The 115,093-nt window shown below is 41.2% G+C and overlaps 3 protein-coding genes and 1 pseudogene across 3 annotated transcripts; 3 read left to right on the plus strand and 1 right to left on the minus strand.

Annotated features, from left to right (window-relative positions):
- Nucleotides 1–25,405: 25,405 nt before the first annotated feature.
- foxl2a (forkhead box L2a) lies at nt 25,406–26,317 on the plus strand. The gene has a single exon (XM_085371652.1). The coding sequence runs from the start codon at nt 25,406–25,408 to the stop codon at nt 26,315–26,317; it is 912 nt and encodes a 303-aa protein (XP_085227778.1).
- Nucleotides 26,318–33,647: 7,330 nt separating this feature from the next.
- On the minus strand, nt 33,648–35,663 carry LOC146618344 (uncharacterized; annotated as a pseudogene).
- A 3,447-nt stretch (nt 35,664–39,110) lies between these two features.
- Nucleotides 39,111–88,447, plus strand: pik3cb (phosphatidylinositol-4,5-bisphosphate 3-kinase, catalytic subunit beta). Its single transcript, XM_085371606.1, has 24 exons — nt 39,111–39,372; nt 50,497–50,573; nt 62,097–62,292; nt 65,754–65,982; nt 67,915–68,144; nt 70,572–70,751; nt 71,972–72,139; nt 74,569–74,658; nt 74,858–75,112; nt 75,194–75,290; nt 75,380–75,510; nt 75,848–75,895; nt 76,787–76,975; nt 78,085–78,206; nt 78,437–78,580; nt 78,751–78,850; nt 79,480–79,676; nt 79,768–79,877; nt 80,042–80,120; nt 81,219–81,386; nt 81,469–81,592; nt 81,702–81,847; nt 85,305–85,437; nt 86,278–88,447. The coding sequence occupies exons 3-24, from the start codon at nt 62,134–62,136 to the stop codon at nt 86,413–86,415; spliced, it is 3,237 nt and encodes a 1,078-aa protein (XP_085227732.1). The 5' UTR covers nt 39,111–39,372; nt 50,497–50,573; nt 62,097–62,133; the 3' UTR covers nt 86,416–88,447.
- Nucleotides 88,448–93,945: 5,498 nt separating this feature from the next.
- Nucleotides 93,946–113,641, plus strand: LOC146618346 (period circadian protein homolog 2-like). The gene is made up of 22 exons (XM_085371197.1): nt 93,946–94,099; nt 97,931–98,481; nt 100,719–100,811; nt 101,020–101,174; nt 101,309–101,430; nt 103,331–103,532; nt 104,356–104,407; nt 105,025–105,167; nt 105,932–106,010; nt 106,112–106,218; nt 106,310–106,463; nt 106,559–106,667; nt 106,744–107,023; nt 107,164–107,320; nt 107,443–107,579; nt 107,656–107,862; nt 107,958–108,203; nt 108,507–109,537; nt 109,684–109,903; nt 110,000–110,231; nt 110,345–110,495; nt 110,847–113,641. Exons 2-22 carry the CDS (start codon nt 98,039–98,041, stop codon nt 111,000–111,002), a joined length of 4,476 nt encoding a protein of 1,491 aa, XP_085227323.1. The 5' UTR covers nt 93,946–94,099; nt 97,931–98,038; the 3' UTR covers nt 111,003–113,641.
- Nucleotides 113,642–115,093: the final 1,452 nt, after the last annotated feature.

Genomic DNA, 115,093 nt, shown 5'->3' on the forward strand with positions numbered 1-115,093 from the left:
TAGTCATCAAGAGCTCTGAGAAAACAACCACAGATGGAGACGGGCTTGGTGTGAGGAGCGAGGGCTGCTGCAGCAGACATAACTCTGGTTAAACACTGTGTTTGTGATTACTAAATATGTGGTTATATACAGTATGTGGACACAGCAAGCCTGAACCAAGCAACTTCATGAAATGCATGTCGAGTTAGGCCTGAGACGACACTGTGAGGGTATTTTTGTACTTTTCCTTTTTTTCTTTTTCTTTTTTTAGCATTTTTCACAGTTGAATTTTAAGAAATATGACAAGAAGACATTTTGGAGATTGTAGTCTAATTTTTGCCTTCTTAGCAGCATATAAATGAGAACATTTATGTTTTTGACGACAACAGAAGTTTGTTTTGAGTTTTTTTTCTTTCCATCAGGGCAAGAATTGAGGCAAAGGTGAGCCAGATTACGGAAAAACCACAAATACTGAGTTTCACCCAACCTGGCAGACGGGTAGAGCAACAGCAACGGAAAAATCCATTACAAACTGCCCATAGTACCGTGTTTAGTTTTTAGCTTTAACACAAGTAAATGCAATATGAGCTTGCTTTTTCCTGTGGTAACGACAATGAAAATTTAAGGAAAAGAATTGTCAAAAAAAAATCAACATCTTGTAATGCTAATCCTTTCCATTTTCCTTTTCGACAAAGCTTATAGTTAGGGCTGGATCAAGTGACCCTGAATCCTACCTTAGTTATGGTGTAATAAGCCTAGGCCTCCCGTGGGGTTCCCATGATGCACTGTGTGTGTCTTCTTCACTCACCTTTTTTAAATTGTGCCTTTGTCACTTGTCTCTATTGCCCAACCGGTCTCAGCACATGGCTGCCCCTCCCCGAGCCTGGTTCTTCTTCCTTCCTGTCAAGAGGAAGTTTTTTGTTCCCACTGTCACCATGTTCTTGCTGACAGAGAGTTGTATGATTGTTGGGGTTTTCATTCATTGTCATTTTTCCTTAGCCTACTAAATATGCTGCTACATTAAAATGCTCTCAGGATCACTTTTTTCCAATTTCTCACTCCTTACTGAAGAGCTTTGTTGACACCCAGCAGGACAAAACATATAGCTAACGAAGTTTCAAATTATAAAAAAACATGCAAAGTGATTCACAGCTATCGTCTGTGTAATTATATACAAGACTCTATCATTTCATTAATCATGTCATGGATCCTTGTCTGCATCTGACTTGCTCAGGTTTAAGTCCATCTCTACAGATACAGAACAAGTGTTTACTTGTACTTCACTCCCCTTCTGTTCCTTTGTTATTCCTCCCTTCCCCTCTCCCTCTTTCTCCTCATCCCGGCCTCTCTTCTATGTGTTTGTGTGTCTTTAAGTCTGTGTGTGTACGTGCAGGTGTGCTTTTGTATGCACGTGTACTTCTGTGTCTGTGTGTTGCTGGAATGTTGACCCCAAAAGGAAAGGGGGTGAAAGACTTCCCAGACATCAAAGGGCAGGTAGCTGACAGGGAGAAGAGGGGTGATAAGTCCAGTCAGATGACAATAGACCACAATGCACACCTGGACTGTAAGGAAAGGCAGCAACGTGGAGAGAACTACACACACGCACACACACACACACACACACGCACAGCACACGCTCCTCAACACATTCTCATTCATTTCACTCTCTTAGCTTTGCTTCAAACAACATACACACATCCACACACACACACACACACAGACACATCCTTTTAAATGCCTTTGAGCACTTAGCTCAGTTACCGTGTATGTCAATGTAACATTCATACGCTCCTCTCAACCTCCTTCCAATCCACCTATACACACCCCCACCCCACCTTATCCCCAACCTCTGCACTCACAGGTGTTGGGGTCTTTGTCCTAAGACATGTGTGAGCAGCCCGATGTTGTGACGAGCCCTCGGACCCTTAACCACCCCAACCTCTCTTCTCTCAGGTGCAACGGGGTTCTCAGGTGAACTTGGTTGGGAAGGAAAACAAAGATTAAGGATTACTTCACACCTGAGAGGTCAAAGCATTTAACTTGGACTCAAGAAATATATCAGTGGCAGAGATTTCAGTGTGACAGTAAAGCTTAGGGCCATACATTTTGGTAGAATAATCATTCAAACGACATTCAAGCAGCAATAATGCCACATTGTTTTGAGTGTCTTATTTGTGCTATTTGATGACATTTGTTTCTGCCAATCAAACAGCAACAGGTACTTTTCTGGATTACAGATTACCCCAAAACCACAAACCTTTCTTTATATTAGCATAACAATACCTTTGTGGCTGGCTGCAGGGTGCCAGATCATTATGATTACAAGCCAAACTGGTTAAATTTCTCTCTATATATTTATTTTTTATTCTTTTTCTGAAATACCTCACTCACAAAATAGTAGACCTTAACTAAATACCTCTAATTCCATGCAACTTTGTAAATTCAGTGTTTTTCCCTCTAAATGTAATATCTGGAAAACAAGACATTTTCTAGAATTTCACCAACTGGGTGTCACTAACCAAAATAATAATAATGTAAATTTGGTGAAAATTGCCCTGAAGCACACACTTTTTTTCTAAAGCTGTAAAAATGCTAGACCCTGTTGATCGATAGCACAAATTTATTTAAATACAGCATCTCGTGTTATGTGCAGCCTGCCAGTACAGTATGCGTCTTTAAAAGTCTTGTTATTGTATTAATAGACATCGTTTGGTTTTTTGGGAACCTGTATGACTTCTTCCAGGAAGGAGTACACAGTGTCCTTTATATACACATCAGACAATGATTTCAGAGGAGTGTTGAGACCAGTGACGAAGGTTCTGAGAAAAATAATTTGACATTTATCTACCTAAAAACTTACAGAAGGTCAAGCTGGGTTACAATGATCTCAAAGAGGCTGAAAGGTCCACAAGTCAAAGTGGTTCAAATAGGTTTTGTTTGAGCAAAAAGACACTGAGACATGACTTAACAACTAAAGACTTTGAATAAGATTAAGATAGATACTTACCAATACCATTTTGTGCATCCAGCCCCTGCATTGTTTGGATTCTCAAAGCCTTGTGAACTTTTAAAAGTTGTCTTTGGAGTAGACAAGCAGGTGTTTTGTCTGATACAGCCCAAGGACTTGGAAGGGAGGCAAAGCGGGGGGATAGCACAGAGAATATGGAGAGTTTGGATCATCCACAGCCTTCACCCAATCATTTATTGTTACATTGTGGGGTCAGAAGGTGGCAAAATGTCACTGAATACCGGCCTAGACAAACATGATAAAGGATGCATAGGTGAATTTCTTTCCTATTTTCACACCAGTTTGTAAAGCTTCAGGGATGTCTTAAGACATAAACACCTGGAAGACTTCTAATTTTCTGCTGAATTGAATTGAACTGAATTCATGCTGAATTCAACATTTGAAAGCGATTGTTAATCGAGCTAAATGTCTGTGAGTCTGCACAGTAACGTTTTTGCATTCTTGCTCTCATTAACGTTCATACCACAAAAAACGAAGGAAAAGAGGCTGGGCCCCCACCAGCCTCTCAATGCCTCCTTATCGGACTGCACGCCAACAAGGAGGAGTCCAATCAGAGTCACTCTTTAGCCTCATTTCCTGTTTTTCCTGCCAGGATGTCCCGTCACCTTGGTGACCCAGTGACACGCAGCCTCTTAGCAGCCTCTTAGCAGCCTCTTAGCATCCAAGTTCATCAAAGGAGTAGGCCTCAGGAAATTTGTTTTAAGGTTCTGAGAGGGAATCAGTTTATTTCCTAATGGGCACTCATTAGAACAACAGTCATCTGCCAACTCCACAAATGCTTCAGTTTAACATTTTCTTTTCCTTCATCTTGTTAATTGTGATTGATTTCCGACTTTTTCCTTGTTTTGCTTTTTTGGTTCTAACCAACATGCTAATTGTGGCTAATTTCTTTACAAATCACTTGATATGAGAAAAAGTTCGGTCTAGAAATCTTTATAAACAATCTTCATTCAAGTTTCAACATACTGAACTTACATTATTTGAAAGCTCTGTTCATATTTTTTGGCCACAAAAAAGAGGGGATTGTAAGTGAATACAGACAGCCAGGAATAGCATACATAAGGAACAACCAAATGAGAAGTTGTGAGTATATACAGCTTTGGGCAGGCCTGAGGGCATGACATGTATTAGTCAGCCAACGTCTGTTGTGCTTAAAGCAAGCTAAATTTTGTTAACCAGTGCTTAAAAGGTCTTTAACCCTGTTTAGTCTGGTGGTCACTCCTTTTAAATTACTGGCAGTGTGGTAATTCCTTAAACTTGAGCAGGCACGTGCAGAAAATAACAAGAAATTTTCCAAAAACACTAAGAACTCTTTCTAGTTGGAGTATTAGGTGATTAGGGGACAGTCAGGAAAAATAAAGCAGGAAAAACTTGTTATGCTATTCCTGAGGTTCTAATCTTTAACACTTATTGATGAGGAATGTTAAACACATGGCTTGAGCTCATCTGCCAAATGGAAAATCCAAATACTATTTGATGGTGTTTTTTGTTTGTTTTTTTTTACTTTATTTTGCACAACCAAACATAGTGTTCCAAGTCATTAAAATTTTCTGTGGCTGCCCAAACTTTTCATTTCATCCATGCCGAAGGTCAGAATTACCACAACAAATGATACTTTTTATAGAAAGATAAGGAAAATCCTGGAAGTATTTTTTCCCAATTATTACATTCAGGATCACTTTTGGCCTTTAGCCTATCCCAGCTGTCATAATGTGAGGGCTGAGTGCACCCTGGTCAGGTCATCAGTCTATTGTAGGGCTCATGTTTTGTTTTGTTTTTACTTGGTAATAATGCAGCAGTTTTAGTAGTCTTTCTAACTTAGTTGAGAACCAGTTGGTTTGTATGCATCCCATGATGTAAAATGGGTTGTGCACTCCTGGTGCAAACCATTTTAAGATCTAACTAAGACACCAACAACAGATGAAGCTAGAACCAATCAGTCGAGGTGACTGATCAAAATCCTAAACACTGGTATTGGTATCAAATTGATACTTGCATGATAGGACTGATACTTTGTTTCTATCTTTTGAGTTCAGTATGTAGCCCACTGAATTGTTTTGAATTTTGGGGGGAAATAAAAAAATATAATTCAAACATGAACTATGAAAAATGTCCAAACCTTTTTGTGTGACAGTCACATCTGTTAATTACAGTCTTTACCACAGAACAGAGGTTGACCGAGGTTGTGCTTTAGATATAGGCACATTTATACTACAGATCTCCAAAAAGCTCAGTTTAAAAAAATACATGACAAGCTGAAAGGTGTATTTTCTTGTGGTAATTATTGCAATTAACTATTATTAAGTAATACCTTTTTTTAACTAATTATTGTGGAAAGTAAAAATCCCAGTGTCATAAGTATTTGTTCAGAATTTGCGAACTGATGATGATTTATCCCATAAGTCATGACACACTGCTCTTCTCTACATAAGCTGCCTTTATAGGTTAAAAGTATTTTTAACCTTAATTATTTTAATTACTCATAAATCACTTTTATGAGTTCATGACTGCTGAAGTGCTGAAAATGTTACATAAATAGACCATAGACGGCCTGTCAGTCTTTTGTCACATGTCTCCATATGCTCTTTGTCCTTTTGCAAGAATCAGTTGTTATCATTACACCTAGTGAGTCCACACTAATGCGTTTTCGTTTGAAAACGCATCGTTTTCTCTCCGTTTTGGACCACACTGAGACGGCGTTTTCCCCGAAGGAAAACGAAGCGTTTTGAAAAATCTCTCAAAAACGAATACATTTGAAGACCAGTCACTGTGTCCCGTCACAGTGTGGACAGCGAAAACTGAGACTTTCGAAAATGATGACTGGAAAGTAAACAAACGGCAGACAGAAATGAGGCAGGTTGAATCTTCTTGCGTTTCACGCATGCGCAGTACTGGAATGTAAGCGTTTTTAGCCGTTTCAATGTGGACGCACAACTTTGTGAAAACGACTGAAAATTTTCAAATCTATCTAGTGGGGACGTAGCCTAAGGTTACTGCTGATGTAGCTGCAGTGCATTGGGCTGAACTGATACTTGTTGGCTACCAGACTTCAGTGCTAACACTATGTGGTCAATTATGCATTTTTCAGGTTTATTTAAATATATTACCACACATGTGATTAAAGCAACTTCAAAAGTCAAAGCAAAAGATTACACGTGTACCCTTGCTGGAACATTCTCCATGTGTGTGTTCCTCTGTGGGTTATGCTAAAGGTCAGAGTGAAGCTCAGGGATACATCTAGGCACACGTTCACCCTTCCGCACCCCTGTACCCATTTCCCCCTTTCATTCATAATAAGGTTAACGAGATCTGTCACCACCTCGGCCCTGCGTTTATTGTGAGTGGACTCTTTCCTGTGTCAGGTAAAAATAATCGAGAAGTTCCACATACGCTTTTAACCACCGGGGTCCATTGGGGTCCTGGATGGCTGACTTGTTTTTATTGCAGCTTCTCTGGGGGGCACGTGTTGGATGGAGGGTAGGACAAAAAGGAAGTGACTTTAGGTTTTAGGTTGAGAGTAGAGAATGTTGTCAACACCTCTTAAGGATTCTAATTTTACCTGCTAAAGGCAGCTATTTAAATATTTGAACAGCAGAAAAAAGTATGAGATTCTAGCAAGCTTTTCACAGTAAGCTAGCTAGTGTGTTATGCTAAATGCTAATTTCTTGCATACACGTCAATACAAGTGAATTGAAAGTTGCTCTGTTAGCAGTAACGGTGTTTCTATGACTCTAACTGCTCCACCACCCAAACTGTTAATATTTTAACACAAACTATTGTGTGATGAAGAGCTACTTAAAGGACGTTTTCTAGAATGTTCTGTTTCTGAAAGACAAGGGTCACAAATAAAACTCTGTTCTTGATCAGTGTTGCATGTACTGAAACACTGATGAAAATTGAGTAAACTGCAGAAAAAATGTTGCGGAAAAGGTCTTAATTATGAAGGATTAAATAATTGCATGACCTCCTGTAAGTGACTATTGTTAAAGTGCCTTGTCTACTTCATGACAACAGATAGCAACCTCCACCTTTAAACCTATGCCCCTATTTTACACACTCAACTGACATCCACTTTACCTTATTGCCATAAACAAACACGCCACTGGCTGTGATAGCAATAATCCCCGAGTTGAAATTTTAATGCACCTGTCAGCAAATGCGGACACCCACAAGAATTTGCACCCACCCACACATTCTCGCTACACGGGAGCCGTCTATCCCAATGGGGGTAGAGATGTAGGTCCATGTAGGCCAATGTCAGTGTTCGAAGAAGCAAAATATTTTCATTGCCAGGGTATCTGTTCGTGTCAACAATCTGATGTGTGCACCAGGTTGAGATATGCGGTTCCCATGAGGCCCGTGGCCTCGGCTGCGGGGCGTTGGGGGTGAGGAGGGGGTTGCGGGATTGGTTGTTCCCAGATATCAGGAACATGGTGAGTGTCAACACATCCAGAGGGACAGATAGAGTGAGGTCAGGATGTGACAGACGTGTGATAGACGGTGATGATTCCACAATGGAGCCATTCATGTAACTTTTTTTAATGTAGTGAAACAGATTAATTATGATACATTGACCTAAGTCATTTTTTTTCTCTGAAAAACAATCTTTTAAAAGTCCTGTTGAATGTTAATACTTACATAGCTACATCATAGCAACATAGCTATAATTGATTCTCTTGTCAAAATATTAATTCTTCATATCAGCGATTCATTTACTACTAGGGGGATTATCAGTGGTAGTAATAGATATTTATAAATATAATTTATAGATATAGACTGTCCTGTTATAATTTGGTTATAATTCAAGTCAAAATATCAATGATTTATTTTTGATTATATGTCAATCTAATTTCCAACAAATCAGCGCTCACTAGTCAAAAAAAACCCCCACTAAAAACAATACTCAGTGCAGATATTTGCATTGTCAATTTCATTAATAACAGTTTATCAGTGTTGGGTAGCACAGTGTTTGGTGGTTAGCCCTGCTGCTTCACAACGAGAAGCTCCTGAGTTCAAGTCTACTAGCCAACTGAGGCCTTTCTGGAGGTTTCCCTGTGCTTGCATGGTCCTCCAGCTTCCTGCCACAGCCCAAAGACATGCAGAGGGGATTGGCTAATTCCAATTTAGCCATCAGGGTGAATTGTCCCTCCTAGTCCTACAAAAGACTGGTAACCTGACCTGGACCCCCCCCCCCCCCCCCCCCCTCATTGTAAAGGTTTGAAATTTTACTCATATTGATAACAATTATAAATAAGATATCTACAGTTCCATGCACAACTACATATTTGAAAATGAATTTCCACTAATCGAAATATCTATTATAGATACTGCTTCATCACTGATTACATGTGAAATGTTTTGTTGACATGGCAAACATATCAGTAACCAAACTAACCAACAGGACAGGCAGAGCATAGCTCAGTTTTGTAATATTAGTCGATTTCTTGAAGCAAAAGGGTTTGGTGAAATGTTTATTTTAAGGACTTAATTAAGACCCACGTCTCATTTTTGCCCCAGGGTCCAATAGCAGCTTAATCTAGCCCTGGTGCGAAAACATTCTGGGAACCCTTTAAGCTCTTGAAATAACACTAAAATCACAAGTGGCAAACAAACCTAAGCGAAAGAGAACTAGCCTGTAGTTTTACTTAATTCTGTCTGTGAAATGTAAGTGTGGAATATGCTTGCATTACAATCTGTTTGTCTGTTTTCTAAACTTGCTCTTATTTTTATCACATTGCCTTCCTTCACCCCTGAAATGCCCGCTATCATTGTTGCTTGTTTTTCCACCCCTTCTTTGCTATTGCTATTATTATTCAGCATAGCAATCTAGTTTTAACTGTTCATTTTTATTGTTACTTCTACCTAAATCCTGACACAGACATTCAAAAGTTCCACTTCCAGCTGTCAACTTTGTAAAAAATGTTTTAAAGGAGAAGAGTACAATTAACTCTTTATTATTAACTCATACATGTCAGAAGTTTAGCTTTTCATCTCTATAATACCAGGCCAGTTTCCAGCGTTTGGAAATACATTCCCAAAGCATTTGTCATGCACTAATAGATTTCTGTGGATATTCTTTTTTTAAATGTCGTCTCTACTCATCCGTACATGAAGGCCGACACATTGCAAATTGATTGGAACGGCAGATTTATCTTCTCTATCCTATTACTCCTTTTAAACCACTCCATAGTGCTGTCATAATATTAGTGTTACAACTGTCACAACAAGCAGGGGTATATTATCCCTACTGTGCTTTTTTTAAGCACAGATTTACCTGGCAATCATTTCATCAACTTAGTACATTTGTAAAATAGCAACAAACCCTCTTGTTCTCTGGGCTCAGGGGGTTCTGGTAAAAGTACAGTACATGTTATAAATGGCATATTACTGCACAGATATCTGTTATTGACTGTTATGTTAAGCTTTACTCCATTGGTTTAAACTTCCAACAGCATCATTTGTTTAATATTAATAAAAACTAAGAAGAACAATAAGTTACACCCTTGAAATGTTCTTACATTTTTTTAAAAGTCTGTGCTGTAGAAAAGAGTCAGTGAACTTAGCCATGATCTTTAATGATATTTGGACTATAAAATAATGATTTAAGTTGAATTAGAACAGACAGAAGAAGCAGACCAAGGCTTTACCCTTGAGGGGCATTTGGGGAACATTCGGTTCCTCTTTGACCTGACGTCGGCGCCAATCTCAGTCACACCACTGCTGCGCCACTCGTCCCTTGGAGACACCGACAAGGCCGAAAATGGCCTTCACTGGAGAATGTTTAGCTTTATCTCATGAGCAACATCTTGGGAAAATATTTGTGCATTTAAAAATAATTGTCCCATACATAACAATGAATTAGAGCAAGGGCTAAATGGGATAAAAGACTGATATTGTGAGATAAGGACAACCACCAGGGATAAGTGGTAATTATTCATAAAAACCTTTTAATGTACCTCAGTAAGCTTTCCTGAGCACTGACAACTACGGGTAGGCCTGTCTAGTATCACGAAAAGACATAAAAAAAACACAAAAATTGCCAGAAATCTTTTTGTAAATTGTGTGTTATCATAACACACCTTTTGCTTTTAATGTCCCCTTTTACAATGTAACTCTGATCACTTAGTGTGTCATGTCAGTAAGTATACTGACATGTGAAAAGTCAAAAATGCATAGACATGCGACACATGCATGAAGCAGTGTTCCCATCTCTGGGTTTTACAATCATACGGACTTTAGGAAAAGCAGATTTAGATTTCTCCCTCAAATTATAATTTTTTTGAAAAGTTAAAGGAGCGTGTGTTAGCTATCCTCCAGTAACCGAATGGTGGGACTGCTACTTATATGTGCTAGTTGTAAAATTGTGACCGTCTGTGCAAAAATAAACCTCACAAGAAGTTGTGAAGCTAGCTGAACAGGACTCCAGCAGATGTTCTGTGTCACTGAGGCTTTTGTGCACTCAAACACCAAATGGTAGGCTACTCCCCTAAAGGCCACTCTTTTTCCATAGAATTTCTGAGATAAGGTATCAGAGTTGCCGTGAATGTGCACCTCCTTGTCCTTAGTAATCAGTGTCCATGTTTACATGAGTATGTATCTTCTCCCTCAAGGACTGGATTGCTAACACTTGAAATTTGTTGATGCACAGATATTTATGTGTAGCTATAACCTTTTACTTTTCTTTCGGTTATGTTTTTATTTTCATGATACCCTGAACTGCAATACAGAAAGAGGGGTGTATCAAGTGGAGAAGAAAAAAGAGACCGATGAAGAGAAAAAGAAAAGAAGGGTAAAGGAGAGGTTAGCTGGGAGGCAGACATAGGAAGGAGGAAGTTCATCCACCTGTGTCTGATTTACAGCAGTCGGATATAATCTCCCTGACCAGGGAGAGATACAACTCTTTTTTCAGATCGATCTGCTCAAATGGGACTACATAGGATGAGGCCTGTTCTTGATATCCGACTACAGATATGAAACAAAGGAGGTAATGGCATCGCACTATAGGAAACGTACGCCTGTGCAGTTCAGAGATCAAAGACAAAGAAATTTCAAATGTCTCAGATTTGTTATGTTGGTTTTAAAGATAAAGGAAGTGAAAAACTATTTGCACTGTTAATCTGTTCAGCCGACGTGGCCCAAAATTGCAACTTCAAAAATTAACATTAAAAGTCCAATAACGTAAAAGAAAGATAAATTCAGTCGCTGTCACAGCATTCTGTTGACACGTGTACCTGCAATTAAAACCTTAAAGGTCAGCAATGCAATACAATTGACCATCTTGCTCTTGGAACCACTCATGGAAACACAGATCCAGAGATTTGTTTGCAAGAATAAGGCCTCAGCATGTTGTTTGATTCCCCACACCACCCTCCACCCTTGAAAATGAAGTATACTTTTATATTATATATATATGTGTGTCATATTTATATTTGCATATTTAATATGTATATTATACATATAAAATATAGATAGATGTGCATGACTCCATTACTTGTTTCAAAGTTCACCATTGCAGCTTTTCCCCCAAGGACAGCTGCAGACTTTATATGTTATTAAAAATTTAGAAACCAGTAAAATATTAAAATAATATTAAAGGTAAAACTGACTTTATACTAAACATCAATAATGAATAAGTAATGAAGTAAAGGATAGATTTGCAGCAGACAAACAACAGGATTAAAATTATGTTTCTTGTTTATATATAATGGTATACACTCTGTTTACTTATTCCATTCATTTGTGCAGTGCAAAAATATTTGTGTACCATAAGAATTACATTTTATATAATCTGTTTTATTTATTTGTATTTTTATTATGATTATCAAATTGTAGTGTTTTTAAGATAAAATATATTTTATTGTTGTTTCATTACTGTTCAGTGAGCCTCATTCACATCTGTCCTGTTTTTAGCCGAAATAATGAGACTCTCTCTCGACTTGTCACATTTTAATCCGAACCACATTTTTTTCTTGTCCAAAGCAAGTAATGCTGGGGCCTAAACCTGACCAAAAAGGCAAAAGTTTAAACTACGGGTGGAGACGAATCTAAACGGTGAGAGACCAGTTTTTCAAGTTTCAATCTTGTTGATTTCCCACGCAGCTGACTTCTGTATTCTAAGTATCAGTTTCCACTGTGCGAAAGCCATCAAAGTAATGTTTATAAATGTTAACAATTTACAGTGTTGTGTCATTTCATAAATGTACATGCCACCTTCAGTTCACACTTATTAACAATAATTAAAGCGTTGCCAAGTTCCATTGTGGTTAGCATGTAGCTGGTAGCTACAAACACAGAAGCTAGAAAGAACTGCTTTCCAGTTGAAACAAACACAGACAAACCACCAAAGCAGACAGACAATCATTAACAAAAGTGAAAGAAAAATATTTTCATGAGTAGACACACAGAAAATCCTGCTCACTTGTATTTCTAAAGACCTTCTTACTCAAGCGCCCGCACTACAACTATGCACGGAAGGGCTAATCAGCAATTAGTGATTAGCTATGTCGTGCCACCGTCACAACCCCGCCACAGTGTCATTTCCTGGCTACTGGGGCCCTGCTGACTGACACCCTCCGCTTCTTTCACTCTTTCACATCCCTCTCAAAGAATCTGATGAAGCCGCTGCGGCCACTCACTACGTCGTCCACACACCCGCGGCCTCCTCTTCCCTCCCTCTTTTCTCTAATCACAGGCGAAACAGGCCTCTGCTCTCAGAACAAAGGGCGCTGTTTGTTTTTTGTGCAGGCGTTTTATTTCAGGCGTGTTCCTTCGTGTGCGTGTGCTGGCCTTTGATGTATACCACACCGACGTTCGCCGACTGAACGATCCGCGCCCCTCGGCAGCAGCACGCAGAGAGGAAGAAGACAGGAGGACTTACAAAGGAGAGGAGAAGTGTTTTCCTTCCCTCTCAATCACTGATGAACTCTTTCTACAATTGAATGTCTTAGTCTTTCATTTAGCTCAACTCAGATCTGAGCTCTGTGCAATCAGCTCACTGAACTTTTCAACCTCAACAAGGCAGTGCTAATGTGGGCCTTTCCTAAGTTTAGCTCAAACTAGTTAGACTTGTAATGATTTTTTCATATCCCTACTCCAGCTGCTGATCACAAGGAAACTTTTAAGCGTTCTTTTTTCCTTTTTGTGCTATTTGTCTAGACAGACTCTGAATCACATAAAGGTACACGAGCATTGTCAGAATGTACAAAACTAGCCAAGGCAAAGAAAGCTACAACCCGATCACCTGATAGGAGGGAGTCCCCTCTCTGAGATAAAGAGACAGACAGCTGATGAAGAGAACGACGCCGATAAGACGGTGTTGCATGATGAGTCCCTCGCTTCCCCGCCCCTGCAAAGTGAGGAGCTCATACACACATTTCTCCATCGTCTACTGGATATCATGCTTCAGGTCACATAGAGAATGCCAGAGATTTGTGTGTGTGTGTATGTGTGTGTGTGTGTGTGTGTGTGTGCGTGTAGATGTGTGTGAACAGAGCAGAAAAGGTGTGAAAAGTCTGACTTCTAATTCACCTCTTTCTTCATAGGGGTTAATTGTTCCTTCCTATCCGGCTTACTTGAGATTTAACAAAAGGAGGGTCTGAAGTGCCTTCCTCAGATCTTCAGAGCCGAACATCTCCCTAAAGACTGACTCGTCCTCCACGTCCAACATAATCTTTTATTTTTCTCATTATTTAGTCATCTGAACTTAAAAATGAACACTGATTTCAAACAGAAGGACCCCTTCTCCCCTCTGTTTCATAAGCTCTCTGTGTTCACACCGGTCTCTATGACCAGGCGGGAGCTGTTTGGAATAACACATCGACAAAACAAACAAAACAGGCCGTTATCAGGCTGGGATCAGTCACTCCATTAGACAGTCACTAATGCTGTTTGTTCTCTGCAGCAGTCCACAAGAGGGCAACGTTTGTAGGCTGCACATGTGACCTGACCTGCACTGCATACAGTATCCATTCTGATCTGAGCATGTCACTTGTAGGTGACAAGCACTCAAATACTCCTAATGCAAGCTGAAAAACACAGAGAGAGAGAGAGACGAATGCTAATGTGCTCCACTGTCCCATAATGCACCAAGGAATAGGAGCGGCCACTCACAGCAGCGCAAATTTAATAAAGTGAGGGTGTTGGTGAGATAGCTGCAGAGAGATTGAGGGAAAAAACAAGTATTACATGTTTGAAAAGACATCGTACTAGCTCTTTTTGAAGTCTAGTAGATGGTAGCACTAGAAAGCTGCTGCAGTACATCACTCTCTCTCGTCCTTTTCTTTATGAAGAAGAATGCCCACAAGCTCAACAAGCCACAGGTTATCTGGGAGCTGATATCAACACAAATAAACACAACTTTCAGTAAACAAGATGCTCTGCAAAGTAAAATTTATATTTTAAAAATGTTACACACCTTTGGAGAAAGTTCACTTGCAACTTCCAGTAACAAAACATCACAGAAGAAGGCAAAAAAGTGAATAGTGGTCTTGTCAGACTTTGAAAATTTACAATCAAATGCTTCGTTTTGATAATTTAAGATGGTTTATTAACATGTCAGATCAGCTGTATCTTCTGAATCTCCATCCCGAATTCAAATTAAATTCCCTCCTTCCCTGCACACACTGGTAGCCCGACCTGGTAATACCATACATGCCCCGCAAAGACTCATAATTGCCAAGTGCTATTTGATGGCCAAACGGGATTATGTCTTCAAAAGAAACATTAGCTGTCTTTAGGAAGGAGTGTGAGGGATTGGGGCACTCGTGCACCCCCCGCCAACCCACTCACCCCCTAATCTGGCAGGGGACCCCTTCAGTCACACTCCTCCACCTGGCTTCCATTACCTCTCCACAAATCCCTAATCCCTCCGTTTGTTTTCCCGGATAGAGACCAAGAGGAGAGGAGGCGAGAGCTGGCTGAGGAGGAAAGGGAAGGCAAGGATTTGGCGTCAGGGGTTGATGGCGAGTGTGGGGAGCGGCTATTTAGAAATGCTGATTTAGCGCAGTTAAAGCTTTTTGTTAACGTAACATAGGTTTGCCTTTCATTTCTATCTAGTGGGAAGAAATGTGTGTGTGTGTGTGTGTGTGTGTGTGTGTGTGTGTGTGCGCGCGTGCGTGCGTGCGTGCGTGCGTGCGTGTGTGCGTGCGTGTGTGTGTGTGTGTGTGTGTGTGTGTGTGTGTGTGTGGCTGGCCTCGGCGGTCTCCTTTCTTTAATAAAAGTATTGTTTGTGTTTCTCCTGATTGGGAACACATTGGGCCTGGGTCGGGCCCTGACGGGTCTGGGGTCCGGGGTCTGGGAGGCAGACCAGGGGTCCTGTTCTCTGGGGGTCTCTCCTCTGGTCCTTCCTCTCCTCTCCTCAGAAGTCCCGTCTGCTCGGGGGGCCACAAGGGGCGGCGGGGTCACCCCTGAGAAGTGTCCCGCCGCGGGATGACCCCTCGCTGCCTCTGTCAGGGGGTAACCTTAGTCCCCCTCCTAATGCACCCCCTCCCTTCCCCCGCAGGGATGTAATATACACACACTGACACAAGCCAGTCACCAAACAGCCACACACATACCCAGGCCATTGTTCTCTATACGCACACGCACGTTCACACCCTTTTGCTCACCCTTCCCCTTACCAGACACACACACATACACATTACCAAAAGAGACTGTCATGCTGGTTGAGCCCGGCTCTGCCTGTGTGGCTTCAGCTTTGTTGTCTTGACGACGCCCCGTGTTTGAGATCTCCACATCTGATAGTGTTAACATGATCAGATTCAAGCTGTTTCGGCCTTGTAGCTGATCCGGAGACACAAGCAGAGCACAAAATAGAAAAGAAAGAAAAAGAAAAAAATAAGCGGTGGGATGGCAAATAGGAAAATCATAGGATGTGAAAATGATAGGAAATTGAAGTCAGGGATGGAGACAGAAAAAGCCACACCACACCTCCACTCAGCATGACCAGCGAACACATGGACCCTATATTAGCTCATGGAGTTAACAGGCAGCAGCGGCGCTCTGACATGAGCTCATGTGTTTGGACAGATCTGCTGAAGGTTTAAGACCAGTACCGAAGCCTTATCTGATCCCCAGATAAAGTCTCACACTAAGAATGAGAGGAAAACACATGCACGGAGGCAGCCAGTGCGAATGAATGGTGAGAGGCGAGCAGGGCAGAAGGAGAAACGGGGCTCTTACGTATGAAGGGGAGAAAGAGAAAGAGAACGACTCGCCCTGGCTACGCATAGAGACGCAAAGATCACATGTGGGTCCTGAGAGACCCCCTGAGCATAGAGTCGACACTGGGTGTGTGTGGGTGATGATGTCAGTGTGAATTACAACAGTGCGGACAGACATGTGAACAAAAGTCACTGTGGGCCTCAGTATGTGTTATTTTATATCTTCAGGTTTTATGAATGATTGGGACATCTGTAGGAACATGTGTGGCACACGTACATGCAAACTGGAAAACCGCGTGTTATTATTGCTGTTTTAATGGAAGACGTTATGGGTTGAATTCTGCTAACGGTGTGAAATTCTTTTCTTTTTGCTTGTGCTTTTCTGCATTTTGTGGTTGCATATCACCTTACATTTTAGCTGCTTTGTAATTCTCACTCCTCAGTTTGACAGCTCAGTTGATTTCGGCCCTGAAAAGTCACTGCTGCCTTCACATCACTCATTTTAAATGATGATAATCCTGCTGACACTTGCTTATCTAACACTAAGATTTTAGTTTGTGTTAGGCTTTTCATTTTAGCTGTCACTTGAACATTTTTCAGTAATAGTAATTCAACTTTTCTCAAGACTTAAAATTTTAAACACACTAAGCACTTATAATATAGACTTTGCTTCATTGCCTATACTGAGACTTGTTTCAGATTTCCCACTTCACTTCCCTTGATCAAATAAAGTCAAAAGTATTAGCCTTGAACAGTCTGGTTTCCTCTGTTTTAAAGCTTTTTTGGGATTCATTCATTCTTATTTAAAAATATGCTACATGGCAGCTTTTCTCTGTGGTCCTCAGTGTTTTATTAGTAGCCACAGAGTCTTCAGAGAGTTGCAGTTGTAAAAAAAAAAATTAAAGTACATTCTCCCAAAGCCTTGAATCCAGCCCGTTCACTTGCAGTCAAGTTTCGGGTTTTGCGTTCATTACATTAAACTTTGCACATCTGTATGCCTTTCCATTCTTGCATCATCAAATCTGTACACGGCACACATCAGTAGACACGAACAACCGCAGATCGCCGAGGTTTTGGTGCCCAGCATGATGTTGCTTCCTGCAGGAAGAGGGAGAGCAGAGGAAAAGCAAAACAGGACATCTTCAGATCTGTCAGGGGAGCAGCCCCTCTCCTCCTCCTCTGCCCTCGGGGGGAAAACTCACCAAAGGAAGCGCTCTCGCCCTCTCCTTTTATCCCCCCTGTTCTGCCCTGGCCCTGCTCTGCTCTCTCTGGGACATGTTCTCCTTTTCGCTAGTACTCCTCCTTTCCTCCACCACTCTGAATTAAACAGTGATGGATGTCACCTTGCACAAGGGGATAGTCTGATGGCCGCCTGCTTTCCATAGACTGAATGTAATTATTTTGATAACGCTTTGTTTATTAATTTGAGTAAGATACTGACTGCAAGTTCATTAGTGAATAGTAGCAAAGTATCTACCTTAGATAACTTCATATCAGTAGTTACCATACACTGTAGCAGATCTTATCTAATGCCAGTAGATTTTGTGTCGTATTTATTGAAGATTCTTAATTATCATAATTATACTCACACACGCCTGTTGTTGCAAAGTGGATATTCCTGCTATACATTTTCAGCTCTATGTAAAGTTACATGAATAATGGGTTGTAATGGGAGCCAGAAAAGATTCTTCTGTGTTCCATTTGGAAAGACTAAACTTAAACTCTCATCTCATTCTCCGCTCCCAAGTAGCCGACCCCTTAACCATCCTTGAGGTTACCACAGCCACAGTATCTGCTGCTTATGCGTGTGTGTCAGTGAGTGAGCGCACAGTGTTTTTCAAATCTGTGAGATTTTGCCTCTCCGTGTGTGTGTCCCATTGCGTGATTTTCCTGTTTGTTATTTTGGTCAGGACGGAGGCTGAGGAGCTGGAATCGGAGAGGTTTGTGTGGCGTGCCATATGCAGAGAGTGACACGCCGTTGGCCAAGCAAAGTGTTTTAGTGGTGTGTGTTGTTTCGAGATCCCATCATCAGACTCTGTTTACTGGACATGTTTGAAGTCGGCAGTGGTGGCCTCGAGAATCATCTCCTAGCATCTATTCAGTGTAAAATATGCAGAAAGAAAATAAGAGTCGAAGCCAAAATGAAGCGTTTCTTTTTGTATTCTTTTGTGACTTTTGCTTTCATTTCAGACCATAACTCAACCCTTGTGTCCCCCCCTCCCCCCAAAACCTCTGTAAATGCATGGGTGGCATCTGACCCAGCAGTGCCTGTAAGACTAATAGTAAAATTGCCAATCATTAGCAAAGCATGCTATATCACTCCATTTATGAATAATCAAGAGATGCTGCGATAGAGAAGAAACTAAAGAATACAAAAAGGTAATGAGAGAGAGGGAGAGAAAGCAGGTAAATAGACCATAGTGGACAGCTGGCGTTCAGACGAGGCTGCCTGGCTTCCCACTGCTGTCTTTCCATTTGGAGATTAGATAACATCGCTTACCTTATTCACTCCAGCCCACATAGTCTCTTCTCCATTGTACACGGGTAGACTGGCATGTTGAGGAAAGGAAGAACAACCTTGCCTGGTTGCCCTAACAACACTGCGGTTCAAAGAGAGGCTGTGAGGTGGGAAAGAAAGAGAAAGAGAGAGTATGGGCTATTTATGCAGGGCTTGTGCTTTTTGCAGAAAATTGTATGCAATATTTTTTAGCATACCTTAAAGAGGTGCTAAGGTTTTTTTGCAAACAAAATGTGACACTGTGTTCCTCAAAGCAATTCCCAAGATTTAAGAAAAAAGGCCTATAGGATTACAAAAAGCAAGCATTAAGCAGAAAGAGGCATAAAAGTGGGAATTATGACAGACTTCTCCTTCCAGAAGTGTCAGATTAGAAGGCTGCACACCTGCCATGTCCTCTGTCCTTCTTCACCAAGCTTACACAGAGACCACCAAAAGCGGGGTGCCACCAGCACAGCACATGAAGTATAGCTCTGCCGTTCTGCACCATTAACTCGCACTGTTCTCACACGCAGCTCTACTGTAAAGGTCATTCTGTTCACCTCTGATTCTTCGCCATCTTTCAGCTGCAGAACCCTCCAACCCCCCACCCCTACCCCAGTCTGTATGAAGGAAGTGGGTGAAGAAGTCTCAAAACATTGCTCACACATCTCTTTGTGCACAAGGAAGAAAAGAAAAAAAAACTAGAGTGGTTAACAAGCCGCCGTTTGAGCGTTCTCCTCCCGTTCCTTGTCACCCCCAGGCTTTGATCTGTCTTCGGGGTGTCAGCTGGCAGCCATGTTTGTTTGCCCAGCGAGGTAGGCTACCTGTGTAATTACCTCTAACGAAGTGACTTGTTTTGATTTGGAATGAAATCTAATCCCCTCGGCTGGGATGAAGATGTGGAAATGGGTTTGAGGTTACTTGGGAATGAAGTGGGAGTCTGGCTGTGACTAGCTGGATTGTTTCAGGGAGGGTGAAGAGGTTCAGCCGGTGAGTATTAAAAGGAATGCTGTATTGTGAGGATGGCAATTTTGGCTTGATATGAGTTTGGTCATTTAAGGTGTGGCAACAGATCAGGAAAACCTCAAAGAGAATCTTGCTGGCAGGAGGCTGCAGCACTTCACCTCTCATTGAAGGTTAGCAAGAACACAATGAGGCTCTCCTCTGCCCTGGATTCTACTTTTACCTCTCTCCACATTTCCCTCTACGCTTTAACTCATCATTGGAGTTGTCCAGTAGTCTCCTTCTCCTCCGCCTTTTTATCATGCATCAATCTTCATGCTCTTTTGCATTACTGAGTCGTTCCATTTATCAGTATACCCACATACACGGCTTTAAGGGGCCCGAGTGTAAAGGTTTGCCATGGCTCCCCACTGACCCTCTCACCTGAGGCGGGTGAGTGGAAGCACATTTTATGTTCCTGGTCTAATACAGCCCAGCCCACATATATGCACTGTTTTCACGTCATTTTTAATCATGGTACATTCAGAAGTATGCAATAACACAAAGCATGCAAATTAAGTAGTTTTACAAATGTTATTCCTCCTTTCTTTTTATTGTGTTGTTGCAAAACTTTTTTAGAGTAACTTCTTCTGCAAAACCAAACTCACTGCTTCTTCCCTTTTTGGTGAATGTCCATTACACAGGACTTAGTAAAGTGGAAGACCATGCAGTTTCCCACAGACTTATGTTTAGAAAAGAACTGCTGACTGAGTCTGATGAAGGGCAATGTACAGTCATGAGTGGGGATGTGGGATGCTCTCATATGATTGTGAGGGGATGGATTGTACAAAGAGGGGAAGTGTCTCTCAAACCTTCTGCAGAGTGACACCCACAATATGTCGATTCCATTTTGTGCAAACTCGTGAGTACACATCTGACACCTCAAAAATAAGAGTATAGTGCATGCATATATCTGCCTCTCTGCATTCCTCACTCAAACATTAACCCATGCGGGCAGGGATGCAAAAGGAGATGCAGGGGGAGATTCTGGTGGTCAGTGTTTATTTGCTCTATCTCACGCTCTTCTTTCTGAGAGGAACAAGAGCCATGTTGGGGACGCCACATGAGGGCTGAGGGTACATCCTTCTCCTTCCTCTTCATCTCTTCCCTCTGTCCCTCAACCCACCCCCACCCCTCCCCTCTCTTTCCTGCACCTCATAAGGATTCCATTCAAGAGCGGCGGCGTGTTGTTGATGTTTAATAATGCAGGCGAGCCAGATGCAAATGAACCAGAAACCAGCCCAGTAAGATCAAACTAGGACAAGCAGTGAGAGCTGTCTCTCCCAACAGCTGTCCAGGACAGATGCACCACTGCTTATGGAAGATAAGAACCTCTGACCTCAGATAAGATTATTAACCACATTTTAATTATAATAACTGCAAATAACACATTAAGTCAAATATTATCATGTGTATTTCACTTGTTTTTTCTTCCTATAGATATAAAGAGTCCCTGACAGTGTTAAGCAAGATTTAAAAAAAACCCTTCATAAGCTTTGTTTTGGCAATTTTTCACCTTAAATTCTCAACTTTATGAAACAGAATAACAGGCTTTCATTTGCTAGTGCTTGAAGGCTGTGTTTTTTTCATTCACCCATATCAAAATACATATGCACACAAAGGGCACAGAGCACAGCTTAATCTGTCACTGCGCTATTATTTTTAAAAAGCAGAGGCTCCCTTGGGGGGGAAAGGGAATGTAGGATGGTTTAAGACTATATTGGAGAGAGGGATAGAAAAAAAAGTGGGACATTTTACAAAGGCTTAATAAATAAGAATAGACCATTTTAACAATAAAAGTCATGGTTCAAAATAATTCAAAATAAAACTAAGATCATAATAATAATAATAATGTATTCATTTAATCATAACTGTGATAATAACGTTATCAACCACAACAAATATTATATAATTATTATTGTTATTGATGATGATGACGCTATCACAGTTAAGATTAAATTAATAAATTAGAAGAAATTACTTTTATCCTACTACTACTACTACTACTACTACTAATAATAATAATAATAATAATAATAATAATAATAATAATAATAATGTTGTGGAAACGCACTGCTGTAGCTCCTGCCTGTTGTCAGAAGCCGGCTGGTCGTCTCCAGTCCGGTCGGTTGCTCTCCGGTCCCGACCTGACCTGGTGGTTCCGTTCGCCACATTCCACCCGCATGCGCAATTATAAACATCCTAGTCCCAGACCTGCGAGTGCAGGAAGTGCGAGAGAACAGGAATTCCACTCTTTCAAATTAGATTGAGGCCCGTTACAATGATGGCTCCTCAGCTCACTGGAGGCCTGCCTCACGCTCACATTATAGGAAAACTATGGCCTAGGTGTTGTACATATGTGGAAAATAAGTTGTGGCTGCGAGTCTATCATAAAAAGTAAACTAAAGTAAAAGTAACTTAAAAGAGCAAAACATTTAAACACTGATTGTTTTACAATTGTTGTGATTTGGATCATGTCTGTAGTCATCACGAAGATGGACTATATGGACTAAAATCTATATCGCGGGCTTGTAATACACATACTAAACATTCTCCTAACTTTAGGTGCATTTACATGAATATAAATAAAATATTTTTAGAAGTATTGGAAGTCTATCGGACTGTGTGCGGGTGGTGGGCCGGGGAGTTGGAGGCTTTTTTATTGGGAAGTTTTTCCACGAGGTGTCTGGGATTAAGCGATAACTTGAGAAGACTTTTGGAGTATGTGTATTTATCTAGGAAGAAGACACGGACTACTCTTGTCTCTCTGTGACAGCCTTTTGAGTCTCGGGAGTGCACGCCGCTATCTCGCCCATCGGATCCAGAAAATGTGCAGGGATAGTACTCATATCTGGTATTATTAAGAACAGGCAGAAATAATCCGAAACAACAACAAAAACGTTTGTGAGATGGATTTTTATTCGTGGGGTTTTTCAAAGCACAATTGCTAAGGTGCAGAGAAGAAAATTTCAAATAAGTGGAAGACATTTAAAAAAAATCATTGTTACTCTTCAGTTATACACCCTTTTATTATTTTTTATTAATTATATTATATTAGTAGTAGACAGTCTACAGGGAAGTTATTTATAGTCTATTTGTTTTTATTGTATGTCAAAGTTACCTTAAAAACAGGCTGTGCTCTCACATTAACATTCCCCAGGGCTGTCCTGAAGCCTGTAACTACTACAACCAGTTCAGGTTTCAGGGTCCTTATTTTGTTTACGGATTGTCGACATGCTGTTTACAGCTTTGTTATGTGACGTGAAGCGCGTGCGTGTCGCGCAACAAACCATTCCTCTATTAGGTTACAGGTATGGAGAGAGACGGAGCATAATAATAAAATTGCCCTAAGACCAGCGGCTTGAACCTGAACAGACAAGTGTCAAGTAAGTCCTCTGACAACACAGAGAGAGAAGAAGAAAAAAACATTTAGAGCTAGACTACCTGAACCGGAACCTAACGGGGTTACGTGGGGTCGTTTAGGTGACACAAATAAAGCAGGCCAATTATTTTGAGACAGCAGATGACCTTTATTATTATTTTCAAGACGTCATAGATTACAAAGATTACAGACTCTGGAATTACCTTATCAAAAGGCTATATTTAAATAAGCACACCCGTTTTGAAAGAAATTGCTGATTAAGTTTTGCTATTTAGCATTTTAGCCTAGAAGCGGTGAGATACAGGGTTTTACGGGTGCTGCACAGGGGCCACCGGGGAAGTTTGAAAGGGTTAGAGGACTACAATACATAATTAAAAGCGATAACAATGGGCTATATTTTGTAATGCTTTTATTTATATATATATATATATATATATATATATATATATATATATATATATATATATATATATATATATATATATATATATATATATATATATATATGAACGATCCCCCCCCCCCTCCCCGTCAAATTTTTTTTTTGTGAGTGCAGAAGCAGAAAACAGAAGAACAATGTGGAACAATAAAGGAAGACTAAACAAGTCATGGAATCGCGAGGTAAACCTAAACATTTAACGGCCGGGACAAAAGGTTTGTTTTTGTGATTTCTACTTTATTTGCACAAACGCAAACCACTCTACATATAGATGCCCTGTATAAATGAGTACAAGCAATACCTTCAAGTGCAATGGGAATAAACCTATAATTTTTTAAAATGTAACTTAACTTCCATGTATAAGCATTTAGCCTTTGATATTTCAAATTCAAAAGTGATTTCTCTGAGACAGGGTTGATTTTTCTCATTTAGGGCCGTTTCTTTGCACAAGTATCTTTTTTAACGATTTTACAGTTTTACGGACAAGTAAGTAGGAATTCTTAGTGTATACTCTTAAATAATATTTGTATTAATTAACATGATGATGTCATGTTTTAACCAAACCATATACTTGCAAAGTAAACCTGTAATGGCGGTGCAGAGATTATCGGGAAGTGCTGTCCGTCGTAAACACGTGAAAAAGACATTGGAACAAGAAATAACAACGCGTCGTAACTCTCGAAAGTGTGAGTCGGCGGTAATTGCATGTTGAGAGATGGTTGGCTCTCAGCGCGGTTCAGCTGCTGCAGACTGGCTGCAGACTGGGTGCAGGGTGATGACACACATGGCAATGCTGCTCCACCTGCAAAGACTCCCAAAGCACGGAAATACACTCCCAGAGAAAGCCGAGGGGACCCTCATGGGTGGCCAGAGAAATGTATACTTCACCACGCACTTCCCTCTCCGCGGTGAGCTAATTAAGCACCACTAGCTATCCGGATTTTGTAAGAATTATGTGGACTCTACAGCCCTTTACAAATATGCATGACTCTGGTGAGAATGTGTGGACTAGATTGTATATTTTGGACTATATATTGAATTTACTAGAAAAAGTGAAATTTTATATTTCACATTCAAACGTGGAAAAATATAGATATATTAAACAGAATTACTTTGAAAATTGGAATACGTTTGTTCCAAATATTTAATTTTGGGGTTGTTTTGCGCAAAGACATATTTCGGAACATTTCTTTATCTGTTTTTGTTATTGTTATTATTAATATTTTCCACCCCTTTTTCTGAAAAGCTTGCTTCCTTTCTGACTCAAACAGCAGAGTCAGTCATGTTAATATAATATTTTGAGCAACGAATTCACTAGCTATAAGCATAATTGCATTCTTTCAACGAATACCTGTATTTCTATTTTCATTACTCACTAACTGCTTCAGGTTTCCTACAGTGTTTTATGCCTGCATTTTACTGTAAATAGGTGTTTATCGCGCATATTATTACTAGTATTTTGAACCCTTTCTGATTAATACAATTTTCAACAAGTGAAGAAGAGCTCGTTTTTTCATTGACTGGAACCACGGAAGGCGGAACTAAAATACGCACAAATCACAAAGCACTACGTCGCTCGGTGTAGAGCGCTAGAGCGAAAGCAGCCTGTCAGCGGCCCTGAAAAAAAGGGGAAAGGGCTGGCCTTACTGACTCACAGTCCAAAACTTGGGTTGCGCGTCCATCAGAAAACAGCTTAGAAAAATCTCAGCTGAAGAGAGAGGAAGGTCTGGTGCATGTCACGTACTGATCCGCAAAATTACAATTAAGATTTCTTCGTGCGCAATTTGGAGGACAGTTTTTGACTCACTGGTGCATCCTGAGATTCTGCAGCGCAGCATTTCACCGATCGAGACAGAAGCGTCAGAAAGGTGTTCTTTTCAAAGTTTAGACTGGACTTGTTTGTTTTGGTGTGTGCGCAATGATGGCCACTTACCAAAACCCAGAGGATGACGCAATGGCCCTAATGATCCACGACACCAACACGACCAAGGAGAAAGAGCGCCCAAAAGAGGAGCCGGTTCAGGACAAAGTCTCCGAGAAGCCGGATCCGTCCCAGAAACCGCCGTACTCCTATGTCGCTCTCATTGCCATGGCTATCCGGGAGAGCTCCGAGAAGCGCCTCACGCTGTCCGGCATATACCAGTATATAATCACCAAATTCCCCTTCTACGAGAAGAACAAGAAAGGTTGGCAGAACAGCATCAGACACAACCTGAGTCTTAACGAATGCTTCATAAAGGTGCCGCGGGAGGGCGGCGGCGAGAGAAAGGGGAATTACTGGACCCTCGACCCAGCCTGTGAGGACATGTTCGAGAAGGGGAACTACAGGCGACGCCGCAGGATGAAGCGGCCTTTCAGACCCCCACCAACGCACTTCCAGCCGGGGAAGGCCTTGTTCGGAGGGGACAGCTATGGCTACCTTTCTCCACCCAAGTACCTGCAGTCTAGCTTTATGAACAATTCCTGGTCGTTGGGCCAGCCGCCCACTCCGATGCCCTACACGTCCTGTCAGATGGCCAGCGGCAACGTGAGTCCAGTGAACGTCAAGGGGCTGTCAGCCCCCTCATCATATAACCCTTACTCCCGGGTGCAGAGCATGGCGCTCCCCAGCATGGTGAACTCTTACAACGGCATGAGTCACCATCACCATCCCCATCATACCCAGCAGCTAAGCCCTGCCACCGCGGCACCACCTCCGGTCTCCTCCAGTAACGGAGCCGGCCTTCAGTTCGCGTGCTCCCGCCAGCCCGCGGAGCTCTCCATGATGCACTGCTCATACTGGGAACACGAGACCAAACACTCGGCGTTACACACGAGGATTGATATTTGAAGTTTACCAACTGGTCCGTGCAAAAATGAAGACTCTGGGAGAGAGAGACAGAGAGGTAATTCCTGTGATTTCAAAACAGAGCCGACAGTATTTTGAAGAGACCACTCTGACTCAGATCTCTTCGGTTCCAAGCTGACATCTAAATGCCGACGGGGAGCTATATGCACGAGGTGATGCTGAGAAAGTTTTATGAAATGGAAACAGGAGGTAAAGGAGTCATCGGCTGCTCATTCATCAGGTAGCACAACCTCTGGGAGCCATTTCGTGCGCCTGTATTACACTTGGACTGATGGCCATAACTCGGTATTGTAAAATCAAAATTGTGAAATGAAAAACTGATTATTTTTGAATGGATAGACATTGCTGACATCGGTCCAGCTGTATTTTTGGTGTGCGTAATGATTTGTCTCAGCTTTCCTTCGGCTTACTGCCGAAAGACGTCCTAATGAAGTCAGAGTTTTAATGTGTGATTAAATCAGAGCTAATTTTGGCTTTCTTAGTAAGCTGCACCGAGAAAGGCCTGCACGGTGATACTTCACCTCCTGCTATAGTTGGATACTTTGTTAGGTTTAAAAGGTGTGGGTAGAGATCCAGCAAACTACCAAAAGAAAAAAAAAACAATTCAGGGCTTTTCATACTTTTTGATTACATGATGTAAATTCCAAAGTGACGCCAGCCAGTGTCAGATTTTGTTCTTTCTAAATATCGTTTTTATATATATATATAAATGTGATTAGTTATGTTTCATTAATGTTGGGGCCATGTTTCATTTTAATTAGCACTTTCCCTTTTTTTTAGGTTTGTCAATTTCTTAATAAAGTTGTATTTCTTAAATAATTAAGTGGTGATGAAGTAATCTGTTGTATGCTTTAGGCTATTATAGCAACCACTGCTGGCAGTAGGCGAGCAATCAGTAATAAACAAATCTGTGAACCTAACACGACATGAAAGTGCCACATTGGTTATGATGCAGGAGTTTTTTTCACAGCTTGTTCAAGAAAGAAAATAACACTATTAACAGCGGCGCGTGGTCGGCTGAGGATAGGCTTACATAAAAATGGCTGATAGGCGCACTCAGTATCACTTTAAAAATTAAATATGTATTCTATTGAACTGTTTGGCTCAAATTAGGCACATTTTAAAAATCTATCGATTTATTATATTAGTGTGACCAGGTAAAAGCTTTCTCTTTCAACTAAGAATCAGTGTCTGCGTTGTGTGCAATACAATAAAAACACATTTAGACTTATTCATTAGTATTTATGCCCGCTAAGGACAATTAATGTCATATGTTTAATATTTTATATTTTTCCCATCTGCAGCGGCGTTGCGTGTAGGTAACAGTCCTCTTTTTTACTAGTTAATTTCAAACAGACAAAGAAACAAAATACACACATAAACTGGAAAATTTCAGCTCGTAATTTATGATCATAAATATCCAAATATACATATACATCTAAATAGTCTTTCTCTATAAGTGCAGCAACACTACTAATGCCTTCTACCGCTAGTAATAATAATAATAATAATGATATAATATAATAATAATATTAATCATAATAATAATCATAATCATAATAATAATAATAAATTCGATAATATGGTGGAATTGATTTACGGCATTAGTGTATTGTTTGTTTGCGTTTTTTAGTATTTTTTTAGCTATAAGTATTGGTAATAAACAAATAAAATCAGTTAAGGTATATATATATATATATATATATATATATACCAGTAATAGTAACACGTTACACGAAGAAAAAAAAAAGATAAAGTCATTTATCCCAAATGTAGTTTACAAAATATTGACATCTGCTGACAGTCTGCTCTGAAGGGTGAAAGTGGGGCACATTTAGACAGCTCCTCCTTCTTCCCTTCTTTTTGTTTTACTGAGAGATTGCAGGACTAAAGAAAATAAAATTCCATGCAGCCCAGAGGAACATCCATGAAGAAAATTAAAATAGCCTTTTGGTAAAACTTGATCTCAACCTCTTCTCTGCTATTATCACAAAGCATCGACATATTGGCGTTATCTGCTGTCTGCGTTTACATCTGAGTGATCGATCACTGCAAATAAAGTGTCTCTTTCGAATAGGTTATAGCTTTCACGCACAGTGGATTACTAAGGAATCGTCAGGTCATTTAAAAAATATTATTTCCTAAATTAATTATTGTACTATCATTTAAAGATGAAAAACTCCCAACACATGACTTCAGGGCACCACAGGAGGCGCATCCAAGCATTCACCTCTCTCCAACTTTTACTCGTCACAGGGACGGTCAAACAGGGTCATCGTCCAGGTGCGCCAAAATAGGACGCAAAAATCCTTTTTCTTGTTTTTTTCTACTGCAGAGACAATCGGTGACCGAACGAAAGCCACACTTACGGCGCCATGGATACGCACATTACATGAGGTTTTGCTAAAGTAAGCTAACCGTAGGCAATTATTTCATTGCATATGTACAAAATGCATGTGGGTCATGGATCATTTAAGTAATTTATTGACAGAAAAAGTCGCATAGACTTTTTGCATGTATATAAACGAAATTCAAACGATAGCTTTTTCTTATATTTTCTTCTTTTTTTTTTGAGGACTGCATAAACAAGGAATTCTCGCCCCTGGGTATTGGCTGCTGATAAAGCGCATAATTCACTTATAATCCTCAGACACAAAAGTCAGCGCATGTCGCATGATGACTGTTTTTCATTTATTATTCAAGCGCATAAATAAATAATTTCAATAATCCAGCGAGAAAACAGCACATCACTTCATCATGACAGACAGACTCTGCACAAAGTCATAATCACAGATAAATTGACTTGACACTCGGCCCAACTGTAAACAGCGTGTCTTCTTCTTCTTGCTCAGCAGCAGGCAGCTGTCGGGGATCAGTGAGCTCAGACAACCTCTTAACATTGTTGCCCAAAGCTCGTATAAAAACTGCGGGAACAGAAACACAGAATGAAAATGCCATCAGCCGGGTCTCACTCAGACTAACACTGACACTTCTCCATCCTCCTGTGTGCAGAGGGAGCGTCGAGGCAAGCCTGAAATGTAGCTGTGTACGTTCTCAGCTTCCTCACATTAATGTTTTGTAAACAATAAGGAGATAAGGGCGCTTTTGAAAGGCAACTGTATTCTAAACAAGCTTACAGAAATAATAAATACAGGGGTTTAACAAGAAATAATGTTTCGACCAGTGCAACCTTTTACATAAACTGTCCAACCAGAGGTGGAGTTTATTTTATTTCTTTCTCCTCCTGATTTAAAGTTGGAATCCATCAATCAGTACAGCAGCTTTTGTCATATATTTATTGATTTATTTGTGCGTTTGTTTGTTTGTTTTTAAAAGGGGAAAGTTGAACTTTTTGTTTATTAACAAAGTTTATTATTATTATTATTATTATTATTATTATTATTATTATTATTATTATTATTATTATTATTATTATAGGTCTATTTTATATGACAATTGCTTTTTACACTTTATATTGGCGAAAGCCTTTCTGCACCAAAGGCTTCCATATGTAAACATACATCGCTGTCTCTGTGTCTCTCACTCACACACACACACACACACACACACACACACACACACACACACACACACACACACACACACCTTACTAGTTAAACTTGAGGACCAAAAGGCTCGCCTATAAAAGGCGCGAATATACAAAGACGTGTGCGGACTCGGGCGCAGCAGGTGTGCAGTTGCGCAGAAAGGTTGTCAGTTCAGCAGGGCGGCAGGGAACAATGGGCCTGCATACAGGATGTCTCGGGGGGCTGAGACAGATAAGGCCAGCCGAGGTTCAGCCCAGGCGACACAGGCCTGCTTTAATATAGTCTTCTTTTACGCTGACCTCGGGAGTTTATAATATATCGAATTCATTATGAATGAATTGGTGGAATTTTTTTTAGACATATAAGAGCAGCTTCCTTCAGGCCTTTACACTAAGAGCACGTTTAGCAGCCCATATATATCTAGATGTGGCTGTCGGAAACAATAATAGAGTTCACAATGACATTAGAGCTGCTGAGACATGAAGAAGAACAACGATTTAACTATGGCGAGCACAGCCTTATGGACACATCTCCCACGTATCATCTTAATTGGAAAGTGACGCTTTAGTGACTAAGCGGGAATAACAACAGCAACCGTGCAGTCAGAATTAAAATAACACTGGCTAATTATTATTAAATGTGAGTCGAGCGCATTTCTGCATCGGTGAATATTTCTGTCAATCATAATTATTTCTCCACAAGGTGAAAAGGTTTAGCGCAATGTGCGGTTTGTTTTCACGCGTCTTTTCCGCAGAGCGCGTTCTGAATAACCATGATTGTATCCTTTGTTGTGCTCTCGGAGATGACAGATTATAATCAACAAGACGAATGAGGTCAACTCATTGTGGAGGCAACGCATTTGACCCTCGCTTCTTCTCCGGCACACACACACACACACACACACACACACACACACACACACACACACACTGGAGCGTACCTGGAGTCGTTCCGCGTATGACAGCCTGCATGCTCCACGGGGCATCGGCGATGCGACCCGGCAGGTCGAGTCACACGCAGGTTGCAGGTTTCCCAATGCCTGCACACAATTGAATTCCTGGCATTCTGGTCAATGTTTGAGATTGAAGAGCAACAGTTTCCACTTAGACGCGGCGCACATCACCCCGAACCCATTGAAAAGGAGAGTGGGGGTCACCACTGTTTGGTATACATCTGCTCCAAACAGGAAAATATGCAGAGATTTGATTCGCAGAAAATCCGGCAATTGTTCCAATCAGCATGCGTTTTTTCGTCTTCTCCTGTCAGAGTAGAAAAACTCAAAGTTTCAGCCTTTCTGCCACGTACTGTGCTATGTCCACGCCATTACTGAATTTGGAGTTGTTTATTTTCTGAGCGCGTCCTCTGGTGAATCTCCAGCTTGCCACGGCAATCTACGTGATGTTTTCAGTGACTGCTGATCCCTATCTTAATGACAACTCGACGAAACAATGGATGACATATAATAATTCTTTTATTAAGCCAAAAATATTGCAATGGTGTGTGTTGATACACCGCCACAGTTTATAAATAGGAACCGCGCGTTTGTTAACTGGAACTTTGGGCAACAAAGGTCCACAAAATGTCTAGAAATACCATATCTATAAATACACAGGAGTGTCATCTATTCAAGGAAAAGACAGTCATCCATCTGCAGAGCAAAATCATCACGCACTGACCTCTGAGTACCCTCCAGCCACCACGGGGCCACTCAGATGTCACACACACGCCATCCTTTGAGTCTGACAGCCTTTGAGAGGAGAGGTGGTGAGATGCTGACAAAGAGCGACTGAAAATAAGCAGTCACCGGGCTAAATATTATCTCATCTCACTTTGGAGGCTCTAAAAATATACCTGTTTAATTTGTCATTTCATGTATGATAATCTCTGTCCAACGTGATAATCACGAGCTCTTATCAAATAACAGTGTTTTCGTGACGGAATATCACCTCTCAGCAACGACTGGAGGTTATGCTCCGGCTGACCTGTTAAAGCAAACAAACAAACGTGCACACAAGGTCAAGATTTACCAGCGTTTGGCTCACGCTAACTTCTGCTGTGGATGTGGCGGAACTGACCAGCTTATACTGTAAAGGGAAATGCGATAAAAAACGGTTTCCGTTCCCTTGATTATGAGCTGCAAATTGCTTTGTCGGGATTTAAATGGCAGGTCTTTTCCCAGCGTGCTCTGATGGAGTCTATTTTTAAAGCGCTTTCCTTTCTCGCCCCTCTAAAAACTTCCGCAGGGTTGGCAACAAGAAGCTATTAGGATAACTCTTCTCCTGTTAACATTCCAATTAATCAAAGACGAAAGCAAATTCCCACTGGGATCATTAAGGGCCAGCTATACAGTTATACATCAGCCCACTATCAGTAATAGAAACCCCACGCGGATATGAATGCCAAACACTGAGCTTATTTAAAGCAAAACATCTTCTGGACGCTCTCAAATTTATACTCTCAGGAAGCCTTTTAGGATACAAATTGCATGAGATTAACGACACATCCTACGTTTAAATGGATTCAGTCAGTTATTGTAATGCTCTTTAACAACTGTGTTTTGCATTGTCACATTCTAATATTCTCCGAATTTCCTCTAAATAATGAGATTTGTGAATATTTGGTTTAAATATACGTATACAAAACAGGAAGTTGGCCCCGCCTCTATGTGGATGCCAAACAATCCCAGGTCACATCTCAAAACAATCCAATTTCAGCCATATTTCTTTCAAGCAATTACATACCTCTTGGCAAGGCTTCACAATTAAACGAATGATCATACTTGGAAATCCATAATTGTACCATTCGCATAAGGTGCCCTTTCAACTTAAATGTGTGTTTTATTACATGCTTATCATCCGCGATGAGATTACGCACAGTGTGGGTTTGGACTGAGTTAGAGTACATTTAATCAAATAAGAGGAGACGTAATGGAAGCATGCTGGACCCAAAGCTTCACTGCCTAAGATGCTGTCTTTGAGCCCAGCTTATGTTTAGCAAATTTCAGACAATGAGAACATTATGAGAGGAACTCTGAGGGAGAGCCTTTTACCCCTGCCCACCAGAGGTCATACGCATGGCATATAACTAACCTCTACATCTCTAGAGAGGCCCATCAAACATAAAGGTACAGAGAGATGTTTAAGATTACGCAAACAGGAAGAAATGCTTTTGATTCATAGCAGGTCCGATCATCATGTGGTGGCAATGGATATCGTCAGCTTTCACTGATTTTGAGAAACTCTTACGATTTTTTTTTTTTTTCCCGTTTTGGCTCTTCTTGGGAACTGTCATGGTTCAGGTCAAGTTTGCTGTGTGGCTCTTTGCTGCTCCCTTGTGGCTCAATAACGCCATTACAAAGAAACGCACCATAGCAGACGCTCTTTCTCTCTCTCTGTGTGTGTGTGTGTGTGTGTGTGTGTGTGTGTGTGTGTGTGTGTGTGTGTGTGTGTGTGTGTGTGTGTCAGGTTTGTTGGTATTTTAAATTGATTTTTGAAATCAGTTAAGGGATTATGTCCAAAAGTTGATTCTGTTCATCTGGACGTAGCGTTTTTGTGGAAAAAAATGTTTCATCACTCATCCAAGTGACTTCTTCAGTCTCAGCTGACTGCAGGTTTCCTCAATCTTATAAACAGTACATTTGCATAATGACTGAAACCAGCCCACTGAAGGAACAATGGGCTGTGAGGTCAGTTCCTTAATCTTAATTATGCAAATTCTCATGATCAACAGCCACTGACCAAAACCCACTGATCAAAGCCCACTCATCAATGGCTATGAGTACCATTCACAGGGAGTTGGGGAATGGCTGCAATCACAGCATTGTAAGATGGCGAAAGATGTACCCTTAGGCCCCCTCCTCGATTCAGAGATGGTCTTTCCCTTTTCACGTAAATGGCCTCCTTGATTCCGCGCTCAAACCAGCGTTCCTCCCTGTCCAGGATGTTACATCCTCATCATTGAAAGAGTGTTCACTGGCCTGTAGGTGTGAATAGACTGCAGAGTGCTGGCCTGACGAGGTAGCTCTTCTGTGTTGTGCCATCCGCTTCGCCAGAGGTTGTTTGGTTTCCCCGATGTATAAATCCTGGCAATCCTCCTGGCACTTAACAGCGTGCACTATGTTACTCTGTTTGTGTCGGGGGACCTGATCCTTGGGGTGGACCAATTTTTTGGCGCAGCGTGTTTTGAGGTTTAAAAGCCACAGAGACCCGGTGTTTAGAAAAAATGCATCTCAACTGCTTCGATACTCCTGACACATATGGGATCACTACAGATTTCTGCTTAGGGAGCGGTTGTCCTTCTCTCCTGGATCGGCTGGAGCTTTTTTTTTTGGCGCCTTCCCAGCTTTGACAAAAGTCCAGCTGGGATAACCACATTTACTCAGGGCCTTCTTGATGTCCCGTTCTTCTGCCTCCCTGGCTGCTGTGTCAGTGGGGATGGTGTTCGCTCTGTGTTGTAGCGTCCTGATGACACCCAGTTTGTGCTCCAGTGGATGATGAGAGTCAAACCTTAGATACTGATCTGTATGTGTAGGTTTACGGTACACGTCAGCTTTTAGATGTCCCCCATTACTGATGGAAATCTCACAGTCTAAGAAGGCTAACCTGACACTTTTCATATCCTCCCTGGTGAATTTGATGTGTCGGTCCACCGAGTTAATGTGATCCGTGAAATGTGGTACGTCCTGAGATTTGATTTTCACCCAGGTGTCATCCACATACCTGAACCTGGTGTTCCAGGGTAGGATGGCAAAGCCCTCTTTTCCACTTCTTCCATGTACAAATTGGCCACGATGGGTGAAACCGGGGAGCCCATGGCACACCCATGTTTCTGCCTGTAGAATTGACCCTTGTATGTGAAGTAAGTGGAATGAAGACACAGTTCCAAAAGCAAACACACTTGGTAGATGCTGAGAGTGGTCCTGTTGCTGAGGTTGGGGTCATCCTGTAATCTCTTATGCACTACCTCCAACGCTTCTGTGACTGGGATGCAAGTGAAGAGAGATCTAACATCGTACGAGACCATGGTTTCATCTGCCTCCATAATGACATCTCTCACCTTCTCAACAAAATCCAGGATGTTCTGAATGTGGTGTTCAGAGCTGCCTACCAGCGGGTTGAGGATTGAAGCCAGAAACTTGGAGATGTTATAGGTGACCGAGTTGATCATACAGACAATCGATCTTAAAGGTGCATCCTGTTTATGTATGTTCAGTAAACCATACAGACTTGGTGTAGATTCCCCTGGGTATAGCCTGTGGTATGAGGTCCGGTCATTAGCCTTGTCTTGTTCTAACTGGTTCAGACAGTCTATCACCCTCTTCCTGTAACCACTTCCTGGGTCTCGTTTCAGGAGCTCATAAGTATTTTCATCACTGAGCAGTGACAAAATTTTCTCATGATCTTTCTGGTTTAGCAAAACTGTGCACCTACTCCTGTCTGCCGGAATGTTGTTGTCATTACTAAGTGATGTGAGTGCCTTCCTCTCCTCCATGGTGATGTTGGATGCTGGGGGCTTTGCATTGCTGAGACAGGCCGAAACCTTCGTCCGTAGTTGCTCTGCTTCCACTTCTGCAATATTGTTGTTTCGAATTGCTGTTTCTGTGGCTGTGATCAGTTCCACTAGTGGGATTTGTCTCAGTGTGACAGCAAAATCCAGCCCTTTAGCACGGATGTTTTTTTTAATGCTAAATTGATTTCATTTGTTTTATTAATCCCTGTGATAGTTGGAGAGTTGAGGAGAAAATTATCTCCACTATCAGTATAAAAAATAACTCACTGCATCCTTTCAGATTAACCGAAGAGATAAAGTGTAAAGTGTAAATTGAGAAAAACAAAAAAAATTTATAAAGTTTTATAAAGTAATAGAAGATATAAACGTAATAATAGTGCTATCAGTAACCAAAACAGAAAATGACCTTATATGGTTGTGTTGATGCGTGCTCAAACATCCTTACCTGGATGTTTGAGCACGCAAAAATTTGATTCATTTCATCTGGAAAACGCTACGTCCACAATGTCGTCTGGAAACATCATGGAGACGCCCGCCTTAACTCATCTATTCAACCCTCCATCACCACTGCAAACGAGAAGCAGCTCAGAGCAGATTCCTGACGTAACTCACCACTATCTTCATACATGCCCTCCTGCACTACCAGAGTTCCTCTCTTGGCACCCTATCATGTGCTTTCTCTAAATCCAAAAGACACAAGTGCAACTCCTGACCTCATCTCTATCAGCATTCTCAAAGCAGACATCACATCTGTAGCGCTTTGAAGCCATACTATTTGAAGTCACCTCTGCTGATAAGCTTCAACAACTCTTTCTCATATCTTCGTGGTATGGCCCATCAGCTTTATCTGTCTGTAGTTATTACAGCTCAGCACATAAACCTTGTTCTTCGAAAATCAATAACAGTACACTTCATCTCCATTCTTCAGGCATCCTCTCACTCACCAAGATTGTTCTAAACAATCTGGTTAAAAAGTCCACTGCCCTCTCTCCCAGACATCTCCACTCCTCCACAGGTATGTCATCAGGACCAACTGTGTTTCAACTCTCAGCACTTCCTCATTTAATAACTTTTCTCCATCCATACATTGTTTCTCTCATTTTCTTCAATCATCAGTTTATCAAAAATGCTGTAGTCCTTCCATCTACACTCTCACACATCCTCTCTTCACTTGTTACTATCTCCACCCTATGACTCTAATCTGCTGCACATCCTTTCCAGCTCGATCTCTCTGCTTAGTCTTTTGATACAAGTCCTTTTCTCCTTCCTTACTATCCAGCCTCACATGCTATCATTAAAATTCTTGCCATCTTGCTGTACACCTAACCTCATGCCCTCTTTATCTCCCAGACGAACCCACCTTTTCTTGCTAACCTCTTGCTTTGAATACTTTCCTGCCTCCTTGTCTTTCTTCCTCTGTCCAGAGGACACACAAACACCTTCTTGGCAGTTTCCTTCAACACTTCAGCTGTACTCTTCCGGTCTACTCCTCCCTAAACTCTGCACTTCCTTCTTTAGCGTCAACCATTTAATCATTGCCTTTGCCTCCACCCAGTTCCTCTTATTGGTTTTCAGAATCATCCTTTGACTAACATTTGAAACTCACAACATATCCAGTATAAAATAATTTACAGGATGCACATGACCAAAAAGCAGGTTTAAAATGGGTTTAGGTGAGGCACAAAAATCTTCACAATGCACCTTTAGTAGTGCTGATGTTGAAAACAAACAAACAACAACAATACTTAAAATCTACATATTGAACAAATGCATTTTCTATAATCATACAATCACAGGCTTGCTGGGTGACCTGACCGAAACAGAGACATTTGGAATGATTATTTGGAAGAGATAATTATTTTTGTAAATTTGTTCTTTTAAAATATGGCAAAATATGAAAGGTAATCTCCAAAACGACTTAAGTGTGAGATACTCAGCAGTCAACTTCTTTGGCAGCAGGTTTGTCGTCTACACCTGGACCTACAATACAGAGCAGCTGTGCCTTCATATTTATAAGAAAATAGATTTTTTAAAACATCTTTTTCATTTGTGTTTCTCAAAATAACAAACTTTTATATTGACAGACCTCTGGATCAATGGCACTCATTTTTCTTTCTTGCATCGCTCTTTAGGAATTCAAAATATGCCTCACATAATATCTTTGAAAATGTATCTATGTATATATGTATGTATTATTTTGTTTGTTTGTTTTTATTTGGGTTTACCAGTCAATGAGAATATAAAATAATTCAGGTTGAACTTTTGTTAAATGCATAACTTAAATCACGCATAGCTTATGTGTGATTTCTAAGTTAGCTATAACACAGTTTGATACAGTGGTCTATCAGCGTTAGTAAGGTCACAAGCGGTCTCGGGTAAAACAAGCTCTTTATTTAACGTTTAGTTACAATCTGGCCCACAGTTTGGTTTATTGGTTGACGCATTAACCATAGATAATGATAGATTTGTTCGCCAGATGGCAGCAAAGTTCAATATTTTACTAGCACTGTAGAGTTGTGCAGGTTTTGTGAAGATTATAGCGATGAAAAGGGACACTGTTTAATGACGCTTCGTGGCCTAAGTGAATGATTTGGGGGCTACATAAAAATAAATGGCGACTAAAGAGTCGCATGGATCCTGTCCATAATCCGTTGTGGTATGAGCAATTTGAATACGGAGCTTGCTTAATAGGCTGCACTCACTCTGGCAAGCTATTTCTCAACAAGGATGTTAAGAAATGTTGTGACATTACTTCGGCGTTTTGTACATGCTGTGAGCGGCTGTTGGTGAAAAGCCCGGTATCCTTCACAGCTCATCCGGAGAGCTGCCTCACACAAGCCTCAGAGCAAATCGCCAAGTTGTCGCTTTCAAAATAAAAGCCTCGCCGTGTCGCCACATGTGCTTGTTTTTTTTTTTTTTTTTAATTATATTTAAAAAAAAAAAAAACAGCACTGAATGCAGAATTTTGTATCCGTATTTTGCCACAAACAAAGAAAATACTGTACAAGTAACAGTTTCTAAAAGAGCGAACCCACAAAACCCCTGCATATTTGTGTTTTGTTTTACATGTGAAAGAGACTGACCAGCTGCTGCAGTGACCCTGTAGGCCTAATCTGCATCAACGGGATGAATTTACTGTAAGGCCCACATTCAAACATGATTTGGATTTCATAGGCCCCATAAGGAGGGCAACAGGCAGTCGTCAGGTTACACGTGATGATCCTCGTTATAAGCAACGCTTTATTGCATACAACAGGATGTTTCTGAAAAGATGCAGTCTACAACATCAACATTCATAACCTCTATGTTGCAAGAATTTGTATTTAAATGCAAGACCGTGTGTTTCAAGTAAATCAAGATAAGAGCAGTTTTGTGTTGCCTTTGGGTGCTGCTGCACTGAATGCTCTCAGGGAGGTGTTGGGTGTCAACATATGAGTTCCTTTTCTGCATCTTTATCATATTTTAAACTAAACTGCAATTCCCACTCCAAATAATAGCTTATAACATCTAAAACAAACAAACAAACAAACAAACAAACAAACAAACAAAAAGTTATCTGAAGACATTTACCTTCCATATAGACAACGCCATGTCTTATTTGTATGGCTTAAATTTGTATTTCACCGCGAATTCATGAAAATTAATTTTTATTCTTGAACATTTACCGGATGTCCTGTTCTTGTTTTACTGATCGGGCTTAATAGAGCCGGTGGCGGAGGGAAATGCAGCAACGGAGGTGGTGTTGGTGGTGGTTGTTCACCTTCTGAAACAAACAGGAAGCACACAGATCTCTTGTCCACCTGCGGGATCCGTGCTATTCGTGGAGAGGCTGTCGAGCGGTGTTGTCAGATACGCGGACTCGCTGTGCGTGAAAGTAGCCTGGCCCACTCCGTCGTGAAGATAAAGCAGCACTTTTAACTTTCAGCTCTTCTGGCGTGTCCTCTGCGTTTTTAACGACCTCCCAGGAGAAAATTAATGAAGGTAAGTCCCACTTATATATAAAAAAAAAAAATCACTTCTTTTTAGCTGTGGGCTTTTCGCTCGGGGAGTGAGGACGTCATCACGCCAAACTCAGTTCATCAATTCGTCTAATGTTGCATTTATTGCTGTTTATATTTGGCATTAAAATCCCAGCCCTGCTGTGGAGAACGGTCACAACTTCAGCTAATCGTAGCAGTCTAGTCTGTCACCTTTTAATTAACCCCGATGAAGAGGTTTTTGTTTTTTTTTGTTTTTTTGTAACCCCCTCTTAAAGCTAACTAATCAGCCTACCCGGTGTGGTGGGCGGCGGAAAAACAACCATAGTTTTAAGTTGAAATGTTATTCTGATGTTCACAGAAAACCTTGTCGGCGTGTTATACGTTTAGATGTTGTTTGAGGGGTAGTGGATTTCATTATCTAAGCAAAACAAGTAACACGTTCCCTTTATCGTGAGCTCTCTCCACACGAGAAAGGGACGAAGCATTCCGGAGTGATTACTCCTCAGCTGAGGGGGACTTTGACGCTCGCTCATCGTGTTGTTAGTTTTAAAGTCGGAAACCGGCCCGCACCTTTAACGGATCTGTAGTCTCTGTGCAACTGACAGCTGTGTGTATCTCATTGTTGAGAAATGGACCGACAACAGAGAGGATGTGAAACTTAAGGGAGCAATTCGCACAGTCAGCTTTTCTGCAATAAGCATGATGACCTTTTTGTTTTTATTTCATTAAGAATCTTACAACTACAACAAAAACCCTCAGTAATTTGGTAAACTTGAGTGGGGGTAAAGCTGCTACGTCAGTCTAAATCAGGGGTGGGTAACTCCGGGCTTTAAGGGCGGGTGTCCTGCAGGTTTTAGATGTGTCCTTGATCCAACACAGCTGATTTAAATGGCTAAATTACCTCCTCAACAAGTGTTGAAGTTCTCCACAGGCCTGGTAATGAACTAATCATTTGATTCAGGTATGTTGACCCAGGGTGATATCTAAAACCTGCAGGGCACCGACCCTTGAGGCCCCACCCCTGGTCTAAATGGTAATGTGACACCTGTGGGGTTTTTGTGTTTTGTTTTTGTTTTTTTGTTATTTTAAGTCTTGTTTGACTGTCCACCCAACATAATGTCTGTTCCAACTAGTCAGATGTGCCTTAGAGGTTGTATGAGACCGTGCATGATGTCTACCTGAAAGATGCACAAACCCACTCGATTCATTTATAATAAAATGTAATCAGTCTTGATAAAAGTCACAATTGGCGACAATCGCAATCAGACTAAATTAACAAACAAAAACGGCTGAGTTCTCTATCACTTATAGTACACACCGGGAAACATAAGTAATCCCCTGGAGTGTTGCTACTTAGTCAAGTGTTTGTGTTAAAGACAGAAGATTAGAAGTGTCGGTCCCTGTAAATAAAGCCTTACAAAATATGGGTCTGATCTTAAAGTTTGTTTGGAGTGAACCAGACTTTGATCACCTTCACGGGACCTTAGAAGAATCTTAATAGAGATGCGTGGAAAAAGTATTTTTAAAGACCTTTGTGCTTGTCAGTCCGCAATACGATTAACACTTTTGAACAAATTCAAGACTACAGCTACTTTCTGTAGCTGTGAGTGTCTGAGATCACAATATGGAGTCCATTAGGAGGTGAAAAAGAATTCAAGGGTAACCGCAAGCAAGCAACAGCACTGAGATCTTTGCTCATTGTCTATGTTATTACAGGGAAAAGAAACACCACGACTGCTGCTCTCCAACAAATACTCTAGCCCTCCTCAAGCTTACAAAAGACCATCCCAATTTTCTTTAACGTTTTTCTGTGGACTGACTTTCAGTGACCTTTTGAATAGAATGTTACATTTGGAGGATTTTTTTTGTTTGTTTTTTTGTTTTGTTTTTAAGTCTTGTATATCTACAGTGTAACATTATCCCAACTGTAAAGCATGGTAAAGGCTGCATTATAGTTTGGGCAGCAGTACAACTGTACAGAAGTACAATACCTAAAGCTTTGTAGAGACAGGGTAGTACGACAAGACAATCACCCAAAGCACAAAAGTATATAACCTATAGGAGAAAGTGCATGCTTTGGGATGGCCAAGGCAGACCTGACCTTAACACAACTGACATGGTGTGTTGTGACTATGTTGATGTTGTCGGATGGGAGTTATTGCTGTTAAAGAAAATTCTGTGAGTTACTGAATTAAAGATGTTCTCTACTTTTTCTACCCTGCACTGATTTCCCCAAGAGCCAACTACTTAAAAAAACCCAAAAAAAACCCCCCAATGTTCTTTTTTTAAGAAATCAGTGCAGAAATCGTGGTGTTTCCAAAGGGTGCAGGAAATTGCAGCCAAACCTACTGATCATGTAATGTACGACTCAACAGTTGGGCTACTTCCTTAGACCTATTTTCATTCAGGTTTTGGCATTTCTAGTAAACCAATAGCCTTCTTTCCAACTAACCTGAGATCTGTGTTTGTGTGTGTGCACCTTAGTGTTAGTAAAGTCATTACATATCCTTTAGCTCAGTCTTAAATTTTTATTGTGAGTTTAATTTATGTGCATCTAGTTAATCAGCAGCTCAGTGGTGATATATTGCAGGCAGCACAACAGATGATACGAACACGCAGCTTTGCTAGCAGGCATGCAGCCACGGCCACCAGTCACTTTGTTCTTTTGGCCATTGTAAGCAAAGGACTTGGTTTTTCAGATTATCTAGAAATGTAAGTAGCACTGTCCATGTTTGAGTCCCCCCAAAAATGTAAACACAATATTCATAGCAAGCAAAAGCATTGCAAATGCTGCCTTACTGAACTTATTTTGTGTATCGCACACAGTTACACCTGCAGTGTATAACTCGCAGCTGAAGATCTAAATCTTTGCGGGCAGTAAATCTTGGACCTACACAACATTTTATAAAAGGGGAAAATAATTTCCCAGGGGAGCTGGGCAGTATTTGCTGCTTCTGTGGCACTTTGGGAAATATTGATGCCCAGTTCATGCATTTTGATATTATTTAAAATGGGCAATGCTCCTGCCTACTGTGTGTTGAGCAAGGTCTGCTGTCAGGTTCCCTCTGAGGTAAAGTTGGAGAACACTGATAAGGCTAACTGACGTCACTCCAAAGACATGAGCCAACAATGCAGCTATTTATTCCAAGCCAGATTTGGTCCCAAAGCAGGCCCCTGAGAAACGGGGGCACAAATGAAGGCAGAATTCTAAGCAAGTGTTTTCACAAAAAGAAAAAGTTTTTACAACTGTGGTGGTGCCTGTGTCACACATCATTTTACTTACAAGAATGAACACTATTGTACACCGAGGCTGTTTTCTGTGAGGATTTAGCTAGCTGGTTAATAAATGATGAATACTAATGTGTACAGCTAAAGTGGAGACAAAGCCAGGTGGACTACAAATGGAAGGAAGAGTGTATTAGAGGTCCCAGTGTCAAGTGGTGTGGTGTAGCTAAGGCCCAGTTTAAGGGAAGAATGTGATTAATATAGTCAGTTACTTTACATAAAAGCAGAATGGATTTGATATACTTTTATTAGTCCCACAAGGGGAAATTTCCCCTATGAAGAAGCTATGTTTTTGTCATAGCTTCTTCATAGTGATCAGTGACACTTGGATTGTTGCACACACCATAACATCAAGGTTTTATTGGCATATAGCAGCATGGTGGAATTGAGGACAGTGCAGTCTTAGTATTTAGACAGTGGTGTTTTTCATTGCTTTGGCTTTACTCCACCAACTTGGATTTCAAGCAAAACAATGACTCTGAGGTGAACATGCTGACTTTCAGCTATCAGGATGTTCACATCCACTGTGTGAGCAGTGTGAGAAATCTCCTAAGTCATAGTTCAATTTGAAATGCATCATACATTTTTTGTTTGTTTGTTCCCAGTATGGTCCCTCTCTGGAAGGTGACAAGTATGGCCCAAATGAATGCACAGTTATGAGTAATCATTGTTATCCTTGAGCAAAACTGACGACCAGGATCACGAAGCCCCATTCAACAGAGTACAAGGGTTCACTGACTAGTTTGAGGATGAAAGGATAACCCATTTGAACTTTATTGTTACTGTTTCTCAAATTATTGAACACCTCTACAAGATATGACATCATTTTTGACTTTGCAGATGCTGCGCTTCATTATCAACAAAACAAAATGAGGGACTATCACCACTTTAAGATACCTTGCCTTTTTTTTTTTTTTTTTTTTTTTTTTTTTTTACCTTTTAGTTTGCCAATTTGTACTAGACTGTAAATATTGTGATTCCAAAAGCAATAGAAAATATTCAGACTTTCGTTTCTTCAACTGTCTAAATGCCCCATTTTAGCTGTTGAGCAAGGTTCCAGAGGATGCTCTTTAAATGGAACATGTTAAAGAGAATAATATGTTGTTTGATAGCACAGTATGCTCATAAGAAGCGTGCGTGCGTGCGTGCGTGCGTGCGTGTGTGTGTCCTGCTTTTGAAACCAGAATTGTTCTATTGGTGGTTTCTTGAAATGGAGCACATAGCTGTGGTTTGCAGTTTTTGGGTTGTTTATTTTTTAAATTTTCTTTTTGTCATCCCCCATTATATCTCTCTCACTCACTCACACACACCCACCACCACAATCTCTTTGACACTTCCTGCTGCTATACTTTTAAAGTAATGGCTTGCATAACATCCTCTCAAAGAGCAGCGTGTAAGATAGCCAGTAAAAGTAGTCTTCTTTCATTTGTGTGTGAGTAGGTGTGTTTGGTGTGGCACACCAGTTTGTCTGCTAGCTTTCAGGATCACTTGCATTAGATAAGCCCTATTTAAGCCATTATGGTCAATGAAAATGTTCAATTCCGCTAGCTGGTCCCAACTATACATAGAAAAGAAACTGCCACAGCTAGAAATGTGACTGACTGTGAGGTGAGAGTGGCCTGTTGGAATTCTCCACTCTGCTGCACAGCAGGCCAGGACCTGCCAAGGAATGCAAGGAAGACAGCAGGAGAGGGTTAGAGGGGGAAGAAATGAGCAGATTGAAATATGAGAGAGAAATCTGTCTGTACCCAAGCCAGATGTGGTCACTGACATATGTGGTTAGACACATCCATCCAGTTTCTTCCACTTATCCAATTCAGGGTCATAGTTGGGGTTGATGGAGACATATTTACCCTTGTTAAATCGAATGGTCAAGTGCCATAAATCAGCTTAGGTTTGACATGATCCTTTGATCTTGTTCTAAGCCAACATGTTTACATTGTGTCAGCTGAGCAAAGGAAGTCTTTGACTTGAAGTTTTATGTTTAGAATCTACCGTAATTTAGATGCTCACTTGTCCGAAAGCCACAGATGTAAAAAGCTTTGAGAAAGCAGGAGTTTAAATCTGTTTTCTTGCATTTAAAGTTGTTAGTCAGGTGTTGAAAAGCGGTCTGTAAGCTTTTCTGGCAAGACAGAGTAGAATTCAGTTGATCTGCATTACAGGTCATCAAATATGAGAGAAGTGTGTTATGCACCATTGCTTATCCAGTCCTGCGTGCATGCATGCAGGAGCATAAACCTGTCACCTGATTGCATTTAGGCAAGTTATGTATATAAAGACAGTCCCAAAAGGTTAAAGCTGGGTATAAAGTGATCACTTTTGATGTAACATGTTTTTATAACAAGAGTTTTCCATGAAGTGCTCACTCGTCCGACATCCCTGTAAAGAAAACGTTTGACGTTGAGTGGATGTGAAAAGCTAATCTGAGATAAGCTCTGGAGCGCATTCCTAACTACACACTGTCCATATGAAAACATGGCAATGTCTAAGCTATGATTCAGTTAATTTTGTTTTCAGGTGAACACTGTAGTGGTGGATCATTCAAACGGGAATTAACTCTGCTTATTTTCTTACTGTCTGCCCACATAGCACATCCAGTAAGGGGAGCATCTATGCAGAAAATTATATTATCGGTTATGACATTACTACACTACATATAAATAGCTGAGACACTGATGACAAATTGAATTTGTGATATCAGACTGAGGATTGTTATTTCAATATGTTTCATAGAAGAGGTTTAGATGGTCCGTCTGTGTGTTTTGTCTTGTTTTTGTTAGCTTTCTAGATTTCAGTGACGTTCTAACATTTCACTAACTGGAAGACACTGACAGGTTTCTAGTGGTTGTTTACCCAGTATTTAAATTGTTATATTGCCCAGGACAGGCCTGGGATCAGCTTAGGCTTAATTAAATAATAAACCTTCTGCCTAATAAGCACAAGTAAAATCATTATTTATTTTTTACTAGTATTCAGATTAATTTCACATTGACAGCCTCCATTCTGTAACCTCTGAGGTCAAAACCTTAACCTGACGTCTCTATAGCAACACTTTCTCACAGCGCTGCTTCATGTCTGCCAAAGCTGATGACACGTGCACAGATGATGGCATTTGTTTTTCGCAAGGCTCGGTGTGTGCACACATATCTGCATATGCACGCATATGGCGCGTTCACATGTTACCAATGTTCCCTCACCCACACATCCATGCAAATGCTGAAAACTGGTAAGAGTTGTAATGATTAGAACGGCAGCTTGAATAAGTTGCTGTTTATCGGCTCTTTAATATGTGCATGCTAATCTGTAAAACAATCACATCGGTCTTAACTGCCTTTTATTGCAAAGGGATGTCTTCTAACTTCCTGTTGTCTTCGTGTTGTCCCTGCGTCCTTAAATTCCAGATTATGTCAAGACTTTTGGTCGTCTCTCTTGAGGTCTGTTTCTTGCTTCTGTTCTCTTTTTTCTCCAGTGAACTAAGTGATCTCAGTCAGAGGTCACAGAGTATCTGTTTTGTTTTGGCTTGTGCCAGTGTGTGAGCTGCAGGGAAGGGACCTTTTCTCTGTCAGCCCTGACAGAAGGTAACTGATTTACAGTGTCCGAGAGAGCTTTTTTTGAGAGTCAATGCACAGATAGTCTTTCACTCCACCCACCTGAGGGCAGCCTCACAAACAGCCACTATAAATAGAGATTGAAGCAAGCAGCTAAAAAGGGGGAAGGTGTGGGTAAAGGCTAAGACATCGACTGAATGGGATTTTATCAAACACTTTAAAAAAACAAAAAACAACTTTAACTGTAAAAAATCAGCCTGTGTGTGAGTCTCCCATATTTGTTGGTGATTGAGGGTTCTAAACATCCCTCTGTGCTAATGAGCGGGTGTGTATTGTTTTTAGAAGACGACAGACAGTGGTCTGTTGTTTACGGTGAGGCAGTGATGACGCATGGTCAAATGTAAGGCCCCTTCAGACCACACTTGGTTTGGGGAGTGCTAAAAATGTGCATACTAGTGCATTCCTTCTGTGTGTTTTAGCTGTTGCTCTTTACTTGGCACCATTTCGACCCATATCTCAAAGCAGCAGTTTGTAGTTGTCGTTAACAGTGAACATTTGTTTTTAGCAGTCCGCTGACATCATACATCATGCACTATGTTTATGTGTTGGCTCTGGGGTTAAGTCAATGCACAAGGCACAATAAAAACATAGTTGTGTAGTCAGACAGGAAGTGCCCTCTAGGACATTTGTTGGGTAGGAGGGTGCCTTGAGGGTTGCATAATAAAGTAAAACACCTGATTAAAATCTGAGCTCTCACTGGTCTCTGTGGACTGGAGGTTGCAAGGAGGATACTAAGGAGAATAGCAACAGGATGGCAGCTATCCTGGCTCTCAAATAACTTCAGTGTAATCAATGTGGTCAGAGTACATCTGGGCAGATAAGATGCTCCTTACTGAGGACGGTGAGAAACTCTGCTGGTGATGAAGCCCCCCGGCCGTTTTAAGACTCCGCATTCCTCGCATTCCCGGACCAGAGGATGGGTGGAGGAGAGGAAGGGTGTGTGGTTATACGAGGAGAAAGAAACTCAGAGTCAGACTCCCACTGTGGTGTTTCTGTCACTCTTATCATTCTACAGGGAGTCTCCGAAGATGTGAAAATCCTGCATTAGGAATCTGTGTGTACCATAGCCTAATCCCTTTTGCGCAAGATGTACACATTACACTTGAGGTTAACGTCACTCACTACTGGGAATTGTTTTCCCCGTGCAGTTATCTTACAAAAATAACTTGAAGCTCAGGTACTTATTTGCTTAAACAAATGAAGTCTTCCTTACATGACTAGTTAGTATCCTGATAATGTAGCTGGAAACTCGTAGCTTCTAGTAAAGAGGCCATTTCAATCAAAATTGCCAGTCTGGAATTTTTATTATTAATTGACTTGAAATTTTATTAATCTTGAGTGTTCTGCTTTCTCTTCTCATCATTTTCAGACATGGTTCTGTTTACGCTCCATTGCTTCATGTGCAATGCCGCAATAGCAAGAATTTGATGATGGGCGTCTTATTTCTGTGCTTGTAATTTAATCATATTTTTAGTTTTCTCTTCCAGCGTTAAACAGAATAAAACGATCATTGTTCTGCATTCCATTTCAGTCATACCCTTGTTTTTGTCTTGTTATAAATCCCTTTACAGCTTTCAGCACTCTTCCTCCATCAGGCTCTGCACTGTGTGCAGGGCTTACGGCACCTTTGTTGCCTTCAACACCAGAGGGGAAAACAAACGCCATTAATGTTACAGATTTGATGCTCAAATATCAGTTCTCATGAAATCAGTGATTTGACGAGGCTAGTACGGGCTCCTTTACTCAGTTAAAATGGATGTTTAAGGGGCAAAATCTGTTTGTCAGAATAGTTGCTTGGTTATTATTTAGTTAGTAGTTATTTGTCAGGTGTAGTTGTAATCTTAGTGTTCTCACTGCAATTGTTTTAAAGTGGTCTTGTTTACGTGTGCAAGAGGATGGCAGAATGTCAAAATGATATAAGCTTTTTAGTCATTTGAGTCATTTGTCCTTTTTGTCATTTGAGAGAAGAAAATGCCTGAATGCGTGTTACAGATTAAACGCGACATTATTGTCTGAATTTTCTAGTTCCTGGAAAATCACACGAGTGCTGGTGAGTTAATGAGTCCAAACTTAAGCATCATCTGTGACATTCAACCAGAGATCTGTGCTGAGTGATATCTCTGGAGTCTGCGATTAAACACGTTATTTTCGACTCTGTCCCAAAAACAAACTGGCAGCCACTGGCATTACAGTGAAGTTGTTTTGCGCAGAACAATGAAAAGGCTAAGTTTGGGGTTTGCCCTTCAGCATAAACGTCATCCCTGAATCACTCCATAGTGAACCCTCTGTGCTGGTTTGGAGCTTTCTCCTAAAATCTCAAACACACGCTTGCTGTGTATCATGTGATACTTTGAGTCAAATCCAGTCAAGGAGTTAAACATTGACCATCTCTGGCCTGAGATTTTATCACTGTTAAACAGCACACTTCCTGGAACTGGTCACCCCACGTGCCTTTCTCCTGTATCTGTGTGCGGTGAGTACAAACACATTTTGTGGTGAAAAGCCAAGTCTTACCTCTTTCTATGAATTTATTCTCTGCACTTTCATAAGTATACTCATTCTTACTTGAAATGTCCGAGTCTCACACACGCTCACTGCAGTTGTTCTTCTCCTAGTAAACAGGAGAGTGTCTTAACCACAGGGGAAAAAACGGAAGTTTACCAGCTTCAGTCATTGTGTGCACTGCGTGTCATCAGTGTGGTGTTTTTGTTTTTTTTTTTGTTTGTTTTTTTTAGATGCTGTATATTTGTTTGCCATATTGCCTGGTTCACATCTTGGCTTCCATAGTTACAGCTCTTTGAACTGTAGACGGTGTACAGATACAGAGACCCATGCATATCACTGCTTGAGGTGTTATATACAGTACAGAGGTCAGGTCAGGAAGTCTTGTTTGAAGGTTTTGAGGTACCACAGAGTTTTCTATATTTTGCCATTTTAAAAAGTGGGAAAGAATTAATAAGTCTGCTTTTTATTTATTTTTTATTTTGTAACACTCCGGATTACGTCTTGAAGGGCTTACTGACTCTGTTAATTTACCATCTTTTGGGATAAATAAAATGTATCTTATTATATTGACCAATATTTTGTTTAAGCATCAAACCTTATCCTTCCACTCACAATAATTTCCCCTGTTTAAACTGATAAAACATATTTAGAATGAGGTGAGTCATCCACTGCTGTTTTTCAGTCATAGTGTTCAAAAGATAACACATGTGCTTGTTGCTCCAGAAGTTACAAATGCCTGCCGGATGACTGTTCTTGACAGGCAGTGTGCCTTGTTGGTCAGACTGTCTCCTCGAGGACCTGGGAGCCCTGATGCTCCCAGGTCCTGGAGGAGTGGGACAGTCGTCATAGAACAGGGGTGTCAAACATAAGGACTAGGGACCAGAATCAGCCCAGAAAAGACTCCAACCCAGCCCACAAATGTTTTCATAGGTTTTACAGCTTTTCCCAGTTATAAATTCCTCCTCATGGCTATTTATAGAAACAGTTAAATAACAGAAATGGGTTTTTTTGTTTTGTTTTTTTACTGATATAGAAAAATCAGTTTGTGCAGTGGATTGGCAGTAAAATAATAATAATGGAATGATATGCCAGAACTTTTATAATTTATAATCTATTATAATTTAAGCCCAAAGAGTCGTGCTTACAGTGCTTTTATTTCACAGTGTGTGTCTGTTTACAGAAACCGACACACACTGTTGAAATTAACCTTCTTAAACTACACATTTACTCTGTGAAATAACTTCCTCACATTGACTGATGGGGAGTTTCACCTGTCTGGCACTTCAGCTCAAAGTAGGCTGTGAGTGGACCAGGGTGTTAAATGAGTTTGACATTCCTGTCATAGATGGAGGCGGCAGAGGAAAGGATTGTAAGAAAAGGACAGTTAAGAGGGTCAGTAAGGAAGTTTTGGTTTCAGTGCTCAGCCTTTTCTGTTTTATATCACGTTGCAGGTCAGCTGGGCCATGGAGGTAACACCAGGTTGACAGACTTGTTAATGGTATAATTTCTCACCTACAGGACCAGTCTCGTTCTGTTTCCGTTTTTCTGTATTAAATCCCTTTTTATATTTCCTGTTTATCTACCATCACCTAAACATCTTTTTTTTTTTTTAATTATTTATTTATTTATTTTTTTACTTTCTCGGTCCACAAAAACAACTACAGAAATGAGTAACAACATTCAGTGCTTTCCCCTCACCCTGACACTTTGTTCTTTTTCTTTATCAGATGCAGTGTCCCAGAAGCTATCCAGATCCCCCCAGCCAGGAGCTGAGCCACAGGAAATAAGTGACTTCAGGAAACTGGTAATACATGTGCATGTAAACATGCTGTATCTTGTAATTCCTTGACCTATTTTACCTGTGATTCTGCTGCTGTGTGCATGTGGAAGAGGAGGAATAGCGCTCAGTCTTAGCTGGAATCTGGGCGAGTAGGCCTCGTCCTGACAGGCGGGGAATGTGTGGAATCCAGCCAGCATACCTTACTTCCCTGTTAGAGATCAGTGTTACACCATCTTGGTACACTCACTGCTTTTGGTTTATGATCCTTTATATCCTCCTTTCTGGGCTTTATTACTGTGGATCTTGTCTGGACAGTACAACAAAATCGAAGTCGTGCGTTGTTTATTTTCATTCCACTGCAGCTAGGTGTGGTGTTACTGCCCCCCGCCCCCCCCCCCCCTTTGCTTCTCACTTGACTTTCGTTAATGTTGTAAAATCATTTAAGGTGCCGCTGGCCTTGGCAGTCATTTCCTTTCTGTACAACCTTCAGCCAGGCTTGAGACTGTTTATGTAATATTGTCCTCAGTGCAGGAAGTGGTGGCTCTGTGAGCTGATCTGTAAGTCTTTTTTTTTTTTTTTTTTAAGAACACACATGATGATTTGATGAACAGCATATAAAATTAACAGTTGCTGACATGCAGTGCACTCAGCATTAGTGGTTTCATTTTATCAGTCCAGCCCTGACTGTTTTGTTTCTGTCCTCGCTCATGCCTTCATTTCCTTTTACAAGTAGACTGAGATGAAGCAGTTTGACAAACTTCTTTCAAAAAGTCTAAAATAAGTGGTCAGAAATTAGTCCTAAAGTCAGCCTTCTCAAAAGTTCTCCACTGAGAATCAGCAGATTTGTGATGGTGCTTGCTAGTCCAGGTGATAAATGGGAATAAAATGCAGTGTTTCTCACACACAGGCAGGTTGCCTACGTTTGTTAACTGCCTGATAAGTAGCTGTGGCAGATAGTTTCAGCATTTTTAATCTAATTTCAATCTGTCAGAACAATTCTCAGTTTACTAGTGAACCTCTCAAGTCCTCTTGGTCTTATTTTGGCTCTTCCCATCTTGTCTGCTCCCTACTGCCTGGTTCCCTGGCTGTTATAGTGGCCCTGGAAATTGTGCAGCTGCTTCTTCGGATACGATCTTATTCCAGGGTCAGACATCCTTCTGCTCTGGAGATCCACTGTGAACTGGCAGGCCACTCTAAGCAGGAGAATAACTGGCTCACGTGCCTCTATACCAGGCTGCACTTGAACACAGCTCCCAGCTGTAGTTCAAGTGGTGGTGGGGTTCATCCACAGGGTTGGACTCCCTGGAGAAGCATCTGACTTTTTCGCAGGGATTTGTTTGCTCTAAGTATGTGGTAAATGAAACATTTGCAGAAGAGCAATTCAAAAACTGTTTTAATTAGTAATTCACTTCATGAAGCCTGCTTGTGTCCCCTTTCGCAGCGCACATGTTGTACATACACATGTATGGATATGAACACAGCCCAGGTACAAACACAGTCTAAATCTGCGGGTGTGCAATGATGTGTGCTAGCTGCGAATGCTGACAGAGTAAACACTGGGTTAACATCCTTCTCCTCTCAATCACAGCACTGCATAACTAGGGCTTTACAGGTGCAGTTTTGACATCTGTCTGCTTAATAACCACATTTCATACGGTTGGTGTCTGTGGCCAGTAATCACCAGTAATTGGTACGGTCGCCTCCTACCTGCACTCCGTTTCTCCCCTCCCCCTCATCCTTCACTCCCACTCAAATGTGGAAAAATAGCTCAATCCAATTACTCATGCTGTGTTCCTTCTCCATATCTTTCCACTAACACGACTGTATTGGAGGGTTTCCATGTTTCATCAGAAGTCAGTTGAGGGTCAGTCTGTGCTGACCTTTTTGTTTTTCACAGAAATGACCTCAAGTGTTCGCATTCTTGCTTCAAATATTAACATCAGTGTGGCTATAACCCTATAACACACAATCCTAGGAAGCCCAGCCCTTAAGCTTATTCTTAGGAGTGTGTTTGCTTGGCATTATCGTTATGGCATTGACCTTTCTCCCCGTGGTATTACAGAGGTTGCATATAATTAGACTTGTGTGTGTGATTTTTATCTGGACAATAGGACGAGAACTTCTGTATTTATCTAATTATAGATGGGTGGAAAGACACAGTGTCCTCGCATGCTACATGATGTTTTCTGTCACCGCAACGTGTGTGTGTGTGTGTGTGTGTGTGTGTGTGGTTAGCATTAGCTTGAGTTCTGTATTAATAGACGCCAAAAAGGATGCAGATGAGCGAGTGTAGAGTCGAGCCGCCCAGACAAACAGATGGATGCATAAACTGAAGAGGCGGGCATCAGCGTGTCATTTACCGGATCTAAGTGTTCCCAGCAACCCAGTCACCTCTACAGTGAAATGATAGCTGGAGCCAAGAAATGTCTTCCATTTCCAGGCTTGTGTGAGTTTCATTCATTGCCAGTGTGTGGCTCTTTGTTTATGAGGGAGATAAATGGCTGGGAGACGAGTGCTGAAAACTCAGCTCTGTTTGTGTGTGCCATCCCTGCTACATTTCACAGCAGCTTAGTGTTATATTTGTCTATTTCTTTCCACTGTTTTCACAAAATAATCAGTTGCTGCAGTCCTGTGGAGGCTATGTGACAGGCTGGGGTTTTCTTCAAGTCTATTTTCGGGCTTTTCCCTGTGAAAGGATCTTGTTGCAGTCAATTGTTCTTCTGACAGTCACCTGAACCGCAGTAAGCTGTGTTGTTTTGTCGATAAATTTGTTGTTTCATTGAATTCTGTGAGACAAAGTGACCCGACGATTGTACATTTGGCCTGTCATAAATAGAGCTGAAGCAAATGGCTTCCCAGGGGGCTGTGGTGGAGCTGTCTGTGGGTGGAGGGAGACGCAAAACAAGAATCCTGGGTAAGATAAGAGAAGGCCACATGCAGGTGCTGTAAAAGCAGTGGGAGGTTAGTTTTTTTTTTTTTTTTTTTTTTTTTTTTTTGTAGGTTTGTCTGTTTATTTGCCATATTTATTAACACAGGCGGCAATTACAGCATCGACACCTTAATGCTGAAGTTTGGAGCGTTTCATTCTGTGTGAGGTAGCACTTGTCTTATATTTTCTATAGCTAGTCCAGAAGATGCATAGCAGCATAACGATTTATAAATAAATCTCGGGTATACGGCTACACATCTAAAACTAAATCCAAGCCCTTATTGGATAAAGTGGAGACATGACCATGTGAATTTCATTTACAGTGGCAACTGTGAGAAGATGTACTTTCAAGGAAGGTAAGTGTTGTAATCAGTAGGAATAAATTGATCCCAAGTGATATAAATAAGGTGGCCAACATGCTCACTCCCTCATATCATAGCTGTTCATTGTTTCCTCTTTGTCAGAGTTTCCGAGGAAAGCTTTCTCTGTTCTTTTCAAAAACAGAAGCTGTTGTGTCAAATCGAACAAAGGCTAATCCTTATGTCACCCTCACAGAGCAGCTTGTAGAACAGCTAACTACAAAATGGGAAGAATTAGCCGGGCCACCTCCAGTATGTCGTCTATGATTTAATGGATGGTGATTCCAAAGAAAGTCAGACTTTCAGGCTTCTGTTATGCAAATTGGTTTAAAGAAAAGAAATAAGGAAGTAGCTTGCTATAAAGTATTCAAAACATACTTGATTCCTGTTTTAATGACATCGTGTGTATTTAAGGAAGAGAACCTAAACATTTTCCATGAGTATACTTTGTCTGTGTAAAGTTTTCTGTAAGAGAAGGGGACAAGAGGTGTAGTAGTTTGTCTAGATATGCTTGCGATTAATTTTTCTTTCATTTCCTCTTTCACAGAATTAGATGGGCAAGGCTAACTCTGTATATAGGGGTTTATTTCCCCTCTAGGGCTTCCTTTTGCCTTTTGCGTTAGTATCAGAACTTGCTTTGAATAGTCATATGTGGTCGTGTTCAGAGTTTGCATAGATCTTTAGCTTTTCAACAAAGGTATGGTTAGCACCAGCTATGTTTGGGTATGTTTGTTTGCATGTCTCACATGAAAGCTGGATTTCCGGTGTTGTATTTAAAGTATCTCTTACAAAGCAATTTATTTACATATGCTGATGACCCCGGTGTGCGCGTGTGAAAGCTACTGAAGGTGTGAGAAAGCTGCCTGAGGCTGCACATCCCACACAGCAAAATATGGCTAGCACTGTGTGACGACGATGCCCCCCTTCAGCCTGTGTTTTTTACTGCTCAGTATGTGTTTGTTGGTCTGCGAGGCCAAGCTGGCAGGGCAAGGGCAACACAAGGGCAGTGTTTGTGCAGGGCACGGGACTGGCCTTGGTGGCACACACGTACACATACAAACATGCGCGCACACACTTGGCAAAAACAGAGGCTTATTGTGGACTTCAGGCCCAGTTTGGTCCACCCACTACAGTCACACATTGTGTCACATTTTGCATTTTATCTCTGCCTTTTATCTCTTTTTATCTCATTGTCTATCACGGATTGGTCTGTTTTTTGTTTTTGTCTCTTCCCCCCCCCCCCCCCCTTTTTTTTTTTTTTTTTTTTTTTTTGGAGTCTTTTAGTGAACTCATGAACTTAACATTCCCATTTATTTTCTACTGCACCTGTTTCCCTTTTTAATTCATCATCTTTTCTCCTCTCTTTTCCAGCCATCTCAGAACTGACTGCTTCTCAGACCCTCCTGAATAGTCTTTAACATTCCCTCTTTTTTGCTCTCAGCCCTGAAGTCTGACAGTATAGTCACAGAGATCTGTGCTGGCGCTGCTTGTATTTATATCTGTACGTAACTTGTGTCTGTCCTTATTTGTCTCGTGCCTGAGAAGTGAATCAGGCTCTGTGGGACATCACACTTGCACATCAGACGAGCTCACCCGCTATTCTGTCACCTGCCTCCTCACAGACACAGACTGTGATGAAGCTAAAAAGGTGAACACTTATTCAGCGTTTCAAAATCTTCACTATGCTGGTTTCATTTGTAGTAATTATTGCTTAATGCTTAATATTACTTAACACAGTCGGTATTTTGAAAGGATCAACAGCGTTACAGGACTAATTGTTGGATCTGCACCGCGTATTTGTTCCTTTATTCATTGCTCCCTCCACACTTTGTTGCTTCTGCTACTTTATCTTCTCGTGGAAAACATGCTCAGTGATTCACCACTGTCCCAATATGATGGCTTGCACCACTGAAGCATGATTATGTTAATAATTACAAGTATTTTCATTGTTCTCTGGCAGTTGGGCACCTACCAATATGTATACTGCTGAAAACCAACTGGTGGAATCGGGGTGGACATTTTGCTATGTGGACTCAAGAAACTAGGGTGTGTACCACAGACCATGTGATAATGAGACAACCACTCTCCCCCCGGCATAGTTACCCCATAGGCTTGTTGCATCTTTACATGTATGCGAGTTATAATATAGTTACATCTTGCATACATGAATATTCAAATGTACATCTTCTATTACACTCAGACATGCTGAACGTGACAAACCTAACCTAAGAGAACCAGCTGTACTTTCATTGAACATATTTGTTCTAGTTGGGATAAAATGTGTCCTCTTTTAAAAGGTACCAGTTGATGAAGGGGATGAGATTGGAAGGGTTTTGGCTAGATCATCTCTACAACCCATACTTCCACTCAAAATCGGGTTACTGATAAAGTCTCTGGTTAGAGCAAGCAAAACTGTGATGACTTTCACAGGTCTCATTAATAATGATGCACCAACCAAAGCAAGGATTAAAAACACTTATAAAGACCTGAGTGTTCATGAACTCAGAGATGACCTTCTCCTAAGGAATGGTCATCCTGCACAATCTAATCTAAAAGTCTTAATGGAAAGATGTAAGGGTACCACAAGAGTCTCAGAAAAAGTATTCAAGCATGTTTCTATGAGCGCACTTCCCAGACATTGTGTGGTGGACACATGGGATACAAAAATGCACTCTAAAAGAAATTCATCACTGCACACCAAAACCTTATAACTGTGAAACATGGTGGAGGGAGCATCATGCTTTGTGCCTGCTTTGCTACCTCAGGACCTAGAGCCTACCATGCAGTTACTTAAACAGTGATTTCAATATTGTTTGTAAACCTTGGAAATCCCTTCAAAGCCCTTAAGGCTTGAGCATTTTTTTTTTTTTTTTTTTTTTTTTTTTTTTTGGAGCTTGGTTAAGTCCATACATCAGAAGGCAAATCTTCATTCCGTTCTTTCTGCTATATTCTGAACATGGAGTTAAATTCCCTGGGGTCTTACTCATTCCCTTTGGGAGAGGAATATGAGGAGAATTATGCATTGATCTAAAAGCAATCTGTGGTGCACAGGAAAAGGATGTTTCCATTGCTCTGTCTGTCATGCTTCATTTCTCCTCCACTCAGCTAATGACCCGGTCTTCCTGATACACAAATAGAATGCAAGGAGAGCATATTAGACCTTTTGCTGTCATTCAAACTTGATACCATCTAAACGCAGTCTTGCACGGTCACAATTTATCTGGTGGAGTGGCACGTCATGATGTCACAGATGGATGTAGTTTGATGTGGTTGTGCACAGTTGTCACAAGAGATTTCTCAGACGTGGATATTAAAGAAGATGGAGCTTTGCGTGTTGTTTCGTGTCTTGTCTGTGATGTAACCGTGTCATAATGGCTTGGATATGATTAGTGTCAAGGTGGATGAATGGTGATGCAGCATCTGTCACATTGATTCCAGGTTTACTAGTAATTGTCTTTATTGTAATGCATCAGAAAGTTTGGCATAAAGTGGCTCAGTGAAGATGTAATAACCTGTTTATACAAGATGATGGTGTGATCGCGATGTGATGCTCATTTTCTGGCTTCTCTACTGTTTGGCTCTAATATTTATTCATATAGCCTTGAATAAGGCATTGCAAGTGATACCATGTTCAACAGCGATGTTTTGGCCTCATTGGTGGCCAAGATATCACTCTTGAACATAATGTGGAAGGATTTGCTTAATTTACTTTCTATGGAGCCGCATGTGGGCAGAGTGGACACTCTTGTCATGTGTTTGACAGATTTTCTATGCACAAGCAAGTATTATTGTGCATATTGTATAGTACATTGCATATACTAGGTATTGTATATTGGGTAGTCTACTACACAGCAAATGCCTATTTAAAAACTGGCTCTGTAGTGATTTTCAAACAACAACAAAAAACCTGTCCAGTCTGTGATTCAGCGTCCATCAGCTTTTATGAATGACTAGTTGGGACTTTTTTTTTTCCCTGGGTTTTTTTTTTTTGTCACTCACTTCCTGTCTGGTGTCATTATTTCCTCTTTAAGAAGTGGGTGTATACCATTGTGTCACAGGAGCCAGTGACACATGGCGCACTCTTGGCTGACCAGATGTGGTTTGTTCATGTCAACCCTAAAGATACGCTCACTTCATTCATGTTTTCTCCCGGATACAGTATGGATGTCGTCTTGTGACTGAGAATATTGTTTTGCTGGTGAGTTGGTTTCATTTCTGGTCCCTGCTCGTTTCCTATGTTGTGAAGATGATTTGGTTTTATATCATCAGATGAGTCATGTGGACAATGAACAAGAAGGTGTTCGGTACAAAAGAAAGGAAGTTGATTTTGTTAGAAATTGAATGCTTTAAAGATGAAGTGTTTATAAGTAAGTCTCATACTTGGCACGATACCTAAAAATATTACACCGCTGCATCGCTCGGCAGTCACTTCTGTGGAAATATGTCTGAAAAGTTGTGCACACAAACATGTCTAATCACCGACACAGTCACAGTGTGTCACAGTTGAAGTGACCGTTATGCCTGAATGTGTGTTTACCGTCTACAGCCACCACCTATGTCCACTCCTAATGACAGTAAGCAGTAGTACTACTTCTACTACTACTACTTCATGGGTGAATCACAGCCAGGGCTACACACCTCAGCTGATCATTTATCCACACAGCCGCCAGATAAACTCCTACTACAGATCTTAACAGCTTTTCAGTCAACCTACACACAGACTAGACTGTGTAGCTGATTCAAAGCAAGCGTTAAAGTTATGAAAAACAGTTGATTCATGCCTGCCTCTGTGGTAGCATACCAGTCTGTAATACCTGAGGTAGTCATTTCCTGTTGTTTTTTTTGGCTTTTTAAGTAAACATAACCCATTTATTAAAAAGGAATGCCTTTATCTCCCACTGCTGATTCAAATTTCAGGGTTTTTTTTTGCTATCTGTGATATGAATGTTTTGTCTATGGTTTGTGTGGAGGGAATAATCTTTGTTATATTCTACAACTTCTCACGCTGAGTTTCATTCTGTGCCATTGTGGTTTGTGGCTGAAACTGAAACAAGAAATGTGGTGCAGGTGCTAATATGCAAAGTAGTACCGGTATACCAAGAAGTACACTGCTGGCATCAGTGCTGAAGCTGTTTGCTTACTATAACTATATATAGACTCTCATTTAAATGGCACCAAATCACTTTTTCAATGTATCAATGTGCCCTTTAGTTTATAAAATATATGAAATCTATAGAAAATTGCCAAGCCTAAAGTGATGTTTAATAGTTGGGGTTTTTTGTTTTAGTTTTTAAAGAAGCTTGTTTTTAATCTTGTGCACAGTCATGCCCACATCCAGACAAATGTACGCACATGGACACACGCGTACACACTGCATGCCCAGAAGTGGAAAAGCTGACTCAGGCAGCGTCTGTCTTGCATATATTTGTCTGTATAGTCATTTACGGGAGGACAGTGGTTTGGAGTGGAGAGGTGAAGAGGTCCTAGATCCTCTTTGTGAATCTTTATTTTTAGCACAGTGTGAAGGAAAATGTGTCACAGGACCCTTAATCACCAGGCGTGACCTTTTACGCAGACACCATTTATTTAAGCCCTGCTCCCCTTTTCTTTTTTTTAATTACTTGTACACAGAGATGCACAGACACACTCACTCCATTGTAGAGAGCCTCACAGGCTTCTTACTGTTAAACAGAGAGAGCTTTAGAAAGGGAGTGCTGAGTAATACCAGTGTTACTGTTAAATGCATCTGGGCATGAAAGCCATCACAACATTCAGACTAGTTCAGAGGAAGCAAAGGTTCACTTTGTTTCTTCTGTGGTGTGAACTCGGTGATTACTTGGCTTGGTTGTGGTGTCTGCTAAATATCAAAAGTTGTTAGTCAGGGTTCTCCGTTACCTTTTTGTTAATTAAATAAAAAAATAAAATAAAATCGTAACAAAGGAATTACTTCTCTTCTTTTACTGGTCTCCTTTGATTTACCCACAAACCCTGTTCCCAGTGCATTGGCAGCTGTCTGATCAAAAGACTAAAGGATTCTGGGATGTGAATAGACTGTAGCTGTGTTCTTCCCAGGCAATTTCTTTTGTTTTCTTTTTTGTTTTGTTACATTTGTGAGAGGTTAATTCCAAAATAAAGAAATGTTAGACAAGAAATATCCATTTGTGCTTTGTTTTTTGAAAGTGTTGCCTAATAATCGTCCTCATATTGCACAGAAAACGAAGGACATCCAAGTAGGATCATATTTCTGCGCCTCCAACCATCAGGAGTCATCAGAGTTTGCCTGTGGAGTTTGGGAATGGAGGCTAACATCGTGATGCGTTGTTTACTTAGCCAACTTCAGGCCAACTGGATGTGCCCCTTCAGGCTTCTCTGTTTGTTGCCACATGAAACGCTCTTTCTTTAACTGAGCTTGCAAAGCCGCTTGTTCTTCTCTGATCCTCCCGCTGAAACCTGACCTAGCAGCAGACCTCTGGCTGACTGCCACCACATCCTCAATAACCCTGCTCACCTGTGTGTGTGGTATGTGAGAGCGAAAGCGGCTGAGTGTGTCTGCATCACAGCAGGATGAGACTGTATTCAAGCTGTCTGCTGTGAAAGTGTCATTTTTGAAGCATATAATTAGAGAGAGGGATGTTACATGCGTAGATGAGCTTGCACATGCACTCGTTCATCCATCCCTGATAACATGGTGCTGTGCTGTCAGTGTTTCAGACAGACATGGTGTCAAGTTACTCGTGTTTGTAACTGCGCACCTTTGTGGCATAACAAGTTTGCCATTGTCTGACCTGTGACTGTTAGTCTCAGTGGCTACTTGTGGTTTTCTGTTTGTCGTGTGAGAACACAGAGCAACACGAGCACACACTGTCTGCAGTATCTGGGTGTTTTGTTTTGTTTTCTTGGTCAAGGCAATAGTCTATAGTTCCAGAGCATACAGAAACACGCACGAGGCTGATTCCATTTGCATGGTTGATCATGTTAAATGGCTGGGATCGTGGCTCCAAATGCACCGCAGATATTGCACCACACTCAGACACGTGCTGAAATGGTTGCTCATATATGGCTTGCATGAGCACTTAACATAGAGGAGAAAGGCCATTAGAGGCAATCAGAGCTGTTGTTTTTAATGGGCTGATCGAGCTGGAATGGAGATGGCCCTGTGGCCTGGAGGAAGAGTTAATGTCCCGGGCCACTCGAGGACAACGTAATGAGAATGCAGGTGGAAGTGGTGCGATGTGCAGCTGTGGTTGAGGCAAAGGCCCAAATGGAAACCAGATTGTGGATTTTTTTTTTTTCTGTTTTTTTTTTTTTTTTTTTTTTTAAACACTAGAAGATGGAAACTCACTTATGCCATCTGTATGGAACTTTACGAGGTAAACTGGGTGGGTGCATGAGTTTGTCCGCCTGTCTTTGAATTGACTATATGCATAGTATGTGTCGATTACATGGCTTGGAGACTTTTGCATCTGCCAGTAATGAACTGTTACAAAAATAGCCTCACCATGCTCGCTTTCACTTTGGCACCAGCCTCTGAGTCTACCGACATATTCAGTAAATGTCTGTATACATGATTCATATTTGTGTGCATTCCTATGCATGCAGAACCCCGTTGCCAGTGTTTTCATTTTATGTGTGGTTTGTTCCGGAGGCACCAGATTGTCAGATGAGGGGAAGGCAGGCTGAACTTTTCTGTTTGCTTAGTGGGCATTCTTCTGCACTCTGGCCCTCCTCCAAATTAAAGCAGCGGCTTCCCACTGGACTCAGCACAGCGCTTCCGTCACAGGGACACAGTGACACTGAATCATCTGCGCCTGTCAACTTCTCGCTAATGAATGTATGAGCGTAAAAATGGCACTGTGTGTGTGTGTGTTGTTGTGTCTGGAACTCTGATTTAAAAAGTTGGTGTTGTTGTTTGGTGAGGCTGGATTGTGTTTGGAGTCTAAGAAGCAGTTTTGGGGTTTTTTTTGTACAAATGAAAGTTTAAACTTGTGACAACTGTTTGCTGGGTTGTTGAAATGCAGTACAAGTTTAATGCGTGTACATCTTTTATTCTTGAAAAGCTTTAAACATCTCCTTTTGACCATATTCAAATCTCTTACATCAGTTTGAAAATGCTGTCAGCTTGTCTCTTAAGTTAGTCGAGCTTATTCTGGGTTAGGTGGGGAATTACTCATTATTTGGCATCTGTTAGTTGTTTTTGTTTGCTTTTTACAGTAGAATAGCAACAATGAACTTAAGTGTACAATTTGTTTGTCTCTCCAGGTCCTTATGGTTGAGGTGGTGTTAACTTCCTCTTGCCATGCCTCCCGCCATGACAGACCTCCTGGACATATGGGCGGCACACTCACCTCTGGCCGGACACGCTCCGGACCAGATCACTGTGGACTTTTTGCTTCCCACTGGTATTTATATCCAGATGGACGTTCCACGCGAGGCTACAATTCAGCACATCAAACTGGTGAGTGTCACTGGGTTGGTGACTGCACAGGTTTCCTAAACAACAAGGTTATTTAAAGTTTTTGTTTTGACCAGTGTTAATATTACACCTCAACTATTTAAACCTCTTTCAGTATCCTGCTCTGTTTGCACACTATCTGTACTCTAATTTTAACTGTACTGTACTCTGCTTTGGTAATTATTGTCCATGATGTAAATATGTAAAAAGTGTTTCTGTTCTGTGTCCTGTTCTGTTTGTATATGGTTTTTGTTTTTGTTTTGCTGTGGATACAACCAAATTTCCCCTTGTGGGACAATTAAAGGATTATTCTAGTCTAAATACTTAATCAGTTCATATAAAATTCAACTGGGAACCTACTTTGAGGACTTCTTTTGCTTATTGTGTAGTTGTTCCTGCATGCCTGTAGGCTTGCTGTCACATTAAGGGAAAACAGAGGCTGCAGCCCAACATTCAGACAGCTGGTCAGTCAGTCAGACATTATCCAATGCCTGTTTTGACAGAGGTGATTGTTGTGGCTGGCAGAGTGTTTTTCTGTTTGCAAATGGCTTGTGATGTCAGCTTATAGGTGATGAGGCCATACAGTGGGGCAAAAAAGTATTTAGTCAGCCACCGATTGTGCAAGTTCCCCCACCTAAAATGATGACAGAGGTCAGTAATTTGCACCAGAGGTACACTTCAACTGTGAGAGACAGAATGTGAAAAAAAAATCCGTGAATTCACATGGTAGGATTTGTAAAGAATTTATTCGTAAATCAGGGTGGAAAATAAGTATTTGGTCAATAACAAAAATACAACTCAATACTTTGTAACATAACCTTTGTTGGCAATAACAGAGGTCAAACGTTTACTATAGGTCTTTACCAGGTTTGCACACACAGTAGCTGGTATTTTGGCCCATTCATCCATGCAGATTTTCTCGAGAGCAGTGATGTTTTGGGGCTGTCGCCGAGCAACACGGACTTTCAACTCCCGCCACAGATTTTCTATGGGGTTGAGGTCTGGAGACTGGCTAGGTCACTCCAGGACTTTCAAATGCTTCTTACGGAGCCACTCCTTTGTTGCCCGGGCGGTGTGTTTTGGATCATTGTCATGTTGGAAGACCCAGCCTCGTTTCATCTTCAAAGTTCTCACTGATGGAAGGAGGTTTTGGCTCAAAATCTCACGATACATGGCCCCATTCATTCTGTCCTTAACACGGATCAGTCGTCCTGTCCCCTTGGCAGAAAAACAGCCCCATAGCATGATGTTTCCACCCCCATGCTTCACAGTAGGTATGGTGTTCTTGGGATGCAACTCAGTATTCTTCTTCCTCCAAACACGACGAGTTGAGTTTATACCAAAAAGTTCTACTTTGGTTTCATCTGACCACATGACATTCTCCCAATCCTCTGCTGTATCATCCATGTGCTCTCTGGCAAACTTCAGACGGGCCTGGACATGCACTGGCTTCAGCAGCGGAACACGTCTGGCACTGCGGGATTTGATTCCCTGCCGTTGTAGTGTGTTACTGATGGTGACCTTTGTTACTTTGGTCCCAGCTCTCTGCAGGTCATTCACCAGGTCCCCCCGTGTGGTTCTGGGATCTTTGCTCACCGTTCTCATGATCATTTTGACCCCACGGGATGAGATCTTGCGTGGAGCCCCAGATCGAGGGAGATTATCAGTGGTCTTGTATGTCTTCCATTTTCTGATGATTGCTCCCACAGTTGATTTTTTTCACACCAAGCTGCTTGCCTATTGTAGATTCACTCTTCCCAGTCTGGTGCAGGTCTACAATACTTTTCCTGGTGTCCTTCGAAAGCTCTTTGGTCTTGGCCATGGCGGAGTTTGGAGTCTGACTGTTTGAGGCTGTGGACAGGTGTCTTTTATACAGATGATGAGTTCAAACAGGTGCCATTCATACAGGTAACGAGTGGGGGACAGAAAAGCTTCTTACAGAAGACGTTACAGGTCTGTGAGAGCCAGAGATTTTCCTTGTTTGAGGTGACCAAATACTTATTTTCCACCCTAATTTACGAATAAATTCTTTACAAATCCTACCATGTGAATTCATGGATTTTCTTTTCACATTCTGTCTCTCACAGTTGAAGTGTACCTCTGGTGCAAATTACTGACCTCTGTCATCATTTTAAGTGGGGGAACTTGCACAATCGGTGGCTGACTAAATACTTTTTTGCCCCACTGTATGTGAGTGGAGGTCAGAAGTCACAGACGTGATGAGGTTCACAACTCTAAGAAAATAACTTTGAGGCATTTGTTGTCAGCGTAGGTGTTTTGTGTGCGTGTGGCCCTCATTCACAGCACAATCAGATTCCTTCTGTAATGACTGACTGTATGAGAACACAGATGCTCAGTCCTAAGATGTACCAGCTTCTGCAAAGGTAGCATTTATTGCTCTCAGTACAGGGCTGTTTATTGGATTGCACAGAATTTTTATTTTTATAATTCTGGTGTAAAACAAACATGTGCTGCACTGAAACACAAAGTCATTATTTCCCCAAAAAGGGCACCATTTAAAGCCTGAGGAGGTGGGTTGTTGCTGTGTGTACAGAGTGTCTGCTATTCATTGACCGCAAGTCCTGATTTCTCTCTGAAATTCATGGGTCTTTGAAATAAATTTTTTTTTTTTTTTTCTTCCCCACTGAGGTCTGCGTCCTTGCACACTGGTATAAACCCATACACGGACGTGTTTGCATTTTAAAAAGTACATAAACCTGTGAATAAAACAGAAGCCGTGTTTGTGAAAGGCCAGAGGCTGTTAGTTTAGCTAAAGGGTAGAATATTCTTTAACTTTTTGCAGGCTTTCAGACCGTCTGTACAAAACTCTTTATTAGTGATCATATGGCCAGCAGTGGGCTTGTGAATGACTGCTTCTTTCATTCACAAGCCTCCATTCATGTTTCAGACTACAGCCGAGCTCCCCAAAATGTTTTACAGCGATTCTGGGAAATGAGTTATCATTTGAAACTCTTTGTTTTCCATTTGTCACATGTTGAGATCACTTGCTCACAAAAGCAGTTCAGAGAAAGTAACTGTGGGAAATGTTTTGAATGTTTGTGGAGAGGAGAGAGGAGGCTTGTTCTGTTTTGCCAGAATGCATCCCTTTTTCCTCACAAAAAGACTCGCTCTTTGACACCCATCCTGTGATCAGGCTGTGGGGGGCAAAGGGGCATGAAGTGTACCACCAGGGGCTGGCAGGCAGGGGAGTCGTACTCTGATTGCCTCACCCAGAAACTGTGTTGTAAAGATATGAGTCACGTCCATTTCTCATTCTTGAAAATGCTCTCAGCCTTGTTTTATGAAACTGTCAAATAAAATGTGATGTTTATTACAGTTGCTCATTTTATGTAAGATTTATTTAATATGGGCTAATGGCTACAATAAAACTCGCCGTGTGGGGTTTTTTGTGTGTGTGGGGCAAAAATACCTTAGTGGAACATATTTGTTCTTCTCCCTTCTAGCTCTTATGGAAGCAGGCTCAGAGCTTCCCACTGTTTCCTGCACTCGGCGAAATGGAGAGCCACATGTTCGAGTGTGTCAACCAGGCAGCCGTACACGAAGAGCTGGAGGACGAAACGCGTCGGTTGTGCGACGTTCGCCCCTTCCTGCCCGTTCTCAAGCTGGTGATGCGCAACTGTGGTCGAGCAGAGCGCCTGTTGGACTCCAAGATCGGCGTGCTCATCGGCAAGGGTAATGCAGCATCGCTTTTAAGACTCTACCTCGGTTTGAAGCAGTACATTATCACACAAGATCTCTCACATGCGTTCCTCCGCTCCGGATAGATTCCTTTATTCTCCGTGTTTGACATTTCCAATAAAGAAAAGCACTTAAGAGCTGGTAAATGGGACTGTAAATCTTTCCTACCTCACAACAAGCCGTTAGCACCTCCTCCAGTATGCTAAGCAGCTCTCCCACTCAGCACGCTCTCCCATGCATTCAGACCCAAGGCTCCTGTGCAGATGGCTTCTATCACTAACTGATAGAGAAGCGTGATGTTTGACTGGACGTGTTCCTGACATGCCTTCCATCACATGTCACTTTGCATTTTCTCTGAAGATTGGGCCTTTTCAAAGAACACAGGGGCTCTGTCACTACCGTATAACAGCCCAGTCCTCTGAGGTGATTAACTATTTGGAGGAAAAGCGGTGTTAAGTCTTGAAGCAAGGTGAAAACCTTGCGTCATGATCAACACTCAGTTTGTTTATCATACATGAAAGAAGGCACAGTAACGTTGAGTTTCGGGAGTGATTCCTGAAAGCAGGCGTAAACGCATTACAGCGGGCTGCAGGTAAAGTATAGTGGAAAGTCTTTTCAGAGATTTTAAAGGCAAAACGATGCCGTGACTACTGAAGAGAATAACAGAGAGGTTAATCAGTAATGAAAGGGAAGTAGTGTAGCCCCATTGGATTATTAAACAGACACACATTCAGCATTCTTCCAACCAAGAGATTACGAATTGGAAGTCCTTTGTTCTTCAAAGAAGAAGAGAAGAGGCTCTGAGTGTAATTGATCAAGACTCAGGTGATATTGATATTCCCCCCCCCCCCCCCCCCCCGACTCCACTTTGGTCTGACCTGATCTCTTAAAGGCTTTTGAAAGAGTAAAGCGGTGTTTCAAAGGGAACCTCACAGGCTTGTCTAGAAGGTCAACACACACGCGCACACACACGCGCGCGCACACACAGGCACACATACACGTGTCAACCATGTTTTCCCCCTCCAGTAATGCAGCCACACAAACTTGGTCTACACAGCTAATGTGCTTCAGAGCCTTCTTGAATGCTGAGGGTCATATGAATGTGAAATGCCTTTAAATGTCAACATGTTTTCATTACTCAAGAGTGAATGAAAAGTACCCTTTAAAAAAATTATAATAATAATAATCCAGTGATAAAAGCAGAAGGTGGACTGTGATCAGCCCAACAGCAACTTATACCTCTGTGTGTGAATATTAAGGGGCTCTACTGTAATCCAACATGGAGACAGTCATCATTTTATGCACATTCATTACTGCTGGTGTCTGGCACTGAACATCCCACAGGTGGTTGTGCATTTTCTATTAATTTTAAAGCCTCTGTGTTCAAGTGTGTTACTTTAGGAATATTCACCATCTTCCTACTCGTTTCTCTTATTTCAGAAGTTTCGTACTGACTTTAGTTAAAAATGCTAATTAATTTTGTTCCATACTAAGAATCCACATTGCCATTTTTAATAAAAACTCAACTTGACCATTATCAGTCTTTAAATTGAACCTGTTATGCTTTGTATGATGTAAAAGAGAGGGAATATCTTTACTGTGTTCCTCTCAAGCAGATGGCCCCCACAATGTGCTGTTCAAACCTTCTGTTTGTGAGTCAGAAGAAAGAAATAAACTGGCTTATAGGGAACAGCTGGAACAGCTTGTTTCAGTAGATGAACTGAAGGGCTGCAAAGTTGTTGATGAATTGGTTGAAGTCAGTTTGTTTTTTTGGGGGGGTTTTTACGCTGATTTCTTGTAACATTAAGAATCATCAATTTAGATTTGTAGACAAATTACTGATATCCAAGTGCCCCTCTTTCTTAAAGTGGTGGCACGGCTTTCTTTTGCAATGTTGTAACGGTGTCCTTTACTCGTGTTCTCTAGGTCTCCATGAACTTGATGCCTTAAATGACCAGGAGGTGAAGGATTTTCGGAGTAAGATGTTTCGGATCAGTGAAGAGAGGATGCAACAAATACAAATGATGGCATTCTCGGAGTGGGTGCAAGCCTGCTACTCCCCACAGCTGGAGCCTGCGGCAGTGACCGCGATCACAACCGGAGTCAACGATGCACCGGTGGACCTGAAAGTCATTATCCACTTTGACCAGTCCCAGGTGAGGGTCTGTAATGCAGAACAGTGCAGCGTAGCTTAATCAGTGGCAGTTTATGTAGGATAAATAAAAAGGATACACTGAACTATAGATGCAGGAGGTAGAGCAGGTCTGCTAATCAGAAGGTTGGTGGTTCGAGCCCTGGCTGCTCCAGTATGGATGCCAAAGTATCTTTAGGCAAGATACTGAACCTCAAGTTAGTCCTTTGGAGTGTGAATGTTACATAGAAAATTTGGGTATAAAAAGCATTTAAAAATGCCTGTAAAGTAGAACAGAAAACTAGTCTTTACTAGTTTAGTCTTTGTGTTTTTGTTTTGTTTTTTGTTTTTTTTTTTATTATCAAAGAAGGCTACATTTTCATTTCATTCAGATGCATAAACATGGGTTGGAATAAATGAGTCCTGCACAGCTTTATAGCCATTCTGTTTCAAAATGGGCCTAAACAGGATAATAGATGTTTTTACCTTCACTTCAAAATCATTCTGTAAAAAAGTGTTTTCTTTATTATAGTCCTGTAATTTCATAAATGCAAGGTTTGTGATGAAAAACTCAATCATGTAGTTCACAGGTTGCAGCTTTCTTTAGAATGCCTCATCCAGTCTGGTCTTTCTACCACAATCGCTGAACCTCTTACGGCTGTCCTCTTTTCAAAACATCAGCTTTAATCATTTTTACAGCATCAATAAAACCTGTTATACTTCCTCTCAACAGGCTCTGCACTAGCGTTGTAGGAATAAGTCAAAAAGAGAACTTATTTTGGATGATCTTAGACCTTTCCTGAGGGTTTTGACAGCTCTGACATTAATTCTTAATTTCTATTTTTAAAACAAGTTCATATAATGTATCCTCGTGTTGCTTCATTTTGTGCTTATATTGCACGATGCTGAGAAGGATCCTCAGTGAATTGTGGCTAATTTATATCTATTCTATCGTTTTTCTACTGCAATCAGCAAGAGTAGACAAAAAGACACTTGAGTAATATTTTTGGTGTTGAAAAGAGATAGCATGAGTGCTAACGAAGAAGCTGTCTTTGTTTTGTAATGAGCTTTACAATATACGTGTAAAGTTTTGTCTGTTCAACATCTCTGTATACATAATGAATTGAGAATAACCGTGTGACTTACTGCTCCACTACAGAAGACAAAACCACCTTGTTTTAGAAGCAAAAGTAACCATGTGACTCCACCAGCGCAGGCACATGTACTGTAGCTCAGCCTTTTTTTTTTCTTTTTTTTTTCTCCCCTGCTCTCAGTTGGCAGCTTCACAACAGTCACGTGATTGAGCCCAACTAGCAAGACATGTGACGACAATAAGTGGGTCAAAACCATCAGTGAAATTATGCCATTCTCTCAGATGCACGCACACATTAGCATGGCAGCTCAAGGGACCAAAATGCGGATTAAAATGAGCTCCCTTCTTTTCTCTGAACTCACTTGACTATGTCCCTCCATCTGTCTCGGCCTTTCTCTTTGCCTCTGTAATAGAAATAATATTATTTAATAATAAAACAGATGGTCACATCCCTCCAGACTCCTGTATATCAGCTTTGATCAACATCACAGGCACACACATGCACATAATACAAAGACTGACCATCTGTGCCACCGCACTCAGGTGAACATTGGCAGGAAGTCTTATTTTAAGAGATCAGACACAATAAGCTACATTATAGACAGGAAGTGCAGTGGTGTCGTTTATTGTTCAGAAATAACCAGGGTTTGGTGTGGACTTCCTCCTCCATGTTCACGTCAGTATCCAAATAAAGTCTCATTTTAGCGTTTAAAATATGGCTTTTATAGTTACCAGCGTGTAATTAGAAAAACTTTTAATATCTCTGCTGTGTGTAGATCCTCACTAATGCAGCTAAGGTCGCTTTTTTTTTAAATTACTAATGAAGGATGTTTTTATTAAATCACCAGGAAATTAAAAGCAATTCCATCTCTGGTATCGGGTCAGTGCTGTGCTATAAATGGCATGACGCAGTGAGCCTCACGGTCACACAGCAAACCTGGTAGATTCCCTGTGATAAGGCGATGGAGGCTAACACGTATTTGAACACACATCAGTGGAAATCCTGAATGAATTCAGCCATCAGTGTACCAAGTGATTGCATGTATATGAACTCACTCTGTGTATCAGTTACTTGTACACATGAAAATTGAGAGACTTTTGTTATGGTCTTATAGATCTTATATCATTACTTGTTTTACTGTGCTCTTCCTGTTTAAGATGAACAAGCAAATGCAGCTTCTAGGTGTGTGTGTGTGTGTGTGTGTGTGTGAGAAATGTTTGTATTTAAATCATAGAGGGTACCAAATATACACACAAACGATGATTTAAAAAAAACAAACAGCTATTTTATTCTCAGATGGTCCCAAATACATTTTGACCAGTAATAAACACTTGACTGTCTATTTTCCCTTCTTGCAGGACTCTGCCAGTCTGAAGGTGTCATTGTCTTGCACCCCCAATGAGCTGATGGAGCAGGCTTTGAAAAAGTGGCTGACCACCCACGGATCTGAGGACGCGGTATGGAGGGGTCAGTATATACTGAGGGTCAGCCAATGTCTGGAATTCCTTGGTGGAGACCATCCACTGATTCAATACAAGGTCAGTGGCTGCATATCAAAGCTGTGTTTAAGTGTCTGTGAGTGGCTGATGAACTTCAACATCAACTTACATGTCTCACTTTCAGGTTCATGCACAGATATAGCAGATACAGTCTTCTTAAAATGTTGTTGCTGCTGTATAGTAATACCAATAGGGAGACCACCGCAACTGAAGGTCAAAAAGGGTCTCGCAGTGTTATTACTGTGACAGCAACACACCAAAGCCTGTTTTCTGATTGCAAAGAAAGATGTTTACAAGTTCAAATAGTATGAGGTTGTACTCGAACCATCAGCATCAAATTGGTTTCTAAGAAATATTTTCAGTAAAGGTTTATTTGTGGGTTCTATTTCTTAAAAAAAATCAAAATAAAGTGTGTTTATGTACAACTCATTTCAGCTGTTTTGGAGACAATTTGGAGCACGATTACAGCTATTTGCTGAAACATATGCTCGCTAGTTACTCTTTATTCCCCTTAAGAATTATACGTTGTGTTTTGTGGGGTTTTTTGCACATTAATTTTTCAGAGTAATCAATTGCAAGCTTACGTTTTCTTGTTAGTTCATTCTGAATATGAAACAACTAAGCATGATAAAGTTTAAGTGATATTGAGCAGTATGATGGATGACTCAAAACTGCCAAAGTATTAGCTTGCAGGTAGCTGTTATAAGCTGAGAAAAAATATATACATGTGTATCTACATGTTATGCTTCGTAAGTTCTTGTTTTTCTGTTAAGTATATTGAAGTGGTTGCTTGGTCTGTGATTTTTTTTTTTTTTAATGTTTTTAATTTACGTCTGAAATTCCATTGGGAAACACTGCCAGGTAGAAATCATGAAATATTTCGTTTTATAGATTTCTTAGGTCTGTTTTTATTAGTCCAGCAGTGTAAACGCGTGTGTGTGTGTGTGTGTAAAGATGTAGTCACATTTTTATGCATCTGAATCTTGTTTGGATCCATGTGGGCAGGCTGCATGATGTGCTTTTTAAACATTAAAAATATAATCAAGATAATAATGAAATACCTGAAATTGTTTGTGCACAGTCTTCCATGTTACATTGAAGTCTGCTGACAAGTTGTGCAGAGATTAAATTTCACTTCTCATTTATTCGGTCTCTAGCTCATTAGCTTAAGTGACTTTAGCACTTTTTCTGCTCCAGAGACTGCTTTAACATGACATGGCTACAACCTCCTAAAATCTCCTGTCCTGTCTTGTGTGCAGTACATTCGCTCATGCCTGCAGGCCAAGGAGGCTCCCCACCTCACCCTGGTCCACACCAGCACTGTAAAGACTATGTTTGACAAGGAAATCTCAGCCATTGGCGCTGTGGTTAGCCGCAAGTCCTCCAACCCACCTTTACCGCTACCTCCCAAGAGAAGGCCTCCCACGGTTAGTCCAAATATTATGCATGACTCTGTGAACAATATAATTTTTATGAGTGTGTCTGCTAATCGACTGATGTTGTTTTCGAAGAAACTGTGCTTTGCTAACAGCTGTACATCATCTGATTTGATGGCGATTTGTTTGACGTGATCAGGCCTAAACAGGGGGTTGAAAATGTAAGAAAACGTTCTTATGTGCACTAGATTACAGTGACTTGATATCCACCAGCATTTGCTGCTCTCGCATCAATATAAGAAAAGTTGCACACTTTAGTTGATTCACCTGCACAGGTGTGGAGGTTTAGTAAGTAAACAAGTACTTTTGGCAGGTGTCTCTTTTATGAGGCAGTGTGTCAGCCTGTACTGCACTACCAGCATTTGCCACGCTGTCAGGAAATCATTGCCAGCGTCTTAGCACTGCTTGCAGGTGCACAGTGACATCACAGCTCAATGCGTGCATCCACATTTTAAATGTCAGGTTGAATTTCATTGGCCTTCATTAGCTAGTCTCCTAGGGGTTTTAATTGCCTGATACTGTTGAAGCCCCGGTGATGTGTGGTTTCAAAAGTTGATAAATATTTCAACCATGAGTCACCTGATAAAGGATTGAAACGTTAAATTTATTATGTAACGCTGCAGGAACAGCTACGGCTTCATAACCTTTCCTTATACTTTGCACCTGCTTGATTTAAGATCTCTGTTCCTCTGCAGTACTAACAGCCAGTCATTTCACTGCCCTTCCATTTCTCACTTTGACTGCATGTAGCATACACTCCCTGCACTGAAACTATCACAATCATTTTGTGTCATGATTTGTGTCCTATCATGAAGTGACATTTATTCCAAGAACACAATTCCCTGTGATATCTTGTACCTGTAATTAATTTCACTTGAATTAGTTTTAATTGCCTCAGCTCTAAAGTTGGTATATTTTTTTCCTTTTTGTAACGCCTCTTGCTCAACATTGGAAATGTCTGTTAATCAAAACAAACTTAGCGCTTTTTTTTTTTTTTTTTCTCTCAACATCACAAGAGAATTCCTACCTCAGTTATCACCCTCTCACTAAACAGCTGTAACACCTTGCTTGTTATCTGTGAAGCCTTGATTGTGATTATATGTATGTCACTTGGACCTGGGCTGATATGGAAAGTGTAATCAAGGTTTTCTATTTACTGATGGCGCAGTTTTTACCTGGCAGGGTTTTAACTACAGTTAAGAAGCATTATGATTTTTCAGTAGTTGTTGTGGTTCTCAATGAAAATGTGTACTAACAGTATTGTGAAGATTAGGGTTTTTTTTTTTTTTGTTGTTGTTTTTTTTTGGGGGGGGGGGGGGGTTACCTGCCATCAAAAATGCACTAAATGCTGCTCTGTTTAAGGGCTAATAGTAGAGCACAGAGTATGAAACTAGATCTGAAGCACAGTGTATGATGCAACCACGCATCTCCAAACTTTGTCATATAAGTGGCTAAATCACACTGTTCATCACAGGTAAAGGAAACTCATGGATGTAACTCTTTCCACCGTATTAAATGCAGACAGATATAGATATAGATATATGTTCTTTGTCCACTGAGTTAAGATATAAATCATTTTGAGTGCATGGCACGTGTAAATAAATGTGTTCATGGTCTATGACGATTACATCTCCTATCACTTCCTCTTGTTGTTGTTCTAATTAGTCTAAAAAAAGCTTACATTTTAAAGTGTTTTTCTTTTGTTTTGTGGACTTTTGCATATTTTCTGTGCTTTTTCTTTATTATATCGGTCTTGTCAGTGTTCTTTAAAGTACCATAGAAAAGAATGGTGCAATAGAGGAAGCAGACAGAAACGGACACTGGGCAGACTTTAATAAGGTTGCTGTAGAATTGCGGCTATTTGAGACAGGAAGTGAGATTTTATTTTCTTGCAAGGAAGTGGTTATTGGATGCTCTGCTGTTGGAAAGCTGACTGATAATTAGAAAAGAAAACAGAAGTACGGAGTGTTTTTTTTTTTTTTTGTTTTTTTTTTGTTTTGTTTTTTTGTGATTATGCTTTACTTGACATGGAGCTGTTTCTGCCTGCAACAGTAGAATCAAACAAACATACTTCCATCTTTTCTGATAAGGGATCACGTTGACATTACATCAGTCTAATCACATAGGAGCAAAGAGACGGGCAGGAAGTGTGCTGTGTTGTTCATAGTTTGTAGGTGTCATGTGACTGTTTGTTCTGCTGACTTGCTGACCCTCACAAATCCACTTGGCTTGACATCAGACTGACCTGCCTGACCTTTCCTGTTGTTTGTGCCTGTGTCTGGAACTGTTGCTGTTTTTGTTTTTTTTATTTAGTTTTTAAGCATTTGAGTGTGTATATCTTCACAGTACATTATGCCAGTCCCTCAGTTTTGTTTTGTTTTTTTTGGGTTTTTTTCCCTCCTCTCACTCTTCCTCTGCAGCAAGTACAGACGTGTGTGTGGGACGTGCCTAAGCCCTTTAGGATAGTTCTTGTGAAAGGCAGCAAGGTGAACGCAGAGGAAACTGCCAAGGTAAACTCTTCTTGTTTGCATCTATTAAAAAGTCATGTGTGTACCTATTAGTTTGTCACTGCACAAACCCTGCAAACCTGTGCCATCTGTCTTTCCAGTTTCACACAAACTAGCAAAGATATTTTGTCTAAGTTTGCATCTATGGCCATTGGCAGGTTGGCTTGTAATTGTAAAATTCAACCCTTCCTGCCGTACACAGGTCCAGGTTAGGGCGGGGCTCTTTCACGGTACAGAGCTTCTCTGCAAGCCGGCAGTTAGCAACGAGAGTAGCGGGCGCTCAGAGCACACGTGGAAAGACAACACAGTGGAGTTTGAAATCTCCGTTTGTGACCTGCCCCGCATGACCCGCCTTTGTTTTGCTATCTATGCCGTGATGGACAAGGTTAAGAAGCAAAAGTCCACCAAAAATCCACACATCAACAAGTATCAGACCATCCGCAAGGCGGGGAAAGTGGTGAGTGGGACGCACATTATCAGACAAGTGCCTTTTTTCCAAACTATCTTATATTGACTAACATTTAATTGTATGATCCAGCACTACCCCATAGCTTGGGTAAACACCATGGTGTTTGACTATAAAGGGCAGCTGAAGACTGGAGACATCATCCTGCACTGCTGGTCATCATTTCCTGGTATAGACATACACAAAGTCACGGTATAATTTAATAATTAATAAAGGGCAAATTCATATCAGCTATGCATGTGTGTCTCTCCTGCCCAGATGAACTTGAAGAGATGCTGAACCCCATAGGAACCATTCAGACCAACCCATACACTGAGAACGCTACAGCACTGCACATCCACTTCCCAGAGTACTCTTCACACCCCATCGTCTTCCCTCCTTTTGACAAGGTCACACAGCAGTCAATCGTCATATTCAGTCAAATTAATAAGATGATACCCATTTGCCCTTTTAAAACATACCAATTAGATTAGATTTGTGATGTATGGATAAACACTATTCATCTGCGAATGAAAAACTGAGTATGGGCTTTTTTTGATAGCATGAGTTCAGCTGAAATTGTCAGCAGAGTGGCTTAGTGCTCTTCAAAATAGTACCTAGTGATTATGATGAAGTGGTAGCTGTTAGCATGAGAGGATCAGGACGTGCTCGGCCTGTTTAATGCACTCTGATGCATCAGTGTGCGTTCACTCATGCATTTTTTTTTTTCATTTGAATTTTTTGCAGATACTGGAAAAAGCTGCAGAGATGGTCAGCGCTGACTGTGTGTCCATTGTGAGTTCATATACAAAAAAGGAGTTGACTGTGTGCGAATGTGTTTAGATGATTGAATTCATTCAGAATACATAAAAGTGCAGCGAAGCTGAAAGCACAGTAGTGATTGCTACATGATGGCTTACACGAAATGTGAGAAATGATGCAGCATGCCCATCTCTCTCCTCACACACTCTTAGAGTCACACAGTACAAATATAACCTCAACAGGCACCCGTTTGCTAGTTTCCTTGGAAACCCATTGTTATTACTTTGGCAGGGTGTAGCTGCAAAAATATTCAAATCCTCTTCAAAAGTACAAAACTACGCACGCTAATCAGATTACATGTACGTTTTCCTCTTACCACCCCTCAACTGAAAACCCACTCATGGGTGTGTTACAGCCAGTTACGTAATCTGCTGTTACTTAGAGGGCATGCCTGAACACGGTCTCTTTTTTTCCTTTTCTTTTTTTAAATATGCAGTCTGTGCGTGAGAGAAACTAGATTATCGCTGACTAAAAGTTGTAATTTCATTGTTACAGCGTGTCATGTTACATATTAGTATAGAGCGCTGTACAGCTCAGCTGTTATTTACCTGTAAAGAACGTGAATGTCAGGACTTGGGTTACATTTTGTAGCTACTAAAATCCTGCCTCTTTGTTGAATCAGACACTTTACAAGTTTTTAACAAACAAATGAATGCTAGTTCTTGGCCCACTCATGCACATTGCAAAGATGGTGAGAATGTTACTACTTTAATGCTCTCCTGCCCTCATGTGGTTATTTACAGTAAATGCAGTTGCTCATCTACACGCTCTGAGTTCCTTACGTCCACCTTTCTGCTCCTTTGTATCTCAAAATCCCAAACCCAGCTGACCTTTTCTCTCTTTTCTGAACCGTTTTGCTCTCAGGGTCGTGGTGTTAAGAAATTCTACATGGAGCTGAAGGAGATCATGGAGCGTGACCCGGTCTCTCAGCTCTGTGAAAATGAAAAGGATCTGATCTGGACACTACGACAAGATTGTCGTGAGACTTTCCCCCAGTCGCTGCCCAAGCTGCTACTCTCTGTCAAGTGGAGCAAACATGAGGACATGGCCCAGGTTAGGAAGCATATCCATTGTTATGGGGTGTTACTGAGGATATAATGATATTAAGTCAGCACTTGTTTCAAGGTTTTAAAAAATTGATTCTTTAAAAAGCAAACTGTTTGATTCAGTGCAATCCCATACAATTCAGAAAAGGTCATATTTCATATATTGAGCTTATGCACAAATGTCAGTCTCATATTTTTACTACTTTTGACATAAAATGTGTGACAGTATCTCTTAATGTATAGTAGTCTGAGCTCTACAAATGTTATGGGTTGGTGTCAAAAATGCACAGCACGGATATGATGTGCAATGTTAAGAGGGTCCTATGAAACTTGATCACACCTTCATCTACGTCTATGAGTGCAGGCAAGTTGCACTGAATTTAAACTGTCCTCCTTGAAACTAAAATCTAATTTAATAATAAACCCACAGCTGCCAGCACTGTTGTGAGAAGCAGAGCGTCATCGGTCACGGCACAGATGAAGCAAAAAGCCTGTGATAGAGTCTCTACTTGGGGGCAAGATTATCACTGTTGAAATGATTAACTGCATCATAATAAAGTCACTCACACTCAACCGTATTTACAGGAAAGAAATTACAGTCCTAACTGTTGTTGCTATAGAATTTATTAGCATCTTTATTATGTGTGACCCCATGGGCATTTGATTCACAGGTCCATTTAAAAACTAAAAGCATTCCCTGATGTAAAATGTATCAGTCTCTATCTCTGTACTATTGCTATGTGTAGCGTAAATTAGTCCTCCGGGGTGAGGCTGTCGGCTCTAATATTCAGACGAAATGATCACAACTGTAGTGTGTGCTAAGGAAACATGGGAGTTTTTTTGGCCAGTCTTGCTCACCACCTAGGCCACTTGCCAGATTTGGCTTCCTCGAACTTAGTCAACTTCCCTGAAATGGATAACGAGTTTTGCACTTCAGAAGTTCTACAGTGTATTTAACAGGAGTGATCTAAAAATAAGAGAAGGTGCATGAGAAGATGGCTCTAAACAGGAGAATGATTTTGATGCTTTAGGATCTGTTGTCCTTTTTGGTCACACATCATATCTAACTGATTAAATGTCAGCATATCTGTTTCTAAAGTTGTTTGTCTCTCTCAGCTCCAGGCACTGCTCCAGATTTGGCCCAAACTGAGTCCCAGAGATGCTCTGGAGCTGCTGGACTTCAACTATCCTGACCAGTATGTCAGAGAGTATGCTGTGCGCTGTTTAAAGGACATGAGGTAAATCCTTGCACACTTTTATGAAATGCAGTAGACTTCACTGTCATATATTACATTTATTATACGCTCCAATAAAGTATGCTTTTTTTCTTTGTTCCATATACATCAACTGACCACAAACACACTTGGTCTGTTTTAAATGCTGTTAATCATACACTGGATTACATTACTGTTTAGAAAAATGGTCTTTCTAAGTTTCTGTCTTCCTGTTTCTTCTTTCCCCTCATCAGTGATGAGGAACTGTCACAGTACCTGCTACAATTGGTGCAGGTGTTGCGTTACGAGCCCTATTATGACTGCGCCCTCACTCATTTCCTGTTAGAGCGTGCTCAAAGAAACCGCCAGATTGGACACTTCCTCTTCTGGCATCTACGGTGGGTGTGGTTGTGTGTGCGCGTGTGTGTGGAGGCAATTGAGTGTTGTGGAAATAAACATGCAGGCTTTGAACAGTTACATATTCAAATTAAGGGAGAAGGAGAGGGAATGTTTGAAATTTCTAGATGTTTCTCGTTTGTCCATTCCTCCTCTGTGCTGCCCTCTACAGGTCAGAGATCCACATGCCAGCTGTTTCAGTCCAGTTTGCGCTACTCCTAGAAGCCTATTGTAGAAGCAACATCCCTCATATTGAGGTTCTAAAGAAACAGGCAAGCTGAACGCACCCACACACACCTATTCTCTCACACTATTAAAAAAAAAATAGTAAAAGTGATGACTGCTTTGTTTTAGACTCCCACGTTTCATTTGCAAATCTTAAAACTTGCTGGAGGCAGAAATCTTAAAGTATTGCAACTGTTATTTCAGGCAGTCAGGACATGATGTACATATGTCATTATTAAGATTTAATTAATAAATCATCAACATTTTTCTGTTACTCAAATATGCTGAAATGTTTTATTGCTAGAAACTGCAATTTTACTTTGAAAAATCTGCACACACCTGACAGATTAGTGCTGATCTATTAAGTTCAGCTGGGGTAGCTCTATGGTATTTTTAGCCTCTCCGGTGCCAGCATTGTCACCCATCCTGCCCGCTGACCTTTGGCCCCTACACTGTTGGTTTTGACAGTCTCTTCTCAAATCATCCTGTGACTTCCTTATCATTTATCTGGCCAAATTTCCTGTTTGGTAGCGTATACACAGTGGTGACACAATGCTGACGTTGTCTGTTTCAGGAGAATGATATCAGTTCTTAGTAACAGGAGAACTTTGTTCACGGGGTTAAATCAAACCTGTATGTTTGGTTCTGTTACATTATTCTTCTCTTGATATGCCAGGTGGAAGCCCTGAGTAAGCTAAAGTCAGTCAATGAGCTGATTAAATTAGGGACCATCAAGAACACTCGTAGTAAAACCAAGGAAGCAATGTTGACCAAGGAGGCCATGATGACATGTTTAAGACAGAGTGGATACTCGGAGACTCTTTCAGACCTTCACTCCCCTCTAAACCCCAGTGTCCTGCTGTCTGACATCAAGTAAGATTACACAAGTTTTTATGTATTTATACCGGAGTGTGACAACCTTTGCTCTTACAGGAAGCTGATGGGTCTTTTTTTCTCTCTATAGTGTGGAGAAGTGTCGGTATATGGACTCAAAGATGAAGCCCCTCTGGATTGTTTACAACAACAAGCTGCTGAGTGGAGACACCCTGGGAATCATCTTTAAGAATGGAGACGGTAGGGATCAGAGAAGGGGGGAGGGGGGTTTGGAAAGGTGGAGATTAAAAGAAGCAGGAAGTGGCAAAGGAATGGAAGGAGAAAAGTCATCCTTCTAGCTTAATATTGCCTTTTTTTCCAAACTGAGGCACTTTCCCAGTATTCATCTTGACTTTTACTCCTAGACCTAAGACAAGACATGTTGACCCTCCAGATTTTGAGGTTAATGGACCTTCTCTGGAAGGAGGCACATCTGGACCTCAGGTGAGTTTTTGTGTGTGTGCGTGTTAGACTGACATATTTTTGCCAAGATTGTTTTTCTTCTTCCTGTGCTCTGTGGGGAGTTAATCTCCCCGTGCTAGTTAGACCTCTGGCCTCATTTTCTAAACATGTATACAGAGTTGTGTACAGGCACACATGTACTACACCCTGACCCATATATTCTATTGCTAATAGATAATAATATTTAAAAAATGACCCCATCATTTTTCTTTAAAATTACTTGAACATGCTGTGTACATATGTTACGCAGGGTTGCTCTCTAAAAGCTGCATCAACCCCAGAAATTTTCTGTGCAATTCTGAAAGTCAAAAACCTTTTAATCAAATCCACACTTCACACTTTGCAAAAACCCTCTCTATACATAGACCTACACATCTGGAGCTAAGCGGTGGAGGGGGGTGTTTTGACAGTTGAGCCTGTGGCCAGTGTTTCAGATTACAGGGACACAGGTTCACAGTTCAAAAGCAGTGGGACACTGGGAATAAAAACAGGGATGATATAATAAAAATACTGAGATATTTTATCACTTGCAGTCTTCCTTGTCAGCTGTCTCTATTATAATTTACTTTGCTTTTTAATTTTTGAGTTAGACTGAGAAACAAACGCCTTTAAGACATTTGGTCTCCATTAAAGTCTGTCAAACTGCTAATACAATCTCTAACCTAAGCCTACTCTGAGTATTAGGTTTAAAAGACTAGGAGGGCGCTGTGTTTAATAGAACAGTGAAGAGGTCATTGTAAGGAGGTCCACGTCACAAAACAAGGACCTGCTGCCATCTTGTGGAACTGAAGGAAGTTAAAGTGAAAACATTGGCGATAACATGACCAACCGCATAACAAAGTATTGTTCCACACTGGGAGTGCAAAAACAGTTGGGGGGAAAAAAACCCTCACGGTTACATTTATCTACTTACCCAGAAACCTGTCACACATGTATTACTGAGCAAGATCTGAGAATTTCTTCATTTGTACGTTAAAGGACAAAAGTCACTACATCAGATATTTCAAGTGTCTATCCATGTATAAACCAAAAATAATAATAAATGTTCTGATATTGTTACGCTCTCCTCCGTCTATACAGAATTGTACCATATGGTTGCCTGGCAACAGGCGACCGCACCGGGCTGATTGAGGTCGTCTCATCTGCAGAAACAATCGCAAACATCCAGCTGACCAGCAGCAATGTAGCAGCAGCTGCGGCATTCAACAAGGATGCTTTGCTTAACTGGCTCAAAGAGAGGAACTCTGGGTAAGCTGGAGCCCAGTGATCAGATAAAAGCCTGCAGCCTCAGAAATGATCTTAAGTGTTGTTTGTGGTTGTGCATTTACAGTGATGCTCTTGACCGGGCCATCGAGGAGTTCACTCTGTCATGTGCAGGCTACTGTGTAGCCACTTATGTCCTGGGTATTGGAGATCGCCACAGTGACAACATCATGGTCCGCAGCAATGGACAGGTTAGACAATCTGAGTTTTCTTTTTCCATTCTCCACCTGGTTTTTCCTGATTCCACAGGCTTCACTGATTGGCCTTGTGTGTTTTGGGGTTTTTTGTTTTCTTTTTTAGCTCTTTCACATAGACTTCGGTCACATCCTGGGCAACTTCAAGTCCAAGTTTGGCATCAAAAGGGAGCGTGTACCATTTATCCTCACACACGACTTCATCCACGTCATACAACAGGGCAAGACTGGAAACACAGAAAAGTTTGGCAGGTTTGTTTCACTTTGCTGTTTACCTCCAGCCCCAGCACCTCTGTTCACACGAACCACTGTGATTCAAACTGTAACTTCAACCATTTATTGCAATTCAGTCAAGTTTTTGTATCATTAAGATTAATTTGATAATCATTTACATTTGATAGCTTACTCTGTTTGGACTAATAATAAACCAAGTACAGTTTAAGGCCCTAATTCTGGTTTTCCTGTCTGATGCTAAGTTTGTGTGGCACACTTTAACAAGATGGCTACCAGAAGTGCCTTTTGTAAACTACATCATGGTGAAATGTAGTATTATTATTATTATTATTATTATTATTATTATTATTATTATTATTATTATCATCATCACTCATACAGGAAAATGTAACTATTTTAATACAAGACAAAAATAAAAAGCTTTACAACTAAAGAGAGTAAATGTTGCAGTATAGTGTGGACCATCGGGGGCGGCCAGAACAGGGGGTGCAGCAACAGAAGGAGTTTGCTGTCTTAAATGCATGCTGCCATTCTTCATTTCATTTAAATTCATTTAAATGGCGCAGACTGGCTACACAATCTGGTCAAAATACAACTATTACCGAGAATTTTCTACAGAAACATAGTGTCCACTCATACCCAGAAACCTCCTAAATTGACGTCTAGTGGGTGGAACTAGGTAGCTCAATACTTGATAAAACATAATAGTTTCAAAAGAACTACAGGAGTTCAGCTATTACACTTCATGTATCTGAACACTGGTTCTCCAGTTTTGTTTTAACTTTGGGGACGTACACAAACTTTATTCATACGAGCAGATCAGAAATGCATTTTCTCTCAAAGCTATTCAGTGCTTTGAAATCAGTTCTTTGACAGAAGTCTGTGTAATGATCGGAGAACCGGAGTGATCTGATATGCTTTCCTGTTCTTGGTGAGGATTCAAGAGTCAGCATTTTAGAGAGACCTAGAAACATCCCCTTACTATAATGGAGCTGAGTAAATTGTTTTAGCAACTCACAAGCGTATGATTGGTAAGTTAATAGAAGACTAAAATGTTAAGTTTTTGTTTCTTGGTTGATTTTTTTTTCCTTTTTTTTTTCCTTGATTTACCATCCTGAAAATTGCAACTGACTTCATCATGCTATGAAAAAGCTACATACATTACATGACAGAAAATGCTCAATTTCCATTTGTATTTCTAAGTAACTCTGAAGTGATATTCCATCTGCAAACTTAAAAAAAAAAAAAAAAAAAATTGTTTCAGCCACATAGGAATGACATCACAGCTTTAGCAGTGTCAGTGCAGTACCTTCTCCCTCCAGCAGTTGGCAGTAGAGACTCAGTGAACAGCATGTGTCACTGAGCAAAAATGTGCTCAGTGAAGGATACAGCTTTCTACTTTTATTCTTCCTTTATATGAAATTTGGACAATCCAAATATAATAGAAAACATCCATGTAAGGCATTATGTTCTCTAGTAATCTAAAAGCTGCTCTGGTAACTGTTGTTGCTGGTTCTTTTTCTTTTGCTAAAGGAAAGAAAAAAAAAAGTTTAAAAAAAGAAAAACCTGTGCAGAGCTGCTGCTGCCAAGTCAAGAAAAATATGGGTTTGATACTACATTAAGTTATTGCTCAGCGATAATGATACCTAAGCTCAGACATGTCAGTCACGTGGAATGGTGCATGTATTGTGTTTGCAGAATGAGGTGCACGTTGGCGGTGGTGTGCAAAGGCATTACGAAGCAATAGCTCTCTGTTGCTTACAAAGTTCTGATCTGTTGTGGAACAAGTAGATGATTCATTTTGTGACGTGGAAATACCCGTGTGGTATAGTAATCTGTTATTGTGGCCTATATGCATATCTGCATTTGTAACTGTCTCACAAGAAGGTAGATGCCTAGAAGCAAGTCCTGTGAAACATCAAATGTTTTTGCAGCTGAAGTTACTATAATTGAGCAATAAATGAACCAATAATATAAATAATGTCTTCATTACTACTGAAGAGCTTAAAGACCAGCCCAAGGCATTAAATGTTTAATTACAATTACCTCATGTCTGCATGCATAAGACCCAGTATGCTGAAGCAACATTTGAAGTTATCCAACTAATCTGCACAGCAGTGCGCTGGTGAAGAGCAGCGCAGAGATGCACATCCTGCATGACGTGAGCTTGAAAATAACCTTTATCGCTCAGCAAAGCATACTGTAAAAAGAAAAGTGGAGTAGCGGCGCATTGCTGCGTCAGTTGTGGTTTAATATCTGGCACATTGTGCACAAAATGTGACAGTTGGCATTTCCCTCTGGATCACAAGAAGTATTTATCAGAGGTGTCTTTTTGTGGTCTTTGCGTGCTTAAAAAAAATTATGCAGCAAGCTTTTATTAAAGCTAGAAGAGCAACTGTGATTGTGTCCTTCAGAAGTCTGCAAGGAAAAAGGTGGATTCAAAATGCTTCTTACAAGCAGAGACAAAGTCATGAGTGCAGCGAGTTACTGCATGGTGAAAAGGAAGTGTGGCACGTTACGAAGAGCGTGTTGGTCCACCCTTTAGCTCAGACACATTTGTGTTGCTAGCAACAAACAGTGTAAACAAAAACCTTGAATCACAATCACTGACTTCACCATGTGTACTTTGTTAGCATGGGTGGTTGTAGTTCAGGAGGTAGAGCATGAATGCATGCGAATGTTGGATAGAAAGCTCTTATATTGAAAAAAGCATAGAAAAAAGTGCTGGTGTGAATGAGGCAAGTTGTGTGAAGCACTTTGAGTGCTCAGGTCGAGTAGAAAAGCTCTGTGTAAAAACAAGTCCATTTAGCATTGTTTTATACATCAAATAACTCAAATACAGTTATGAAGTGAACTGCAATAAAAAACAGGCATACAAATGGAGTTTTTGTTCTTTTTGTTTTTTTTTGCTCAGTTATAGTCTGTATTTACAGTTTCCTGTAAAAAGACAAAACTTGAATCAAATGGGCACAGCAGTTTTTTGTTTTTTTTTTTGTTTTTTTAATGGGTTCAGTGGCCAGCAGTCTGTGCTCACTAAGAAATTCTGTGCATAAGGTTTTGTTAGAAAACTGAAATGTATTTTGGAACATTGTATTGGTTTTAGGAATGTGGAAAAAAACCTTTTTATAATAAAGTTCAAGAAAGATGGGGTTTGATTGACGAGTGAATCATCCCCTAAACCCCCATCTCACAATTTTAAAAGGGAGCGATTTAGAGCCACAGCAGAGCAGCCTTTTTCTCAAGCCTTTTTCCACCTCTCTTAACAACTCCATTGAAAGTTTCAATGGATGGTACTGTTCGCATGTTCTCTTTTAGCTTTTGCTTTCACATTGGTGCAGATAAAATCTGACTGATTTATGGTTTTTGTTTTATTTGTTTGTTTTTAAGAAAATACAATAGACTTCATTAGAAAGCAAATAATTGAAACCATGTTCCAAAATGACTAACGTGTGTTTGTCTCTGTGTGCTCCTGTAGTTTCCGACAGTACTGTGAGGAGGCCTATCTAATCTTGAGGAAGAATGGCAACCTCTTCATTACACTGTTTGCCCTCATGCTGACTGCTGGACTACCTGAGCTCACTTCAGTTAAAGACATCCAGTACTTAAAGGTACGACAATCACAAGTGGCGATGCAAGGAGAGCACAAAAACTGTAGTTCTGTTACAGTGTGCATGTATAGATATGGTGTTGTAGTGGTGGAATGCACAAACATATCAGTATTTTATAAAGATTAACCAAATATTTTAGCTTAGCTTAGCATCCATATCATCCCGTTTTCTTTTTAGACCCCTACCTATGGTAAATGGCCTGTATTTGTATAGCTTTACACACCCAGTCATCCACCCATTCACACACACATTCATACACTGGTGGAGGCAAGCTACAGTTGTAGCCACAGCTGCCCTGGGGCAGACTGACAGAAGCGAGGCTGCCATATCGCGCCATCGGCCCTTCTGGCCAACACCAGTAGGCGGTAGGTGAAGTGTCTTGCCCAAGGACACAACGACCGAGACTGTCCAAGCCGGGGCTCGAACCGGCAACCTTCCGATTACAAGGCGAGCTCCCAACTCTTGAGCCACGATACCTTTAATTTTAATTTCCATAAATCATCTTTAAAAAAGAGCTGCTTATAGCTTCAGGACCTTCGTAAGAATCTTGATACTAACATTATTTCTTCAGTGTCAGTAATTCAGTCATTGTTCCTAAACCTTGCTATTTTTCGACCATTATGTCATCATGAAGTTAATTCACATGGGGGTGATTTGTCTTCCAGATTTCAGCGTAGAATCCTTTTATAAAAATATTAATATTCTCCAAATTGGTACTCTACAGATACACATGTCTATAACATTTTAAATAACTGAGTGTCAGCATGTATGCAGGGAGACTACATCTTCATCCTCCTGCCCACATGACTTATCCTGTCTTACTTTCCGCTCCCTTTTCAGGACTCCCTGGCTCTGGGTAAAACTGATGAGGAGGCCCTCAAGCAGTTCCGCCAAAAGTTTGATGAAGCCCTGAGAGAGAGCTGGACAACTAAAGTGAACTGGATGGCCCACAATGTGGCCAAAGACAACCGGTCTTAGGGCAGCTGTAACCTTTCAAAGGCTAGGGGAGTGGTCCCAAGAGGACGCAGTGAGGGAACGTGAGAGTGTGAGGGAAGAGGCAGGATGTGCCAAGGAGACAGGGTGACAGAGACCCTAATTTAAAGAAGGGAATCTAGCAGAATATCCAAAACTTGAGCAGAGTCGCCCCCCTCCTGTACTATACAGAATAAAATCTGCCCCCTCATTCTTCAGTTAAGCTACTCTGCATCCTTACTTGCTGTATCCCTCCTCACCTTGCATCACACTGGCACGGTGCCCCGTGAGCCATCTTCATTCATGGTCTTGTGACATTTCAGTGGAATCACGGTGGGTAATGTCATTGCAGATTTTGCACAGGCACGAAAGCCGATGGAGCACGCAGCCAAAGGAAGGGAACTGAAGCACCCACTGTGCCCACGCTAAACCTTCTCAGACAAAACTCCACACAGAACAGGCTGAACTACTGGCTAACAAGATAAAATTTAGGAGTGGCTGAGTTATGTCAGATGGACTTGAAACTCTGCCTGAACAGACCCTGATGGAGTGCATATTGTGCCCACACCCCTGAACTTGTTTTAAGTAGAGCTAAGAGATGGGTGTAGAAAGGACAGAATGAAAAAAAAAAAAAACCCATCTGACTCTGTGTCTTAAAATGGTGTGCACCACAGCCACAGGAAGTGCATCTTAACACTCGCTTCCCGTCTCAGTGTGCCTAAAAGAAAATTCAGGAAGATTGTATCGTTTCGGACATTTCTTTTTCCTCTGCCATTTAAGAATGTATCCCTGGATGTGGATGTGCCAGAGTACAAGTCCACAAAGTCAACTTGTGAGGGAAATGATGAAAGAGAAGGACTGATGCGAGAGATGCTCTGAGCCTACTGGTCCACTGTCTGAATCTCACTTCACTTGGACCGTTGAACACTGGAATGTTTATAGAGAGGCATATATAAGAAATTTTAAATAGTCTTTTAATAAACTAAACAGTTCATTCTAGTTTATTTTATTCTGAATTGACAATGTGCGTCGTCTCTTTGTCAAATCAAAAGCATTGTTGGCCAAAGTGTTATCGCCTGCCAGTTACCACTACCCCAGATTGTCCTCCTTTTTAAAGAATTCAACGCATTAAAGCCACCAAGTACACTGAGAAATAACTGATGCTTTTAACATGGTAGGACCAAAACAGAAAAAATGTTTAGCAGTTTCTTTTTGTTCTTTTTTTCTACTGTATTTTTAACAGTCTGTTTCCATCGAATGTGCAGATATGTGCCGCTCTATTTAAGTGTATTTAGCCCCTTTCAGACATGGGATGAGTAACATTACTGACTGACTTGTCAGTGAGACAAGCTGCATGGTACTGCTGAGTGAGCTGCCCCCACCCTTCCCACACAGGCTCCAGTGAGGAAGATGTCTTCTGGACCGGCAAAGATGAAAATCATCATTTAAGGGCATTCTCTACTGACGGAGCAACTCACAAGGATGCTTAAAAGACGGGCCCAGTCATGTCATGTGACCTGAAGTGTACAAAAATGCTTATGGTGAGACTGATAGCTCAACTTTTCCATTAAAGTGAGCAGACATGACGGTGGCCTGTTCAGGTGCCCACAGGTTAATTGGAAGGAGTGCATTTCTGAAAGGGCTTTTTGTCCTCATACAAGCAGATGTGGGCGGAGTCTGAAGTCTGGACCTGTGTGGGTGGGATTTATCAGTAGGGACATTACACTGCAATGTAAAGCTATTTACTTGTTTCAACATATGGTGCTCTACCAGCATCTGCGTCTGTTTGGAATTTTTCTTTTTTTCTTTTTTTCCTGTGCAATATCCCAGTATATGAACCATATCTAATCATATGAAACATTGGTCCCAGGCCCAAGCCTGTAATGGTTTTGCCTGCTGGTTTATGTGTGATGCAGCTGCATTTTGCACTACCTGCCTTCAGAAGTCTCAGACACTGGATATTGTCAAATGTACAGGCTTTTAATGTTTTGCTGGTTTCTGTTTTCATAGGAGTTTTATTAAATTTATTTTCCACTGTGCTGCATTTCTGTCTGTGGTCTTTTTTTTATTCTGCTGCTTGATGTGGGCTGAGTGACTTCTGCGCCTACATAGGCCAATGGATATTTTTTTTCCCTCTTCTAAGAGGCAAGAGAACTTTTTGATTCTAGACAGAAATATACACAGGCTTATTTTCGACAGCTATTTTTGCTAAAAAATATAAAAGTCAAACCAGTTTGTATACATCCAGAAATGAGTGAGTCTAGTTATAAGAGAAGTTTCCCTCTTTTCCCTCTATTTTAATTTAAATGAAAAATATCAAAAGGGCAGAAGGTTTCAAACCCTCTGAAATTTTACAAAAATGTGATGCCCTCTCTAGCTGCAGGCAACTTTTTTTTAAGACCAGTTTGTGTATTATGAATAATCCCATGTTCTCATGCTGGTACGTGTCCACTACAGAAACATGCTTTAGTAGGAAGATGGCCCTTACTGCACTGAATAAAACATTCAAAAACAGCTATAGGAATGTGACTGTTAATGCTGCTTTAGTTTCCAAATTCCCCAGCTCTCAATTAGATTGAACTAATAATCTGCAGAACCGTCTCACTGCACCTTTCAACTTATCTGCCATTAACTTCTTGGTGACTCACCCAACAGATGAACTCTGAGGTCTTGAGCACATACCTTGAAAAGTCAGAGCTTTTCTGGCAGGGTGGGGGAGAGCTGAATTTAAGTATAGGTGGCTTTAATGATCTGGCTGCATGCATAAATTTGCACGTACACTCAACAAAAATATAAACGCAACACCTTTGTTACTGCTCCCATTCCCCATGGGATGGACGTAGAGACCTAAAATTCATTCCAGATACACAATATAACCATCCGTCACAAATCAGTCCAAATGTGTGGTAGTGGGCACATCTGCTATATTGAGATAATCCATCCCACCTCACAGGTGTGCCACATCAGGATGCTGATCTGACATGAGTAGTGCACAGGTGTACCTCAGACTGCCCACAACAAAAGGCCACTCTGGAATGTGCAGTTTTGTCTCACAGCAAAATGCCACAGATGCCACAAGCAATGAGGGAGCGTGCAATTGGCATGCTGACAGCAGGAATGTCAACCAGATCTGTCGCCCGTGCATTGAATGTTCATTTCTCAACCATAAGCCGTCTCCACAGGCGTTTCAGAGAATATGGCAGCACATCCAACCGGCCTCACAACCGCAGACCTCGTGTAACCACACCAGCCCAGGACCTCCACATCCAGCAGGTTCACCTCCAAGATCGTCTGAGACCAGCCACCCAGACAGCTGCTGGAACAATTGGTTTGCACAACCAAACAATTTCTGCACAAACTGTCAGAAACCGTCTCTGGGACGCTCAACTGCATGCCCGTCGTCCTCATCGGGGTCTTGACCTGACTCCAGCTCGTCGCCGTAACAGACTTGTGTGGGCAAATGCTCCCATTCGATGGCGTCTGGCACGTTGGAGAGGTGTGCGCTTCACGGATGAATCATGGTTCACATTGTTCAGGGCAGATGGCAGCTGAGAATGTCCCAGTTCTTGCATGGCCAGCATACTCACCGGACATGTCACCCATTGAGCATGTTTGGGATGTGCTTGACCGGCGTATACGACAGCGTGTACCAGTTCCCACGAATATCCAACAACCTCGCACAGCCATTGAAGTGGAGTGGACCAACATTCCACAGGCCACAATTGACAATCTGATAGACTCCATGCAACGATGTGTTGCACTGCATGAGGCAAATGGTGGTCACACCAGATACTGACCGGTTCTGGGTCCCCAGACCCCCAATAGCGCAAAAAACTGCACATTCCAGGGTGGCCTTTTGTTGTGGGCAGTCTGAGGTACACCTGTGCACTACTCATGATGTCAGATCGGCATCCTGATGTGGCACACCTGTGAGGTGGGATGGATTATCTCAATATAGCAGATGTGCCCACTACCACACATTTGGACTGATTTGTGACCACTGTTTGGGAGGGATGGTTATATTGTGTATCTGGAATGAATTTTAGGTCTCTACGTCCATCCCATGGGGAATGGGAGCAGTAACAAAGGTGTTGCGTTTATATTTTTGTTGAGTGTAGTTAAAAAAGTAATATTTCCACCAGTGAAATTAGCTGTTAAGTGTAGACTTGAAAAACAAAAGCAAATAGAAATCAGCCATCAAACTTGCACATGTCAGTAGCGCTGTTTTTCACCTATCTCTACAGTTAGAGGACCATAAGGGGATTTTTATAAATGCCACCCTGCTCATCATGAAGCTCCTTTTGTGTCTGAGCGGTACAAAAATGCTCTTTATTGCTGTTTGGATGACTCAGGGACTGATTTTTATTTTTCTCTGTGGGCAATGCTAACAAAGTCACTACCTCCAGAGATCATCAATTATCAGTTCTCTTTCACTTGGGCTACAATCAGTGCTCTGTGTGACTCATCTGCTGTACGTGTGTTGTTCTTCAGTGCAGTTACATAATACAGTAACCTGTAGAAGCTTTGGTCGTAGGGAGTGTAGGCACGGTGTCAGATATTGTGTATACTGGGTGAAAACATAATTTTTTTTCTTCTTCAAATTTTCAACAAATTTGACACTGTTGGGGATTTATTTAAAATAGTTGGAAAACCACTTCAGGTGACTACATAATGAAGCTCATCCAATGCAAGGAGTGTGCAAACAGTCATGAAAATAAAGGTGTGTCCAACCTTTTGACTGGTTTTGTGTGTGTGTGTGTGTGTGTGTGTGTGTGTGTGTGTGTGTGTGTGCGTGTGTGTATATATATATATTTTTTTCAACTATTAAAATGTGTAAAAGTTAGGAACGAATCTGTAATAGCAGCTTCATATTAATATAATTAGTATTACATCACTGATGACTTCACACTACACCACAGACTGTATATTACAGATAGATGTAGCTACTTCGATGTGACTGTTTGTGGGCATTTAGAAGGCTCAACATTAGCATTTTGTCCTGCCACCATGGTAGGTTTTTTTGGAGACAAATGTGACCATATTTATATGGGATGGTGGCTTGCTATGTTATCAGCTAAGGCTGGCTAGCCATGTTAGTAAGCTGCATTAATAAACTATATAAGTTCAATACACAGACTAATTGGTGCCAAGTATCAGACTAATAAAATAGTAGATTTTCTTACTGAAATTTAAAGCACAAACCTTTTAGATAGGTTGCACCACACAGTCTATCATATACTTCCATTAGAAATGCTCCAAAAAGCACACGGACACAGGTCATGTTCAGGACACTGAACTACTTAAGTCCAGAACTGATCAGATGTAGCACCTATCAGTACAAATGGCAACACTTCTGAAGAGACTTATGAGCTAGAGTCGCAATACAATAAGAACTAGAAATTTTGAAAGGACTTCATCCTCCCTAGTTTTTAGAAGTAACTGTATATATAAAGATATACAGAATTATTCCTTCATTTGGCATTAAAATAGTATAAGGGGGAAAAGTTACTGGTTCTGACCCCACTGTGCCTTTGAGTCACACCTTCCAAAAAAATTGCTTATGATGTATGCATCAGCTTAGCCCCCTAAACCCAGTAAGAGGGACTCTAGTCCAAGCCATCATTTTGTAGGAATACCATAAACTTTTCAAAGTAAAAGCCATAGAAAGTTTCACCCACTGATTCATGCCGTTTTTTCCTGCCTTTCCTGCCTTGTTTCGAAAAGGGTCCAAAATTCAGGCCTCTGTGACTTCATAGCTTGTGTCAGGTACAATGGCATAGCTGTAAACTAATGCTGAATGCTTTTAAATTCTGTAAAACTGGACATTTTCACGTGAAATTATATGACTAGTGATTTGCTTTTGGAGCCAGCCCGTGTGGCGTTTAGGGGTACTGCAGTTTTTAGAAATTTTGCAGTGGTTTCATTTTCCAGCATCCAGAGGTTGCTGTGTCATCCTTTACACCCTGATAACACTGTATATAAATTATGTTTGCATCCAAACAGATATTTCAGGGCAAAACAGTTATGTTCTACACTTTTCACGCCTCACTTTATTTTCTTATTCATTAGCCATATCTTTAAGAATCCAAATATATACATCTTAAAAAATTTTAAAGCAGACAAATGGCTAATATGAACTGTGTAGTTTCACATGTGGGGCAATTAATGAAGAGGATTTCTGGTTAGATAATCATGAACAACAGTCAAAGCAGATGAAGCTATACACAGCATGATTCAGTCTTGTTTAGGGATTTCCACCCACCTCCAGGATCTCCAAGCCTGCTCCCACTGCCAGAAAATGCGCGTAGTTTAGGGAGGAGTTAAAGGAGGGGTGATTCATGAATCAGTCTAATTATACAGAGTCAGATCCACCTACACTTATAACCAAAGATGTCCTGAGAAAAACACAAAGCAAACATGCCAGCAGGAGAGCCTGTTGCTGGGCTCTGGGTGATATCATAAAAGTGGCTTTATAAAGTGTAGGCTGAGAAGGAGGGTGTTCGTTCTCACATGTTCTAAGGAGTGCAGGCTTTTGCATGGTGTGTTGCTACCTGAGCCAGGGTGGGTGGCTGCCACTTGACAAGCAGTTACAAAGCTTAGAATCCTGCTTACGCAGGTAAACTGCTCTGTGGAGGATCTTGGCTAGAAAAGAGAAAATATTGTGTTGTGGCTATCATGCCAGCTTGTGGGAAAAAATATCCAGCAGGTGCTGTCCAGTCCCAGAAAAACAGTGATGAATAAGCTTGGCACATAGCAGCCCATTAAAAAAATGTAACAAAAGACTGCAAACCTTTTATTTCAAAGCATAATGACGCAATCAAGACGTAAAGGCCGTTTTTAAAATGTAGTTTGCTTTGGTTTGTTTGCATGGCATATGATACACATCTGTACGTTAACTAACAAATGTATGTGGGCATGGTTTATCTGTGGTCTCTGAATGGAAAAAAAAACTCGCCACAACTGAAGGGTAGAAATAGATGTGACGCAAGTAAGAATGTGTCAAGTTTCCCCACCACAGACCTGTCCCTTTGCTTCGATAAACACTTTCACTGCATTATCGATGCTTGCGCATCTGTTGAAAAGGTCACACAGGTGAAACATTTCAAGGCTTCCAACAGCAATCACGCAATAACTCGCACTTGCCTTCCCGAAATGAGTTTCTAACTTTTAGACTGACTGTCATTTTCTGTGACACTTTTTTCTCTCTGTCATCATCAGTTCCTGTTCGTTTCCTCCTTGCATTTTTTCATTTATGTAATTTTAACATTTGATAGGTTGTTGTGGAGTCTGCTACTCACGCAGTCGTAACTGCCCCACTCTCACACAACATGAGATTCCACGTGCAGTCAAAGCCTTGTTTATATAAAACGACGGACAGCACTTTAGGCCAATAAGCTTCCGATATCGCATTTCCGTCACGTTCTCCATGGAAACCCCTTGCATCCAGCCAATCGGAAAAAGCACAGGGAGGAGTCTAAATTGAGGTCGCGAGCTGGGCTCGGCGATTCGCTGATAGGCCTGTGCGGGAGAGAACCGGGGAGGATCCATTCACTACTGTGTCAAGCCGTCTGACTCTCTGCTCCCATTGAGGAATACTGAACGGTATAACTGGATAGTTTTTACGTGTCGCTTTTGATTTTACATCTCGTTGGAGACCACCGGAGAGAGGATTTTTCCAACTACTGCTCAGGTTGGTCAGCTTTCATTTGCGCCCTTTCATTTTAGCAAAAAAGATTGACGAGCGAAAAAATAAGTTGCATAACAAAAATGCGGTCTGCGCATGCGTGAACCCCGAGTTGCTCTACTTTTTGTACTTTTAAAACCAAAAAATGCAGGTTATATTTTTTCTGTTCAGTCAGACAGCTAGATAAATGTTAGCTTTTATGAAATATGTCCTCTGCGGGTATCTCGCCGTGGATTCGTGGCTGCTTTTTAACGATTCGGTTACTTTTACATAACTGTGTCAGTGTACCGTGCACTGGATTGCAGGTCAACGTGTGTGGATTTTAAATAGCAGGTCAATGGGAGTCAGATGGGGGAAGGGGGGTCATTTTTAATGTTTTTTCCTTTAATATAAACGTTATCTAATACGAGAGTATCTATGTGAGAAATTTCATATGCACGGAAGTGTAATATTAGACGTATAAAAAGGCTCTTCGTCAGGTTTACTTTTTAGCTGCTCGCACTCGAAACACTTTTACAAAATGGCTTTGAATTGTTGGCACAATTATGGCCCGAGGAAGTGGTTTAATTTCTTTATATAAGATTTTTAAAAGTGTTTGTTAAATGTTTGGATTGACAGACAGGGGAAGAAGAATAATCAGATTAAGATTATTTCTACCTAAAACTACTACTTTTGCCAGATTTAAAAAAAAAAAAAAAAAAAAGTAGAAACCGCGCATGTTATTCAAAAGCATTTATTTGAAGCCTAAAAATGTCACTTGAGCTGTCTTTTATTTTTCACCCCAAACGTGTGGCTTTCATGTTACAAAGCAGTTTCCCACAAGGCCAAAACAGTGATTATACCATGGCAACATGCAGCTACAGGAAAAAAAAGTGTGTGACAATAATCACACACACACACCCCGGTGTCTTCTTTTAACAATTTTTACAACTTGTATGTCAGCAGTCATCATTAATAAGTAATATCTTAAGTTGGTGGCCTACACTGTGATGTAACTCACTCGGTCTGATGCCATTTTTATTGCATATTGAGATGGGCCATAACAGGAGGGGGTTAAGTAAAAATGATAGGTTTTGCCACCGTATGTGCAGCATCTTTCTACATCTATATTGATGTTGTCTTCCACTAATATTTGTTAAGCCATGTTTTAACTTTGTGTGGATTGTCAGATGAGTTAATTTTTCTCAAAAATGTAACAGTATGCCTTTATTGGTCTTCATGTGATTTCAGTTTCGCATGCCAGTAAAAAAGTGCACTTCAGGAGGCGCTACTTACAAGACAAACCATGTGGGTTTTATGAAACAAGGCTACCATAGCTTTGTGCTGCGCTATGGCCAAATCCATGTGACTGGAGCAGGGTTGTATAATGCCTGAGATCTGTGCTAGTGTGCTGGCTGTATAAGCCCTCTAGTTGAGGGCTGAGCAGGAAGCAGAGGGAGTTCAGTTTCATTATGTCATTATTCTGCTCAGTGACGTGTTCGGCAGTGTTGCAGAGAGTTTGGGAAGACTCTCTGGTGGTTGGAGTTGTACTTTTGTGCTTGGATGCTGGTGTTTCTTGTTATGTTGATGGGGGGGGGGGTCACTGGTAAGCCAACGTCTGCACTGCATGGTCTTTCATTGAAGTTGAACACACTTTAAAATACAGGATAGTAGTCAGATTTTCTTCAGCAGTTTCATGTGTGGTTTGTTCTGTGTTATGTCCACAGAGGAGCCGGTGTTATGACAGTTTGCACGAGTTTCAGGGATCAGTGCTTAACATATGGTCGTGTTTGTGTGTGATTTACAGTTTAGTAAAGCTTCAGTTTATCCATAGTGGACTGCTCCCACATAAGCACATGTGGGGAATGATTTACATAAACATACTTCAATTACTTAGTTTTTTGTCTGTTAACCTAATGTTTTTTCTCTTTTTGTGCATTTATTATTAGCTCTTCAGGCTCCCTATATGAAATAATCTGAGCAATAAAACTAACTTTAGCTCGTATATTGTAAACAAAATTTACCCGTGTGATTTTATGAGATATGTGCTGACATGTATAGAAAGTAACTAGAGGACACAATTCTAGGAAATGCTGGTCTTATTTCCTTAAAGAGAATGTAAATAATAGTAATAGGAATAAATATTTTGTTGCCATGATTACAAGCTGTGGTCTCTCTTTTGTTTGGGTGACATTATTCTAACCAGTTGTAACTCCTTGCTCTCTGCCGATTGGTCATTTCCAGCAGCCAATAAAACATCTCTTCACAGCGCCTGGCTGCTGCCTCCTTTAAACAAGAGTGGGTCATTTTCTAAGTGGAGTGGGTGGTTTGGAAAGTCTGCTGGGTTGTGTTTTTATATATATTTCTAGTTTAAAAAAAAAAAGAAGAACCTACTCTTAAAACTTTGAGAAGTTATGTAAAAGTGCTTATGTAAAGAGAGAGAAGAATAGACAGGCTGCTGAATGTGCGCGCTTACATAAATAGCTGCAACCTGACACTGGAGAGCAGCAAAACAGTAAAATAGTTTGGATTTGGCCTCAGTACCTGTTGCCGGTATTTCCTGTTCAGCTTTGAAAGACACGAATAGCTCCAACCACTGCTGAGGTAATTGTAGGAGGATAAAAACTGATAAAACTGGATCTTGTATTTGTCTTTTGGAGACCAGCTTTTACTCCCCAAGATCTTCTAAAGGCTCTTATTTAATTGCGGCTTTCCAGAAGCAAGTGAAAAAAGGTCTCTATTTACAGCATGGCTGAACTTCTAACACAGAAGTGGACAATTAGTTTTCTCAAAGGGCCACTGTTTTGGAGGGTCACACCAATAAGCTGAACTTAGTTCTGTTCAGTATTATATAGTATAAAGTGCTATTGGTGGCTAAAATGGGAAGCATTGGGAAGTCCTAATTTCCCATTAAACTCATGAGGGCTGCTCAGGGACAATTAAAGGGCCTAATGTGGTCTAGGGGCCACACAATGACCAGGTCAGTTCTAACACTGACTTGAATGAGAACACAGGCCATATATATTCACTTAAATAATTATGAAATATAATATGTTTTTTTTTTTTTTTTTTTTTTTAAAGGTAATTGCTAAAAGGACTGTGCATCCACGGTCACTGTACTGTGTTACATAAGGCTATCTTTGATTTTTAATATGGACAGTTAATGTGTATGTGTGGGAGCTGTATCTTTAACATTAATGATACGGCTGTTTCTCTTAAAGACTGCTTGTCAGGTTTTCCTCCTACTGCTTCATTGTGTAATTTGTGATGCAGCCATCCATACAGGAGACTATTTAAACAATAAAACCCAATTTTCATGCTTTTGTTTTGTTTCTGCTTCTCACATCCAAGTTGGTCCTGATTATGTGCAGGCAGCGGAGGTTTTTGTTTGTACTGTGTCAGCAGACCTGTGTTTCATCTCTGGAGACTCACCTTTTATTTGAAAAACTGAACCAGATTAAGCTGGTCTGGGACTGATGTCTACCTGGAAAGGGCAAACGACTGGCCTATTTACTGTGCAAACCTTTTGAAAGCTGTATGGCAGCTCCTTTGGTGTGACTGTGTTAGTGTTTGTGTAACAGCAAGATCATTCTATCTGTGCTGTGGTGCCCTTTTTATTTATGGTTGACTTTTGAAAATGTGGAGATGTGAGGCCACACAGGTTGATCAGATCAAAGTCATGGCTACTGTACTTTGATAGATGGGTTGATTTAATCCACATTGATTGCTTCTAATATTAGAGTTGTGTTCCTTCTGCTATTGATCTTCTATCATTAGAAGTGTACTGTGCTGTAAAGTGTTGGTATGAGTAATTTCACCTGTTTTTGTTTTGTTTTTTGTCTTGTTTGTTTATTTCAGACTGCATTTCCACTCCTGAGACAACAACCCCATTTATGCTACAGTTCCATCAACTTTGTGGCATTGCCATGTGGAAGGTAACTTAATCTTCCATCACTAACTTGTCCCATGTCTGAGGATAGTGATCCAAAGCAGTACCTGTACTCAACCCTGGACGGGTGTGAACGGAACCGGGAAAGGGCAGGCTTGCACGTGGAGGAAGCGCAGGGCACTCCCTGCAGCTCCATTAGCCAGCTTCACCGCATGGCCAGCTACAGTGAGGGTTGTGGCGGGCAAGATGGGGTCGAACTCGAACCAGAGTTAGGATTGGCCTCCGAGGGGAGCGATAGCAGCCACGAGCACCCGGGGTCCCCGCATGATGACAGGAAGAGACCGCGCCCACCTTTGCACGAGGATGTGGAGATGGGTGGCAGTGGTTCGAGCGGGAGCGGGACAGAATCCCATGGCAACGAGTCACATGGCAATGAGTCCCACGGCAACGAGTCGGTGGGCAGCTCAAACGGCAATGGCAAGGATTCCGCTCTCATGGAGTCCTCGGGGAGCAACAAGAGGTGAGAACTCATCGAAACCACTGAATCGTGGTAAATGAAGTTTTTTGTTGTTTTTTTTTTCTTTTTCTTTTTCCCACCACGGTGGGGGAGCGGACCAACTAGGTCACGGAAGTAAGGTTCATTAAAGTCATTGAAGGGCTGTTTGAGTTTTGCTGGGCTGAGTCATTGCTATAGTCCAGTAGACTGCTTAAGCTGGAGGAAAGCAAGTTGGGAATTGGTGTTTATTCCTAATCATGACATATAGGTTCATATCAAAATGTTTTGTTTTGGGTTTTTTTTTTTGTTTGTTTGTTTGTTTGTTTGTTGTTGTTGTTTTGTTTTGTTTTGTTTTTTGGAAGAGAAACTGCAGGAAAAGTGAATATTATTGAGACTCTTTCTAGTTTATTGATATTTCACTATTTCCCATACTCATTAGGGTGTGAAATACTCAGCTCACACTCATATTATTGGACCTGATAATTACATGTCATTAAATTTGATTTCAATTCGGTTCCCACTTATAGTTTTCTGGTGGCCTCATCTTTTTTTGATTAACCATATGGGATTCTGAGATGCAATCCTTTAAATAATAGTCTTGTTTGAAGAAAATGGCACACTTGGTGAAGATTGTTGTTACATATCCAATGCTGATGCTGTCTCCATCTCCATTTACATCCACGAGGGGGGAGAAAATACTGGAAACACATGTCAGCTATACTTGCAACAGTGACTCCTCATCTTGATTAGACTCCACACCTAATACTGTGTTTCCTTCATTCCACTGACTCTGATAGATTGAACTTGGGATTTATAATAGGGCTTGCTTAAAAGCCCTATTCCTTAGAAGTATATGAGAAAATGTCTTTCTAACTTAACTCATTCACTGCCATTGACGTCTATAGACGTCAATTACGTTTTTCAATGGGAGGGGCTAGAATACAACCTCGGGCAGCTTGTCAGTGAATTTTATTTTTACATATATTTGTAAATAAATTGTTTTGATAAAACATAACCTTTCTCAGTGTTATTTCTGTTTTATAGAAGTGAGAAACTATTTTATATGTTAGAGGTGTCACAAAGCAAGAAATATTAGTGTCAAAGGCACTTTTCTGCTTGAAATGTATTTTTCACAAAAAGCTCGTTTTCTCCCTTTTTTTGGTCAAAACAGGCATTTTTGGTGGAACCCACCTCTCTTCTACAGCTGATTACTAAAGAATGGTAAATGGTAGAAAAAAGCTTTTTTTTTTTTTTTTTTTTTTTTTTTGGATGAAAGAAGAGAGTCTGTTCTTCATTTTGGTAGGTTCAGCGTTTATATGATCATAACACACAGTTTTCTGTGGCTCTTCAAAAATGAGTAAAAATGCTCAAAAACCCTGGCAGTGGGGAGTTACCTGATTTGAAAATGGCTGGCAGTGAATGAGTTAATGTCCTTCTTAATAAGTTTATTGCTTCAGTGACTAATTTCATGTCATCTAAAATTTAAAAAGGGAAAAGAAGATTGCAAAGGTGAAAGTGCTAATCTCGAGACTTAAGAGACTAAATGGTACATCAGAAACCAGTGGATGACATCACGGTAGCTGCATCCATCTTTTATACTGTCTGTGCATCGACTGTACAGTGTCCACAGAACCACATCCGTTTGTCATACTCTTCATACTCTGTTTCAAAATAGGACGTTATCACGTTTAAGAACAAACTTTGTGAACCTTTGTGTCACGATTTAAATTTGAGGCAAACATCCAAGAGAAATAAAATGCATGTTTGTAAAAAGTCTATGCCAAAAGTCAGTTTATAACTTGTTCAAAAAAAGCTTTTTGTGGGTGGCTTGACCTGGTTGTTTAACTGCCCACAGAATTTTCCATTGCACTTTGCGTTTCTTGAATGCTCCTTTTTTTTCTTTCTTTTTTTCCACTATACATTATCATAGTAGTCTTCTTTTCAAGGTTTAGTATTTGCCTCAGAGGTAACTAAATTAATTAAGGACTTGAAATTTTCTTTTTAAATATAAATTTTCATGTGACTTGAAAAGCGCACGTGAATATAATTGGTTAATTACACTTAACACTTGTTCACTTTCTTTATTTGTCCTTCCAATATTTAAAAAAAAGAGCAGCTCATATGACGGTGCAATTCTAAGAACAGCCTATAGCATCAAATTCCTGAATCACTTAAAATGTTTGCTCTTCATTTTTGTTATGCGTTTTCTGGTTTTCCTGCACACCTTTGTTCATAACATGACATTGTCCTTGTGATTACAGCTCAAACTCTCATAGCCCCTCCCCGCCAAGCAGCTCCAATGCTTTCAGTCTGGTGAGCTCCGAGCAGGACAACCCATCAACCAGTGGCTGCAGGTTAGTACACTTCTGGAAAAAAAGCCCAGCCCAAATCTACTGGTATTTAATGCAACAACAATTGGAAATGTGAACAGAAAGGTCTAAAACCCCTTGTCAGTACGTTCCCCTCCTGTTCTGCTTCCTTTGCTGGAAAGCCGAGTGTGACATCAATGGTGAGATCTTGTCATGTTGACACACATGTCTCTGTCTCATTTGGGTCCTGCAGCAGTGAACAGTCAGCCAAAGCTAAGACACAGAAGGAGCTCTTCAAGACGCTCAAGGAGCTGAAGATGCACTTGCCGTCAGAAAAAAGGAGCAAGGGCAAGTCGAGCACTGTCAACACTCTCAAGTATGCACTGCGCTGTATCAAACAGGTGAAAGGTAAGACTTGCCTTGTGTGCATTGTTTTTATCTGTGTGTTCATGTTGTATGACTGATGTTATACTTACTTACTTACATACTGAAAATAAACTTTTATCTCACGTGTTCACTTATCCATATTGTCTTGGTTGCAGCCAATGAGGAGTACTACCAGATGCTGATGAATAACGACAGTCAGCCACCAGGGTTTGATGTAACATCTTACACCATTGAGGAAATCAACAGCATCACCTCGGAATACACCCTTAAAAACACCGTAAGTACCACCGCTCTTTACCTCATCTTAAAGGATAAACAGCTAAACCAGTCTTATGCCTGAATGGTGAAAACCAATGTTATGGTAAATGGCCTGCATTTGTATAGCGCTTTTCTAGTCCCTAAGGACCCCAAAGCGCTTCACACTACATTCAGTCATTCACCCATTCACACACACATTCACACACTTGCAATGGCAAGCTACATTGTAGCCACAGCTGCCCTGGGGCGCACTGACAGAGGCGAGGCTGCCGGACACTGGCGGCACCGGGCCCTCTGACCACCACCAGTAGGCAAACATGGGGTTAGTATCTTGCCCAAGGATATTTGGCATGCAGCCAGGAGGCAGCCTGGGATCGAACCACCGACCTTCTGACTAGTGGCTGATCTGCTCTGCCACCTGAGCTACTGTTATTAATGATAACAGTGATAAAAAAGTTATGGAGATGAGCAAACTACCAATATCAGATACATGCTATATAGCTAATTGGCTAGCTATTAGCTGTTACTATAGAAAACAACTGTTAGTTATTTTCTTTCTTTGAGACATTTTATGATTTACTGTTAAGTATCGTCCGTGTTTTTTCAACATTATTCAGAAGTTTGTATCATGAGTCATATTAGCTGGTGAAGTAACTTGGCAAGTTAGCCAACTTTCATTTCTACTTAGATTTGGTAGCAATGAAGTTGGCAAGTGAGATATGGCCAGTCAGCTGGTGTGTGTGTGCGCGTGCGCGTGTGGGAATTTGTTTCCCATTCATCCAGAAGTGCCTTTGTGAGGTTAGATAGCAATATTGGATACAACTTCCAATTTCTAGTTCTTCCCATAGATGTTAGATGGGGTTCAGGTCAGGGCTCTGTGCAGTCAAAGTTCTTTCACTAAAGAGAGGTGCAATTTATCGCTCACTTTCGACGCCGCTCCGTCCAGCGGTTGAGTTTGTGCTTGTTGATGTAAAGTTTGCATACAGCTGCTCAGCCATAAAAGGTTGTGCCATGAAGCTCTTGGTACACAGTTTGTGTGCTGATGTTAATACCATATCAGTTTTGGAAGTCTGCAGTTACGGAATCAGCACATTATTGACGACTTTTACTTTTGCACTATGCACCTCAGCACTTACAGTCAATACAGCTCTCTAACTTTATGTGGTCTGCTGCTTTGTGGTTGATATGCTGTGACTCGCCCATTGCAATAATACCACTTACAGCTGATCATGGAAGATCTTAGAGGGAAGACATTTAACAAGCTGACTTGTTACAACAGTGGCATCCTAGTCCAGTAACACTCAGCCAGACTCAAATTTAGGAAGATCTAGTTGCATAACTGCATAACTAGATGCTTGATTATATACACTCGTAGCCATGAGACTGAAAACACCTGAATTTACAGATTAAGAGTTGTGGCCCAACACTTTTATTCGTGTAAAGTGTGTGTCAGTGCATGTATGTATGTTAGTAAATCAGACGCATCCATGGGCTTGCAGGTAGTGAGCCTAAGACTCTAGGCTCACTACCTACAATCTTACAGTTTTATTTGGATACCACCACCACCACCCCCATTTCCCTGCACTGTTAAGGCAACAAAAGCAGGAGAAAGTCTGTCTCAAGAAACCTAATTATAGCATTCAAGAGGGAAGCCAGAAAAGGCAGAGTTTTCTCCACAGGGGTGATGACCATTATAAAAAAGAAAAAGAACAAGCTTTATTGTTTATTTATTCTTGAAGTTGATGTGGAAAAAATAACAGACGTAAGATAAAGAATAAAGTGGGGGATGATAAGGAGCAGCCGATCTGTCATCTGAGTAGTAGTCAGTTTGAAGATGTGTTTTTAAATCTTCTGAGAGGGCTAGAAGTACCTAATTTGGTAATCCTAAATGATTAATATCTTTTTGTTTTTGCCTTTAGGATATATTCGCTGTAGCAGTGTCTCTCATCACGGGGAAGATTGTTTACATCTCTGACCAGGCAGCATCCATCTTGAACTGCAAGCGGGAAGTGTTCGACAACGCCAAGTTTGTGGAGTTCTTGACTCCTCAGGATGTCAGCGTGTTCTACAGCTTCACCACACCATACCGCCTGCCCTCATGGAGCATGTGCACAGGAGCAGGTAAGGATGACGAATGCAGGTTTGAGCTCCACAAAAGCTCACACGTGTATATGTATAAATATAAATTAGATAAATTTTTGCCTCCTTGACATAATTGGTCGTACAGTATGGTAAGGGGCACTGTAGACACGGATGGTAAAATTTCCAAAATAGGGTCACGCAGCAAACCAATATGAAACACATGCACCACCTGCACATGGAAGTATTTCCTCCACATACTCATGTTCATACATGCATAGCACATATTTCATTAGCATTCTCAATCACACATTAATACATGTATGACGCTAACAAATGTGGCATGTTTGGCAGTCAGGTCTGTGTTAACTGATGATGTGTACACCTTCAGGTTGTATTGCATTTAGGTTCTTCTTATCACAGAGTTGGTGAATTAGTGGGTTGTAATATAATTTTCTGCCCAGTGGTCATATAAATTCTACTAAAACTCATTTCAGAGATTACAAATTTGTGCATTATCTTTCAAAAATTTTCTCCAAAGGGACTTATGTTCTATAGTTGATTGCACTCCCACTTTAACAACTGGAAGCTGGTATCAGTCCAGTGAATTCCAGCATTTCCACTCATAAGCATCTATAATTTTTTTTTTTTGTAAATTGTCTCAAAAATGACTTTTTAAAAAAAAAATAAACTTTTGTAGTATAATTGCATCTCTTCCATTCTTATCTATGACACATGAGAGGCAAACATCTCAGGTCTGCTGAAGAGTATTTTGAATATTGATGACTGACAGATGGCTGAGTGGGAACTACTCATGCTAATTCAATTATTCATCCGACCTTTTTCCCCTCTTCTTTTTATTCAGAGTCATCTCCCACGGAGTGCATGCAGGAGAAATCCTTCTTTTGCCGCATCAGGTGAGTGGCAGCAGTCGGCAGCTGCTTTGAGTCACAGTTTCCTGTCCAAGCAAGCTCTGAGTCAGAGGAGGGATGGTGGGTAGGAGAGGGGAAAAGTGAGAGGGAGGAAGGAAGTCAGCAGCTTTGAGCTTTTGAACTTCATCTCCATCTAGTGGCCAGATGGGGTACCTGCTATTGCTCATTTAAACTTTAAAGTTGTATATTTATATAATATAGGTTGAGCTGGTTTGGACATGTATAGAGGAGGAATATGCCTGAACATGGATAACAGGAGGATCAAAAGAAAGGTTCATGGATGTAGAAAGAGGATTGTTGGTGTGACAGAAGAGGGTTAGGTTGAGCATTGTAAGTTTGAGTTAATTTTTCTACAAGATGCAGTATTTTCTACCACAAATGTTGTTTTTATGAAAGAAATGATGAGCTTAGGACTAAAACCACAGTTAACTAAATAATTACAGTAATTTCACTACATGATTAGTAGATAAACTGGTAAAAGGATCTCTTAATGCTTTTAGCTCGTTTTTCTTTCTTTTTTTTAAATATTTTATTTTGAAAGGCAAAAAAACCCAATATTCATTATTATGAAAGGGTCTTGACATTGTGTGTTTGCATTCTAGTGGTGGCAAGGACCGTAAAGGAGACCTCCAATACTATCCTTTCCGGATGACTCCGTACCTGATGAAGGTCCAGGACGCTGAGCTGGCTGAGGAGCAGTTCTGCTGCCTCCTGCTGGCTGAGAGGGTGCACTCTGGATATGAAGGTGAGAACTGCACTGTTTTAATAAAGCACTCAAGCGTATCACCCAATAATGAATGCAGTTTTATTTTGTTTACCAGTTACTTCTGACATGTATCAGATGGAAAATAAAGTCATTTGTTTCACACGTTTAGAAGTTGAACCATAGATGGCACAGACTAGTTAAACTTATACTAGTTAGACTATGCAAATCAGAGATGACAGCCTGAAATGTACCAGAGAAAGATGCTTATGGGATTTTTTTATTAGTTATTGTTTTTATCCATGTGTGTACTTGAACAGATGGTGAGCCTTATGATAATCTCTATAAACAAGTTATCATCCACCCAATACTGTCGCCACTATAAAAACTGATCACCTGGAAAACAAGGAAATAGTGTTACATTTTTTCTGCAAGGCCATTTGAATCTGATTAACTATTTTTTTTTTTTTTTTAATGTGTCACATTTTTTTAAATAAGGTTTTAATTAAACTAATTAGTTGGACAAGGGTCCAGGTCTGCTTTAATAACAAAAGCAGCCTTCAGAAAGTGCTTAAGATTCAATAATAGATTCATTGTTTCATAGTTGTTTTTGTTTTTTTTAAATCCAATTGATCAGTTTATTACCGATCAATCCCCTTGCTCATGTTTTGAAAGTTCAAAACCAGCTCGTGTGAGTTTAATCCTTTTAATGTGAACCAAGAGATGCTATCATCCTTTTGTTTCAGGGGATTACTGTACAATCATTTTGTTTACTGACATTTTTTCCCTTCCCTTCGCACACCTAGCTCCCAGAATACCTCCTGACAAGCGTATCTTCACTACAACACACACCCCTAACTGTGTGTTCCAGGATGTGGATGAGAGGTGAGTGGACTGAATCCTTCTATGATCCTTACAGTGGTGCCTTGTGTGAAGTCATCCTGCTGGCCTGTTTTCTACTAAAGTAATTACTGTTTTCCCAATAGGGCTGTGCCTTTATTGGGGTACCTCCCTCAGGACCTGATAGGGACCCCTGTGCTGCTCAACCTACACCCGAGTGACCGACCCTTGATGCTGGCAATACATCGCAAAAGTACGAACATTTGCATGCATACCTGGACTGTCTCACTGCGTTCTTATACTCTGAGCTCTTCCGCTCACACTTTACCTTCTGTTACCAACAGTTCTGCAGTACGCTGGTCAGCCGTTCGATCATTCTTCAATACGTTTCTGTGCAAGAAACGGTGAGTACATCACAATCGACACCAGCTGGTCCAGCTTTGTCAATCCCTGGAGCCGCAAGGTGTCCTTCGTCATTGGCAGGCACAAAGTGCGCATGTAAGTATTCCCACTGTGGTGGGGTTTTTTGTTGTTTTTTGGACATCTGTATTTATGAGGACATTAGGTGACAGCTCTATGCCTGCATGTTTCAGGGGTCCTGTGAACGAAGATGTTTTCGCAGCACCGGCTTTCCATGGAGGGAAGATCATAGATTCAGACATCCAGGAAATCAGTGAACAGATTCACCGGCTGCTGCTTCAAGTATGCACGCACACGGTTCACTTTTACACACACAAGAGGCATTTGACAGCTCCTCTAACAGCTACTCTCTCTGCAGCCGGTCCACAATATGGGCTCCAGTGGTTATGGTAGCCATGGCAGCAATGGATCCCATGAGCAGCTGGTGAGCATCAGCTCATCCAGTGAAAGCAATGGGAACATTACAGCAGGGAACACAGCAGAGGACACAGGCAAGACCAAGCCCGCCAGGACTTTCCAGGAGGTCTGTAAAGATGTCCACATGCTCAGGAATCAGGACCCTCAGATCGGTCTGCATTCCCCATCTCCCGCGCCGTCACCTTCTCTCCCCAAACATGAGCAGAAGAAGACCCATGAGAGTGAGTCCAGTTGGCAACTATTAAGTTCAAAATAAAGTGATTATTAATTTAAGTACAGCAGAAACACACGCAGAGTGTCTTTTGGTTCTCCTGTCTGTCTTCTCGTGTGTGTTTCTCATATTATCTCCTCTTCTCTTTAGCATTGGCAGCTCAAAGATATTCAACTGTGCGTCCAAAAGACTCAGTGCCCCCTCTGCAGGCCAGAGACAGTACTGCAGCCAGCATGGAGGGCTTCACCTACAAAGACCAGACTGTGTGCTCCTACCAGCAGATTAGCTGCCTGGATAGTGTCATCAGGTCAGGCATAGATTTGGTCATGAAGTCATCTGCACAGTAATCCCTGTGCAAAGGCAGAGAGATCATGCTCTGTTTGCACAATATCAAAGCTCTCTCATTTAAAACTCCTTCTTGTTTCTTAGGTATCTGGAGAGTTGTAATATACCCATCACAGTGAAAAGAAAATACCAGTTCTCCTCAAACACCACCTCCTCCAACTCAGATGATGACAAGAAAGGCTCAGAGGATGGCATGCAAGTGCCTCAGGATACAAATGCAGGTATGTAGTAATCATGCATCTGTGCACACAAAGTCTAAGGTACTGGCTCAGCACTAACAGAATCTTTCTCATTTAGATCCCTTGATGTTGGATTCTCAGTCAGGCCTGTCAAACATGAAAGCACTAAAGAAGCCTCCATCTGGGGCAGCTGCTGTGGTGGGAGGCCCCCTGGCACCCCTCACTCTGCCCAGTAAGGCGGAGAGTGTGGTGTCCATCACTTCTCAGTGCAGCTATAGCAGCACCATCGTACATGTGGGGGACAAGAAGCCTCAGCCAGAGTCTGGTGAGTTTCTGTGTCCGTAGAAACATAGCAGGACTGTCATTAGCCGTGTTTTAATGAGTTTATTTGACTGATGTTTATGGCACTGCTTTGTACAGAGATAATTGAGGATGTTGCAGAGAGCCCAGCACCCCCTGCGCTGCCTGTCAGTATGGTGTCTCCACCCAGCCAAGGAAAGGAGGCCTACAAGAGGCTGGGCCTGACCAAGCAGGTGCTGGCAGCACATACCCAGAAAGAGGAGCAGGCCTTCCTCAACCGATGCAGAGAGCTCCGTAATTCCAGGAGCTTCCAGAGGGACTGTTCCACATACCTGTACAAGCACAGAGGTCCACCCAGTGTTGAAGGTACTGTAAGCTTCAAATTTAGCTTTTCTGCTTTGTTGGGAGAAGATATAGTTTAGCTAGAAGCTTAACAACTGAGGCAACCAAACACAATAAAAGTTCTACAAAGAGGAAATAAGGCTCACCTTTAGATTGACTATCTTTTTTTAATCTTATCTTTTTTAATCTCATGATTTTACCAAATTCCCAGTTCATGTGGGGAGTATATTCCTGGTCTCCAGTTAGTGCGCATCTACATGCATTTTTTTAATTCTCCAGCTCAACAAAAATGACATTCTGACCTCTGCGTCTATATCCTCATTTCAGAATCACCTGGACCACGAGGCACTGCTAAACAAGGCACCGTTAGGCCAGAAACTACTGCCAAGAAGGGTAACCGCAACAGGAAGTCCAAGAAGCCACGGATGAAGCATCCCGATTCATCAGACAGCGCTGTGTCAAACCGTAAACCACGCCCCCCTCTCCAGGGCCTCAACCAGACCTCTTGGTCCCCATCAGAAGCATCGCAGTCAGCTTTTAATGTGTCCTACCCCACCATGGTCCCTGCATATCCGCTCTACCCACCAACACCTGCTGCTCCAGCTCAGGCTCCCCGACCGGACCCCTCTCTCTCTACAGGATTTGGAGAAGGGCAGAGCACCCAAGCCCCGCCCACTGCCACTCCGTTTCCTGCACCCATTGTTACACCTGTGGTAGCTCTGGTGCTACCCAATTACATCTTCCCCCAAATAGGACAAATAGGAGCAGCTCCGAGACCACCATTTTTCCCTGAGCAGGCCCAGCCGCAGCCTGCATTCGCTACCCAGCAGCCCTTTCAGCCCCCTCAGCCAGCCTACACGATACAGACGCAACCCCCCTTCACCAGCCAACAGCCATTTCCTGTGCAGACTGCCTTCACCCCCCAGCAGCCTTTCCAGGCTGCTCAGTCCGCATTCGCTACTCAGCAGCCGTTCACCGCCCAGCCGTCTTTCCCAATGCAGGCCCAGTTTGTAGCTCAAGCCCCCTTTCCACCTCAACCTTTCCCCTACAGTCTCTCCAGCGAGCCTCCCAAAACCCCTGCAGCAGAGCCTCGCGAGGGTGCGGCGTCACGATCTTCCACCCCTGCTTATGGGGCGAGAGAGCCCGCCACATCACCGCCGCTGTTTGAGTCCCGCTGCAGCTCGCCCCTGCAGCTCAATCTGCTGAGCATGGAGGAGGGGCAGCGCTCAGTGGAGCGTCAGGACACTACAGTAGCCTCTGCTGGAGGACAGGGCGGCAGTGCGGCAACAGCGTCTGTAGGAGTGGGAACAACAGGGGATAAGAACGGAGGCGCCTCCAAGCCTGATAGCCAACAGCAGGTAGGAGCCACAGGACATTTACAAATACTAACACAAAGTTACTAACTTGTACAAGTGCCAGCACTTAAACACAAACTGTGTCACAGCGTGCCAGTGGAGAGTGAGTGTGGAATTATCTCTGATGTGTGCACCACCTTGTGTCTTAGGTGGAGTCTCCAGGAGACGGGGCTCACAGTGACGGGAACTCATCATCCTGCGACCTGCTGGACATCTTGCTGCAGGAACAGGAAGACTCTCACTCTGGTACCGGATCAGCCACGTCTGGATCCATGGGCTCAGGGTCAGGCTCTGGACTGGGCTCGGGATTAGGCTCAGGCTGCATTGGCTGTGGTACCTCAGCTAGCGGCGGTTCTGGAAGCAGAACAGGTCAGTAGTTGAACATTGAGGTCTGACAAGAGTTTCCACAAAATTTAAGAGTTTTTTGGGGGGTTTTTTGTGACTCTGTCTTTGTCTCCCCCACAGGGAGCAGCAACACCAGCAAATACTTTGGCAGTGTCGACTCTATTGAGCACGACCCCAAGTCTAAAAACAAGATGAGGGGAGAGGGCGGGTCTGAAGGCGGCAAGCCGCAGGACAAAGTCTCATCTCGAGGGGAGGGAGAGCATTTCATCAAGTATGTCCTACAGGAGCCCCTCTGGCTGCTGATGGCCAACGTTGATGACAAGGTCATGATGACATATCAAATGCCATCCAGGTGAGTCACTAAGTGGAATTAAATATTATAAGCTTCACCACCTGTATGAAGTATTAACCTTTTAACTCCATTAAATATCGTTCACACAAATGTATTTGTTTTCTGACCATCAGAGATATTCAAAGGGTTTTGAGGGAAGACAAGGAGAGGCTGAGGCAGATGCAGAAGAGCCAGCCTCACTTCACATCAGACCAGCGACGAGAGCTAGTGGAGGAACACCCCTGGATGAGGAGGGGAGGCCTGCCTGCTGCCATCAACGTTAAGGTGGGGGACAGACACAGTTTTAAGCATAGTTAAAAAAAAAAACACACACACAGCACTCCCATTGCAAATAATTTGAAAAAGTATACCATGGAAAATAACGTGACTTGTGTTCTGCAAAAAACACAATAGTTGTACACTACTTTCTGCAAATGAACTTTATAGGGAAGATGGCAGTTTTCATGCAAGTTAGTGCTGCTCAAAGTCATTACAGATAACTGACAAGCCAATAATGAGACAAAACAAATGTAATGAAGCAAAACAATTAAAAATATAACTGTAAAATGGATTCAAATGAGCTAAATGTATATCTATAAATGTTGTAAGGTAACGATGGCATGTGTTTGTGTTCAGGAGTGTGTGTACTGCGAGGATGCGGCAGCGGCACCCATCGAAGAGGATCTGCCTGACATGGACATGAGCGAGCTGGGCGAGGAGCTGAGCAGAGACAGTCAGAACACCCAGAGCCAGTCTGGGGAGCCTCAGCCTCAAATGGAATCAGGCTCCTAAACAGCCAGCAGAGGGCATGTGCATAAATAGACACTATGGATGTGACAAACAGCTGTGTGCCTGACCATCCTGAAGAACACATACATGCACACTACAAGCAGAACTCTGTGTTGTGAGTGTGATGGTTAGGAGGGTGTACACTGCTTGTGTGTGGGTGTAGGACTGCTACTGTGGTCCAGTTCCTAATGCACCCCAACAGGGGGCAGTAGTGCTGTCACAGCAAGTCACTTTTTCCATCTCTCACACACACATTCTTTGAAAAGACCTGTCTCTATTTTTTTATTTATTTCTCTTTTAAAGGCAGAGGACATTATAAATCTAAAGCTAATGACTGAGAGCTACTACTTTTAAATATGTAAGATTTTGAAATGTTTTTTTTTATTATTCTAAGTGTCAAGCTGTCAGAAGCAGCCAGGCTTTGCTGTTAGAAGTTTCTCCTGCCCAATTTTGTTTGTTTATTCCTGACTCCCCACATGATCCCATTTAATAACAAAAACGGAAAAACGACAAAAAAAACCCCAAAAAACTTCACAGCCCGGGATCCACGTCATTTTCTTGTTAGGAATAGCTGAATAGTAGAATAATGGGGATTCTCATTGGATGATGAAGGTCAGTGGGTGGGGATTGGCACTTTTTGTATTTTGAATGAGTTTTTATGTCACTGCTCGTCCTGGACCTGAGTACTCAAAGTACGCAGGCGCAGCAGTGTTAGCACCAGACAACAGCCAGCAGAGTGACATGCGGAGGCTGGCCGGAACTTTCCTCAACTCTGACAATCTTATGCCTAATGATAAAAGTTATCCGTTTATGGGTGTTATTTATTATCTAGCAAAGGATCTGGCCAGAATATTTTTAAGCCGAATCTGTTCATCTGAAAGACTAATGTATTGCATTTCTAAAAGCTTGGAAACGCTACAGGAATTTTAAAGTCGCTTAAGCAGCAGAGCTAGCCTCTCCTTTTTTCACAGCACAGTCTGTAAGTGTTGCAGGCCTCTGCAGACCTTACAGAGCAGCTCAGGTGCTATAACAAAAAGTGGGCATCATCAAAGATCAAGAAGCTGCCAAAGTATTTTTGTAAAACGAAGCAAATGACAGAGGAGCGATGCACTAAGAGCGAGGACTTGTAGAAACTTCAAACTCCAACTCTCTTTTTTGTTTCTTTTTAAAGAGAAACTTGCAGCCGTACATTTTCTAGAAAGATGAGTAATATCTTTTCTGTCAGTGTGGTGCAGCTCCACTACATAATTTCACTTTTAGAACAAATAACTACATTTTTAGGGATTTTTTTTGTTTTTAATGCAGTCCTTTTTCCTTCTTTTCTGGATCTATTTTTGCATCAAAAATTAGAACCCAATGCCTAATTTTTCTTTTTATTTTTTTTAAATCTTTTTTTATTTTTTATTTTTTTTAAAAAAATAATGCATGTCGAAAGGACTAAATCATGAGTATCTGCAGGTGCAGCAATACAGATCCTGGAGTACTGTAAAGCCTATTGGCCAGAGCAAATGCGCAGCACTGACGTCATTGCTCAGCATTGGCACTGACGTCTGCATGAAGGTGGGAAAGCAGTATTACATGTGTAGCAAATAAGAGGGATGATATTTCCCTGCTATTTTTTTTCCTCTTTTTTTTTTTTTTTTTTTTTGGGTGAAAGTGGGGTTTTTTACACTTTGGCCTGAGAAACATCAGCTCCTGAAGTATGAAGTAAATGGGTCCACCCTGCCTCTGCTTAATTGACACAAACCGTACAAGAAGTAGAGACCACTCTGGTGCTAAGGCAGAGAAACTGTTGGGCAGGGCTTGCAAGTGTACCTGGACCAAGAGCATCTCACCAACTTAGTTTTTTTTTTTTCATGGTTTTTGGTTTCTCATTAACTTGGCAGTCCTTTTTTTTTTTAAAATATTCTGTTTTTCTATTTCTCTTATTTGTGTGTCTTTATTTTGTTTGTTTGTCATTGGGGACGAACCCTACCTCTTATAAATCCCGGGTTCATGTTACTGTAAGCAGAACGTATGTGGAATGTGTATGCACCTGTGGGCAAAGAGCAATGGACAGAGTGGTGAGATACTTTGAGTGATTCCAGTGACTGAGGGCTCGTACGGAGACTCTTTGCCTCGGACTGGCAAAGGTTTATGGACTCCTCCTGAGGAGAGTACGGCGCCTCTCACCACCTTTAGTAACTGCATCTTTCTCTGTCATTAATCTCTTTTTCTGTGCAAAGTATCTCCATGGAGCCTGCAACGCTCACCTGTGTATAAAAGACCGGATATGTCTCAAGTCATGTTTAAAACTGACTTTGTTTCATAAGTCTCCATAAAGAGAGACTGATTTTAAACACTGCACTGGTGATCTGTTGGACGTTCCTTGACCTGTAAATGCGTACACACAGTATCGGCACGTGATGTCGTGTATGGTTATATAAGCCTGTCTCATTACCACTGTGAGTCTGTGGTATAAGAATCTGGCACATTTCTGTGCTTTTTTTTAAATTTTGAGGTGAGATGTCTTGTTTGACAATGTTGAACAGCCCCATTTCCAAAAATGTTGGGATGTGGCATAAAATTTTAAATGAAAACTTAAAGCATGGACCTGCAAATCCTAGAGACAAATTCAAAATGCTGCATTTTCTTTTCTGAAATGTGTCCGTTTTAACATTAAATATGTTGTCTTTATACATATGTATAAGAGAGAGTTTAAATGTGTAGCTTTTGCTTTTATTTTGTTTTATGCAGTGTTCGAACATTTTTGGAAAGTGGGATTGTGTAATAAAGCTGCAAAAATAGAACCACTCTGATTTCTGTGTTGTTTTATTATACATGAAGCTAAACACTAAAGAGGGCGTATGGAGTCCAGTTAAATGGCTTTTCGTGTTTGGCATTCACACAAATCACATTTAAATTCTAGAAAAAAATATTGCTTGACTCCTTTTTAATGTTTCTGCTAACACTTGAAACGAACGTGCATCAAAATTCAGTCATTCAACATTGCAAAATGTTGAATGACTCAAAATCTTTTTTTTTTTTTTAAGTAGAGGGAAGTTAAAACTTTTATCTTTGCGTTGTGTTGCCACGCTGACAGCTGAAACAGGCTCCAATGCTCCAGATATATATATATATATATATATATATATATATATATGCACTGTTTTCATCATGACACACTACGATTATTCAAAAATATCTTGAGCCTGTAAAAGTTCATTAATTTGAAGGGGACCTATGTTTCCTTATTTCCTGTCATAAACATGCTGTTACGGTGGTGGATGCTCATATTAAGCATGTCCAAAATGTTCAGTAATGAGGTCAGTGTATGTACGAGTAATGGCTGTAAATCAAAAGCTGAGACTTAAGAGTTTAGACTGCTCTTAACACAAAGGTTCTTTTTTCCTACTCCTGGCTCTGTATGATGTCAGGGAGAGTGGATACCCTAATACGTTCATCTCAGCTTCAGAACTCCAACCACTTGCTGTTCAAACCTTTAACTTGCAAAGGGCAGCCAAGGAAACTGGCTTAAATGGAGAGAAGCTGAAATGCATCATTTCAGACAAGCAGGTGAATTTGGAGGGAAGGGAGGGGGTCTGTAACAATCCTCTATTGGAGCTGGAAATCTGAATAATTAGGTTTGATCGTAGCAGCATAAGGGCTGCAACGACATTTTGACATTTATTTTAAAAAGCAAATGCATAATGTGATAAATTTGTGTCTTACATGGGACACAGAGGCATCCCCCCCCGCCGGCTCATAAGAGGCGATTGTTCTCTCGAACAGTCAAAAACAGTTGAGAGTCCTGAGGGTGTTTTTCAGGGTCCCCTGGGGATCTGTTTCAGCACCATATGCTCTCTTCTGCTGTTGAACCTCTCTCACACCAACTGTTGCACTGCACTGACCTTTAACCTCAGAATTCACAAGCGTAGTCGCAAACCCACAGCTGATGTATTTGGTCAGATAAGTCTTCCTCATGACTGATCGCCTTCCCTCCCCTCAATGTTGTCGGCCTGTCAGCATAAAATCCGACCACACATTCACGATGTGTAATATCTGAATGGTACATGGACTGGTTCTTTTTTTTCCTACTGTAATTCAGCACTCAA

The sequence above is a fragment of the Diplotaxodon limnothrissa genome, linkage group LG14 (genome assembly GCF_057381915.1).
Source record: "Diplotaxodon limnothrissa isolate DT_005_m linkage group LG14, D_limnothrissa_male_GT1.1, whole genome shotgun sequence".
In the NCBI taxonomy this organism is placed as follows: Eukaryota; Metazoa; Chordata; class Actinopteri; order Cichliformes; family Cichlidae; genus Diplotaxodon; species Diplotaxodon limnothrissa.

What these genes read in the sequence shown, in the direction of transcription:
- foxl2a (XM_085371652.1), top strand. Translation starts at nt 25,406, where the DNA reads ATGATGGCCACTTACCAAAACCCAGAGGATGACGCAATGGCCCTAATG.
- pik3cb (XM_085371606.1), top strand. Translation starts at nt 62,134, where the DNA reads ATGCCTCCCGCCATGACAGACCTCCTGGACATATGGGCGGCACACTCA. An exon ending in GCGCTGACTGTGTGTCCATT is followed by an intron (nt 75,896 to 76,786) that starts GTGAGTTCATAT and finishes TTTTGCTCTCAG; the next exon opens with GGTCGTGGTGTTAAGAAATT. An exon ending in TTGAGGTTCTAAAGAAACAG is followed by an intron (nt 78,851 to 79,479) that starts GCAAGCTGAACG and finishes TTGATATGCCAG; the next exon opens with GTGGAAGCCCTGAGTAAGCT.
- LOC146618346 (XM_085371197.1), top strand. Translation starts at nt 98,039, where the DNA reads ATGTCTGAGGATAGTGATCCAAAGCAGTACCTGTACTCAACCCTGGAC. An exon ending in TCCTCGGGGAGCAACAAGAG is followed by an intron (nt 98,482 to 100,718) that starts GTGAGAACTCAT and finishes TTGTGATTACAG; the next exon opens with CTCAAACTCTCATAGCCCCT. An exon ending in GGCAGGCACAAAGTGCGCAT is followed by an intron (nt 106,464 to 106,558) that starts GTAAGTATTCCC and finishes TGCATGTTTCAG; the next exon opens with GGGTCCTGTGAACGAAGATG.